The 127,654-nt window shown below is 40.5% G+C and overlaps 1 protein-coding gene across 1 annotated transcript; it reads right to left on the minus strand.

Annotated features, from left to right (window-relative positions):
• Positions 1-39,851: 39,851 nt before the first annotated feature.
• Positions 39,852-111,033, minus strand: SUCLG2 (succinate-CoA ligase GDP-forming subunit beta). The gene is made up of 11 exons (XM_053469925.1): positions 110,911-111,033; positions 97,489-97,630; positions 87,950-88,049; positions 87,366-87,456; positions 85,257-85,409; positions 84,311-84,400; positions 81,419-81,515; positions 68,872-69,033; positions 67,588-67,730; positions 47,281-47,401; positions 39,852-40,465 (listed from the first exon to the last, which is right to left on the minus strand). The coding sequence occupies exons 1-11, from the start codon at positions 111,025-111,027 to the stop codon at positions 40,350-40,352; spliced, it is 1,332 nt and encodes a 443-aa protein (XP_053325900.1). The 5' UTR covers positions 111,028-111,033; the 3' UTR covers positions 39,852-40,349.
• Positions 111,034-127,654: the final 16,621 nt, after the last annotated feature.

Below are 127,654 nucleotides of genomic sequence, written 5' to 3' on the forward strand. Positions count from 1 at the left end.
TCCACCAGTGACATTAACACCGGTTAATACATACTGGCACAGAAGGAGAAGAGGGCCCTGCTCTTGTGAGCTTACAATCTATTAGGAGGTAGAGGGGGGAAAGAGACAGACGGCGGGGGACTAATTTCTATTGTAAAAATTGTAAGCTCAATACTATCTTGAAAATAAATTCTGGTAATTCATAATAGTGTTAAAAGGTAAGAGATACTGGAAAACCCTGCTGCCTGCATAAGGTGTAGAAAGCATGTTTATCTTGCGCCTGTAGCTAGACATCTAATATACACCAATCATGCTCTAAACCCAATCTTTATTATATCTTAATAGCTGCGAGTCTGACAAAGTTCATTATTAATATCGTAGACTCTTCTAAACAAAATCTCAGATAAACAAATGTTGGAATATTTATTAAATGCAAGCAACGCAATTGTAATATTAAATATCATCAACCTAAAGCACTTAAAGGGAATATTTAATGATACAGAAAAAAAAAGTTCCATTGACCCATGAAAGTCCCGATCGGAAGTCGTGTTGGATGATACTTCTTGATCATTTGAGTGTATGATAGACCTGAAAGGGGTAGTGCTGAATAAACTTTAGGGGTCAGTACAATCGTATCTAAACGTAAGCATTTTCTATATATAGTGGACATGTTTTTATAATACAAAAATGTTTCCATTTTTTCCCCAAATTGTTGGATTTTCGGTCTCCTTATCACTTGCGCTTTGCTATGAAAATCTCTTCGGATATTATAGAACGGTTGGGTGTTATATTAAGATACATTATAGCCTTGATTCTTCCACACAGTATATTGTGGTCATTGAGTCCCCTACTTCTACCATCTTGTTAACAATTATGTAAATAATCTTAAATCGCAACCCCATAAAATATGATTTATCGGCATTTTTTTTATAAATAAAATTGTTGTGTCCTTTAAAAAAAAAACTTCGATAGTCACTTGATTTTTAAAAGCCAGTAAATGATGTTGTTATAAAATTCTATTCTGTTTAAATGAATATTAAACAGAAATAAGCCAACCTAATTAATCACCGGGTTGCCTAATTTCTCTCCATATATCAACTTTTTAAGGGTTGTTTTTGATTTAGTGCTTCTGGAACCAGAGGATTTTTATAATATGAATGTCCAACTCAAGTGATATATGTAAGTTTTAATGTGTTAGATGACAGCAAATTGAAATTAATCGTCATGGTGATATTCCTCGCATGAAAATACCAAACACAGCACGTCCTGGCTACCGTATTAAATAATTAGTATTCCGTCAAGCGTTGGTTTACAATCTAAATGACTACTTTATTCCGTTCGGTCTCAGCTTAACGATCACCAAAAGTTACAGAAGTTTCTAGATTCAAATTAAACCCTGTTTTATTACTTGAAATAATTTTTAGATTTAGGTAGAAATGTGTTAAATATTTTTTTTTAATAATATATATAAAATATATAAAATTATTATATTAGTGATTTAATCAGACCAGGGCCGGCCTTATAATGGGGAAGACTGGGGCAATTGCCCCAGGCGGCACTTTAGAAGGGTCGGCACTTTGCCGCCCCAAGCGCTTTTTTTTGTTTTTTTTTTTGTTTTTGAAGCGGAGGAGAGAGAGAGAGGGGGGCGCCGAGTGGTTTTCGCTTACCCGCTCGGCGCCCCTCTCTCTCTCTCTCCTCTGCGGCGAGTCTCCCTGTTCGGTCCCGGTGCCGGCTTGTAATGCAGAGCGCCGGAAGTGACGTCAATTTCCGGCGCTCAGCATTACAAGCCGGCACCGTGGCAGAGCAGGGAGACTCGCCGCAGGACTGTTTAAAGGTAAGTACCGGGGGGGGGGGATCGTAGATTATGGCGTCGGCGAAGTTTAAAATGCCCCCCCCGGCGTCGGCGCGGGGGGGGGCGGCGTTTTAAACTTCGCCCCAGGCGGCGTTAAGTCTTCGGCCGGCCCTGAATCAGACAAGAATCGAATGTGTTCTAGAACTATCAAATCCAATACATAATCCCGTAGAGAGCTGTGGAAATCTCTACAGGCCAAGCAGCCATACCTTCAAATATTTTACTGATAGCCTTAACTTCATTCATGTCTTTGAATGTTTTTTTAAATAATTTTTTATCTATTTTTTTTAATTATTATTTTTTTTTTAACAATAATTAAAAACAATTTAAAAAAAATTCTCTACATTTCTGATGATGTCAAATATCATTGTGTGTGTATATATATATATATATATATATATATATATATATATATATATATAAACACACACATTATATTTTTCTTTTGGAGAACAGAGTTGTAAATAGAAATTGAATTCTGAAATGCTTTTGAACCGCGGATCCCAAGGATGTGAATTCATTTATTGTACTTATAAAGAAGCCTAATAGTTTGAATATCACATTTACCCCGACTAATAGCACAGGCAGACCATACTAAATATCACTTAGACCAAAGGTTAATGTGAGCTCTTATCTATTTATAAAGTCAGACGTGTTCACGTAGCAGCCCCTTCCATTATAACAAATTCAATATGAACCCTGTTGTTATCGCGCTGTAAATTGTGCAACCAACTGCCGCATGGAACAGAAACGTTATACAATGTAACAAGAAAACCACGCGCAAATACAATGTATAACTAACGCCTCTGAATTTATTTAACAAGAACAAGTAACGGGATTTGTTAAATACCTTTTAAAAAAAAAAAAAAAAAAAAAGAAATTGCTACTTTGGTAAACCAAAAATAAAGCCAAGAGACACAATGACCCCGCAAGGTTCTTTTCTATTTATTCTTAAAGATATGGAAGGGAATGGTTGCCACTTTTTATTATATACGAGGTACATGCAGTTTAGGCTAGCAACCTCGAAACTCCCATTTCTAGTTTCCATATACTTTGGCTTAGTCGATATTTATGTTTATTTTGTTCTCTGTATTAACCCCATTTTTGCTCTTTGTACCTTCTGTTAGATACGCCTTACTTTTTTTTCTCTGTATGGCCTTTACCTTTTTAGCTTCAGATAAGCTCAAGGACAGACTACATAAGAAGCCGCATTCAACAAGCACATAATAAAGTATGTATGTCATGGTGAACTGATGAGAACACCGTAACTTCTACAACTCTCCAAAAGAGTCTCCTTACAAAACGTCATTAACAAGGTCAATCTACCAGCATCACCAACTTAATAGAAGGCTGTGGAACATGATGATGTCATAAATCAACATGTAGTAAAAAGCACAAATACTATCGCCTTCCCACCATTAGCCCCATGCTTATAGCACCAATTCCATCTTCAAGCCATTAATCTGAACTTTCCTAATGAGCTGGCCCTGAGAGTCTTTAAAGATTAACCATTTAATAGGCCATCAGAAAGATGATAGTGACTTGCTTATGGCGATGGCCAAATTGTTGTAATAATTGACCATAGGCGATAAGGCTGCCTGTAGCATCACTGTTCAATGGGCCAGTTGAAAGGGAGATCACTAACCTCTCCAATAGGCCTATCAATACTATTGAGGAACGTGCCGTGTCAGCACAGCCGCCATAGTTATTTTCCACCTGGTGCCACACGTTCTTAAAAGATGGAGCACCTGGATACGGCATCATCTCTGGAAGGGGTGGCTGGTGGTGATAGGGCAGCACTGGAAATAAATATGCTAAAGATTAAATCAGAGTGGAATATGAGAGGTTCAGCTTGATTCTGTGACACATAAAGTCTGCCCATTCATCATGAGGCTGGGGTAACCCTAACAGCTCCCAGGAATGCCTACAACTCTCCCTATAGGGTTCTATGAACTATAAGACTTATAGGAGCATTGCTTGATGAAATACAGGTGAAGGAGCAAAACTTAATGTCATTGACACCATAATTATGTTTTGAAATAGTTCAGATAGATTGTAAGCTCCTTTGAGCAGGGCCCTGGTCACCTTTTGTTTCTGTAAGTCCAAATTCTTCTGTGCAAAAACTTTTGTACAACGCAGCGGAATACGTTTGGGCTATATAAATTGATAACGAATAATACCAATTGACGCATGCATGGACTGGGACAAGTTTGCTCTGCATTTTTTGATGGCTCCAGCTGACGCATCATTGCAGCCGCTTCTGTCTCATGCTCTGCGTTGAGCACCAAGCTTTTCCATTAATTAATTTCTCCTAATGCCTGTGAAAACACACAAACAGAATGTAGCAAAACGTGTGTTCATTACTGAGGAATAATGAGCTAACGATTTCCTGCCACAACTGTTCTGCTCTGCAACACACATTATTAACTGCAATACTTCATCCTTCCACTAGAGGTCAATCTTGTAATGCAGGAGTGAAATTGCTGGAAAAGTATTTTTTCCCCCCACTGTTTTTAATTCACACACACCTGATTACATTCCAAGTGATTTTTCAGACACACTTGTAATTCCATTTCTAATTAGTAAAAATTAAATATACATCTCTAGGCCCTCGAGCATCTTATAGGGTAATTCCACCAAGGACCAAAAGAAGGTAATAAAAACTAGATTTTCAATAGCCTTGATCATTTAACCAATCCTGACATCTGTAAGTATTTTTTTTAGATAATTTAGCAAGTTGGTTTGTAAACATGTTGAAATGAGGTTTGGAAGGGCTTAAATCTCCTCTCTTCCGCTTCAATTATTGCATTCTGACAGCTGATTAAGTATTGTTTGCCTACCTTGTGCCACATCTTTAACCCTTTGGTGGTACGTGAATTGTGGAGGAAAAAAAGATACCCAAAGAGGAACTGTGAATGTTTATCACCATTACATTTAGTTTCTGTCCCTGCTTAGGTCCCTCTATTGGACCCTAAACCCCCAGAATACCCCAGAATGTTTGCTGGCCTAAAAGCCCCAATAATGTGTATAGAAACAGCAGGAAATGGCTCAAATAAATTAAATGGGGTTAAATCATGATACGTATTTCATAATTATTCTTTCAATAATAAATCCAAATTTAAATGATGTATTACATTTATCATAAAATACATTAGATTAATCAAATGCAGGCAATCGTCTATCTTGAGTTATTTTCTTCCCCTATATTCTAATTGAGCAGTGTGATTTTTTTTTCAACTTCAGGTCAAAAATGATAATTCCAAAAAATCCATAATTGAAATCTCATTAACAAAAAAGAAAATCCTGATTTAAATAACTTAATATTCATTTAAAATAAATTAGAAGAAAATAACAAATATATATATATATATTTTATTTTGAAAGATTTAAATTGTTTTTTTTTTATTATTTAAAACCTAGAAATCGCAGCTTGATGGAACCGCATTCGTACACTTTTTTTTTTTTTGGACCGTTAGCCATTGTGTTTAATTATGTCATGTCACACATGATGGAAAATTAACTGGAGTGATTTGGTTTGGAACGTTCGGGGACTTTAGAAGATACCAGATGTGACAGCGTTCCGTCCAACGTAAAACCTGTCATTGTCTGTCTTAAATTCTCTATTATCTTCTAATGTGAGGATTGTTGGGTCATTTTCACAGGTTTTGGCGTATAGCGTCTCATTTCGAGTGGAACTAAATATTCCAGGCATTATAATATAATAGGTGGGGGGGGGCTGATATCGGATACACGCGGCGGCCGGTACGCTCTGTCTGTTGTGTGACTAATAACGCTCACTCCAGACAAGGGCTGTTTGGGCCATAATCGGAATGACAGGTGGCTTCCAATTCCTAGTTTAGTAGCCAAGTCAAAATTAGTCACGCGCTATCCCTATCTGAGGCCTAAGAGGTTTGTCCAAAAGAGATACGTTATTTGGTAAATTAGCTGATTATCTCCAAATAGTTTATATTAAGCAGCTGCGAATTTAGGGCAAATTCAGAAAAAAAAAAGAAATTATTTTATATTTTAGGATTGTTGAGACAATTGGATATAAGCGTATTAGCCCAGAATCCATTCTGTTTTATGAAGGTTCTTTGAGGAATTTAGTGCGTGCTCAAAGCGCTACATCTTTAAGGTTGCCATGACAATGTGTGTGCCCTTGCTCCGCCCTTTTACATTTTCACACTTCCAAATATGGTCATGAGAATGTCAGATGAAAGTCGATGTCCAAAGTCCAAAATAAAATCATTTGAAATCTTTAGATTCTTAAGATTTTCTTTTTAAATATTTTTTTCCTAAAAATATTGAGCATTTGTGTTTGTTTTGTTTCCCAAACGTATAGAGCGCTGGTCAGCAGGCTTACTAATTATTTTAGTAATTACATCTGCTAAATGAGTCGCATTACGGCTGATATCGTGTTTTAATGACTGCCGCATTAGCGTCTCGGCTGCCACATCTGTTTGATTATTTTCCAAAGCTTCTATAGAATGACCCACGCAGAGTGTTCATCACGCACTTTCTTATTTCTTATACACCCTGAACTTGAATAAAGATCAATTTCCCGTCCAATGTAAGACTCTTCGGGGTAAAATAACATAGAAACACAGAACCCGCCGACAGATCTGGCCCCATTCGGCCCCCGTCTAGTCTGCCATTTCTCCCGCTGTAAAGACTCAAACCTTAATCAGTCGTTGGTCTCGTCTTAGATTCAGGAGCCGTATGTCTATCCCATGCATGTTTAATACCCTCACTGTATTACCCTCTGCCACTTCAACTGAGAGGCTGGTCAATTCATCTACCACCCTCTCAATAAAGTAAATCTTCCTTATATTCCATTTAAGCCTCTGACCCTCTAGTTTTAGATTCTGGCCTCTTGTTCTAATAGACTTTGTGTTAAACAGTTTTATGGTTTGGTCAGCAAGCAGCCTCCGCACCCGGTCCCCTCGACAAAAGCTATGGCATTATGTCCAAAAGCATTATATATATGGTTTTGCGGGTCGCTGGGTCTGGGAACTCTAGGTCGAGGAAGCGATGTTTCTGAGGAGTGCACCTCATGGCGGCAGCCAACTCAACTTCCTGTTCTCAGGACCTGCATGATTATTCCTTCCTGTTATGTTATCTCTTTGCTGTTTTGTTGCTGATTGGTTCAGGCAGCCATTGTGAGAGGAAGTGAACATCAGGACAGGAAATTGATCAGATAAGGCTGGTTTTGCCACAGGCTGCCACCCAACTCATATTTCATCAATTTCTCTACAAAAAAATAATGGCCCGAGGCAAACACTATAGGTAGTTTTCACATACAAATAGTGATGTCTCGGTATAATGTGTATATATAACCCCTGTATCTATCAACGCCTTAATAATAGTAATAATAATAATCATAATAAATAATAATAAATAATGATAATAGTAATAATAATAATAATCAATAAGAATACAGAACTTGTGAAATATTTTGTATAACGGCTGAGTTTGCTGGCTTTTTTTGACGAGGTATCAGCAGAAGAAGATTAATTAGCGAGCCGAGGGACCTGGGGATTTAAACGGTGATTAATGAGGCTTTAAACCAGCAGTTCATTTGTAAGTCACAGTCTAGTCTGTTCCATCAAAAATCTGAAATTTTCTCACCTCAGATGGGAAATTTGTTAAAAGGAAATTCTTCGTCTTTTTTTTTTTTTTCTTGCTTAAAATGCTTTTTAGCTTTTTAGTCTCTGGGAAAGAGATGTAAATAATAAAACAATTTTTATAGGGAAGTAAATTAACATTCAACAAGAAAATACAAAAAAAAAGAAAAAAAGACCTATATTTTCCACGTATCGGGGTCTCCATGCAGGATTGTAACTTATTGAGCCCCCATCCATTAACCCAACACCCTGCATTGACCTCTCTACCGGGCAGCCATGTTCTCCGGCAGTATTCATAGAAACATAGAACCTGCTGGCAGATCGGCCCCCATTCGGCCCCCTTCTCGTCTGCCCTTTTTCCTGCTGCAAAGACTCAAACCTTAATCAGTCGTTGGTCTCGTCTTAGATTCAGGAGCCGTATGTCTATCCCATGCATGTTTACATCCCCTCACTGTATTACCCTCTACCACTTCTGCTGGGAGGCTGCTCCACTTATCTATCACCCTCTCAGTAAAGTAGATCACAGAGTTCAGTTGTTCTCTATGTGATAAGGACATCTTAGTTTCTTCTAACCTAATATTGTTCTTACATAAATAACAAACATTGTTTCTAAATGGAAACGTCTGCAACATTGTAACCAACAATTTCCCCGCAACAGAACTTTCCTCTTGATGGGAAATAAATGAAATCCTGTCTTTATTACATGTGTTTTTTTTGTTCGCGTCCGCCCGGCTCCCCGGTACATGTCATTGTGTTGAGCCGGTATTTTTTTTGTGAAACATGTTAATTACATTGTTCCAGAATAATTAGCTGATTTCACGTGATGTGCCTGCCATGCGTTTGGCGTGTCGCTGAAGTCTAAATTACACGTTATTAGCGCTTATTCTCCAGGTAGACGGCTAATTGACATTGTTTTCACTGCTTCGATTATTAGTTCATTTAATATTCCAGACGTCCGATGCGCAGATATAATAAATTCCTGCATATTCTTATCAATTATCTTAATAATGCCAAATTTGCATATTCTACAGCGAATCATTAATTAATTAACCACAATAAGCAGATTTTGCGAAAAGCATCAGTTCAACTTCTTAACATTTATAACAAAACCCCGAGAGAGTCGTTAGGATGACAAAAGAGCATCAGTTTACCCCCCCAGTGCTGTATACAGTAATATAACCTCCCCAGCGCTGTATACAGTAATATAACCCCCCAGTGCTGTATACAGTAATATAACCCCCAGCGCTGTATACAGTAATATAACCCCCCCAGCGCTGTATACAGAAATATAACCCCCAGCGCTGTATACAGTAATATAACCTCCCCAGCGCTGTATACAGTAATATAACCCCCAGCGCTGTATACAGTAATATAACCCCCAGCGCTGTATACAGTAATATAACCCCCAGCACTGTATACAGTAATATAACCCCCCAGCGCTGTATACAGTAATATAACCCCCAGCGCTGTATACAGTAATATAACCCCCAGCGCTGTATACAGTAATATAACCCCCAACGCTGTATACAGTAATATAACCCCCAGAGCTGTATACAGTAATATAACCCCTAGCACTGTATACAGTAATAACCCCCCAGCGCTGTATACAGTAATAACCCCCCCAGCACTGCATACAGTAATAACCCCCCAGCGCTGTATACAGTAATATAACCCCCAGCGCTGTATACAGTAATATAACCCCCAGCGCGGTATACAGTAATATAACCCCCCCAGCGCTGTATACAGTAATATAACCCCCAGCGCTGTATACAGTAATATAACCCCCCAGCGCATTATACAGTAATATAACCCCCCAGCACTGTATACAGTAATATAACCCCCGGCGCTGTATACAGTAATATAACCCCCAACGCTGTATACAGTAATATAACCCCCAGTGCTGTATACAGTAATATAACCCCCAGCGCTGTATACAGTAATATAACCCCCAGTGCTGTATACAGTAATAGAACACCCAGCGCTGTATACAGTAATATAACCCCCAGCGCTGTATACAGTAATATAACCCCCAGCGCTGTATACAGTAATATAACCCCCCAGCGCTGTATACAGTAATATAACCCCAGCACTGTATACAGTAATATAACCCCCAGCGCTGTATACAGTAATATAACCCCAGCACTGTATACAGTAATATAACCCCCAGTGCTGTATACAGTAATATAACCCCCAGCACTGTATACAGTAATAACCCCCCAGCGCTGTATACAGTAATATAACCCCCAGCGCTGTATACAGTAATATAACCCCCAGCGCTGTATACAGTAATATAACCCCCCAGCGCTGTATACAGTAATATAACCCCCCAGCGCTGTATACAGTAATATAACCCCCCAGTGCTGTATACAGTAATATAACCCCCAGCGCTGTATACAGTAATATAACCCCCAGCGCTGTATACAGTAATATAACCCCCCAGTGCTGTATACAGTAATATAACCCCCAGCGCTGTAGTCTTTTCCTCCATTCATCAGAGAACAGGGTTTTAAGACTGAGCCATTCTATTGTTTCCCACAGGCAGTATGATAAGGGGTGTTTAGTAGATTGGGGGTCAGATATCAGAGCGAGAACAAATGGTTGATATACAGATACGAGAGGAACGGAGGGCCGTGATCCCGCAGGAACTTACATTCTATGTGGATAAGGGGTGAGAAGCAGGAGGCGATATATATATAAAAAGCGTGAATTAGGTTCAGGAACGATCTAGAACTGAGCTAAACTGCTTGATTTGTAATTAAAGGTTGATTTATCCTCCGAGTTGCGTTTGTGACGTTTCCTAACACAATGCCTCGTTTGCTCGTTTCACTCCGCAGTCCGCTCCCGTCACGTGACTGCTGAGACTCGAATCGCCGGTAATGCTAATTACAGCGGAACAGCTCCTTTTTACAAAGTTGCGAGCTGAATTTATTTGTCAGCGGCTCCGGCTGAAACACTTTGAAACTTTGCTAAATGGATATTTTAACACGAAAATGAAAGAGTTTCAGTTAAAATCTGTTTTCCTAAAACCTAATTAAAATAAATCTCTAGTCAAGAAAAAACCGTAAAGGGGGATTCAGTGATATATCTGGAAGCAAAAGTGGAGAAATGAATAATTCCTTTTAATACGGAATGAAACGAGAAAAAAAAAGTTTAAGCGCTGTGAAAAAAATCAATAAACATTTTTTCATCAACGTTAACGCTTTTACAAATTGCGGTCATTTACGGGATAGACAGAGCCATCGAAATGCGTCGGAGTATTTTTTAAAGATTAAGGGATACAGAATAAAGTTACCGCAAGTGCATGATAGGAGTGATGGTGGCTGGACTGGGGGTGACTAAGAGGCCCTGGCACTTTAAGGCCAGCAGCCACCAATCGCAGAGGCCACTGGGCTCGCAGTATCAGTAAGTATGCGGCCCTACTAGCCACCATCCTATAGGGCATTTGGCCCCGTGGGCCAGATGGCAGTCCAGGCCTCGGCGCAATCCCTAATATTATGCTTGCCCCATTACACAGACAATATTTACATTATGACTGCATAAAGTTATGATTTAATTCTAATTGGCTGCAGAGATCATTATTGAAAACTCACCCAAATAGTTAAAAATGCAGTTTTGCCCAATTACAAGCACTAGGCCATAAGCTAATGCTTATTATCACAGCAGCCGTAAAGCGAGACTGTGTGACTGCTTGCACTGAAGCAGCAAAAGGGGCGGGGCTTAACTTACCAACGCGTAGGGGATATTTACAAAGGATATTGCTTTCAAAGTATCTCATAAAAATACTAAGCAAGTGGCTTATTAACGATTCTAGACATTTACAATCATTCCAAGCAGATTTTTGTTGTTTGTGAAATTTCCTTTAAATCAAAAGTTTTTTTTACTTTTCTTTTTCTTGTTTTTTTCAGTTGCCTGTCTGATTCTATTTCGTTTTTTTTACCCTTTCTTTCTTTCTTTCTTTCTTTTTTTCTGGACACAACTAATTAAAAAGCAGATTACTCGCTGTCACACCGCTCTGGAATTCTCATCTGACATCATCGCCGTGCATTCTAGGATAATGTCAGAGGGGAAAAAAGGGACATTTATCATTTGTTAATCCTCGAGTGACATCACCCCAAATTACTATTAACTGTCATTAATAATTCAGCTCAATTACAATTAACTTTAAAGCAGATTAATCTTGGAATCGCGCGTGCGTAAATAAAAGCACGATGATGGTACGTGCCGTCCTCCACGAAAAGTGATGGACGCACTCATCAGCCGGTTTAATTACATTAAAAGAGGTGAGAAACTACCGTTTTATTACTCGTCAAGGTGTCAGTAAACGGATTTGCGTTCAGAAACCCTTAACGTGACTTTTGCCATTTTCTTTTCTTTATAGAGGTCCTCCTTCGGTCAATTTTTCATTTTTATCGAACAAATAAATTATGGTCCTGCTAAACACCACACTGAGCTGATGCTTTATGGCAATACTAATGAAGTCCATTCCTCCATAGACTTTCATTAGTCAGAGAGTCCAGCAGGGTGATTAAGATCGAGGAATTCTATTGTTCCCCACAGGTAGTATGATACGGAGTCGGGGTGTTTGTCTAGAAGATTGGGGGTCAGATAGAGTGAGAATATTATATTATGGGGCAAAAACTAATATTATTTAAAAAAAAGATAACAGCTCAATAATTTTGAAAATGTTTTTTTTAAATCTGATATTAGAAATGAAAAAAAAATAAATGTGAGAGATCCCATCAGTCTAAATCCGGAGGGTGGTTTTGACATACATGGTGCTTCAAAGCACCGATAGCCAAGAAAGTCCTCAAGGTCACCCTGATTGAAAAAAAATATATGTAAGAAAGAAAAGAATAAAAAAAAAAAACAATAAAACATTTTAACTAGAGAATGAGACACTTGTGATGCGGCATACTTACATGTTTAAAGGTTCCTGGAGATTCCTCGTTTATGAGGTCATAGAACTTTGAGGTGACTTTTTACTGTCTGATTTTATGTGCAAGTCACGCATCCTAAATCCCGCGTGAATCCGGGCCGTCAGGCTTAAAATGAATGGAAAAAACATTGTTTAATAAAATAATGATCTGGTTGTCTTGCCAACAGTTTGGAGAAATAGTCTTTTTTGGAAAGGGCAGCAGTTTGATATCTTATCATCCCCAAATTGTGCAAAATGAAAGTGAAAGAAAATGACATCATTAGGAAGGATTAGTTTTTGCGGTTCCCGCTCAGCTGGAGCGGATTCACGTCTGATTATGTTCTTCTTTCATGTTTTCCGTGTTGCTGTCGGGCGACAAACATTTTGCTTTGAGCTTCGGATGTAAAGGTCATATCGGGAGGATTGCTGCCGGCCATTTTATCCGTGACAGAGACACAGGTAGGAGAAAAATGTTCAAGGTAAACTCAAATACTCAATGTTTTTAGATGTTTAAGAAGCTAATCTAATGGTAACTAAGGCAACAAGCGTCCGACTAGCCTCTATCAAGTTATTCAACTATGACATCATCGTCAACAATGGATGAAACTGTTTCGTGTCATCACTTAGGAAAACCTCCTATTGAGTCATATAGTTATGGAATCACTCAGAAGAAGCCTGTGTCAATCTAGTTATAACATCATTTAGAGCTAGCCCTGGACATTGCTATTATGTTATGACATCATCACATTGTGCGGAATATGATGGCGCTATGTAAATAAAATTAAAAAAAACTAAGATGCGCCAAGTTATCTGGTGATGACATCCTTCAAAACTAAATTGTATCAAGCCATTTAGTGATGACATCATTCAGAACTAAATTGTATAAAGTTCTCTAGTGATGACATCATTCAGAATTCAGCTCATACCACAACTACGCAAATTGTAAAAAGTGTTAATGTTAATAACCCAGTTTCCTATTATTTTGGGATATTAAATATATTAAACCACTACTTTTAGGATTTAGTATTTTAGTAGTCACTGAGAAACATAATTAGTAAGGTTGGGGCACCTAGTATTGTTTTTTGGGGGGGGTTGTTGGATAAAGTCAATAATAATCATATTTGTCACAACCTGGTCACAGCGTGAGATATTAACGCTATCTGCACTTCCTGCTGCCAAAGACCGAAATATCAAAATTCTAAGCTTTCAATACACTCTTTCATTTTTTTCACTTAGACAAAAACTTATTATAATATTGCAGGTTCAAATAGTTAAAAAAAGTAAAGTTTCGCTATTATGTGAATTTTTCTACTTTTGGGAAACTTTTTTTAAAGTTTTCGCTTGGCGGATTTTTTTATAGATTTCACGTCCGTTCTTGAAGATCTGGAAATGGAGAAAGTTATGGAACTGGAAAGGACAGTAAGAAGGGTCAGCGGAGGGCGAAGGCGGCGTAGGAATCATTTCAGAGAAGATCTGCGCTCTTCCCAGCGCCTGACAAATCACTTGCTTCTAATTCCACGCGGAGAGAGATTGCGTGCCACGGAAGATGGTTTAAGGATGCTGACTGAGTTCATCGGGGAATTTTACGATCAAAGCCGAGATTACGAGAAGGTTTGCAGGGTCAAGTTCCAATGTGTTTTCTTTCCTGAACCTTGTTATATTCCTACAGTACATTATCACTCAATAGTGTTAATTAAGTGACAATTAAGCGCGCCTTAGCGAATCTGTATAAGAGGAGTTTGACTTTAATCCACATAAAGAATCAGATTTTTATAGTAAATATTATTTATAGAATAAATAAAAAAATATTTTATTTTTTTATGTATTTCAAATTTTTTTTGTAATATTTTTTTATTTTATTTTAAGGTTATTTTTTTATTTATTTATTTTTTCATGATTTTTTTTTACTATAAAGCTCGACTTTGGAGGCTTATAAAATGACGGACCTTCAATCAGTGGACATCATTTAAATATTTTGTCCTTTTACGTCTCATTAAACCTGCTGCATCCTTCTCGGAACATATATTTTTATACATTTATTGGGTTGGCGACAGATGTGCGCAAAAAAAAAAAAAAAAATATTGGATTTAAAATTGTCGATTTGGGATATTATTAAAGCGGAGTTGCATGGTATAAGCGCAATTCCTTTCGATTTAAGACTAATTAAGAATTGTTACATTTATCCAGCAGGGCAGTTTCGCCCAATCCAAAAAAACACCCTTTCCGAAAATGACTACTTTGTAACAAAGGAAAATGTATGTTCGCTACGACTGTTACATTACCCCAATTAGTTTTCAGTAGAGTTTGATCACAGTTCAGGGAGGATCATGTAATAAGTTTGGCACCAACATTTCACAAAATTTATCTAGTTTTCTGGCAATTGCGGTCATTTACAAAGCTTAATTTACATTCTTACTCTCCATGCCTCCTCCGAGCTGACATAATAGCCCATAACACAGAAATATTGAACAAATCTAAGCAATAGACCGTTTACCCGAAATGGCTTAAAACCCCCCCAAAAAAACGATTCTGCTTATGGTTTTAGAAACAATTATTTTTACATATTTTGATTGGTCTATTAAGTACGCCGCACGTGATAGGGTTTATCCGAAAACAGAGAGTAGGTCCGTTCGGTTTCATGAAAATGCTATTGCTATGAAAGCGTTTATATTGGCATCGATTAGACTAAAAGCGGAATCCAGAACGTTAGGACTGAATTTTTCTTATCAAAGTTCGGCTACAGAAAAAAAAAAGTGTTAACTTCTTAATAAAAAATAGCATAAAAAAGAGCAAAGAAAATGAATTAATGGTTATTTATTAATGAATTAATGAAGAGCTCATCTAGAGTATTGGGTACGGTTCTGGAGGCCCCATCTCCAGAACAATATGGAGGAGGGCGACTGAAGGGGTTAATGGCGTATCGGATAAAAATGATTAGGAAAGACTAAGGGATCGCACTTGGAGGAGAGAAAAGGGAGAGGATGTTATAGATACATTTAAATACATAAAGGAATTAAACAAAGTACAGGAGGGGAGTTTATTTCAAAGGAGGAGAGCCCAATATCTAAAACTAGCGGGTCAGAGGCTTAGATGGAACGCAAGGAAGTTGTACTTTACTGAAAGGGTGGTAGATAAGTGGAACAGCCTCCCACCAGAAGTGGCAGAGGGTAATACAGTGAGGGAATAGGATAGGCATTTGGATCCAGACTTTAAGACGAGACCAACGACTGATTAAGTCTTTAGAGCAGGAAAAACGAGTAGACGAGCCGGGCCGAATGGGCCTGATTTTTGGTTCTTTGGTTGCCGTTACCTTTTTGTATAAAATAACCAAAATTGGTCCTATTAGGATTAAAAAAAAGACCCTAATTGGGTCTCAACAATGTAACGGCGGCAGAGAGTGAGGCCGGCGGCCCGTGTATTATACCGCGCTATTTCAAGCCGCCATTGGAGATCTGTAGCTCTGCTCCCCGGTGGGTTCCTTCCAGCTAAAAGGCTTTCAGTTGACTGATTCAGATCATGTAAGTTTGTTTAAGATGCATAATTCATGAAGGCTTCATAACACCATCCTCGAATAACTCCTCACTCGCCCCCCGCTCGATGGAAATAGAAGTGACAGGCTAGTGTGACATCTGAAATCTGACATTATCACGCCATGCGTCGAGGGAGAGGGCGTCCCGTAACCATCACCTCATTCTCCTAACCGCCTTCATTTTACAGAAAATACTTTCTTCTGGGGAAAAAAAAAGATTTTACAACCAAAAAACAAGTTAGAAAACATGAACGGCCGCGTGTGATTTATCCGCATCGACCCAAAGGAACCAAATCTACCGGACTTCATAAAAATGTCGATTCGATACTCAGAATCTATCATTTATAAACTCATAGACTTTAAAAACGTGCCTTGTTAGGGCTTCTAATGGACCTTTTTCTTCTAATTTGTGATCTGTATGTGAATAGCGTTACTATTAGGCTACGTTACTAATACGCAATCATTTTAACGGGAATATCCCCAAAAATAAATGGAATATTAATACATTTCCAGCTTTATTTATCAACCGAACAAGGGTTATTAGATGTAAATGCAATTTCCCTTTTCATTTTGCGCCAAATGATTGGCTGCTCCAAGTAGCCAATCAGTGGCGAGAATGGTCAGACCATAGATGAAGAGGGAAGTTGCAGCTCTGGTGCTGCTGCTTCTCCTGCGGCTGGTATTACTCGCATACATAATAAAGTATTTATAAAGGGCGTTAATGTGCGTTATTCTGTATTGAGGCTGTCAGTAAACTATCCCTGTTCTAAGAAGATACTTCTAGTTGCTTCTATAGAGCGCTTTTTGATATCATTGGACGCCGATGCCGTATATTTAATGCGCCTTTGTTCCTGACGCTTTCAGGTGATGCGGCATAAAAGGAAGCCGTATATCGGTCATTAAAAGGTGTGTTCTGTTTTAGTTGAAATCATTTTTTTAAACCAAAAAGTGTGTTTTTCTACGGTCCGCGCCGCCGGCTCACAGCGGGGTCTCAGCGAAGCGCCGTTCACTCTCTGCGTTCCGTTCCTCTCCATTTGATACAGCTGATTCCCTTTTACCAGATGTCCTGCAGACACAGGCAATATAAAATTAGCCATTTACCGCAGAATCTCTCAAAAACCGAAGCAGAAGAGCGATCAGCACTTATAGCTCCAATCCGCGATTGTTTTAATGGTATTTTAATAGCGGACGTTTTCAAATGAATTGCCGTTTTGCAAAAATACTGATTTAAGCTCATATTTTCTTCCCTTGATAATCGGACTCATTCACGGATAATCCATGCGCTCTGATTTGGTAAAATAATTCCTTCTGATAATAATAAAAATGTAAAATATATATAAATGTGTATATATATATATATATATATATATATATATATATATGAATTTTTGTTATTTTAAATAGAAAGATATTTTTGTCTCTTTTCTTAAAATAAAAAAATATATATTTTTTTGACTATTTTTTATCGACCGATGTCGATTAAAATGTTTGTTCTAAATGCAAAAAATGTGCGGGTTTTAAGTAGTCGCGGATGACTTATTTTTCAAAAATAAATTGGTGTTAAAAAAAGTGTCCGCGTTTTTTCTGAAAATGAATGGATTGCGTCAAATGTTTCATAGTTTTACATGCATAGTTGCGCTTTTCTGCGTATTCTTTTGTTCGTGACACTAAAAACAAACTATTAATATTAAACAACTAGAAATTCTAGGAGCAATACAAGACAGCGTGTTTTCACTATTATAAAATATATAAAAAAAGCTAAAACATAAATAAAAAATTCTAAATATAAAGCGAAGAAATAATGAGCTCTAGCGGTATCAATACCTAGGCACTCTGTTGGCTTTGGCCAATGTTATACAAAGTGAAAGAGATGAGACTTAAAAGGCCAAGGGTGTAGACCTAATAGAACGTAGGGTATTCCAGTCTGTGGGCAGTAGACATCGTATAGTCTAATTAAAATGTAATGGGTAATGTGCTAATGAAGGCAAAGGTTGGGTGCTCACCAGGTAACAATGTAACAATCACAGAGATTCCAGGGGGGGGGGGTGAAGACCAATATCCATTTGATGTTGGACCAGCTCTCTGCTAGACCTAGAGAGCCATCCTCAGAGAGTTTCGTAAGTAAACATGGTCTAAAGTTGGGTCTAATAACTATTCCTCCATTAGGGTAGAGTCCTTACAGTACTTTTTTTTAAAGTATGGTTAGTTGTAACAAGTTGACTGTAGTGAATTCCTTCTCAATGTGCCAATATTAACCCCTTAATGACAAAGCCCGTACATGTACGGGCTCAAAATACATTGCTTTCAATGGGTTTAGGGACCGCCCATTGTCCTTAAGGGGTTAAGTAACATAGACCAAAGTCCATCAAGTTCAACCTATATACATATTGTGTCCCTGCTGTGTTGATCCAGAGGAAGGCAAAAAAACCCTTGCAGATGACGCCAACTGATGAACATAGGAGGCCATTCACTTGCCATTCATTAATGGGAACGATGGACTCACTCAGAATTTCTTTGGAAGCCTTTTTGGGGCTTCTTTTCCCATTCTAGGATTTATATCATGATTCCGAAACACAGCCAAGTCCGTATGAACATATGTTCAAACCAAGCACTCTCTTTGCTTCTTCTAATATGAAAATATTAATAAGAAAAGTTTTTTTGCCAACCAAAAACAATTAACAACAGGATTTTACGGAACAAATAATGGCTTTGTGCACATTATACAAAGTGTGACTTTATTGGTAAGCAGTTTAAATGACAAAGTGCTTTGTAATTTATGTACCTGGAATTACTGCCAACAATTCCCGGCAGAAGAATAACTTTCTAATTACCCGACGCGTTTTCTTTTTTTGTTTTTTTTTTCACCCATCTCGGCAATACTTGAAATGTTAAAGCTAATGTTCTATTTTTATGCGAGTCATTGAACACTCTGGGAATTTCTGAACAAAAACCTTCCAATGGAAGACAATTTGATTTTATGACATTACGGGTGTGATATGGATCGGGGTATTCGGCTCCGAGGGACCGGCTGTAATTAAAATTCAGTTGTTTATGTGTCAGTGAGGACGTTGCTCGGTATATGTCACATGCCTCGTGTCTCAAAGTTGAACCCGCGGTGGAAATATTACATTACAAATACGGGCACCTTATTTTATGCAAATAACATGCAAATTTTAGTTTCAAACCCCCCATAAATATAATTAATTCATCTTTCAAGGTAATATAGGCAGGCAGGGATGTTTATGATGGGAGACCTTAATTCTAGAACCAATGGAATGTCTTAAAAAGCACAAATTCCGTAAATATTCATATTTTACCCACTTTTAGGACAAAAGCACGTAATACAAATTATTGGATGTATCAAAATGATTCGCCTTGTGAGTATTTCGAAAAAAAATTGTATTGAAGTTTTCTGGAGAAGTTTGCATATCTTTGAGAGTAAATTAAGGGGTTAAACACACACACTTTATGTACCAAATAAATTTGAAGTGTTCCCTACATGGCATATACATTTTGTGACCACTTTAACATATTCTCTAAAATATTCCTAATTTTTTTATCATAAAAAAGCTTTGTATTTAAGTGCATTGTTTTTCATATTAAAAAAAACCATTTTTTGGACAATATCTCTACCTCTTCTTAGTAATATATATGGATCGGTTTTAAAAAGTCACCTGTAACATATTAGAAATAAGTCCATCATTAAACACAAAATAAATAAATGTAATTACTGAATAATAAATAAAAGTTCTAATTACTTAAAGTTATTACAAACATAAAAAATAAATGATTTAAAAAAATATATATATTTCATCCAATCATAGTCCCTGTTAAATTATAATTACATAAAAATTTATAAAATATGAAAAAAAATGTTTTTTTAAAATATATAAAAAATGAAAAATCCATAGTGTAAAAATATTAATAATCACAAATTCTGCATCGAGTTAAGAAAAAAAACAGGTAGACACACCGACGTTTTCTCGATTGTTGGGCTTAATGCAGAAATGAAGAGGCTCATTTGTCTTGACGTGCGGAGTTTTGTTATTAACCATTTGTTACACCGCAGTGACATGAATGACTAACCCCAAATGGAATCGAGGATGACAGAGAATTATACAGAAGAGGATAGACAGTCAGATGGGAAGTTCCATGGCAGGAACCTACTGGGAGATTAGAGGGACGCGTCCCGGTTAGGGCTCGCTCTTCTAGTTTATCAATGTCACCAACGCTACGAAACGCAATTATATTTCTGAAAAGATATATATTTTTATTGTATGCTGCATGTAGAACATTTCTAGGGAATTTCGTAATCTAGATCTCTAAAGTCGCTCCGCTAAAAAGCCGTCTCTCCGGTGAATTGTCACATTTATAACAGACTCGCCGGTTTATATCGAGAAATCCTCTCCTAGCTGTCATCGGATAAACGAAGATCTTTCTATGTGCGAAAATTGTAAACTTAGGGTCATTGGCCCCAAAATTATTTACAAGCATAAAATAAATTCTGTAAGACAAATAAAGGCCATGTGTCCGAAGCGCGTCTAGTTTTGTAACGTGTAGCCAAAGCAGAACGCAAGAATTATGGTAAATAATAAAAATCGTTGTCAACGGTTTTCATTATCGGTTAGTTGAATCGATTTTATTGAATATAAGATGAGGTTTTTATCAGAGCAAATGCTCTGAAAAATAGCCCTCGTCTAATATTCGAGGTTGTCTTATGATCTGCTGCCTGGCACTTCCGCCGGGGCTTCTATGACGTTGTCTTAACCCCTTCATGACAAAGGCTGTACATGTACGGGTTCACAATGCATTGTTTTTAATGGGTTTAAGGACAACCCGTCGTCCTTAAGGTTTTTTTTTATTAAATATGAAAAATGAGTTTAGATGTGAATTAATATTTAATAGTAAAACTTTTTTTAGGTATTTAAACCTAGGCTGTCGCCGACCTGGTTCCACTGAGGCCTAACCTGGCCATCCAAGGATCTAAACACGCATGGGATAGGCATACGGCTCCTGAATCTAAGACGAGACCAACGACTGATTAAGGTTTGAGTCTTTACAGCAGAAAAAAAGGCAGACTAGACGGGGGCCGAATGGGGCCGATCTGCCGGCAGATTCTATCATTCTATGTGCCAACATGGTCTTGTCCAACTGGAAATTAAAAAAAAAAAAGATTAAGCCTGTTTTAGGACAATAGGACCAGTAGGGTCATAAAACTGTAATAGCATAAGAGTCGAAGGTCTATCAGAAGAGCAAAAAAGACGGCGTGCATCTAAATACTCAGGTTACGATTAAATGCAACGTTTGCAAACAATTCCTGTCAATAAAGAATAGACACATTCATTTGCAATTGTGTTACATTTCATATCTGTGTTAAACTCGCTAGGATTGCAACTATAACAAATAATACATCGGGCACAATAGCGCCGACACATGACTGATGATTTCATGCGTCGGTGACAATGAGGATAAATAACACTGTCCATCAAAGCTATTTTTGTTGACAGCCAGAAGTCATGGGTGCAAATGTAAAATGACTGATTCTCCCATCTTTTGTCAGCAATGAAATATAGATCACTTGTTGGAATGAAGATTCACAATATTCTAGCGTCAGGTCGAGACATTTTCAGGAATGTTCTAAAATGTAGCGTATTTAGCGCGGTGCTCCTCGAGCTCCATCCTTCCATCGCGGGAAAGCAGAAATGTTCCGTATATTTCAATTTGAATGGCCTCCAAGATATAAATCCTTGTAACAATTTCCTAAACCAGCTACATTTCCATCAGTCATTTGAGTTTTTATGCTAGGGGCTAGTTATGAATACACCTGTGGGATGGGCATACTGTATGGCTCCTGAATCTAAGACTGGGAAGACTAGATGGGGGCCGAATAGGGGCCGATCTGCTGGCAGATTCAAAAAGTAGTCAGTGTAAAAAAAGATCCCATTGTTTAGTTGAGAATGTTCTGAGAATGTTCTCCACAAATGAACTCGTAAGAGTGATAAAGAGAAAGCCAGGTGCGTGCGCGGATCTATAGCATTTTAAGCCCAAGCCACAGATAATGTTCAATAACATCCATTTAAGAGCTATTAATAGAGAGCGCTGAATCTCAATACTCTATTGATTAATTGACTTCACCAACAAAACTGTAATGAAGTTCATTAAACCAGTGGGAGATTCCCTACGGCGAGACTCCATACATGACTTAACTTCATCTTCTTTCTCAACCATCATGAAGGACAGGAATTTTAGATCCAGACCTACACTGAAGTGTTTCATAAGACAACTGACGGTATCTCATAAAACTGTATCCAAAATGTATTATAAGCCAGAGATATCTCATTAGGTTATCAAGTATTGGTTATTCTGAGGATCACACAAAGGCCTCATAGGAGTTCTGGTGTTCTGGAAAGTTCAGATCGAGACCTCAAATTTCCAAACTTCAATGTAATATCACACTCTACAGCTCTTACGTCACACACATTGTGTCTCTTTTTTTCAGACACAGGAAAACTTGTAGAACACAACATGAAGGTTCTTCTATGTCTACACAAAGCTCCTGAGATGTATCTTCGGTACCCTTAGCGTATCACTGCATCCACCTATTTACCATAACACAGGGTGATATTTTATATTATCACCCTATCCAAGGTCCAAATTCCTATAAAGAAAGTTGAGTGAACTCATGTGATGCCTTGTCCTTTTCTCACAATTGTATCAATTTATTTTTCTTCCTTTCTATGCATTCGTTTTCGGTAGTTTTACCAGTTACACTGTTTCTATCCTCAATAATCTTGGTTTGCCTGGTGTGTTGAGTTTTTAAGCATTGCTGTCACACTGTTTGAGCAGGAGGATACACAAAAAACAGGCTTTGCTTAGATATTTGCCACTTTTGAGTCATAAAGACTCAATATTCCCAGAAGGTCTTTCTTCCGACTTTATTCAGTTCATTCTATATTAAGTTACAAAGTATATATGAACTTCTCCAACCAGCAGGCATGCACCTGGAAATACAACTGTTATCCAGATCTAAAATATATATATATTCACTGGATATTTCCTTCCCGAAATTAACTGTTCCTATCGTTTACAATGAATTCCCAAAGTCTTTCTCAAGATGCTCTCACGATCTTATGAGTGTTATTTACGGGAATCCACAGTCTTTTATCTGTTTTATTCAATATTTTTTTACTATAATTTATATACCATAGCCTTATAAAAAAGCTAATTTTTGGGCTATTAAAGATATATTTTTTCTTTATTAATCTGATGTGGATGAAATAAAAACTTCTCATATAAACGGAATTTTGGCTTATTAAAGTTCCGATGCTGGAAATCCAACGTGGATGAGTTACTGGGGCTCTCCAACATCTTATTTGACTGAAGGTGATCAGAGCCGCAGGACTCAACATATTGGGAAAAAACCCAAAGACCCAGGTTTGCCACCGATTTGTGAAGGAGACAGACGGAGGAGTCAAGGTAACTCGTATGTCAAACAGAGAAGCCACCGTCTCACAGCTGTTACGTTTCAATTATTAGTAGAAACACAGTAGGGTTCAAATATAAACGGGGGAAAAAAAGGTTTAATATATGTTCCATACTGGCACAGCTTCGATCTATACAGCATTTTATCACTTATTTATCGATCTATATATTAAATAAAAAATTCAAATAAACTGAACGGTAGTCATAATTTGGAAATTTTGTCCTCCAAACATACACATCGACTCAATAAACATTTAGGGAGTAATAAATAAATAGAGAAATGAAAACAGCTAAAAACTAAAAAGTCTAAATATTTTGAGCAATGGAAATGTGTATTTTTAATATTCTTTTTTTCAAGGAATATAGAAAACCGTTTGCATGGATCTTGGTTTTAGATTACAAATTACGGTTACAGGAGGGGGATACAGGGACGTCGGCCAAGCTGTCTTCTCTAGAAATGGCATTCTTCCCAGCCCTAATGTCTATTGTGGCAAATAAAATATTCTATTAAATTATTTTCTAATTCTGTCTCTCCCCTGCCAGCCTCCTAGGTGGTGTATTTCCAAAAGTTCTCAAACATTTTCCTCCGCACCATCTGTCTTCGTAGCTGGATACATTGGACATCAGCATTAGATCCAAACATCTGTGACCCAAGGACACCAAGATCTCCAAACCCAAAGCCCACAGGATTGGGGGGGATAAAGCTCATCAAGACATTCAAATGATCTATTTTTAGAGGATTTGTACACCCCTATTAATAGTTTAGTAACAGCGGCTGGCAAATTAACGATATGGATAACTTATATGAAACAGTAAGGCATGACGAACGATAGCTTGGATCCACCCTGACAGTTCAGGTTTGTGTCCTTGCTTGGATTATAATTTGGGTTGAAGTCACTCAACGAGGTGGCCTTTTTCCAGTAACGTTTCCATAATTAATTTGGAGATCCAGCCAATAACGAAATATGTTTTTATTTTAATACTGGAGGTAAATTATATAGGAAAGAAAACCACGGTCCTCCAAGATTATCCTCTCAAGGTTCTTTATGGTTTCTTCTTGTTGACCCAGAAGCACGACAGTTTCATTGTAACAGGCAAAGAATTTTGTTGAGGGACACCACAAATTATTTCATTCAACTACAGAAATAAGACAGAAAAAGAAGGAAAAAGTTGGGGGTCTGAGCCCACATTTCTCAGGCTCCACGGCCTAGAGAACATTAAAATAAACAAAGAGCGATGAAGGCCTTACTCATGTTGAGGAACCATTTGTAACCCAAGAGAGACTTCTAGGTTTAAGCATCTCCTTGGCAGGTAAGAAAAATATCTGCTTGGTTAAGATGATGGCTTTCACCTCTTCCCGAGATACTTTAAAAAATAGACACTCCAAGGCCATTTCCACCATTAGCACAAGACTCTCTTCGCAATACACTGAACGGCTCTTGTCACGTACTTCTCTATTTGGCCATTACGATCTCCTCCTGTTCTCTTACACACGGCGGCGGATGACGGCCATTTTTAAACCTCTCATTCCTCCCTCTCGAGACTCATGAGATGGCTCGCAGGATGGCGTTATTAGCTTCTTACACAACGCGGGGGGGGGGTTCTTGGCCAAACGTTTGAAATTGCAACTCGATAAAAAGGTGATGATTACGGATTCAGGGAATTCATTCGTGAGACTCAGTCTGCCAGCTCTTCCAAGTACCGAGAATTAATAAAATAGCAGGACAGAGTTAAGTAAGACGTTTATTACGGAGCCTACTGAGGATTTGTCCGTGCGGTAGAAGTAATGTAAGGATTCTCGTAGGTCAACCATGTAAGGCCACATTATTAAAATCATGTTAAGCCTAGTAATATATTTATATTTATTAAGGATAATTTTTTTTATGTCTAAAATGACGAATTTCAGTAAATGCAGTTTAGGCGCACACTGAATGTTTTTTTTTTTTTAGCCTTTTCCCAGGAAATGACTCCACTAATAGGTGGCATTTGTACGGCCGTCATTACTTCAAGTGATTATTGACATCCAATGGATTGAAAAATGATGTATAAATGAGAAAGGGCTGGATGTCCTCGCGTGAACCCGATTAACATCCCGGCAAGCTGATATGAAATGAATTGGTTGAACGAGGGGGGGGGGGCAGATGCAGTTGGGCATATATTATCATTTAGATCTTGATTTTATGAGCAGCCATGAAAGGGTTAACAAAAATAACATATTTTATAAATACGGGTTCTTTTGAACCCCAAAAATTGTTTTTAACACGGTAAAAGAAAGATAAAAATGGCTAAACAGATGCGTATTTTCACTAAACGGTCAGCTTTTATCGCTAAAGGTGCAGTTCCACTTATATAACATTAATTACAACGTAGCAAGGGCTGTCATTTTATCCATAGAAACTTTAGTAAGCTTTCTGCAGCATCTTTGGCAACAACCTATCGGGGCCTGCTTTTGTGTCACATGACAATAAAGTATTCCCGGCAAAAAAAAAAAAGGGGAAAAGGATACATTTATTAAAGAACTGTTCTTTTTAGGATGGTTTTGAGCATTGAGAGGTACTAGGAATGGTGATGTGGTTAGTTACAAAGGTGTTAAAGGTGCCGTTCCATCTGTTTATTTCCACGTGTAAGAAATAGGTAAATATTGACGTAAATATTGACTAGAAGCATCTAAAATCAATCCAAACAGATAATCAGAGCCAATTAATTAATATTTTTTTTTTATTACCGCTAGACACCCTTACAAGATAACAAACGGTATAGAAAATACTTTTTTTCCCCCCGATTTTCCCAGCGGATTCCAAATCAGATACTGGAAAACGTTCCTCTGTCTGAAAGTCAAATAAAATTAACTGTAGTATGAAGCAGCGTCTTGAACGGGACCTCGAAATCAATAAACAGGTCACAAAAAGTCACCTTCTTTACAAACAGCCACCTCCAAAACAACAGTCAATTTACTTCGGGTTCCCAGACGCAATAAAGAAGCCGGAGAGGGTCGGAGAAAGCGCAGACCGCGTCTCGTGTCGGTAAATTACGGAACTTTTAAAGGATAATAAAAAGAATGTTAATTGGCCGTCTAGCGGTAAATAAATGTAATGTTTTTTTCCCTTTTTCCCCTTCTTTTTTTAGAACATTCAATGACTTATAGTTTAAGAACAAGCGGACAGCAGCCATGTACCCGGCCCCTGATGGACATAATAAATATCATATCTCAGGATAAATAGTTAATTGGATGAGGGAAGTAAGCAGCGTGCGCGGCTCCGTACCTGCCGCATGTTTAAATTTCCAAAGGTCGCCGATCTCTGGCAGACCGGCCTCCTTCTGCTAAAATTAAGTCTACGCTTGAGGGGAACGCCACGTTAATTGCCCATGATGGTAGTGACCGGGCCAGTTCTGGGGGAAAACGTGCCACAGAACAGCTGTCGAATATCTACACTGGCAGACATTCACAAAACGTCAGGACTGCGGCGCGAACAGAACTGACAGAATTAAAATTCTTACGTAGAAACATAGAATCTGCCAGATTTTCAGACATTTAGGATATTATAAACCCTTGGCTAGGGGATGCCCACGGCCATAAGTGCTATATATTTATTAACCTCCATGGTGGGAAGAGGCACAAACCAGCGGAACGTACAAATGTGCAATAAAACAAAATGGCCGCCTTCAGTATGGCAAGATTTTACAAAATAACTAATATACAAACTTTATCCAAAAAAATATTTCAGAGAGACTTTACAAAGGGCAAAAAATGGCAATACATATAATAAATAAATAAATAAATATGTCCTTCATTTGGTGGGATACGATGTGATCTCAAGTGGCTTGAGGAATGATTTATTCAGGATTTATTCATTTTTCCGCAATGCATGGCATTCGAGTGACAAAAATATGAGATTTTTCACTTATTTTTCAAATGCCCGGGAGCTCAAGCCTGGCCAATAAACACCATTTTTCAGAAGGCTTTAGAATCCGACGCCACGACAGTCGCCATCTCTATGTGTTTTACCTTTAGTTCCTCAACTTTCTTTTTACCAGGGTCAAACAACGCTCATCCCAGTAGGACGATTACGAACGCCGCCATATAACAGATTCCTGAAAGCGTTAAGTGAACGGCAAAGCTTTTCCACTTTTTTCCCCAAATTCTACATTAAATATGACATCATTGCATTGGGTAATACACTGAAGGTCACATGGGTGCAGGTAATGTAAAGGTGGAAGAGGGTGGAAGGGTTGATATTCTTTCTGTGCTCCATTCTTTTGCTTCATGGGCAAGTGAATGAAGGTCTTAAAAACCAGAACCATTACCTTTTTTAACATAAACACCGTTTTCTGGGTTCTGATGAATTAAGGAATTACATTTCCCCTTTAAGAACGAATGTCTCTAAATATCCAACGGTACGAAACATATAGAGTCTACGTGCACACATTCATGCGTCCATATGTTTAATCCTTCTGTTAGAATCAGCCATTTTCTGGTATATTGACATTATTAAATGTGAATTTTCATTTGCAGCGAAAAAAAGGGGAACTTTTTCGCACGTTTGACATTTGCAATACATTGTAACAGCTTTTGGCTGAGATATTTTTACACGGAAACTCTTAAAACTGACTTTTGCCGACATCTGTTTCTGTGAAGTGCAAACAAATAAACATTTTCATACAAATGGCGTCCTAAAAACAACTCGAAAAATCCCACGATCAACCTGGAAAACAGAAAGTTTTAATGAGATTGAATGACAACTACTTTTATCAGAGATAACGCATCTTATTCTATGAATGCCGGATTGTTTTGCTGTATAAACTTTGTATAACTAATTATTGGTGTATACTATTATTAAATATATCAAATAATTGTCAAATTTACGACCGTTCAAACATTTCGGGGTCAAATTTCCTTCTTTTTGAATGAAAAGCAAATTTTCCCCAATAAAATAACATGAGATGGGTCAGAAATGACTATTGTAGCTTTTTTACAATGGAATCTCTTCATAGGTGTACAGAGGCCCTTTATCACTCCCATCACTCCCGTGTTCCAATGGCCCTTTATCACTCCCATTACTCCTGTGTTCCAATGGCCCTTTATCACTCCCATCACTCCTGTGTTCCAATGGCCTTTTATCACTCCCATCACTCCTGTGTTCCAATGGCCCTTTATCACTCCCATCACTCCTGTGTTCCAATGGCCCTTTATCACTCCCATCACATCTAGATCTATACGGTAAGAGATATCTTGGAAATGTTGTAACCGACTGACTTCATCTAATAACTGTATGTACGCATTTAATGTGTTTATGATCCAGATGGACATCAGCTTTAATCTACAATATTGGGTCCAAAGGAACACAATGAAAAAAGTTGTGATTTTTCGTAGCAACTGAAACTCTTATACCTTCTGCTTTTCTTCCGACAATCAAATTCCTGCATTGACCGCGTTTTAAAAAGGAGGCAGCCGTAGATAGAATAATAGCCAACAATGTTATGTGTGCGTTCCCAGGAATTTAACCACGTGTTCACATTGGCAAAAGTCGGAGAATCACCTGGCACACGAGACGGCACTCACCGCCGGCCAGCTCTCCGAGAGCGTCTTCGGCTGGAGCTTTCTCCATGTCAAAGCTTTTTGATTAGGAGCAAAGCCAGAGTAACAGCTGCCCGCCGTGACTTCTACGCCAACCTGTCAGTGTGTGCAGAAAATGTAAGTATTAAGGAGCCATCTCCCAAATTCTGAAAGGAAAGAAGATAGACGCGCCACTGGCATACTCAATGTTTCAAGAATTAAACAAAGAAAGGAAAAATGTGCTTCTTCAGGAAGCGACGTTTTGACAGGTCGATTCAAATTGTTAGTTTCAGACGGAATGGCAGATTTAACAATAGTATAGAAGTTTAAGGCTGCGTTATTTTAATTTGATGCTGAAAGCAGGTGATGGGACTCGCTGCTTCCAGAAACAAACAAAAAGAACCTTCAGCTTGTCACAACCGGAATGACCAGAAATGGTGTTTTGGTCTTAAATTTAAAAAAAAAAAACAAAAAAAAAACTTCTAAGATGATAATATTCTGGTCCCTTAGGTTCTATGCTAACTCAGTAACAGAATTTAAAGAAGAGGTCCTCTGCAACCATGATGTGTCAACCATAGTCTGGACTCAACACATGGTCCCAATAAATGCTTTTGTCGTCTCGAGCCAGATCTGTCGACTATTTTTCTTAAACAACACAAATATTTTGATAGCATCAGAACTGAAGTCATATGAATATTAAATAATTATTCCCAAGACATTTAACAGTTAGATGCTGTTGCATCATCTAGAACGTTGGACGTCTGGAGCTCTAATCTAATTCTGTTGGTCATCAGATACATTTGTGTCTATTTACTGTGGAAGAGCCTCATTTTTGAGATTCCAAATGCCAAAAACTACTCAAAAATATATATTTAGGTACTTGGCCAATGGAGACAACACTTTAGAATCCCAGAGAACCCCAGAGTTTCCTTCTTCAGGCTGACAGATCTTGTTACCATCTAAAGCATTCAAAGAAAAGTATTCATTGTCAGTATTGATGGATTGTCAAACGCTACTTGGCTCGGACAGGTCCCATTCTTTTTCGACAAAGTACTAAAGTACCTTTTTAAATAGTTTATTTTATAGCCTCAAAAAAAAGTACAGTACAGAACCTCTTCCAATTAATATTTTTTAGGGGGGGAGTTGTAATTTTAAGAGCAGATAATGATACATTAACGCGGGGTTAAACTCCAATTGGATTCAGTACAGACTCTGCGCCAAAAGGGGCATGGTAGGACTTTTAATCTTCTATTAAATAAATAATAAAAAAGATTAAACTGTCAATATTCGGATGAGCCGGCATGACGGTCCGCCTGATGGAAAGGCTGCTTGTAAGTGGGTTCTAATGATATGCATGCTAAGAATAGGCCTTTTCTTATAATGCATGTAATTAGGAAGAACAAAATGTTCCGCTCACATTCAGGACATGCACAACTAATAAAGGAGGATCGGACGTGGCTTTTGGCTATTTATTTGCATGAAAAAGCTTCAATATAGCATATATTTTAGAGAAATTAGTTTTTAATCTAGGTAACTAGATGAGATTTTGACCCTGAACTGTTTTCGCATCGACCTGGGAGAAATTATGCAGAAGTGAGAGTTTGACGCCTATCCAGCAGACAGGCATCATTTTTTTCATTAATTTTTCAATGTCTCACACGGTTATGAGGAGTGGAAAAATTGCTTCTATTTAAAAGATCTCCCCGCATGAATTTGCTTTCATAAGTTTCAATCAGAAAGCGATGATGGAATTGCCAGGTCTCTCCGCCATTTAGAAAGTCACGCACGCCGTTGAAAAAACTCCTGACCTGCCGGGAAGTGAAAGACGAACATCAACCTTCCTGAAGATAACACTTCCTTCGGAGGAATGAATCGGGCGCTCATGCACACACAAAAATACATTTTCAAAAGCATATTTCATTCATTCGTATTGCCAAATGGATCGTGGCCAGACGTGGTCCTTCCATATGAGAATGAGAAGACGACACAACCATAGGATCTCATCATTTTAATGTTTTTTTAACCAAAAATAGGAATATGTATGCGTTTGTTTCTTATCTATTATAACTCAATCTAATTATTGTGTCTAATTCTTGCGCCTCAAAAAAATTGGCTTTTTGCGTAGATACCCAAGAGATGCGTTTCTTGTGACTATTTTTTAATGATTTGACCAGAAAAAAATATAACTAGGTTGGTTTTAATATTTCTGAGGTTGTACTTTTTTTTTTAAGAATACGGACTCAACAGATAAACAGCAGAGCCCGTACCCCATGAAAGAGGAGAAAGTCGTCCTAAAAATGGCCACCATTTTTAAAAGGTTGAGTTTGTTCACGTGTTGGGGCTTCAGTTGGGACAGTAGACTTGGTGAAGCCCCAACCAGATTGGGGTGCGTAGATTGGGTGTCATTAAGTCCTAGTCGTTATCACATTGGTAAGTCATGGAGGGGAGATGTCAAGCAGGGTCCAATGTGGAAGCCAATTAGGGATTCAGGGTCACAGAAGAACATATGAGTATAGCCCAGCAGATGGTCTGGTGGCCAACGCCAACTATTCTTTTCAAGGTTATATTAGAGCGTAGAGCGCTCCCGTGACAGTCTCTTCAAATATAGAGCAAAACTGGACATGATCTCTGTTGATCGGACTCTTTATTATGTATCAGTATAGGATAAATTAATTTATGGTAAGACCAGACATAAAATGCCGCCTTTCTTTTATAGCCTCGGAGAAGGAACATCTTTCCCGTTTACAACAGATGATATATTAGATGGAAAGTAAGTTCGCATTGCGGTATTTATTGGGCTGTCTGCTTGATTTGTCTGGAAAGCCCCAAAATGAGGATATTGTGGAGGAAAAAAAAAAATATATAGCAAACGTGTGAAATCATCCAGCGAAGAGAAGCGAATCAGACGGGAAGTAAGGAGAAGGATGTCTTCAGAGAGGTGAAGAAAAGAAATTGGCTACGGGCAAGACATTTTCAAATAACAGATGCAGGTTATACTCCGGAGGCCAGCAAAAAAAAAAAAGGATGGAAAAAAGGACCAGAGAAACGTTTGCTGAACACAAATCTGCGGGTTCATCCAGGGCATCGAGATAATCATCATTCGAACGTTCCATGAAGACGCTCCATCCGTCCAAAACATATTTACATTAACAAATCACGAGGTGTCGGAAGCAGCCATTCCTGTACAAGACAAATATTGTTTGTGCCGAGAAAGTAGGACTTGGGTTATATGTAAGATCCCAAGATGGAGACCTCAATAACACATCCAGAGTACTCACGGCGACGTCTATGTCCTCCTCCTCCGTCTATGTCTACTTAGTCCTCTGCAAACATTTATACAAAGTCAATATATGAGCAGGTTAAACAAACGTCGGTTGGTCTTTAGAATAGAATGACGAATTCACTTTCTATTGAGAAGAAGAAAATTGAGGTGAAACTTAGTATCTAGAGGAGACAAAATGATACTTTGAGGAACAGTGCAGGGGAATTTTCACCACGGCCAAAATGAAGACCACAGGCCGAGGATTAGATATTATAAGGTGCGTTGAGGGCCTAGAAGAGTATGTGTGGCAGACGAGGGGTTTCAGTCCTATAGTAACGATGTCAAGCAGTTAGTTTGTGAATGGAGGCTTTCCGAGGCGTCTCACGGCTCGCGGAACATTCTCAGACAAATGAATTGACTCGGAGACACTTACAATGTTAAGGAGTTGGATACCGCTTGGGGATAATGAGGATAATCCAGCTGTTAATGAGTCTTTATTTAACGAGTTAACGAGACCCATTTGTGGAGGCTAGATGAGGCTTGCCACTAAGTGGGTTACAAGGGTTAAAGATCCACAAAACCAAACCTGACTTTTCTGGAGACAATTAGTAGATTAGAAAGTGATAAAACAATATGATTATTACCCAATTTAAGCTTTGCTTGGCCCGTATTGATTCCTTCTGATAAACTTACTTGTTGGAAGAATTTCTGAAGCTGAAATCGTCAAACATTCGGAACGCAGAGATACGTTGTCACTCTCGCTGATATGCCGGAGATGACATTTTCTTTGCAGGCATAAAATACTCCATCAGATGATTATTAAATATGACATCAAATCTTTGCTTAATGATGGGTTTCATGATATTGTCGTAGTTTGATAATACCCGGCTTGGAATGTAACCATTTAAACATCCCAAAGGTGCCGCTGGTGTATTTCAGTGTGTGGCGGGGGCCGTTGGGAGAAGTTTAAATGGTTTAACCTTTACTGAGTGGAGTGACTGACATATTGGCAACCCGGAATTTACACAATCAGAGGTAAGTTTATTTAACTCCTCATCACCCTTACAGCCATCTTCGTCTATGCTCATACACACACATCCAATGGGTACACCTGTGGCTAAGAAACTATTGCCCCTGTGGTGTTCTGATGGTTAACAGGGGTATATTATAGCCCCCCACAGCCTCTTTTGGCTTCTTTGTCCACAAGTGGACCTTTTGAAGTTGCCCCAATGCCATCGGCATTATAACTGTCCGGGTGTTTGTAACACTGTCACACTTCTGAATAACATTATATTATTCTTTAATGGAAGCATAGAATCTGCCGGCATCGAGTTGCCTCTAGACCCAAACCTTAATCAGTCGTAGGAGCCTACATCCCATGCATGTTTAAACCCCCCACCATATAACCCACCACCATTTTTGTTGGGAAGCTGCTCCACTTATCTACCACCCTCTCAGTAAGATAACACTATCAACGATTTACATGCTCCATAAGTGAGTTGATTTACATAAATGATGGTTACATTACATATGAGAAGAAGGTCACAGGGGGCAGGCTAGAGATGTGTTAGCTATTATTATAGGTCATAAAGCTATTAATGACTATTTCACAGCAATAATGCTCCAATAACCAAGGATCTAAATAATACTAATAATGTGCGGGTTTTAAATGACAAAAAAACTCTAGTTTTGTATCTTGAGCCCCAGAGTGATGAGCTAAACATAGAGTTTCAAAGGCCTTCATCTCCTGTTACAATGTTTCATGATTTGTTTTTTTTTTAACATTCTAGAATTTTTACACAGCAGACGAGAGCTCAATAAATATTTTCCGATGGTTTTGTAATTAACCAGATGGGCGCTTTTTGTCGCGCCGCGGACAGTAAGACAATTGGTTTGGATTTGTTCGTCAGGCTGGACCTATGTAGTCTCATTACCCCACAGACCCCGTCGCTCGAAAGAATCGCCGGTGACAAGCCACTTCCCAGAATCAAAAACACCATGGGGTTTGAGGCTCGATGAAAGGCACTTGACGCCGATAGCATTTGACGTATGTAGATTTGATATGTTTTCAGCTTCTAAGTGATGCCAAAACGCAGCTTATGAGAATAATTTAAAGAAAGGGGTACAGAGATCCTTCAAGATGATTACCGTCAGTTGCCCAAGGTCACCTTTATTCCTTCCTAGACAGCGACTGTTCAGATCACAGAACACAGATAATTCCCATCTCATAAGGGCAGGCAAACTGTATGTGATGTTTCTGGAGTATGTTAATTAGGAGAGCACTATGCATTCCGCGCAGGTAGACGGTGCGGGAAGCATTTCTGGCTGCGTCGTTTCCATCAGAGTCTTATTTAATTGGCAAAATAATGATTGGCGCTGGCTTTATTAGAAATGTGAATTTTTGTTGAATTGAAATCATAATTTTTCTAGTATGAGCTATAAATACAGTTTTTGAAAATTCCCAGTTATTGTGATATCAGAATAAATGTTTGCTTTCGGTATTTCCAGATGAGTATCCGTATAATCCGTGATCTAGAACCCTTCCTTTTCTGCTAAATGAAAAATGACCATATAAGGAAGTTAGGCGGGTTCTAAACGACCTTCACGCAGCCTGATTAGCCATGGAGTAGGACACCACCTAGTGGTCACCATAGTGATTTTTTTTATCCATTAGCGGGATGTAGCATGCTCTGAGACAGGTCTGAACCCTACACTTTAGCGTCGGGGGGGTAGGAATCGACTCCCCCCCCCAGCTGTTGGTGGGGTGCAGTAACCATAATCCATTCAAAAGCTACAATATATCAACATCTTAATTGCACAAAGCAGTCTACGTCTGCCTTATGCTCCATCATCACACAACGGTTTAATCGTAGTGAGAATTAATTGCTAGAAGGTAATTTTCCAACAATTTGCTTTTAAAATCTGCTTTACAGTTCTTTTTATTATTTGGACTGGATTCTATTTTCTTTCATTCCCCTCCATTATTCTCTTTTTAATAACTTTCAATAAAATATGACTGTGTAATTAGACCATTTAATTTCTTATTAAACAGACAGTCCCAGGCACTTTGCATGTTATGTTGTACTCATTAAATGCGCTGAGATTATGTCGCCTACAATTTGGATTCGAGATACTGGTGGCGGTGGAGATAATGACTTATCTGTTAACATTCTACATTCTATCTCTTCCCCTAGAAGAAAAAAAACCATAACAACGGGAAACTCTTCATTTTTAAGCGATGAGACGCGAGACGGATTAAGAATCTATTGGGCTATAGGAAGGGTGACTAATCTGGATCCCTGAGCGCTATATACTTAATTCACAAAATGCGCTTAGTTAGCAGGGTGGGAATACAAGACTCTTCTGTGTTTTCTCGTCATGTCAGGGGCTCTGGTCAAGTAGCTGTATCTTGGAGTCAGTGTTTGAATCATTGATTTCCGCCATTTTTCTGATGTCTTCATAGATGTAGGAACGCTCTACTCCTGCTTAACATAATTAAATCTACAAGACTTACATCATGGTCATTCCATCTCTTAGAGTGTTGGACTTTATGGAAGGCAAGCTACGTCCCTTTGGAGGAGAATTCCCTTAAGTGCAAGAGTTTGCTGCCACCACTACGGTTCACCAACCACCAGGTCTACCTTCTTCTGATGAATCTCAGATATCGCCCTGGCAGGCATGTCTTGTTGGGAAGAAGAAAATAGTGATACATATTGTCATTCTTAGCTGAGCATCAAACCACTTTAGAGGTTCTAATCATCTTCTCAAATGGATACATATATAAAAAATAATAAACAGATTAAAAAAAACGCGATAGTTGGCCTTCCTAGAATCCCAATGAGAACCCTATAGGTTCTCTTTGTAGCTTCGTCCATCCTAGTACTTAATCGGTTAATGGTAGTTAATTAAAAATGCATATACCGACCCAGCAGATGTGATCATTCCCACTCTTCCTACAGAATACTCCTCTGTGTCCACAATAACCATCTTCCATCTGCTTTGTCAATTTTCAAAGTTGTCTTACACACATTCAGGAAAAACAAGGTTTGTTCTTATAAACAAATGTTCCTTTTTTTTTTTTTTGTACAACCTTTTAATTCCATTGAAAAATGCCACGTCTCGAAATAAAACTGCTAACGAAAGACACAATAAAAAGGACGCTTAGTTTCGATGTTTCTTTCGCGCTATCATGCTAATCTGCCGTTTCATGCTTTGTAAAGAGAAAGATCGTTAATTACAAGATCCTGTTAAAACACACAATAAAAATAATAACAAAGGCCAACGTTGGACAGGTAGCCTGCGTGCGTTTTTTCAAACGTGAAATAAGACTATATTGATCCAAATAAAGTGTTTCTGCTTTTTTAAAATAGCCAAATCAAGAGAGAGAATGTTACCAAGCTGAGATAAGTACCTACATTATGAGAAGGTTGTCCAAAACCTTAGAGTTTGGAGTAAAATTTCTCAAACTTAACAAAAAGAGCCACCAAAAATAACACAGGCATTATGACTATATATGTCATCTTACCCTTACCACAACCACAGACATACAGGCAAAACTCTTATAGAATAACATGATTTACTGATAAAGATGAGAGGAGCATGCCTACAGCCTGTGCTGGATAGCTAATTCCCTTGAGCTGTAAAAAATTATAATAAAATATTAATATATATTATAATTTTTATTCGGCAAATGCATAACCTTGCATTTATTTATGTTGAAACAATGCCTGACTCTTGCGCAATATGAAACATCATGTTACATAATCTCGTAACAATATTTACTTAAAGAAAACCCTTTAAATAACGATGCTATGCGAACCAACCCTTTTTCTATATTGTTTCCGCTCGATAGTCCTACATAATCTTCACACCAAACTTTTGTGACATATAAAGCTGCTAAAGCCCTGAGCAGTGTTGTTTCGTTAACTTTGGGTCCTTTTGACCATGGACCGAACCCCCTAGTACATTAAAAAATAAAATCAGTAAAAAAAACATAAGGCGGAAAATGAAACCTCCGTGTTTTCCATGTGTATAAAGTTTACCGCAACTTCAACTTAATCAGTAGAGTCAAATCTTATAAATCATTTCACTAACTCAGCTGCGATAACCTTCTGGAAACCAGCCTGTCATCATTGCGAGAAGGCACTTTCAATATTAATTTTAATAAGTATATAAAGCCATTTTTTTTTGAGGAATTTCCCAAATTTCTATTACTACCTCTGTGTCGATATTCTCTCTTGCTGTGGAATTCCCTGCCTTAAATACTAACATTTAATAACAGCGAGACCTAAAAAAATAATAAAATAAAAATCTGTTGAAATGTGTAATGTGAAAAACTGAGGCAGGTTACCATAGCAACTGGCTTCCTAATACAGGGAGCCTTTGTCTTGAATGTCCCTCTGAGTGACATCGGGCATTTCTATTCCTCCCAAAAGATTCAGAAGAAAATGTAAATACCGACGATTTATCTTTCACCGATGAGACTTGTAATGATGTTTTTTGCATTGCTCGGGATAAGTCAGGGTTTCTTTGGACCTGTGAATGTTTCTATCCCTTGGGTGATGGAGAATAAAGGTTTTCAGCAACCTACCCTGCTCTTTGCAGCCTAATTGTCAACTCTGTCTCGTATATGTGCTATAGGAAGCCCCATTAAGGTCTAAAATGTTAATAATTCCAGAGGAACACTCACTAAAGAGTATTCACGGGACACAATTCCTTAAAAGAATGCTGCGATAGTGTAGAATTCTACGTCGTTGTATATGGTCTTGGTCCCACAACACCTGGACCCCTTTTGTTGACCCACATAGCTGTGAATGAAGCATTCTGGCCCCTGGCTTCAGTAGCTACAGAGATAACAGGACTGTTATTGGAACCCAGAGACAACAGCTCCCCCCTCTGTTACACCTCTGAATTACAATGTATTCTCTCTGCAAGGGTGATTTTTCTGTAAGCTTCTAAGGGACGAGAGTGTAAATGAATGGGCGTCGGGTCCAAGTTGTGCCAGAGGTCTGTACATCCACAGAACATCCCAAACTGACTGAAGACACAGCCTGGTAGAGACAGAACGTGTAAAGAATCAAACACTTCCACGGTGACTGCATTTATACACGATTGTGGTATTCATTCATACGCGTTATCATTATGGTTCTGGGAACACTTTTTTCATTCTTTCCCTTTTAATTGCCTTTTACATAACCAGGTGACACAGAGTTAAAGCATCTAGATTTAAGGGGTCCCAGATCACTACATCTGAATCACTAACGCTGCACATCGGTCCCTTCCTTCCAATCTCGCCTGCGGTTCTGCTTCATCTCTTGCTCTCACGACGCAGAAACCTGTTCATTTTTATCTTCCTAAGTCTCCTTCCTCTGGTTTTACTTTCAAGCAATTAATCATTTTGTCACCTACCTGCTAACCTCCTACATTTCGCCCGTAACAATCGTTTTGTCAGCTTACGCAATGAGACTTCGCGACCTCCTTTCCGGTACAAACCCCCCCATATCTTCAATATTCTGACCGACCTACTTCAGATCGTATTCTCTCAGGAGGAGTAAGTATTAGGAGAGCCGGCATGTGTGTAGCGAATAGTTTGACCTTTGCTGGAAAGAATGGCAAACAATGGCATTGTGCGTGACAGATGTCTATGCCGTTCCCACCGTGAACGCACCTTTAAAAAACATCCTACATGAGGACGGACCCCCTTTGCAAGCAAACAGGTGGAGCTTTTCAAACCATTTTATTTGAAACGATGATGTTCTAAAGCAACACAAAAGCCAAGACAATCCTATTTGTTACATTCAAGTTTTCGTCAGAATGGCAAGCGAGGTGTCAGTTACGGAACGGAAGCGGCCAGTAGAAACATCACAATCGCTCTTTTAGAACGCTCCAACACAACCTTATTTTAGTATATTTTATGCGAAAATGACATTATTAAACCGTTTACAAACATTCACATTATTGTGTATAGAACATTGTATACCTTTAGCTTTATCTCCTACCTGTCTGTTGTTTAGTGGAAAATTATATGTGTATAAAAATGTGCAAAGAACAAAAAAATGGAAACATCTTAGACTTTTATCTGAATTTGTAGGGTTGTTATTTTGTGTGTAATTTGTCTCCATTGGTCCATGTTCTTTGATACACAATAGCAGCTGGCTTATGAACTTTGAGACAAATTGTTCTCCATTTATGAATGCTTTATATGTTGGAGAACTAACAGATTATGCAGCGCTCCTTCCGGAAGCTGGGGGAAGCGGTTACACGTAACACTTCTGATCACTTCCAAAGGACAGATAAAGACAATGAATGACACAGACAAGCATTTCATTATTTTAGGTCATTTCCCTTCAATACCCGAATCCATATAAAAGGTTATTCATACAGATACCGAGGCTTCCTTTAGCTTTAGCGGATACGTATTTAATGTTTCACACCGGAGTCCGCGTTATGCTGCTTCCCTACAATAGATGAGTCTCTCAACTGTAAAAGAATTGTACTTATCCCAGGAGACACAGAAACCTAGTCTGGGGGTCTTCGAGATGTATGGGGGGTCTGAGGCAGCTAGTTGTTGTTATAATGGTTACAGTTGCTGTAAACCTCAATACAGTTTCCAACCGGACACACTTCGTGGACACATTTAATAAGCGTACAGTACTTTGCGGTATAAAAATATTTTATTTGCTCCATAAAAAAGGTCTATCTTGGCCAACTTATGTGGGCGCCAGCCCAGTACCTGCCTCTTTAGGAGGGGAGGAACAAGTGCTACGCGTGGCTAAAACCCCTCCGTTCCCTTTTGGCGTTGGGTCCTTATAAATGTCTCCGGAGGTCAATCTAGCTCATGTACAGCCTTGGCGAAGATCTTGTATGGCTTGTGGCCCTTCGTGGCCAACTCACCCACCTCTAGTCTACCAGTATTATTGGCTCTTAAAAAAGTTAACACTGAGGTTTACAAATATACCTTTTTTTTTATATAAAATAACTGACCGATCGCATTTTACTCACTTGAAAGAAAAGACTTACAAGACGTACAGAATAGAAGTGTCTTCGTGTGTCCCTGATATTGCCATAAAATTACGTTATTCAGATTTTTATATAATACATTCATTTTTAGAGGTTTTTTTTATTGAAATGACAGCAATAAACCTAAAGGACTTTATTTTCTCGCGACGCTGGCCACGGCCTTCTTTGCCGCGTCGTCGAGGTCGCTGGCGGACAGTATGGGCAGCCCACTCTCCTGTAGGATCCGCTTAGCTTCGTGGACGTTGGTTCCTTGAAGAAACGAAAACAAAATAAATTAATTCAATATTCCGCTAGTTAATGAGTTAATTTCAAAGTAGGTTTGCCTTCTTCCCAAATCTGGAGTTCGGAATACATTACAGAACTTTTAGCGATTATATGTTTAGGGATTGTTCCTGATATCTAAACTTGTTTTACTTGTTCCAACAGCGTTATTCCTCATAGGGGCAGGTAGGGGTTCAGAAAAATCCCCCCTTGTGTTGGAAATGGGGGGTTTAGCGTGTGCAATAGACAGCGTATGGGGGCAGAAAGGGCAGTAAATATGTGGAATTCACTACCAAAAGCAGACATGGCTGATCAACAACCAAAAACACATCATGTGACAAACTAGAAACTGTGCCTTAATTCGCAATTTTCTGTGTATTTTGGATTTGCTGAACGTAATGTTTCTTTTTTTTCTAAACAAATGAACTATGAAACCACATAAAATCATTCGGATTATCCCGAAAAGAAACATCAAACTCGGCTACCGCGTCTCCAAACCAGCGTTTGAGTTTTATGAACGGATAGCCGTGTCTCAAAATAGCCGGTTTAGCGGTGTTTGCCGACGCGTTTAGCATCTAATGAACACACTGACGGCGTCGTATCTGCCCCCCTGTGATGCCGTGTGCTAAATTTGTTTAAAAAGCACGATAATGAGCCGCATATTTCATAATTACGGCGTAAAGTGTACATTCGCATCCTCGGGGCTATTAAACAGCGCGATCGGGGCATTTTGTGCTAATTACTTCAACGCGCATTTCGCTCGGAGAGACGAGGAAAGAGCCTGGAAGGGTTACTTGTAACGGTGTCCCCGCCGAGGAGGAAATAGTGCGTATTAAACAAAGGCATTCTATACACTTTCCTTGCTTTACACCAGATAAGTAACACGCGGGTCATTGGATTCACCCCCCAAACATGAGACATGAGTCCTCGGTTTATGTTACATATATACTCAAATTGTATGTCTCAGGGGGGGTAGTAGGGGGGTATATGGCATTGTATGTCCGGAGGTTGGGGTGCATAGGTGACAAAATGTATTGCATCAAAGCTGTTGATTGGACCCTTGTCTAGGTTGCTATGGCGATAACACCTGAAGAACCAGAACATATATATATAACGGCCCCAAAGAGCTACTTTTCACATAGCCGGCTCCTCCATTTATTGAATGGAGCCGCAGGAAGGAGCACGGCCTCTCCCCGCGCGTACGCCCCCCCCCCCCAATGACACCACCAGGATCCTATCTGCATAATCGGCATTAACGCCAGATATGGGGGGCTGCAGTGGTGGGAGAACGTATCTAGCGTCCTGAACAGCCCTTCCCTTAGAGAGAGAAACAATCCAATGCTCGTTCGTATGTATTCATTGCTTCGCTACACACAACCAACCATTCCAAGTGAGGCAGTAATCACGTCTCACACCCCGTTACTATCCAAAGTCATTTTCTTTTTTTGGGGGGGTGGCAGGAAAGCATATGTGTTCTCCGTCGCCCATCTGCAATCAGCATGCGAGGCGTTTGCAATTAACGTCACATATTTTACAACTGATTCTATCCTCAATGCTTTAGACAACGACTAGGATGAGGGGAGGACTCGCAAATGTAATTCAGGGAATGGAGGAATCCGGACACTTTAGGGGAGAAGTATATCTCTCTGATTATCTGATTTCATACAAAAAGGGGTTTTAGAACTTAAATAGATAGAAGTTAGATAGATAATGAATTGCTATATAAAGCAGAAAAACATTAAAATAAAGTAAAACGGTGCATTGGATTTTGTTCACATTACAAATTGGAAAAAAAAATCCTTCTCTACGTAAATCGGCCAAAAGGGTTTTCTGAAACGCATGTTTGTTTCTCGCCACAGCGTGGCGCCAGAGAGCTGTGAACCGGTCCGAGCTCGAGTTCCTTTATTCACGGCTTTCATGAACTGTAATACAATGTAACGGTGAAAATACCAGCATAAACGTAACCCTTTACAACCAGTGCCGGTAAATATATATATATTTAAATGTATCCGGCATGTGGCTGCCAGTCCGACACTCGACGGCTCAGAGTCTCATCTACTTTGCACTGAAAGTCATTATCATGATCACCTTTTATTTACACAGAGCCAACAAGTTACGCTGACAACGGCTCTGTCCTCATAGTAAAGAGAGAGCCCATCCATAATAATCTGCAATACTTTCTTAATTCTTCCCCTTGGGCCTGCTTTCCCTGTTGCAGGAGTATATGATATCACTCAGAGGCAGAGTATTTTGTTACATAGTACAAGGTTGAAAAAAAGACCTAAGTACATCAAGTTCAACCCTAACTTGTTGAGTGGGGAGACTTCTGATCTGGACCTTGATGGTCTCCTGTTACAAACCCCCCCCCTCCAGTCTAGTCCTTGTCTTCTACCAGAACCCATTCACCTCTTTTGGTTCTTCGATCCACTAAAACCAACAATACGTCTGAAAATGCATCCAAAGTGCACACAGGTCATCCTTCCTCAAAGCCTGCCTGCCTTAAGACAAAGTGACCAACCTTTGACATCTGAGCCTCTACTTACCCTCACAGAAGAACCGCTGCCCCCACTCAGCATCAATATTTAACACGTGTAATACAGCGAAAGGCTCGCCGGGATCATTATCTGGCCTGACACAGCCTACTTATTCTTTGCTCTCTTTCTTCGCCCGCTCTTTGTACCCCAGAGCGAGAGATGAAACCAGGTGTCTCTCTCCATCTTTATAAATCCTTAAATTAAAGCATAAGATTCCGGCAGCGAAGCAGAGAATTCCGCGAGGTAGACGCAAGGGTTGCAATTAGACGCCCCGTGAACAGGGCCGGCGATCCAACATTCTGTAGCATTTCATTTGTCACATCATATCTTGCTAGTTAGTGATCTAGTTGGATAATTGAATGACCAGATGGTGGACCTGCTTTAACTCTGAGTTTTAACATGAATCTTAAGTACCTGGCAGAGATGAGATGTAAAGCTGACGCAGCGACACGCGAGAGATTATTTATTCGAGAAGCCGTATTATACTTTGGGATTCTGTTCTTTGCACGGAACATCTTGTGTTCCGTTACGTCCAATCTCGTTACGGTAAGGAACATCATTAAGCAAAATGTTACCGTATGCGGTACTTTGAACATTCCAAGCAACAGAAGACATCTTTGCAGACGATGGTGAGATCGTCTTGGGCTTCAACTACATTCATTACAATTTAAAGACGTTGGGAAGGCTTGGTCGACTCAATAACAATCATAAGGAGGGCGGCAGATCATAGAAAAGCTTCGTGGATACTCGGTCTCATAAGAAGAGACCTTTCTTTTTTTGGGGAAAAAAGTACTAAATTTCTAATTCAATCCCAAAACAGGTATATCTGGCACTCGGGTTGTCTTTTGTAGATGTGAAGGCCAAACAAAGACAATCTGGTGGCCTCTGCTGTAAGTACATATACCTCCATAAAAGTCATAACCTTTACCAAAGTTCTCAACGGATCAATAATTTGTGAGGGGAACCCAAATTTACATAATTACAGAGGCGGAAATGCTTAAAACCGACCATCGGCATCCATTGGACGTTCTACCGACGATGGTCCTTAGGATGGAGCAGGGGTCACAGGGTCCCTCTAAATGCTTGGTCGTGGCTGTACGGTATGACAGCGTTCTAGAGGCCGATGGGTTAACCCTTTGTTTTCCTTTATCAATGTCTTAAAAAAAAAATGCGACATTATCTTCCATTTGGAAGACGTCAGCAAATGGAATAATCAACGTCGCTCATGGTTTTGCAGGTGGCTGAGACAGATACAGCCATCAGCTTGAAATGAGAGAGAAAAAAAAAAAAAGAAAACCAAAAAACAATAAACATGTCAGGTATCTCGCTGGCATGCTAAGAGCGAGTATATCTTACCGAGGAAAATTACCGGCAGCAAATAGACTGGGAAAATAGAATTTAAATGGGAAAATGGTTGTTTGTTTGTCAAATAAAATAAGATTAGCGGATAGTATAAAAGCACCGACACAAAAGAATCTTTTTTCCCCCCATCGTTCCCTGCGTACGTTTAATTCTTATATCAACGGCGAGGACGCGAAATGGGTTCTTTTTTTTCAATGGGAACGATAACCTCTAATTGATCGGCTGAGGAGAGGTTTATAGCAACAATGTATCTCGTCACGGTACAGAAATAAAAAAAATAATAATAAAAAAAAACCCGGCATGCGCTTAAAGCTACTGTGAAGAATGACTAAAAAAGAGGTCTGTGAATATAGAAATGTATATATTAGCTTGAGGGAATACAGTCCAGGCGGAAGCCTATATCTCCATTACTTTACACCATTTATAAAGCGTTTCCTGCTGTTTCTATACACATTATCGGGGCTTTTAGGGCTGTAGAACCCTGCGATCCCCTCATACCCAGCAAACATTCTGACCTCCTAGAAAAGAGGGGCATCAAGGGAGGAAAAAGGGGGTGATAGATGGATTTGGGGTACTTTGCTGCTACTTGGTTGCTTGTGCTTCCCCTCTAAGTAACTTGCATCCGGATTCATTTGGGAAGCACGCTCCTTTCGATCAGCGAGAATATTACTTTAAAAGAAAGAGGGGAAAGGAGATAAAACCGTCAAAAATACATAAACAGACACTCCGGGGGGTTTAGGCTGCATTATCCGAGCGAACGCAGAGGAAACGGTATAATGCAGATAAAAGGATCTTCTGACAGACAGACTCCTAAAGCACTGAATGTGTTATCTCCATTACAAACACTGGGAACCATCTTAAAACTTGCGCTATACCGTATGGATCAAGTGAAAAATGAGCTAAAAATCAACATTCTCTTTATATCTTGGAGAGAGATGATAATCTTATGGTTTATTAACCATTTTGCTGCCAGAGGAGTGGATATTCTCAGTTCCTCTCTTCCACCTCTTACTTTCCCCATTTTCCTCCTTTCACTCTATCCATCAAGATTGTCCACTCTGTCCCTGGATGCCCCCGCGGGGCAATTACCGCAATAAGCAGAATTTTATCCCCTCTGGAGTGATAGAGGATCATGAATCCGTTGGCAGCTACAGGGTTAAATCTTTTTTTTCTTTTTCCAGCAAACAGAAGCGTGTTTCTCATCTTTTTTTCTTCTCCTCTGCAAATGGTAGAAAATTCACTTAAAAAGAAAATCCCGTTCAACAGCCCCCCATCCGTCTGCAGGGGCCGCCGGCAATTTCCGCGAATTATTTTATATACTTTGTTTTTTATGTGTAAAAACGGCTCCGGAGCAGATTATTACTTTTATACGGGAGCGGGAAAGCATTCTGCATTCTCTCATTACAATGAAAATAGCAGATCCTAGATCCACATTTACCAGGCGGTAATTCCTCTCGCCGAGAGACTTAAAATAAATAGGGACGTGTTTGAAAAGTAGTCTTTATGGCGAACACCCAGTAAAGCCGCCTGGAGCGCCCCAATAAAAACCTTAACGCAACTTGCTCGCTATGTATGGACACACCCTATGGCCTTAAGCCCCTCCCACTTTTACGCATACCTGCCAACTGTCCTTAAGTGGTGTGGAAGATACTCAAAATTATGGACACCTGGATGATTTTCCAAATCTATTCTCTGATTTTTTTTTAAGACCACAAAGAGGGGCAAATTAATCCGTATAGACCTCAAGCGCCCCCTACTTGGACACAGTGGTTGCACATAGTTGCCAAATGTCATGAAAATTCTGGCCATTTAGATGCCAGCACATTTTTTTCTGATTTCTTCAGAACACTATATACATTTTGTTTTCTAAAAAAAGGGCAAATTATCCTCTGCTTTTGCATATTCCCCGGCCATCCCCAGAACAAGGGGAACACGTCCATCTGAACCCTCTAACTTTAGTTACTTGATTTCTCATTTGAGCTGGAATACATCACAGCAGGTCTCAGCAGGCTCCTGGTTGTCAGTCCAACTGCTGAATCTTATAGAAGAGATTCTATATAAAAATTCTGGCTTTTATATAACCCCCCCCCATTTTTTTGTAATGCCTCAGACTAGCTCCAAATATGCAGTCCCCCCCAAAAAATGTGAACATTAAAAATAACACTAAAAATAACTTATTTTATTCTCTGTAAGACAAAGTAAGGAAGCAGGGTCTCAGCTGGTGGGCCGCCTCTTGATGATTCAAGTAAATATAAGTAATTAAACCGGTACCATGTTCAAAGAAGCCGGTAATCCGCCCTTCATTCCCTGATCAAACAGCCCGTAATTATTATACAGTCGGCAACAAAAGATTTGCTCGTAAAATCCGACCGAATCGAGGCAGATTTAACTGATTAAAAACTTTCTACATTGAGACATTTTTAATTCACCGGATGAGGATCAGGAGCCTTCTGACTGCGGTCTCTGCACACACTCCGGTTCAAAAACGGAGGGGGGGGCACTTTTCCTTTTGCCGTTTAACCCTTTCATATCATAGTGCCCAGAAACTCGTTACTCGTTGTTTCTATCGCTGGAATAATAAGTTAATAATGAAACAGCCAGCGTATGCCTCGTGTTCTAGACGAATGTCTTCTGGAACTAAGTTATTCTTTCAAGATACAAGTATTTCAAGCAGAGAGTATGAAAAGTTATAGAAAGTTATAGAAAGTTATGGAAAGTTATGGAAAGTTATAGGAAGTTGAGTAAAGGCAGCCTACTCTTCAGCTTTCCAACAGAAGGAACCTGGGACCGGCGGCACAAACTTTCTGGGTAAGGTTTTTATTCATTGGGTATATACGCTGGGATTTTGAGGGCCGAGCATCTTGTTATGGGGATAAAATGCTTTGGCAATGAAATGGCATCATTTACCTTCGAGTCTGACCACCAAGGGAACTTTCAGCTCCAGTTCCCGGCAGGCCTTCGTTATTCCATTAGCGATGATCGCGCAGTTGACAATTCCTCCGAAAATGTTGATGAGGATCGCTTCTACCTAAAAAACAGAGAGAGAAGTACGCTTGTTAATATATACGAAAACGATTTACTGCTTACGTGTCGGCTTTCGGAATGTGAAAAAAATGGAAAGATCAAAAAAAAAAAACAGTGTTCGGAAGTTTGCGGCATTCAGCAGGTTGTCCGAAATCGGAAAAATTAAGGATTATTATGTGCATGCCGCTAAATATTGTTAATCTATCCATGTTAAATCTACAAGACGTTGATATTTGAGACACTGGTCTGTTCTCTTGCAGCCACTAAAACACGTATGGATCATGTATAGAAATCTTTACTTCCAATCACCGGTCAATAGAAGGTTAACTTGTTTTGATTGACTAACAAGTGATAGAACGTTCTGGGCTTTTAGAAGGTCCCCGAGGACCACTTCCAGAACCACCAAACGGGATGAGTATTTTCAGGCAGAAACTCGACACCGCATGATGTCATCGGACACAAAAAAAACATCAAAATCCCGTTCTAGAATGTCCGTGAACGTCCAACTTACTACAAATCCGAAGTACCGGAACCGATGGATGTATTCTTACATTCTTACGTTTGAAAATCAAGTTTATATTTAAATACAAAGAATAACGTTTCAACGTTGTGCGTCCCGGAGGGGTCAGCCGCCGAGAAGAATGCGCGTGCCCAAGCGTCAATATAATTACACACAGCCGACAGAAGCAGGCGCGATTGGGCTTTAAAATGTTGTGATTCAAACCCCAAAAAATTGCATTCAGCAATTTGCGCATGAAACCCAGCAACCAGACCGGTCCGAGCCTTTGCCGGATAAACACGTTGGAAGAAAGCCCACGCCGCGCGTGTACGTTATATCACTACGTTCTAATCAGACAGTAAACTAAAAGCGTTTAATCGACAGGAAGGCGAATCGCGACGAGATTTTAGTCTCTGGTTTTATGGCAATCTTATAATTAAACCCGCCGATGTTTTTAGAAAGTCTTGGCGATTCAGTTATACGCTGTTGGGTTATTTCTGTATTTACGTCGGACGGTCCAGTCCGGATAAATCATTAAAAAAAAAAAATTGATATAAAAAAATGCAAAAACAAGCACATTTACAAGAATTACAAAATAAAAAACATGAATAAAATGTTAATGTTTACTGGGGCCCGGCACAAAAGCTGATTTTATTTAAAATCATTCCAAAAAATACAAAAGCTCCGGGGCTCATACGCAGCCAGCTATAATAGAGACATAAAAAAGCTCAGCGCCTTTACGCCAAGCTACGGACTGTTTTATGAAAGCAGGTTTTTCTCGGGCACGGTTAGTCAGGGTCAATTAAAGAGGCAGCCCCGCTTAAAATCCCGTAAACAACTTCACGGAATCGCCTCCTTTAAACTAATGAACTATGAGCTTTTACAAGCCTGGCAACAAATCATTAAAAAAAATACAGAAAATTACTTTTTTCCCACCCTTTTTTTCAAAATTTGTCAAAATTCATTCGCTCCTATGGGTTCCGACACATACTTGACTCAAGCTCTTAGCCAACAGGTAAGTGTTACCAATCCTTGGGGGTTTTTCCTCCTTCCTTCCTAAAATGGTCATATGATGTCATACAGTGTTTCACGCTCGCACAATTCAATGATTTCCATATGGGGTAGATGTGTTTGGATAGTTTAAGTATTTGCCCCTGCCCTTATCGCAACTTAAGGAATGTGTTAACATTTTACTAGGTTACCAAAGTGCCCATAAACTGCAGACCTATTCATAATTTAAAAGGATTTCCATTCATTTTAATACGAAAAAACTCCAGGGCAAACCTACAATAATTGCTTGCGCAGTCGTGCAATCAGCATTGTCGTAACTTAAAAAAAACAACTATCCAGTCGGTGGATCACCTGCACTCGCTCAAACATACAACGGAAACAAAAATAAAAAAATAAATTGGGCTGTTCTTCCAGATTTTGAGACACGAAATAGCAAATATGTTAATTATTGACAAAAACCTGGTTTTAACTCATTTTGTTCCAATAAACTCCCTTTATCTACAGACCTGGAGGCCGCCATTGTCGCCGGTCATGTGATATTTTCCCGGCTCAAACACCACACTGAGCTGATGCTTTACGGCGATGCTAATGAAGTCTGTTGGTGGGTGCTCCTATTTGAGGAGAAGACCTGTTGAAAACAGCACCCTGCTACCATGATATCATCGACGAGCCGAAATCTCATTTTGGAACGCAAGCAAATTCAGTGCCGTTTGGTCATAAAATGCACTAAAGGATTTTCTGTTCTATAATAACCGGTAACATTTCAGAAGAGCCGCTCTCTCTGAACTCTTGTTTCACTGACCCCGGGTTCCAAACTGTATAGCAGCGCTCTGTCATCATTAGTCCGAGAATTAATAAGAGGGGCATTAGTAAAGCCTTTACTCTCAAAGCACATTTATAAATCTATAAAGAGGACGTCTAGCTGTCTGCGCTTCCAACACTCGGGTCCGCCGGGTCCGTTCTGTATCCTGCTCACCAACGCGAAGGTTAAAATATAATGGCTGGGATGCTTGTGTTATTGGGAAACAGATGAATCTATAAAGCTTTATCGTTTCATGCGCTTTATTGCAGAATAAACTTGGCTCATGCAGCCAACACAGGAATACAGTTACTCTGTTACAGTCAGGCAGATTTAAGACATGAAACAACGTTGCAGAAATAACTATAATTTAAGAAAAAAACATTTTAGACTCAATTTGCATAAAATTTAGATTTGTTCCTTGGGGCAATCGAGTTATCAATGATCCACCCAGAGATCGGGGTAAAAATCCCAGGATTTAGACTTCCAAGGTTAATTCATTCACATGCTGCTTATGCCTTCAGCTACTTCTGGAACTCTAAGCCAGGAAGACAAAAGCAATCTTGCGTAGCGACAGTAGAACGCGGCTGGATTAATATAATATATATAATATAAATATATACATATATATATTTGTCTGAAAATAATAGGTTCTGTCTTCAGCAAACTGAGAGCCACAGAGTATGAGTTCAAATTGTGATGAGGTCCTACCCTGCTGAGTTTCTACACAGTTAATCTGGAAAGTCCTCCTTAAAAGTAAAGCTGGGCTTCAATCACCTTAGTGAGTCTGCCTAAGGGTTTAGCGAATAGCGTCCCAGAACCCCCAAAATGTCCAGAACATCCTCGAAAGGTTTTTTTTTTTCTAGATACAGCATTAAAGTGATGTTTTAATCATCAATCTTTGCCGAGTATTAATATGCACGTATTCGCAACGCCGTCGGCTTGAAGGTTGTCTACAAAGATGGTGCTGTTATGCAGTTATTTTCCACTAGAGGGCAGTAGGGGCTAACATGGGAGGATTCTCCGCCCGGGAAGCAGCGATACAAAAACATTTCACACAGTATGATATTTTAAAGGGTTTGCAAGAATGTATCCAGTAACGCACATTTTGGATCCCTGGATTTATTCCGTACGGTTTTTGTGCAGGAAAGAGTAATAGTAACAGGACAGTGCCTGAATCCAGCTCAGTTATGTGTGTACCCGGCGTTCGGGGAGAGAAAACATTTTTTATTATTATTATTTTTACAATCAACCAAACATTTTTGATGGCAGTGAGGAATAAGGACGAGCTGCAGAATATAAACATGAAAGGGTTAAGTAATGGGAATGGCGGTATTTAATCTGCCAAATGTATCCGTTTCCGTAATTGTGTTTCACCTCTGAAAATACCTCCAAGGACTCCCTCCCCAGCAGAAGATTTTTTTTGCAGATGTTTCCTGTTAATGAGGCTTGGCATTACACCTTTCCTTTAGTGGGATGTGTGAGAGGGCTGGGATTTAACAGGTGTTGACATAAAACGTCTTTATGGCAGCTAAGGAGTCGGAATTTAAATCATCTTAAAGTGGCAACGTCACTGCCTGGAATCGGATTTTTGGGATAAAGAAATTTAATAAAACCGGTGATGGCTTGGGATACAGAATTGGTGCAACTGGAGACAGGCAACATTATCTAATCTGTGTCCTCCTATAGAATTCTATACTTTCATTCTGCCTGAACCAATCAACAACAATCAGCAACTTAACAATAGGAGAGAGATAACTTAATAGAGATGAATGCTGATCCTGATAGCAGAAGTTACGACGACTGCTCCCATGGTCTACACATTAGGCAGATCTAACATACACTGTACTGCTCAGATTATAGGCCGCACCGTTTCCCCCCCTTATTTAAAGAGAAAGGTTTTTTGCACCTCTCTTTCTCCGCTAATCCTTCTGCAATAGTCTGGCTTCTTGGAGAGCCTCTGCAAAGGGGAGGAGTCTGGGTGGAGCCATGGCGCCCACCATGTGGACAGCCTTTTCCCCTGTCCCTCCAATTGGGGGAGAGGGTGTGTGCGGAAGCCGCGCCCTTTTGCGGAAGTCCTCTGAGAGGCCTGGTTCACGGAGCTGAGTGTTAAAAGAGTGGTAGAGCATGAGAGTAAGAGTGAGAGCACAAGAGTGCGTGTGAGAGAGATTATCTGTTCCTTAGCAGGTCTAAAAATTAGGTAAACACAACCTTAAATGGACAACAAATGACACGACACATTACACCGCGTCATGATTTATGCAACAAAAATAAAGCCAAAATGGAGAAGTCATGTGTGAAAAGTACACCTTATGATTCAATAGCTTGTAGAACCACCTTTAGCAGCAACTGTTTTCTGTATCGTCGTGGAGGAATTTAGGGCCACTCAGATGCGATGCAAGGTGAAGTTTACCACGTCTCAAAAGCTATCAAAGAATGTGAATCAAGCCTGCTTTTCCTTTTTTATGTCATCAGTAGGTTTTGTACAAAACAAGGGAAAAAAATGAATAATTACTGTAACTCCCCTGAAATGGCAAATGTTCCTGGCACCTAAAGGGTTAAGAAAAGAGAATGTCATATGGTCCGTTTCTACAGCGTTTTCAATAGCCCATTCAGTGATAACAAGAGCGCTGCAAATTAATCAATGCTTTCTGCCATATGTTGCAATGGCGGAGACCTTTAGTAATATCAGGGCCAGGAGAAAGTGGAAATCGGTGCCGATGCTCTCAGCATTTTGTACTGGGAACATGCGCGCGTTCAGTATGTGAGAGAGGGCTTCCAAGAACCAGCAGATGCCCTGGCTGCGACGTGGGTTCTCTCTGTACCCGCTCCAGCTGTACCAAAGAACTTCGGAGAAGCGTCTCAATCCGTTCCTGTTAGTTATCAGTATCATCTGCCAGCCCCAAATGCCATTAACCCTATCATGTCCAGGAACCTAACCTCATTCACATATATAGAGTCAGGCAGGGAAAATTCTCTGAAATTTCAACAAGAGACTTTTAAAAGTATTTTTTTTTTTTGGATAATACGAAGACGTTTGGGAAATGCCAAAATCAGCCGATAATGGAAAACGTAAGAATATAGAATATGGAAAGAACAGCTCAATACTGGGATAAAATATAAAATGCAAACAGCAAAATAAAAAAAAATATAGTATTAATGCTGGATTCTTTAATTATTATTTCATATTTATTAATACAAGATGCTTTTTTAATGCTCATTTTTAACAATAAATAATAAAAACCGCAGAAAAGGATCATCTCAAGTTTATTTTTGTTTAGGTTGTGTTTAGAACTTCACTTTCTACCATTACCGAAATTAAAAAGAGCTCAAAGACGCAGTAAAGTAGATGCCCATTGGCCACCAGGGGTGGCAACATGTTTGCATGTAGTTATGAATGGGCTAGTCCTCTTCTAAGCACGTGTGCCTGTAATCACTACGTGTTCAAAACGTTCATGCTACAGAGTTACAATCATTTCTCGACAGTTCCTGAAGTCCGAGGTGGCCCTCTTTGCCAACAGATAGAAAGACTCTTCAGCCGTGGTGATAGCGGGACGGATAGCGATGCAGAGATGGAATAATGAGCCTCTGGAGCTCATGGTTTTGTCACTTGAGAAGCTACCCTGACAAGTATTCCCTGGGAAGCCGACGATCCGCAACCAGAGAACGCTACAGAATTAGGTCAGGCCGGCCTTCCGTGGAACGAGCGAGCTAAAAAATCCTTAATGGCAACCGAAGAAAGAGCGCATCAATTAGGGTGAAATAACAGGAGATCCCAAACATACAGCTAAATGTGGAAGTAGGCGTATAGATATCTAGCTACAAGTGAGAGACGCTTTGGAATCAACAGAACCAAACATATGAAAGAGAAAATGAAATTCCAGAACGAGGTAAGAAGAGCCATTCCACCCCGGGGATTAGGAGGCAAGGAGATGGAGGCGAGTTTGCAAACTCTACCTGGTGAAGCCTGGGGCCGATGCACTTTTTTGGGGAATTTTGTCACGAGGTTTTGTTATAAATTGATTTTTATAGAGAATAACACAGAGGAAGCCAGATATGGTGTGAAGCTTGGCTGTATTCCCAAAAGTGGGCCTGCGTTTTAGTGAAAGCTGGAGATGAGGGGGGCAGAGAGACACAGAAGGAAACTAACCTGAAGACCAAAAGTTTTCATTTTCATTTTTCACAAACTTTTTTTCTATTATTTTTGAGACTAATAAAAGTTTTAAAATGTTCTTGGGGCCCAATAATTCTTCAGAAAGTATCCTTCCATTATTTTATATATAAAGAGACACAGCAGAAAAGTCCTGGTATTAGAAAACAAAGCTATAGAGAGAGCTAGATTCCAAATTAGGGTCTCTGTATTACAATCACCCAAATGGGAGAAAGCTGATAACTGCCCCCCCCTCGTGTCCGCTTTAGATCAGAGACACCTAAGAAAGACCCCGACCCCTCAACCCAAACACACACCGACGCACCACAGTCCCTTCAATATCCCAGCTGTCATTCTCTGCCCCTGTATGGTTCCTGGGGTGGTGTGATGAGGAAGAGTACTCACCCCGCAAAATGTTTTGCATCCCTCTAGATTGTAAGCTAGCGAGCCGAGCCCCATCGTCCGCCTCAGTCTGTCAGACCCCTTTGTAAGAACGGAAGGGGGGCTGAGCAACGTACCTTCATTCCTAGAACTCCCCCCAGCGGCAGGGTCTTAGCTGCCCCGTCTTACAGGCGTCTCTGATGCAACACTCGGAATTTCGTTTACCCACCTACACTGCGCATGAGGCGTAGATCCATTTAATTGGGGCACTATATCTGAAACCGCATGTCTTATTAAGGGTTTTAGAGCCTCTCAACTACTCAAGACCTATTAGAATTACGATCTTTTTTGCTTGCCGGAAGATGTGCCGGTGCCAGCGAGCCGACGGGAAGGGGCAAGCCGCAAGCGTGCGTTACCGATTAACCTTTCGGTGGATGAATGCATGCTCACAGACCATGCCTTCGGCGCTTACCGGGTTAAAAGCTCATTACCATCCGTTGTACAATGATACAGGACATCTGCCTGTCGTGATAAAAAGAAGACGGACGCCGCCGGTAGGTTTTGCTGACAGTTAAAAAGAAATAGAAGCCGCGCTAAGTGAGAGAGCACATTCTGCAAAAGAAATAAATCATAACGCTGACGTTCTGTGCCATACAAACAGAGAACAATATTTCCCAGCGGACGCGAGGATTCTCTTTAATGGCAAACAAATAGAAGAAGAAGTGTGCTTTCCACTCCGGTGATGATTGGATTCTTTGCATGACGGGACATTAACTTTTAATGCATGAAGTAGGAGTGATGGACTTGCAGTGAACGGCACCTGCGTCGGGTTTCATGACCAAGAACATGGTTCCCGGAAATAAAAACCGGCAAAACCCAACATCCTTTCCTTCTATATGTACCAACCCGCTGACTGTCCCAATAGATACTTTTACTGAATAGATATATTTTAAATCTTTCCACTGGGGATCAAAAATGGCCGAGCAACAATGTTGCAAAAAGAACAATCGTAAATGTTTCTTTTATTCTATGGCTCACAGGAATGGTCGGTTTTAATGTTTTCCTAGTAAAAAGCATGGTTAAAATGGCAGCTATTGCTTGGCTGAAACATAATCGACACAAAAAAAGTCTATCCCCAAGAACAGAATTCAATATGGCAGATCAGCTATGGGCCTTGGTGGCTGGGGCTCTACAAAGACTGCGTCCTACTGATGTATGCTAGCAAGTTGTTTCGAAGAATAATGGATTTTATTTACATGATTTAATTTTTTACCCATTTCCTGCTGTTTCTATACACATTATCGGGGCTTTTAGGGCTGTAGAACCCTGCGAGACCCTCATACCCAGCAAACATTCCGACCTCCTAGAAAGGAGGGGTTCAGAAGAGAAAAGAGGGCACCAGGGGAAGAAAGAGGGGCACCAGGGGAAGAAAGAGGGGCACCAGGGGAAGAAAGAGGGGCACCAGGGGAAGAAAGAGGGGCACCAGGGGAAGAAAGAGAGGCACCAGGGGATGAAAGAGGGGCACCAGGGGATGAAAGAGGGGCACCAGGGGATGAAAGAGGGGCACCAGGGGATGAAAGAGGGGCACCAGGGGATGAAAGAGGGGCACCAGGGGAAGAAAGAGGGGCACCAGGGGATGAAAGAAGGGCACCAGGGGAAGAAAGAGGGATTTGGGGTAGGATGATGGAATGTATGTGTAAAACCTAGACACTTAGATGACACTGCGTCATTGGGGAGTGTAGGACATTTCATTGCTCACCGACTCGGACCTTAACAACTAAGAACATTCAGCTTTACTAAATAATATCGTTCACAAGGCTGGAAATCACATAAATCACATGGATCTGCAGGACTATACTACCTCTGAACAGAGCGCTCTCTATTTTTTGAGACACCATTATATCAAATGACCCAGCGGACAAATGTTACACCTTAAAAATATAATATATAAAAAAGGGAATAGCTTCCCTTAAGTGGGCTACATTAAAACCTCACGAGTAATCGGAAATGTCAAGAATCGCCTTTAGGGGAGGGAAAGAAAAAAAAAATTACTTTCTCGCACACCGAGAGATGGCGAAGTGAATTTTAATTTTGCAAAAATGAGTCGACTTTGGCCTTTGCAAATTATAGCGCGTGCGGAGATTCGGGCTTCCCGCTGCGTTCCTCGCTCTCATCTCGGAGATATGAAAGGTTGGAAGGGTAAGGCCAGAATTTAACCGGTTAAACTTCACAAATGGCTTTTAATGAACATTCGTAACATCGCATCTGTCTTTCTTAAAAAAAGGTAACATTCTATCACAGACAGGAGGATTTATATTCTTTTTTGAACAAGAACGAAGCTTTTCTTTTTCCGATATTAACGCGCAGCTTGTTTGTTCCTGTCCCGACAAGAAAAATATCTGTCTAATTAATCAAGCGTCTCATACCCCCTCCCTTGAAAGACAAAGCGTGATTTGGTAGCCCTATTCATTACAGAACAGCCAGACAAGATTGCCAATAATTTGCTGAAACAATCGGCTATCTGATTTTTATTTTTTTCGGTATGAAACAAAAAGCACCTCCGCAGCACAAAAAAACGGGGAAAAAAAGACAAAATACTAAATCAGAGCATCCCGATCTTTTAAAAGGGTTTGTTGCACGTTATCTCCCAGTGTCAGATGGTCTTTTATGAGTGAGCCAAGCTGGCTCGCCGTTATACAGCCAACTAAGTTTAATAATTCAAATTAGGGGTAACGCACGGCGCCGCGTGACGGGACGTCCAGCCGTCATACGCCGAGATTACTAGCAAGCGTGCGGTGATAATCGAGGATAATTCAAAAGACACTTTTAAACCGCATGTAACGTTAGTATACTGGTATTTTTCATTGTGTGTTTTTTTTTAATAAGATGCTTAAAATTGAAGACGCGACAAACATTTTTTTTTGTATCTAATTGCCAAATTCGGGCATTTCTGGATTGTCAGATTTGTTCTCCTCCACTGGTCCAGTTCTGTCACTTTAGAATGGCCGTGTCTCAATATATATTTTTTATAAATCAGTCTCCGGAGAGGCTAATCCAGCCTCACGGATTATAAACTTAGGTATAGGTCGACGCACAAAAAAAGATGGCCTCCTATATTAAAAGCCCTCTCTCCTTAGCATAGATCAAACCACCCGGGTATATAAAAACATACATTACTATTCTGCTCCAATTAAGACCCGTTTAATGCATAAATGTGCAGACACACAACTCCTGATAACACGCAAAATGACGCAAAAAATAAAAATGAAATTTTAACAAATTTAAGCTTTTCCTGGGATATATTTAGAAGGAAAAAAAATCCTATAAATATTTTGCCTATTTTACAGTATTATCTTCTCCTTTTCTTTATACGATTCATGTAACCACCGGAGGTCAAAGACATACTGTTTTTAGGACAAAAGAAGTGAATCTCTCCAAAAATGCGATAAAAGAAGAATAATATTTCTCATTTGTTTTGGTTAAACAGACTCAAGTGGAAATATTCAGTAAAGGGAGAATAATACGGAGTTTAATGCAGATTTTTGGCTAAAGTTAATGTATTTTAATGTAGTCATAGCAAAGGTCAATTAATCAGCCAAGGAACACTTGAGCTCGGAGACCAATGAGCCATCGAAAGGGCATCTGGACTCATGCGCTTAGAAACATACCGTAACATTTTTACATTTTCATCTGATCCGTCAAATGAAAGTTTTTCCTTACAAAAAAAACATTCAGTAGGGGGAAAAAAAGACACGGGGGGGAAACTTATCCTGAATGGGGTTCATGGGGGGGGTTCCCTAACGCTGGTCTCGTCTTCAGGAGCCATATGCCCATGCCATGCATGTTTAAATCCCCTCACTGTATTAGCCCCTACCACTTCTGCTGGGAGGCTGTTTCACTTATCTACCACCCTCTCTGTGAAACAAAACCTTCTTTACAAGTGGTAACTAAATGAAAAAAATAAAAATACACGTTTACACGGCTTGAAATATTTGTATTAACCAAAATGCTTCCACCAAAAACTTTTTTTTTTTTAAAAATGTATCTATTTATGAAAGATATTGGTAAATTAAAAAAAATCTTGGGTTGTGACAGATTTTTCCCCAAATAAAATTTCAGAAATAAAGATGAATAAAACATACAGATTAATGTCTAGCATGCATCATGGAGACATTAAAAAAAATACATCTGTATTTGTTACGGGCAAAGGGCAAAATCTGGCATTAAAAGACAAAAAGATCATAAATTATTAAAAATTTTGCAAAGATTTTAATGTAACCTTTAAAGTATTTTGCTGGAGTTTTTAACATTCAATTATAATATTATTATTACAACTATTTCTTAACCGGTCTAAACAATAACGCAAAAGTAATATTTTCTTCTATACTTATAAAGAATACGTTATCAATTTATGGATTATTCCTGAAAATCATTTTTTTTTTTTTTAAAGCATCAAAATGTAGACCTAAAACCGGGAAGTGATTTATAATCCAGCCAATAATCCGAACCACGCATCCCACGGAGGGTTACACAGAAAGTAGCCATAACCGAGCCATATAATGCATATGGATTCATTGATTGGCACTCGGAAAAATGGCGGGCCAAGACGCCGGCTGCGAGCTGCTTTAGAAACATAGAATTCACGCGGACTGACAAATTTCCCAGAACAAATTTATATTCCTTTTGTCTTACAGTCCGTGCGGATGATGTATGTCTCCGTGCGGATGATGTATGTCGCCGTACGGAAGAGTCATGAGCAAGGCATCCATTTTTTTCCTCTTTTAATATAGAGCGTTCAATGACAGGATGAACGTGTTCATCATTTTTCAGATATTGCTTTTGCTTATGATTTTAGGCCAGAGCTCGATGTCCGCACGGCGAGCGTGACTCCCATTTTTATTTTTTTTTTTGGAGAAAAGATGTGAGTTATGGAGCAGAGTTTTGTAAACAAGGTCTTAGGTGGAAAAGTTCTGAAAAAAGTAAAAACAGAACGAAGACGATATCTCTTTCGGGATACATCTCTCGTGACCTCAACGTGGCGTCGTCGGCTAAAAATGGGAACTACATTGTAACGAATGCCAAAGGATGGAGGAATAATTCTGTAGATTTGATGGACGTAAGGACTTTTATAAGCGGATGAAGTTGGCTAACGGTCTACTTCTTCTGGAAATGGAAAAATTCTGATGCGCCAAATGTCGGGGAACAATATTTAATATGGCGCCAACTCACGCATCGGCGAAGTTTTGGCTTCTAAATAACAAAATATAAAAAAAAATAAAAAGAGACATTGACTTCATGCGAGACCCTTGAGGGTTCTTTGAAAACCCAAGCCATGGCAACAACGGAGACGTCTGTCTCCCCCCTACATACGATGGCCAATGTACTCTCTAAAAAATAAAATATAAAAACAAATCTAATGGGTTATTAAGTATTATGGAAATCGACAAATACTTCAGATTATTGTAGTTTTTTCTCCTTGAAGGTCCAAATTATTGTTTCAAAGAAAGCAATTACGTCACGTTAGGTTTTTGTGGATTGATTTTCTGCTATCGGCAATATTTTCGCATCTTCCACTTACTTTAAAGTAGAAGAAACTGGGCCCCAGTGGTGAGGGGAGGGTTAACCATAACGACATCAGAGCTGGATTTAGAACGAGCTATCGAATTCGCTTTCTGGATAAATTGCTCTTCAAAAAGCCTGACATGATGGACACGAGATTGACCCCCCCCGACTCGCCACAAAGTATCAATTTTTTACTAAATGATCTTAATTTACTTGTAGAACAGGCAACAAAACACTTTGGTGAAATTGAGTAACATCTACACATTTTTTTTTATGTATCCGTCCTTTTTTTCTATAATTGAATATAAAAAAAGCCGAATCCTGATCCGGCGAGCGTAGTCTAAAACTTCCTAAGCCAAATTTCCTCCGTCGCTTGGGAGAAAGTTGGAAATTCAGAGACTGAACTGCTGCCAAAATTCCTCCGGCGTGAAAAACTCCAGCCAAGATATGAAAAATTTAAAAAAGAGCCAATAACTAAAGAAAATGGGTATGTGAAATAAAAAGGAACCATTAACCCTTGAAGAAGTATATTAGGAATTCGGAGAAAATGTTCATTCCATTCATTTGAAGGAAAGTATTTTTTAACATGACCGTGCAGAACAGCGGATACTTTATCTTCTAGATGTCATGGAATTAAAAACAACCGTAAAACAAACATCAGAGATGGCCGAGCGCGGTTCTAGATTTATAGAAGCTGGAGAACCATTGGCCATCTTTGCTCTAGATCATCTTTGAGAGGAAGAAACAATTTTTTTCCTTTGTTCCTCTTCATTTTATGCAACTTAGTATCACAAAGCGCGGCATTAAGACCATTTCTTGATCTATACGCGTCTCTAAAAATATCGTAATAAATCGGGACGGGGCAGAAAAATAATGGTTTGTATAAATTGAAGGATCCTTCTTTGGAGGCTTCGGTTACATCGGTTTGCATTCAGGGCGCAAGTTACTCTCGATGTTGACACCGGGCGCTCCGTCTCTGCGAACATTTAACCTCCGGATCGCGGCACCGGGCACCGGGAGAGGAATATCTTAGGGGAACACTGAAGTGGTTACCTCCAGTGACAGCTTTCTAATTATTGTGTCAAGCATCAATCCGGAAGGCGGCCGGTGCCGGAGAGCGCTGACTGACAAGGCAATCAGCTGCTTACTTAAAACCCAAGTATCAACTTCTACGAACGAGTCCCGCCGAGCGGCTAAAGAAAAAATAACCATTTCTACAAATAAATCGCTATCCACCGGGGGAGAAACACAGATATCTGAAGAATAAAAATACTAATTTATTGTAGCAAAAACAACAAATATTTTGTATCCAAGAATAACTTGATACACAAAGCCTGTTTAATTTTTATGTTTAAATGCCCTTTGCTTAGCACTAAAAGTTCAATATATCGGTGGTGATAAATAAGGGGGTCCTCGCCTCGTTTAACCACGACAGCTGCCGTCCAATGAGATCTCGTTCCATTAAGTTAAATTCTGGCACAATAAGGGAATTCTAATTGTTATCAGAAAACCGGTGTGGACTGCGAGACTAAACAAAAATGTCCAAAAATACGAGTTACCTCCGTGAAACGCAAAAAAACTAAATAAATAGAACAGACATTTTTTCTGACCGTCCCTTGTATTTGTTACGGTTTATTATTAAATAGTGATGTTCTTCCAGCCTTCCCATTCGCTGCAGAGTGTCTCGGTGTGAAACACTCTGCAGACCGGCTTGATCCTGTTCCTTATCAATGGATCATATGCTAGTCAGGAGTCTAGACTGCCGTACCACTGAGATAGATATGAATGTATGAATGTGTGTGTATGAATGTGTGTGTGTGTGTGTATGAATGTGTGTGTATATTTATATACACGCACGCGCGAGCGAGCACTAGTTCTCAGATTTCTATGGATGATAAATTTACATTTTATGGTTACTTTGGTGTCTGCAACAAAAGGTAATAGTTTTGAAATCATAAAAGTGCATTTCTGTATTTGGAAGAAAGAACAGGATCGCTCCCTTTTTTTTTTTTTGTTTTTTTTTTTACACAGAGAAACTGTTAAATATCCAGGGACCGAGTCATTATTATCTACATGTGGATTTAGGCAAACAGCTTAATTTGTGACACAGAGAGCTTTGCAAGAAGAATTAACCTGCAACTGGAGATACGCCGAAAACTCCTCCGGAGAATGTATTCATTATCTCCTTCACAATATGGAGGTTTTAACTCATTAACGCTAAGCTCTGAGCAGACTGGGTTATTTACAAAACATTTGTTTATTGTGCACCTCGAAGGCAAACCGCTACATCGTCTACGCCGCTGAATTTCAATGCTCGTTCTGAATTTGGTTCTCATAGAAGGGATTTTCTGCGCCTTTATTTTACTATCCAACACAGAAATTAATTTATTCGCCGTTCTAAGAGCATATGGACGAACATTCCGAAAGCATTCAACCATTCATTTCGAAATTGCAAATCACGGATCGGTGTCACAAAAAAAAAAAGGATTTCTTTGAGAAGACGATATTTACATTGTTGGGGCTGAGAAGACAAAATAATCTAAACTTTGGTAAAAATGACCATTTATCTAGAAACCCTAGACCAAAATCTTAATTTGACGCGAAGGGCCGTCAGTTGAATGTTTATTATCGACGGAATTTGTATTATAATCCGAATGAACGGTTTAACGCGGAGATCTGAAAACCTTTCAGCTTATTATTTTGGAAAGGCTTTTGTTTCCTCCGCTTTTGAGTTGCCGGAATATTTACACAGTTGACGGAGGCCGCTTACACTTTTCATTACACAGAAACAATGCTGCGTAGTTCAAAAAAAAAGAACCAAAATCCCAACATCATCCTTTTTTCCTTCAAGTTAAAATATTCCATAATGTAACAGTAGAAAATTGGAGTTCTTTAAAGAATGATTTGCACAGTAAGCCATCATTCTGCTTCAGCACGAGAACACTTACAAATATATGCGGCAACCAAACCCCTGACTTCTACAGAAGGGTAATTGCAAAGACGGATACCGACTATTAAACAACTTGGTACAGAACAGACTCGTGCATCCAGATTCGTACAAAATTTAATTGTAACTAAATTTGCTTAGTTTGTTAAATCGTGTGAATGTCTGAAAACGAGGAGCGACCCCAAGGAAACAAATGAAAACGAAGTAGGGAGCTCTGAATTCTTCTTTGGACTTTGTTGGTTGTTTCACTCACACTCACTTACGCTCTCTCACCTCTTACCCTATCCTCCAATCAGGAGAGAGGGTTTGTCCGGGGTGCCGCTCTTTTGCGGAAATGCTCTGGGAGGCCTGGTTCACGGGGAAGTGAAGAAAGAAGACACGGAGAAAAGCGGACGAAGAAAGAAGACACGGAGACAAGAGAGCAAAGGAAGAAGACAGAAGAACAAGAAGAGGCAAGAGAAGAAGCAGGGCTGTGAGAAAGTAGACAGGGAGATGGAAGTGGTGGAGACACAGAGAGTAAATGAGTGTGTGGCAGAGAGTGAGTGACAGTGTGAGATGGTGAATGAGGTTGTGTAACAGCAGATTTGGTTTCCTCATGGAAATTTCCTCCGAACCAGAAGGGAAGGAAACTAAATTTGTTGTCTGAAAATGAACGGACCAAAAACAAAAATTTGAGGGATGAGTGTCTCCTTACTACAAAACTGCTGTGAAAAGACTCTACAGACTGCAAGTGAGTGTCCTGCCCGGTGCGAAAATATCCAATAAAAGAATTCTATGAAATTAAAGGATTTGCAAAGTCTGTGTCCTGAATGAATGCGTTTTATCTGTATTTATTCATCTTGCTTCAGACGGATGAGTGTGAACTTTTGAGTAATTTCTGAGTAAAGGGAGATGCTTCCCAATCCATGGAGCACGCACTCAATCCGTGGTTTGCGAAAATTGGCCTTATAGTCTTACTAAGCGGCAACGATTCATAACTTTACTACAAATTGCATTTTTTTTTTCTTATGTACCAAGTATTGGCCATTTATTGCCTTCTTCCACTCAACTCATATATTTCACTTACATTTCGAGTTGACCGTGGGTTCTATTCACTAAAGGAAGCGTTTGCAGGACAACTGCGGTCTTAACTCGCTCACTTCATTATTAATTCCGAAGGAAACTACTGTAATTGTCACAGAGGTTTACCATCTTTTGGGGTGACATTGAGCATGACCTTTTAACCAAGCGTCTCCACAAAATTACTAAAAACTGAGTTTTAAAGAAAAGATGTTGTTTACAGTGTCCCGTACAATAAGAGAAGTATTACGGATGGGCAAAAAGAAAACAAAGCTGGGAAAAGTATGTAGGAGGTGAGGAGGTAGGGATACATCTCCAAGAACCTCAATGAGAGACGATGACATGGTTTTGTCTATGATTGATACATTGTATCAAAGTGTAAGAAACTCTTTTTTTCTCTCCTTTCCCAGGGATCGTTTCTCTTTAAAAATTTAAAATCTTGGCAGGAAAAAGAGGGAAGAGAAAAAAGAAAAGGCTAACGACACGTGTCAGCCTCTTGACCCAATCTGGGGCTTTAATTCCACATTATGACTTCGATAAATGCCATTATTTTCTCAATGTAAAATAAAAGAGAGATTACAGAACGGTATATTCAAAGTCTTACCGGCTACCCACGCACCATCTGAAGGCTGTACTTTGTAACAAGGAAGGAGAGAGCATTAAATCGCAGCCAAATGCTCGCAGATGAAGAAATAAAAGGGGGGGATATTCTTTAAAGAGATTAAATGCACTCGGAACAATACGTCGAACAAATCCTCCGGTGGGTGCCGAGTCCCCGGTAATTGCGCAGAGGAGAAGAATGTATCAGACAAAAACGACTTGATCTGCCGGCGCGGTTTTTAGAGCCGCGGTAGGTGCGCGGAATCCATAGAAAATCGCTTGGAGATTACAGAACAAGCTATTGATTATATAGTGTAATGCGTAATGGCAAATTATCGGGGGAGGGGCGCAGGGGGGGCTTTAAATTAGGATCTGTATAATCGCTGCCTGTTTACACCATTACCAAGTAAGCAATCTGTTCGGATAAATACTTCCAAAGGAGTAAAAAAAAAACAACAAAAAAACCTTGTATTTATATCTATAGAGTCGTTTGGCGGCTCTGCCACGTGTTAAATGAAGTGCTGTAAAGGGAGCGGAGGTTTCTGCGTGTGAGCTTACAATCTAAAGTAGAAAAAAGGGAAAGGAAAATTGGATAATGAGGAAAAAAAGGAAAAGGAGAAATACTAAGGTGGAACAGAAAACTGCCTGAAAATCAGTGCTGTCCAGTGAAAACCAGGACACTTAGGAGGTATGTGCAATAGCAAAGTCACATAGGGCACGGCATGTTTACTTTGGCGATGTCATCATTGATGATGTCATCTGCAAACTCAGAAGTATGTTTTAACTCATCTGGAAACTCAGCTTTCTGATTAATTTATTTTAATAAACCCAATTAAAGTTTTGTATCAGTTGAATTATTTACAGGCCTCAACAAGAACATTTTTAAATGTCTAAACCAAAAAAACCTGATTTTCGCTAAGCGAGCCCGAGCCTTCGAAACGCCGATCCGTGGCTGCCGAGCGCGGGCTGTCTGCGGAAACCACAAGCCGCCTTCTGCGAGTCGGAAAACCCGACGAGTGCGTTTAACCTTCCGCATAACAAGTTCAACTTCGAAACGCGTTAATTACGGCGTGTTTACAGGAGGACGCCGAGGTCTCCGGTTATTAAGACGGAGTCGCAGATGTTTGCTTAGAAACAAATTCCCTCTCTGTTTTAATTGAAGGGAAGACTCTGCGAAAGGTGCAGCGCGCATGATAACGATTAACGAGAAAACAAGGAAATAAAATAATTAGCTTTAGGAGTGCATGGGGGGGGCTCGGGGAGAGACGACGCAAATGTGCAAAAGCCGATGGCTGCGCTCCTTTAGAGAATCTGCCGGCAGATCGGCCCCATCCGGCCCCCATCTAGTCGCCCATTTCTCCTACTGTAAAGACTCAAACCTTACAGTCGTCGGCCTCGTCTTAGATTCAGGAGCCGTATGTCTATCCCATGCATGTTTAAATTCCATGACTGTAGAAGCTGTCACCTCTGCTGGGAGGCTGTTCCACTTGTCTACTTATCAATCACTGCATTACATTGACCGGACTCTGCCTTAGCTAGGAAAGGGCTTCAGGAAACGTAAGGTTTGTTAACTAGCGGTAGCATGTTTTGGGGGAAGTAATTACTAAACTGGGAATTTGCAGGTGAGAGGGATATGTCTTCACCGTAAACCCCCCCGACCCTGTATAATGTATAGAGTGCTTTCAATATAAGCCTATTATCATTTGTTTTATATAGCACCATCATATTCCACAGCGCCGTACAAAGGGAAAGAGAACATAGCAAGTGCTGTGTAACATAATTTAGACTTATAGAAAGTCCCTGCTGAAAGGAGCTTAGAATCGGGATGATTATACATTATACAGGCGAAACGTTAGAACAAAAGGCCATAATCTAAAACTAGAACAGGGGCTTAGATGGAGTATCAGGAATTTTTATTACTGACAGGGTGGTAGATAAGTGGAACGGCCTTCCAGCAGAAGTGGTAGAGAGTAATACAGTGAGGGTATTAAACATGCATGGGATAGACATCCGGCTCCTGAATCTAAGACGAGACCAACGTCTGATGAAGGTTTGAGTAGTTACAGCCGGAGAAGCGGGCCGACTAGACGGGGGGCCGGATGGGGGCCGATCCGCCGGTAGATTCTATGTTTCTGTGATTATATAAAGGACACCAGGGGTTCTGCATCAGCATCTCAATCCATCACCACGAACATGAATGAGAGTATTAGACAAACGCCACTAATTGGCCAATTATATAACCTTCAGGAGGACAGCGGCCACCGGCAGCGGACGGGTCCTTTCACCCCAACCTCTAGAACCCTGAATGAAGTCGCGTTGAACCAGACGAGAGGACGGACGGATTTTCTGAAGCTGCTAACCGGCTCGTTGCTCTCATTTGTAACTCCGCGGCGTGGCGACCAAAACACACGAGAGGTGCCGTTAGAGACCCCGAGCGGCGGATCGCGGGGAAGACGTTACAGATAGAAGAGACCGCGGTGGAGTTCTAGCGTTCTGCATACACGGCTCTCTAATTAGACTCGCGTTTTATATTCTCACTAACCCGGTGAGATGATTTATCCGCGCAACATTCACAATCAATTATATCACACACCGGGACCAATTACCGCTGCGATTAGAGCTCCGAGGTGCTATTTCACCCGGGGATCGGCTTCCACGCTCGTTTGGTTTCACATTTTCAGGTGTCATAGATATGGAAAATACTTTATTTACATAACCTAATTACATAAGTAATATGCAGCAAGGAGTGCTTACAAAATCCAGAGTCCATATTAACTTCAAGGGATTCACCTCCTAAGCGAGTTACCATCTAAAGGTGGCAGATAAGTGGAACAGCCTCCCAGCAGAAGTGGTAGAGGGTAATACAGTGAGGGGATTTACATGCATGGGATAGCCATATGGCTCCTGAATCTAAGACGAGACCAACAACTGATTAAGGTTTGTTGGGGCCGGATGGGGCCGATCTGCTGGTAGGTTCTATGTTCTAGATGAGGTTCATCTCAGAGTACATCATTCAATTTAAAAAAGGGGCAGCCCTGGCAAGGGATTTCTCGGAGATGTTCCGAATTAGCCCTGATTGGTCAGGTTATGTTGGGTAACCCCGGCGCTCAGTCCACCAATACACAGAGTAAAGCAAGTCACGTGATACGTTCCGCATGCAGCCATTTCTCTCGTTGCCTTACCCTGGGGTCGGCTGTGAGCAGCTTAAACGCTTGATAGACTTGGGACTCCTTCACACCGCCTCCGAGATCCAAGAAGTTGGCCGGTTTCCCACCGTGCAGGTCTATGATGTCGCAAGTCGCCATGGCAAGACCGGCTCCGTTTACTAAGGAAACAAAAGAAGAGATTCACTAATGTACCAGATTAACTGCGGGGTTCACGCAAATCATATTTATGTCACGCACAGCAAACAGAGAGAACAAAATCTGCATTTTAGACAATGTGTCTAACTAAACAGCAGCCACAGGAAGTACTCTGAGGAGCAAGTGCGCAGCAAAATACCTTCCCCCATTCTTTTCTTATTTCAAATGCTTTACTCATCGTAGGCTGCAAACGTTTACGAATATATTTCAGATGTTCCTAAACTCTATAAAAACCCCCGTGTTCAATGGTTTCCCTTAGCAGTTTCCCGACCGTATAATCGTAACTCCGCACACCCGTTATGCTTTATTGCCCAGAGAGTCCAGTTTATAGGGGGAATTTAATCTCGGTGGGACTCGGCTCCTGTGGAAATTCACACGCAGCTGTTACCCTGGGTACGGTTCAGAAAAACGTCCTTATCGATGGTTCCAATCTCATTGACTTTTTAACACCAGCCTGGTGGATGAAGAGGACGGTTTATGGTCCACGTTAAGGACGGCTATCTGTAAAAACCTCTAGTACCCAGAACTACAGGAGGAGCCGTATCCAACGTTAACATTGACGGTACTTCCATTAGCTCTTTGCACACCGCAGGGCCAGCGAGGAGAATGAATAAAAAGTTTTTTTTGGGACAAAGGTGGGATGACCGGCACAGCCTGAGCCAAAGACGAGGTTGAGGTCTTAGCTGATGCTCTGCGGTTTAATGCTATACAATGTTGGGTGTACGTTCTAAAAATGTAAAGAACTACTTAAGAAGTCAAGGAGCCACAACTCTCCCAGATTTTAGTAAAAAAAAAAGACCCTTTTGAGAAGGAAGGGAACCAAAAAGTATCAATTTCAAACTTTGGATGTGAATGTAAATTGGAGAACACAACACGACATTCCGAAATACTAAATACATAACACAACACCAATACGCACGCTATTGTTACGCGCGAGAGCTGAGCCCGGCTCTTCGGAAGCGGTGAACAATGGCTACAAGATTCTCATTGTCCTGAAGCAAGTGTAACAGAATCCGGCTTCACCTCCTAAACAAAAGCCGCGGCAAACGCATTTCCCTTCATCGCGCGCAACAATAGCTCCTCGGCAAAAACCCCCGTCCTCACCGAAGCAAGCGATGTTCCCGTCCATGCCGATGTATTTCAAATCGTATCGGGCGGCTTCGCTTTCAATCGGATCGGTCTCCGACGTGTCGTCCAAGGCAAATATCTCTTTTTGTCTGAATTCCGCATTGTCGTCAAAGTTAATTTTGGCATCAAAGCACACGACTGAGGAGATAAAAGGGGGAAATAACACTGGATTCCGAAAGGTATTTAAATCGACTCCAACGGCAATTCAATTCTCAGCCTTTTTCTTTTTGGCTTAGTAAAGACTATCAAGCCTGTGAGATACAGAACAGATCTTTTACGCAACAATGGCATAAAAAAAATAACTTATCTATCAAAAGCAGGCTGGAGGATGCGCGGCCGGCTTGGGAGAAAAAGGAAGGAAAAAAAGTTAACTTCAAAAATACTAACAAAACCGATAAAAGCCATTGTATTGTTTCAGCTTTCTTACAGACATTTATACACAGCATCTGAAAGAAAGAAACAACGGTTCCTGCTGCTCAAATCTTACTTAGATTCAGGAGCCGTATGTCTACCCCACGCACGTTAAACCCCCACGCTGTATTGGCCTCTACCACCTCTGCTGCAAGGCTGCTCCACTTATCCACGGGAGAAGGACTTTCTTGTGCAAACGTCTGATCTTGTATGTCCAGACAACTTCATCTTTGAATTTCCCTGCTTTGAAACAATCCCTCCTTATTGTGCTCTGGTTAACGTAGTTAAATGTATCTAGCATATCCCATCTATCGTCTTCCCTGACCCATTGTACAGCGCTACGGAATTCGATGGCGCTATATAAAACAATAAATAATAAAAAAAAATAATGTTTATCCTGCCCTCTCCGTAGTATTTATATGCTTCTGGAGAATGGGTTTCCTATACTGTAGTAATAATAACAATAATAATAAACTAAATGATAATATAATAATAGTAAACGAACAATAAAAACAATATAATAATGATAATATAATACATTAATAAAAATAATAATACAAATAATAAATAAATATAAAACAATGTTTTCATTGGAAAGAAGCATTTATAAAAAATAAGAAAAAAAATAAGAAAAAGTAAAAAGCTTGAAAATCCGAATTAAATATCCGTGTTATTGTCGCGGTGGATGGTGTAAAACATTGCGATTTATTAAGGAGGACTAACGTTCGGATCTCGGGGACGCCGGTAAGCCGCTTTACATTATTTCGCGTGTGAAGGAACTCTATATGAGAATAAATAAATTGCACCGGCTTTAAAGACGCGAGACATCAGCAGCTGTCAGACGTTCTCAGCGGGAGATCCGCGAAGGGCTGGAGACGCGACGCTTGTCCTCCAGCCCTGGACAACGCGTTTCAATGAAATATTTCTGCTGCTGTATTAATACTTTAGAAGCATCGGCTGTCAGTCACGGCCGGGGAGAGCTGGTGTTACGAGGGCTATCACATCCCGCTATTACCTTGTAATGTAACGTGTCCCTGAAGTCTAGCCCAAGGAAGAAAAAAAATATCGTCATCATCTCTAAAAATGCACAGAAATGAGTATTTCCGCGGGGAAAAAGCCACGTTCCTGAGTTTCCCGGTGACCCTGGCTGACTATCTGGCACGTTGGGTTAATGCCCGGCGGCACGGGCGTAAGAGTGTCGCTGGAAACGAGCTTCAAAGACAACGAAGAGTCCACCTTTACTTTATTACAGCTGGAAGAAGAGCGACGGGGGTTCATAAGGAACTTATTGCGCGTTCCATGAAAACAGAAGCCAGGTGTAATTACTGTCATGGTTCTAGATATAAGGGAGCATGAAAGGCTTCCTACGTGCGGATACCCCACATGTACACGAACCTCATTGGAAAATGATACATCCCAACATATATATTTCACATCACCTTGGCTCGAGATGTAAGAGATCAGTAAAAAGTTTAATTACTGGAAATTATGTCAAACATCATACTGTTTTTGGAAGGAAACGGAATGTTTCCAGTTATGATCTAAAGCCTAGGAAGAGCCGCAGGGCGCTGGGATGTATAGCGAGGGGCATTAATAGCTGGAAGGGGGGGTCCTACAACTTTATAGTTCTCTGGTCAACCCTCATCTAGAGTATTGAGGACAGTTCTGTAGACCCCCATCCCCAGAAGGATCTCGGCCCATTGGAGGGAGAGAGAGAGAGACTAAAATTGTGAATGTAGGATAAAAAACATCAGGAAAGAGAGAATTCTTACCTGGGAATTCCTTTTCCTTGTCCATTTCCAGGTGGCACATGAGAAGTAGGCTCCGCCTACCAGGTAGGGCAGGAAACACTATAAAAAAAGGATACCTCCCCCTTCCTCCCCAGTGTGGTTAAAAAGAAAGACTCAGACAAATAATAGCAAAAACCAAATAGATTTAATGGGCGGGGAAAAAAGTGTGCCACCTGGAAATGGACAAGGAAAAGGAATTCCCAGGTAAGAATTCTCTCTTTCCCTTGCCATTCCAGGTGGCACATGAGAAGAATTAGCAAGATAGGGAGGGAAGGATTCCAGTCTGAAGGACACGACGACCAAATTGAGACTCGTCTGAGAGATGAAGGTTCAGCCTGTAGTGCCTTACGAACGTATGGATCGACCTCCAGGTCGCTGCCTTGCAAATGAGAGACGGAGACACCCCGGAGAGTTCGGCCCAGGAAGTTGAGACGGATCTGGTCGAGTGAGCCTTCAGGCCGGAGGGAGGTACTCTTCCCGCGGAGACGTAACATAAAGCGATAGCGTCCTTAAGCCAGCGGCTCACGGAAGCCCTGGATACTGATCTGCCCTTGCGAGGCCCCGCAAAGGACAGAAAGAGAGAATCGGATTTCTTCCAGGCCGACGTACGTGAGAGATATGACAGGATACATCTCCGCAGGTCTAGCGAATGGAGTTCCAGTTCTTTGGGATTCTTGGGATCCGGACAGAGTGTAGGTAGGACGATCTCCTGATCCGCATGAAAAGGGGAGACCACTTTAGGGAGAAACTCTGGAGGCAAACGAAGGATAATGCAGTCCGGCAGAATCCTGAGAAAAGGTTCAACTCTGGAGAGAGCCTGGATTTCGCTCACCCTCCTAGCGGAAGTGAGGGCTACGAGGAGGACAACCTTGTAGGTGAGCAGCTTAAGAGAGGTATCTACTAGAGGCTCAAATGGAGACAAGGTGAGTTGATGCAATACGAGATTAAGGTCCCAAGGAGGGACCGACGGCCGGATCCTAGGGCGAAGTCTACACATCCCCTTAGAAAATCTGGAGATCCACGGATGAGAGGCCAGATTGAAATCCAAGAAGTTACTCAGTGCTGAGATCTGGACCTTGATAGTAGCAGGTTGAAATCCTTTATCAAAACCATCTTGAAAAAAGTGCAGCACCTCGCGGATAGATGGAGTGGATACTTCATGCACATTGCACCAGGCGATGAATGTCTCCCAAACCTTTTGGTACTTGGTGGCCGTAGAAATTTTGCGGCTGGAGAGAATGGTGTTCACCACAGATGCAGCTAATCCTTTGGAGGACAAGATCTCCCTTTCAGAAGCCATGCAGAGAGGTTGAATCGGAATGGATCTGGGTGGAGAACAGGACCTTGAATGAGAAGATCCTTCACCTGAGGAAGAAGCAAGGGTTCGTCTATGGACAAGGTGGTAAGGTCCGAGAACCAGATCCTGCGAGGCCAGAAAGGAACAACCAGGATGACTTTTTGAGGGTTTCCCCGAATTTTCCGGAGTACTCTGGAGATAAGGGGAAGCGGAGGAAAAACGTATGCGAGGTCGAAATCCCAGGTCTGCGAGAGTGCTTCCAGTGCTCGGGGATGACCGACTGGTGAAAGAGAAAAAAACTCCTTTACCTGAGCGTTCAGGTGCGTGGCCATCAGGTCTATCTGAGGAGTGCCCCATTTCCTTGTTATGAGGGCGAAGACTTTTTTGTTTAAGGACCATTCTCCTGGAGGTACTGATTTCCTGCTGAGGTAATCCGCCTCCTGATTCAGAGACCCCTTGATATGAACCGCAGAGAGAGTGCAGAGATTGAACTCTGCCCATCTGCAGATCTGAGCAGTCAGGGTCTGCAGGCGTCTGCTTCTGGTGCCACCTTGTTTGGAAAGGTAGGCCACCACGGTGATGTTGTCTGAAAGGATCCTGATGGACTTGTGCCGCAGGATTGAAGACCAGAACCTGAGAGCCCTCCAGACCGCCAGTAGTTCTAGAAAATTGATGTGTAGGCTTGATTCTTGGGGAGACCAGGATCCCTGGGCAAAATGGCTTCCCATGACGGCACCCCAGCCTGTCAAACTGGCGTCGGTGGAGATTACCACCCAATCTCTCGTCTGCCAAGGGAGACCCTGCGAAAGATTCTTGGTTGACAGCCACCAACGGAGTGACTCCCGAACGAGGGGAGAAAGCCGGACCTTCTTGTGTAGGGATGTCTGGGAGCGATCCCAGTGATCCAGTAAAAATTGTTGAAGGGGTCTTGCGTGAGCAAGTGCCCAGGGAACCGCCGGGATGGAGGAAGTCATGAGACCGAGCAAGGACATGGCGGATCTGAGGGACACTGACTTGTACTGCAGGACTGTATGTGAGAATTCCCGTAACCTTAGGATCTTGTCCTGCGGGAGAAACGTCTTCTGTACTTCTGAATCGAGGATCATTCCCAGAAAAGACCGACGTCTGTTTGGCAGAAACTTTGACTTTAGCGGGTTCACTAACCATCCCAGTTTGTGGAGCGTCCTGAGGGAAAATTCTAGATGAGATTGGAGCAATGATGCCGAAGCTGCTATCAGGAGCCAATCGTCCAGGTATGGGACCACCTTTATGCCTCTTTGCCTCAGGAAGGCCACGACGACTGACATGAGTTTTGTGAAGATTCGTGGTGCTGAAGCAATCCCAAAGGGAAGCGCCCGAAACTGAAGATGCCGAATCCCTTGAGGTAGTGGAACGGCCAGACGGAGGAATCTTTGGTGGTCTTCTCTGATGAGGACATGTAGAGAGGCGTCTCGCAGGTCTATAGTGACCATGAAGTCCCCCGATGAAACAACCTCCGTGGCGGACTTCAGGGATTCCATCCGGAACCTGTTGTATCTGATGCAGGCATTTACCCACTGTAGATTGATTATTAGTCTGAATTTCCCGGATGGTTTTGGTACGACAAAGACGTGGGAATAAGTTCCCTCTCCTATTTCTTGAAGAGGCACCGGGACCAGAGCCCTTTCGTGAATAAGGTTGTTGAGTGTGGAGAAGAATCCCGCTCTTTTCCAAGGATCTGTGGGAGGCATGGACAGCAGGAATCGCTGGGCAGGTAGGTGAGTAAACTCCGGAGCATAGCCTTGATTGATGATGCGAAGAACCCAGGGGTCTGAGGTGATCTCTTCCCAGGCATGCAGGAAACCGGATAGCCTGCCCCCTACCTGAAACCTGCTGGCGTCAAAACTTCCCTGATTTGCCGTCCCTGCCTCTGCCTCTTCCTCTCTGGAATCTGCCTCTCGCGTAGGGTTTACCCCGAAAGGACTGGTACTCTTGATAGGATGTTGAGGGCCTGTAGGACTCCCTGTCTCTTGGAGCTCTGAAATTGGACCTGAAACGCGGTGGTCCCTTCCTCTGAGGTAACCAGTGCTTATCACCCGTGGTGGATTCCAGAATCGTGTCAAGGTCGCTGCCGAAGAGGTGGTTCCCCTGGAACGGAATGCTGCACAGCTTGTGTTTGGAGGCGTTATCTGCAGACCACGACTTGAGCCAGAGCGCTCGTCTAGAAACCGCAGAAAGTGCCGTAGCTTTAGCAGATGTACGGACAGATTCAATGGAAGCATCGGAGATGAAGTCAATAGCTAGGCAGGTGTCGGACAAGTTTCTTGCGACCTGCTCAGACCCTGGGATAGCTGCAAGATCTTCCACCGCTTGTTGGAGCCAGATCTTAATGGCTCTAGAAGTTGACGCTATTGCAATGGCTGGACGAAAGTTCGCCGCTGCTGCCTCAAAAGCCCTCTTGGCGGCATTCTCAGCCCGCCGGTCCATGGGGTCTTTGAAGTGGGACGCGTCCTCCATCGGAATGGCTGTTTTCTTCGTAGCCTTGGCTACTGCGGTGTCTACTTTCGGGACTTCCCAGGCCTCAGAATTCTTGCCATCAAAGGGAAACAGCTTTTTGGTTCTGGAAGACGTGAAGAATCTCCGGTCCGGATATTTCCACTGCTCTGTGATTATGGCCGAAAGCGAGTCGTGAACTGGAAAGGTCTGCGGCTTCCTAGAGTGACCCTGAAAAGGATCCGGATTTGAAACTGGTATATCATCCTGTAGATTTAGAGTAGATCTGACTGCAGAGATTAGCTTCCCTGTTTCTTCGACTGGGAAGAAAAAGGTTTCTTCTTTAACTTCCCCCTCCTCATCCGAAGACTGGGGGTCATTAGACTTGTAGTCGTATTCAGAAAAGGGTGCCGAATAATCTTCCAGGGTATCTGGTAGAACATTTGGAGGACCCTGCTGGAAAAGATGATGCTGAGACACCGGCCCCTGAGCGGAGCTTGCCATGGCACGAAAACAGTCAAAGGTGGACTGCAGCTCCCCCTTCAACCAGGAGGTAAATTCTGAATTGGAAACATCTTTAGGCCGAGAGCAGGAGCTGCACATTTTGGCCGTAGGATCGTGTAGGGTCTTTTTACAAGATGAGCAGGCTTTATGTTTCGTTTTCCCCACAGACTTCCTATGTGGGGAGGCCTCAGAAGGAATGTCTGGATTTTTGTCTGACATAACTGAGGAGAAAACACAAAAATTATAACATCAGAAAGCAATGGAATAGGCCATAGAAATCTCTCTCTAAACTAGGAGAGAAAACACCTACTTGAAAAGGCAATATACAGTCCTCAGGCACAGGCAGGCAAAAAAAGAGGAGTAAAAAATCCAATAATACAGTACAGGTCGAAGAGCATGGAAAGATCTTACCCATTCTGGCGTTTTTATAGAGGCATTTAGGCGCCAAGGCCCGGAAACCGTCACATCCGGAAATTCCTCGTCAATTGACCTCTCGTGACCCCGGACGAAAGCCGGAGTAATTGCAGAGAGGAGATAATAAAACCGGGTGCCGAGAGATCGGCACTGCCGGCTTAAAGAAAACTGCTCGCGCCGGAGCGCTACCTGCCGCCGCACGCTGAGGATTCCCCCTCCCCGGGACGGAGGGAACCGGAGCCCGGGGATGTACGTCCCAGTGAGCCCCCTGGGCTGTGGGCAACGTATAACGAGGACTGAGCCTCGTGTTACCGCGATTACCGCGGAGTTTACAGCCTCCGAGGCTGCCGCATCACCCTGGATCCACCGGGACCACTACCGGGTGTCGGAGAGAGGATGCCCCCCCGGGGCTCCAAGAAAACAAAAAAAGAGGTAAGCTTCAGCCTAACCGCTACCTGAGTAGGGCAGGAAACAACACTGGGGAGGAAGGGGGAGGTATCCTTTTTTTATAGTGTTTCCTGCCCTACCTGGTAGGCGGAGCCTACTTCTCATGTGCCACCTGGAATGGCAAGGGAAAGAATAATAACTCCAGGTTTAGGGGAGAACAAGAGGCCTAAATCTAAAACTAGAAGACCAGAGGCTTAGATGTAATGTAAGAAAGGTTTACTTTACTTTGCTGAGGGTGGTAGATGAACAGAACAGTCAGCCAGCAGAGGTGGTAGAGGGTAATACAGTGAGGGAATGTAAACATGCATGGGATAGACATACGGCTCCTGAATCTAAGACGAGACCAACGACTGATTAAGGTTTGAGTCGTTACAGCAGGAGAAACGGGCGACTAGACGGGCAGATCGTCAGATGACTTGATTGAGAATACATCAGTGGGATAACACCGCGTAACGCGGGGATCCATCTCTGTAGAAACTCACCGGCCTGTATAGAATCCTGTAATAAGACACGTTATCTCCCACACTCAGGCGGTCTCCTTGAAACAAAGTCGTTTATCGTCATGTTATTCCCGGCAGAGACCGGTCTGTATGTCATAACCTCGTCGACAGAGAGACCTGATGATGTACGTCCCCCCCCACCTCCGTTAATCAACCGGGGCTCCCTTTCAGACACGGCGGCCGCCCCTGACGGATCGTCGGCTGCCTCTAAGACTCTGCGCTTTCTAGATATTTGTATTATAGGATTAGGCAAATGGATTCTGCGCGCTGCTTACAATATGGAAGTTTAATAGAGCAATATTTCCCGATAACGAAATAATGCAATGCTAAAATGCTTTCGCGACGACTCCAGATTAACCCATTATTTAATCCCAACGAGTAAACAACTTAATCACGACCCCGACAACTTATTTAACTTTAATTGCCTTTTTTTATATTATTATTCCAGTAAGCAATGCGTTTGCTGAAATATGGCGTCTCCAACAGATGGGGCACAAATCCTACGCTTTAAAAGCGAAGTCTGTGAAGACCTTTTTTTTTTTTTTTTTTTTTTTTTAGTAAGTCTTGCGCTTGAACGGAACATGAAACAATTCCGTTTTGTGTATACGTACCAAGTCCACGCCCCCCATTGTTTCAAATGACCAAAAAAGGACATTTTTTTCTGGGGGTGTGGTTAGAGGCGTGGCAGAAGGGAGGGGGCAGAGGATGTTTCATATGACCAACTTATTAATCATCGGACTGGTTAAGGTATTTAGGAGAAAAACCCATTTCTAGCTGTTTCTATACACATTGTTGGGGGTTTTAGGACCCTGCAACACCCTCATACCCAGCAAAATTTTGACCTCCTAGAAAAGAGGGGCATCGCGAGAAGAAAGAGGGGGGGCATCATGAGAAGAAAGAGGAGGGGCATTGCGAGAAGAAAGAGGGGGCATCGCGAGAAGAAAGAGGGGGCATCGCGAGAAGAAAGAGAGGGGGCATCGCGAGAAGAAAGAGGGGGCATCGCGAGAAGAAAGAGGGGGGCATCGCGAGAAGAAAGAGGGGGGGCATCGCGAGAAGAAAGAGGGGGGGCATCAGGGATTCCGGAGAGGGACAGAGTTATGCAGGTCTCTCTTCTATATACGGTGAAGGTTATTCTTTTCCTTGTTATATATGGTTACATTTTATCTAATTCAATCCAATCGAGATCCCATTACAAAGTGCCGCATATTAAGTTTCTCCACGTGACGGGGAAACACGTGTTCTCGCTCTACCGGCCCCTACTGAGTCAATAGATCCTTATATCTGACATCTAATTGTACACATTAACATTCAATACTTCGGAGGTTAAGAGCTAATCCACTTTCTATACAAAGTAGGACGTGCATTTATTATAATCCTGCATGCAGCACGACGGGTGCATTAAGAAGGTTATTTCTCTTCTCCGCATTAACCCGTTGGTTCCCCAAATGGCACTTTTCCACCACGATTATTATTATTTATATATTGTTATATGTATAGAATAAGAAAGTTTTTTTTTTATAACCTTCCTTCTAATTGGTCCATAAAACAATAATTAGAATGTGTCTTAAAGGTGTGCCCAAAATGTCAATTGTATAATAAGGTTCATAATAGGCTGAATTCTGATATTTTTTTAAATCCACCGCGCGGTTTGGTAAAGGGTTAATGCGACATTCCTTGGTTTTATGTTCTACTGATCAGCATCAAGCTAATTTTTAATAAAAGGTCAACTTTAGTTAAGAGGCTTGGCGAACTGATGGGAAACGGCAGGAATTTCTTAAATAGTTCTTAGAATAAGAGGTCAATCTAAAACCAGCGGGTCGGAGGCTTCGATGGAACGAAAGGAAGTGGAACAGCCTCCCTGCAGAAGTGGTAGAGGGTAATACAGTGAGGGAATTTAAACATGCATGATTAAGGTTTGAGTTTTTACAGACTAGATGGGGGCCGAATGGGGCCGATCTGCTGTCTGTGTTTCTTTTCTTATAAACTCGGAATCCTCATACAAATGCCAGAAATAGCTTTTAAAAAGTACACCCCCTCCATAGCGTCGTCACAGTCTGTAATTTCCTTGAGTTTTTCTCTTTTTTTATTAACACTCCCTGAATTAAATTATAGAACTTCCCTCCTGCCGGTGAAATGATATAATTCCGAAGAGAAACGTCCAAAGTTCCATTTTCACAGCGTGTCCACTCACCGAGCGGATCTGGGATAGAAACGTGCAGCGCGCGGAGGGTAACGCTTCCGATTAAGTTATACTATAGCCAAAATTCACTTACATTTCTAAAATTGAAGACGCAGAGAAAGGCAGGAGTCGTCCTTTTATCCCGCCGGGTTTACAGTCGCCGCGAGTAAGCAGCAATCCTTGCATCAAAGAAGGATGAAAGCCTATTGGTTTTCACTTAGAAGCTTAAATGTGATAAACAGGCAGTAAGGACTCCATTTACTAAGAACACGCGCACTTTTTTCTGTGAAATATTACAATTTACAAAGCATTTTAAGTAAGGGGAGAGATAACTTAACAGGGAAGAATAATAAGGCTGACCCTTCGTTATTCTGGCCTCTCGGAGTACTTCTGAAAAAATGGCGGAGCCACTGAGACCCTCTTCCCCATTCCTCCAATCAGGGGAGAGGGCGTGTCTGGAGGCGCCGCTGTTTTGTGGAAGTGAGCTAGGAGGCCTTGTTCACGGGAAAGTGAAGAAAGAAGACACGGGAAGAAGCGGACGAAGAAAGAAGACACTGGAAGAAGCGGGTAAAGAAAGAAGACACGGGAAGAAGCGGGCAAAGAAAGAAGACACAGGAAGAAGCGCACGAAGAAAGAAGACACAGGAAGAAGTGGCCAAAGAAAGAAGACACGGTAAGAAGGGGACAAAGAAAGAAAGGCACAGAGACAAGTGGGCAAAGGAAGAAGACGGAAGAACAAAAAGTAGAAAAAAGTAGACAGGGACCCGGAGTGTCATAAAGCGTGAGCGACAACAAATTTTGTTTCCGAATGGAAAGAATCCTCCACATTTCCTTCAAACTGAAAGGGCAGGAAGCAAAATTTGTTGCCCTAAAACGAAACATAATAGGAAGAAAAGCGTCCATTGCTGTATAGGAAATGCCATATAAGGCAATTTCAGAACTTGGGTCAAATCCTTGGTGGCTGACTTGCCGCGTAATTAAAACATTCAGCACGTTCTGCCTATGATAGTTGGCACTCGGCACTTTAATATGCTTTTAATTATCATTAGACAAGCTAGTTATCTCAACTTTCAATGTATCATTCAGTTCCGCTCCACTGTTAATTAATTAACCCCCTGTAATTCAATCAGCAGATGACAATTACATGTGGTGGTGTAGAAATTAACCCCTTCACGGGACTACTTATACTTCAAAACAGAACGCATTAAAAAGAAGGAAAGGAAGCGTCTCTGCGCATGTATGAATTCCAAGGAAATAAAATGTTCGACAGGTGCATATTACCATCTGTGCAAACCACCATACCCCTCCATGGTCCATTTACGCAAGAAAAAATGGCAGCCTTTTGTTTAACCCCTTCACGACAATGCCCTGCCATTAATGGGTTTAAGGACAACCCATTGTCCTTAAGGGGTTAATACGCAATGATGTGTCCCAGATATGCTTGCCGTTAGACGGAAGATGCCCTCACGGTCCGCAACGTACCTTTTACTAAGGAGAGGGTAATCTTTTAGGAATTTTAATCTCCGGAGCATGACTATTTTCTCCTTAGCAGGCTGCCAATTCACCTGGCGTTGATTAAGTGGCGGCGGCGACGCTCTCAGACAGAATGATTACTACGCTTTGCACAAAAATTGATTTCAAAACTTTGCGGGGAAAAAATAAAGGGACTGTCAAGTATTTCAGATTAATACAGGGAGCTTTAAATATGGATCTTTGTCCTATTAGAACTGCACACGGTGTATCAGCATTCCTTGGCTCCCCGCAAACGGGTAATGGGGGTACACTCAGCGGAGGGGGGGGGGGTTTACATTATTATTATTATTATTTTTAACGGGTTTGATGTTTTCCGCTGTGGATTTAAAGGAACAGAGGAGATCTGGCGGGCGCTGGATATCATCAATTCTAAAGATCAGGATTTGCGAAACCATCACACGGGGGAATGTGGGCTGCCGAACTAGGAAGTGATGTCACTAAAGTTGGATTAAAGCCCGTGACATCATAGTGCCAATAAGTGTTTGCAGACCATATCTTCAACCTTATAGTCACAGTTTATTTTATGCCTTATTGAAAAAGTAGATAAAACCGCTTCCATGATGCCTGTAAGGGACAAACTTACTTTACTTCTGTATGGTCAGGGTACGCCCGTCTATACAGCGGAGTTACTTATATCAGAAATATAATTCAAGCAGCTCTTGCTCTACTGAGAAAAGTATTTTTTTTACATCAGCACCGCCTTTAATAATAATGTTTTGGGGCTTTGCTATCCATTTAATAGCAGAAGTGGTAGAGAGTATTACAGTGAGGGGATTTAAACATGCATGGGATAGTCATACGGCTCCTGAATCTAAGACGAGACCAACGACTGATTAAGGTTTTAGTCTTTAAAGCTGGGGGGAAAAAAAGGCCGACTAATGGGCCGGATCTGCTGACAGATTCTATGTTTCTACTAATATTCTAAAAACATTATTATTGTACAATAACTGTGGTTTTTTTTTTTGTTTCTTTGTTACCTTGTCCTTCCGGAGTTTCGCCAAATGGGTTCACTTCAACCTGAGTGGCATCAACTTTCAAAAAAAGATCATAGAGCTTCTTAATCTGATCGGCAGCCTGCGTTTTATTAAACAACAAAAAAAAAATAATAATCATGCAAAGATAGTGATACGAAAAGCGCGAGCGCCCCATGAAATATTAAAAGGCACCGTATGCTGGGAAGCATCACAAACTTGGATTACAAAAAAGAGAAAATAGCTGTATTTCAAAAAGAATAATCTCTCGCACGGTCGCCAGGCTAGTATCTATTAAATAATCTTCAAGATGATATCGATAAAACCGGCCCTGCAGCAAAAAGGTCCTCGTAGCGGATCAAAGCATTATAACGAAATCGTTCTATGTGCTTCATGTTTTAATTAATCGTAGAAGAGACGGTTTCAACAATCAATAGGCACAATAACAAACAAACATTTTCATAAATAAAACTATTTTAAGGCAATAAGTATTTTTTTTATTAACAAATTACCAAAAAAAAAACACCAGAGAATCGTCTGATATTTTACAAGTATCAGGCACTTTAATGCATAAGATAGCAGAGAGGTCCCTTTAAATTTAAGTGGCGCTCCGAGCAGCCAATCAGTGAAGTGAATCACCAGAAAGAGGCAGGAACTGCAGCTGCTCCCTAAGCTAAGAGATCGAGTTCACTTTTCTTAAAGCATTTTAAGAATGTATATTAGCGTATTCTCAAAATACTATTATATTTATTACTTATATATTTATATTCCGCAGCGCTATGCAGTTAAATGTGGGTCGATTAACCCCTTAAGGACAATGGGTTGTCCTTAAACCCAATAAAAACAATGCATTGTGAGCCTGTACATGTGCAAGCTTTGTCATGAAGGGGTTAACAAACCCATAACAAAGACACATTGACATATATAGATAAAATAAGAGTTGGAGACCCTGTCCGTGAGCTCGTCATTTAGGCTTATGGCACATACAAAGTTTCAGGCGAGAATGGTGGGCTTCTGAGGGTCTCGCACATTTATATATATATTTTTTTTTGGTGGCACCGCCTAGGACATTAAACTGCCCCTTTAAGAAACACCAAAACCACCAAGCCCAAGAATACTTAATTCTATAATGCCTTATTCCAGGCATTGGGGGGGGATCGTTGTGATCTGCCCCATAGACTCCCGTTGTGGTGTCGGACAAGTACCCCGAGGGTAAAAACTGGAAGAAGCATCGTTACAAAACAGAAAGGCTCTGATTCTCGTTATTTCAGAAGTTCTCGAACATTTCGGGAAGGAGCACTAATGGTTTTGCAGCTGAGGGACTGATCGGAAATGGGAAGGAGCATTAACTAAGGTGGGAAGGGAATACTATAGAGTAGCGGTCCCCGATCAAAATGGGAGGGGCACAGATGGGAATGGGAAGGGCTACACATAAACCCCTCCCCCTCGTGTCCTTATATAGTGGTGCGTGCCTATTCTATAATACAGAGAATTTATGGAGATGGAGAAATAATGGGAAAGGATTCTTTTAATGAACTAAGTGTGCGTTCTATTAGACCTTCACCATCCCATGAACCGGAGTCCAAACCGCTAGTTAATCCTTACTGCACTTCTGCGTCCCCTGTAGGTATTTCGAGGCAGAACGGACCGGAAAATATATACACGGAGAAGATCGTAGACCTAAGGAAACATGTTGTTCGGGTCCGTAAAGCCATGAAGAATAGCAGCAGATGCATCTTCCCGGTGGAAGCGATCATTTGCCTGTCCGTCCGTCTCGAACGTTTAAGGACGGCTCACTCTGCGTAATAACACTTAAGTTATTGACTTGGCGGGATTTAACTGCCCTCTCGACATGAGATTACAAGTGATTATACGAAACGGGACAAAGAAAAAACACCCAGGCTTAACTCGTTAATCCACAAAGGGCAGGTGACTCTTAACAGGATCAATTAACCCTTTAATTGGCAAAACCATTATCCTGCGGAGAAGAGTTCTGGATAGGCTGATTTCTCACTAAAGCCACTCTTTTAATAAACCCACAAACAGCATTAAAATGACTGGGGTTCTTAAACCGGACAGGGGTTTCAGTCCAATTATGACTTAGGAGAACCCAAGGGCCACGTTCATAAAGAGCTATTAGCAGGCGGAAACGTTGCCGCCGTAACCCATTGCCGGTTGGCTCACGTTAAGAACTTTGCCCCAGAGTTCCTCTTTGTACATATGGCCCAAAAGCTCCAAAATGAGCATTTAAAAATGGTATTTCTTTACCCGCCAATTGATATTCTGTTTCAAACGAGTGTTTGTGTTAAATTATGTTGTCAAAGTGAAATCTGCGCACTCTGGGTCCGTATGGAGATTAAAATCCATTTGGTGGAAGCACTTTCGTTTACATTTGCTGTGATGGTTTTTTATGACTCGTTTACTTTTAAGACGTAGCTTTCCGTCGGTTCCGAACGCTATTTCCAAATGCACTTAAAGCTGGAAGAAAAATCATTTGACAAATGGCCTTAGTGTCTGTTTTTTTTTTCTGTGCTATAAAAATGGCGGCGTGTTTTTCTCATTCGCACATTTTTACTTATTAGCACAGCGAGGGCCCTACTCTTGATCTGAAGCGTGTTTTATAAATTGATGGATGCTGATGGGTGAACCCCACAGAGCAAAAAAAAAGAAAAAAAAATGCAGAACTGAGTCATGTAATTAACACTTTGTTACCCTCATTACGATTCCCGGCCAACTTGCGTACAATAAAAAAAAACAAAAAAAAAACCCACAACTTTAAATACAAAACGTTAAGGTCAACAATGTATCATTGATTGGAATCTTGGATTTATTGGAATCTTGCAAGCAACTCTGAGCCGGGAACCTTATGGGATCCAAAAGTTTAACTCTTTCCCGCACCTGTTGTTGGAGAGGTCCCTTGAATCCCAGATTGTCTGCCATTCGCAAAGCTTGGCTATCTTTCACACCTTCAAAAATGTCGATTTCCTCCTTTAAAAAACACAGAATAATAGTTTTAAAATAAATAACTGTAAAAAAAACCCACATTTCTGGATAAACCGATCTGCACAAAATGAGGCTTTTTTTTTCGTACACAAATGGTAAATGTAGGACAGGCCCTCGGGTTTTTACAGGTGCCTGTAGGGTACATTATAATTATGACACCAAGCTTTGATAGAAGTCCATTTCCAAAAACACTTCTTGACTGCGGCAAGTAACAAAATAACCTAACGCCACGTTTCACTTCTAATTAACAGGCAGATAGCATTCTAAGGAATAGGCTGCTAATTCCACATGACAAGTTCCGGAACGTTAACAATGCGGAGCCTCGTGTGTCTAGTCGTATTACCGAAGAATATGCTTTAAGGGGGTCGCTCCCTTTCAAGGAGTTATACAGAGTCCGGGCGGGTGCGAAAAAAAAAATACCCAAGAACAGAGATTTAAGGAACCCCGAGGCGGTAACCTGTGACCCCTCCACCAACTTTTGTTATTTGTGATCAGTGACATTTCCTTCATGTCTAATCTCTAATGGCGCCTGATCCCAAGTAGGAGGCTTTCCGATGGTATTTAATTTGCACCTTAAGGAAACTGCGTCCCTGTTTAGGGGTTAATTGTTCACCTATATATATTGCAGTAGCCAACAGCGTAGAAAATGTATGAGAAAAGGTGCCCAAAAATTCAAACCTCTCCACCATACTTAATGCCGGGACTGAGATAGCATCTACGAACATGACCATCAGGTGAGCTGTGACTGCGGCCAAATAACCCTCTGCATGACCAAAGCTGGATAACGTTACATTAGACTGTTCAACGTCGGAATGAAACACCACGACAATCAATAACCCACCTTAAAAATAAGTTCTGGTGTCTTCTCAGCTACTTCTTCGATGTCCACACCTCCCTGGGGGCTTCCAACCAACACGGGTCCGTTACAAGCCCGGTCCATTAAAATTGCAAAATACGTTTCCCGTGAGATATCCAGAGCTTCTGCAACCATGACCTGCAAACCAGAAGAAGATATGAAGCTCATGCAAGCCAATATGGTGGGACTGGCGGAGTATATAAGACATTGTAGATAACGAATGGAAGTAGAACGTTCGCATGTTGTTAAGATGTCTTTAGGTGAGAACCTGAAACCCCTCTGAGATGTTCAGCAGAACATTATTACATATCTCCAAACCATTATATCATAAGCGAGATGAAGAACCAGCCATGTTCTTCTCATTTCGTGTCAACCGCTGTCTGGCAGGAACCGTGATATTTTTAATAATTACATATTAGAGATGCTCTGATGCGTTCTAAGTAGATTCACATGACAGCGGTTCATATGGAGCCGTGCAGCCATTATTAAGGAGTCCATTAATGATAATCAAACGCTCATTTTACATGGTTATGGGTCCAGTTAGGTTCAATTACAATTTCTTTTTTTCCCCTGTCAATTCCAGTAGCGTCTTGGGATTTCAGACCAAAGCACCTTCCCTTTTTCCGACAGTCGCCGGGGTAAAGCCGCTTCTATTTTTAACCCCTTTTTTTTTGTTCAGACTTTGATACGTGCAATATTTTACCTCCTTCCTTGGAAAAAAAAAAAAAAAAAAAGCGAGATCCCATTACCGAAAAGCCCGCACAGAGGACCTGTGTATTTTTAAACTCCTCTTAAGTAGCTTTTGCTGCGTTTTAACCTCGGAGAGCCAGAGGAATCCTTGAAGGGTTATAATGTCTTGCCGTGAAGCGCTTTTCCCTTTCTTTTTTGGGGCTGTAACAAACCCCCCCCATCCGCGGCTCCCGTACCGATTCACGCGGGTCCCGTTAAATACACCGGATAATGAGGCCGGTTTTCCCGTCACCAGTCATCACTATTGTTTCCCCCATTTAAAGGAAAGCGTTTCTCTCTGTAGCTGGGAGCGTGGACGCCTGCCAGAAAGCCCTGGGATCATTAATTGCCCGTTTCCTTGCAGCTAGCTGATATATATATTTTTCCTTAAGCGCTGTAAAGGGGACGTGGATACGTGAAGCAAAGTTGTGCGACCGCATTTTATGTCTCGAAAAGAACTTAATTATTACCCATCCGGTGAGAGAGAGCACTGGAAGGTGTTTTAATTAGAAAATGTCTTAATCCATTGGAGAAGGATTTATACAGGGCTGGCTTTACTTTCCAGACACGAGGGGCCATTGGCATCCCCACAGAATCTGCCGTCAGATTGGAACCCAGGAGCGATGGGAGTGATAAAGGGCCATTGGAACACAGGAGTGATGGGAGTGATAAAGGGCCATTGGAACACAGGAGTGATGGGAGTGATAAAGGGCCAATGGAACACAGGAGTGATGGGAGTGATAAAGGGCCAATGGAACACAGGAGTGATGAGAGTGATAAAGTGCCAGTGGAACACAGGAGTGATGAGAGTGATAAAGGGCCATTGGAACACAAGAGTGATGGGAGTGATACAGAGTGATGTACGCCTATGAAGAGATTCCATTAAAAATCCACTGTTTCCAGCTATAATAGTCATTTACAACATTAACCCCGCCTGTGCAAAGAAATTTCTAGGTGACCCCACACTTTTGAACTGTAGTGTATATGCTGACAAAAACCCGAAAATGAAACACTTTCCCAATCCAAGCAAACAAGACACAATAAGGAATATAAAGCAACAGAACAATTATTTGGAGGCCCAACTAGCTATACATATTTAGAGCAAAAAAAAAAGGTATTATGGAATAGTTGCCATGGAAACCAGCGAAATGATCTTTGCCCCACTATTTATAAACGTGTAGTAAGTGGAGTTAAAAATTTTAAATTCAATTGATGAGGAAAGATTTTACTTACCGAGTTATTTCAAGAATTAGGTATCTCCTGTTTTTTGGTCGTTTATTTTTAATTCACATTTTAATATTATTTTGTTTTTTCGGAAGACGAATTTACATACATCCCGGAAAAATCCGGCAGGAAAATTCTCACCTTGCTGACTCGGACGCCGTCCTTGGAGGTTTGCTTAGTCGTAAGGTTGTAGCCGATCATTTGCTTTGTAAGGGCTTCTACTTTATTCGGGCTGCAAAATATTTCAAAAGAACGTTGTGATTAGCGCAGAAATTAGCCCAAGGAGTTTACACCATAAAAAAATGTTTTTGTGCAAAAATTGTGGTCTTTTCGCCATAGCAACCAATGTAAAGCTTCAGTGATCAAGCGGTGGTTGCTATGGAGATAAGACGATCATTAGGATCCAGGGTTCTAATAAAATGAGGTTCTGAAACAGGCTTGCAAAAAAAAGTATGCCATAAATTATGCGTATAAAAATCAATAGATTGGCACCAAAAATGTATTATGTTATATACATTTGTTTCCTATATGTTTTGGCTGTGTAGGTGTAATGAGTTTTATAAAGTAGTACTACTGCCATCTGCGCTGGAAGACAGATGGGTGGGTTCCTCTATTGTGGAGAATTATCTAATGTCAAAATAAACTGAGTGTGTATGTATATATGTATATATATGTATATATATGTATATATATACATATATATAGTAAATTTCTGTAAACCGTACTCCGTGGTAAGATGGACGCCGCCTTTCAAACCGCTATCAAAGACGCCTTTTCCTCTTCCTCCGGCCAAGATCTGTGCCTTTAATACAATTTCACGCGCTTCTGCGATAAAAACAGAAAACAAAAACATGTCAATTTATAAAAGTCGATTCCCATCCTCACGAGATTCAATTAACTGTGCAAAATATTTACATATTTACACTACAAATGATATCATTGTTCTTTTCATGGATACGATTTTGCTTTAGCCTGATAAATTCTTGCCTGTGCTCATGTGGGACAAGGACATTGATAGGTCAAAAGGCTTTGTTGCCATTGCAGCAGTTACATGCTTAAAATGGTTAAAGCCATCAATAAAACATTTTCTTAATTACTTTTTAGCAAAAATGCAGAAGCGATTAACAAAAAAGTACATTTTGAAAAAAGGCAGACTTTTAGAGCGCTAAGGAATTACGTACAGAATGGTCCAATTAGCAGGGACATTACATGGGTTGCTATGGCGATCGATCAGACTCAAATGTGGTACACTAACGCTACGAATTTTAAACAGGTCGTAAACCCAAAGCCTTTATTAAAAAGACCTTTCCTTAAGTACAAGCAAAACTGATACAATAACAGATTCAGACGTCTAAAAAAAAAACAAAAAAAAAAAAACACTACATGTAAAAAAAAAAAAAAAAAATCAAATAAAATCCAAATAATTATTACAAAGGTTCCGATCAATATTCCAATTCAACAACACGAAGCGAGCTCGATTATTCTAGCCTTGAGGGAATCAAGTAGAAAGTTAATTCACTTTGGAGTTATTTGCCCAATTCTACAAAATCTAGAAAAGTATGGGGTTTTTTTCATAACAACCGTCCAAAAATCACTTCCTCCAGGACAAGCTGAATCAGCTCTTTGTTGTCACGTCCTTATTTACTTAAAGATCGGGTCTTTGCCAAAAAAAAAGTGATTTTTATTCTATATTTGTCTGTCTCCAGCTCGGATTTTTTTTTTTTTTATTCTTTATTTATTTATCTCTGGTTCAGAGCCCCTAACGGAATTATGAGCAAATATTCCTTAGTAGAAAATCTAATTTTAGTTGCTGTGATATGGCTCTAGTCTCTTAGGTACCTGCTACAAAAAAATTGCAAAGGGCATAATGGATTTTTTATGGAAATATCCCAGTCCGAGTACAAATTGAGTTACAATAGACAAATGTTAGCTATCCAAGTGCTTTAAAGCTCCGCATAAAATGATGTTACGATCGCGCGGCCCGCGTCGCATTAAAGGGAGAGAAGGTTCTTCTTAGGAAGAAATTAGACAATGGCTCATTAGAGTTATCGGAGTCTTAAAGACGTGGACGAGATCATTTATTCACTGGAAGAAAAATGATGAACGGGGAGAAAAAAAAGTTAATCATAGTCGGCTATAAATTTAAATGTTCATTTGGTAAAAGGACCAACCTCCTCAGTGAGCAAAGCTAGGGCTGGCCCTGCACAATGGATACTTAAATCCGCAAGGCGACTCAAGAAGTCTCCCAATGTTAGTTATGCATTTAAGAGGGGGGGTTATCTTTTTCTTTTCTTTTGGTGATGGTTCAGCTTTGCAGACTGTAGGGTATCTGGAGTTGAATGCTTAGCTGGTGGCATCCTCAACCAAGAGGCTTCCATGTCCCAAGAGGCTTCCAAATGGACGATGAAGATGACGATGAGTGCCAGAGGATCATGGGTAGGTGAATATTCCAACTAAAGTGCTAGGTTAGTCAAATCCAAGGTTTAAAAAACATTAAGTACACTTTACTAACATACTTTATATTTTATTTTCAAAGCTTTGGGCACAGGGGTGGCGTTCTATTTTAAGACCAGCTCGCTCTTTCTTGGAGGAGAAGATGACTGAGGTGGCCCCTTCGCAATTCATAGTGAAGTCAGGGAGTTTAAATCACGAGAAGCATTGGGTGAAATTGGCTAAAAAGTCAATGAAATCCTCTAAAACTATGTTAAAATGCATAATGCGGTTGTATAATTTTTAAGGCCGTTGTGAAGACTACGACAGGTCCGAAGAGTGTTGGGAGTTTCCCCCATTAAAAACGCGAGAGGGTCTTACATCAAATTAGAGGAGCTGGTTAATAGATCGCTCATTTGGGATCAGCCTTTGCAACATCTTGAGGAAGACTCATTAATACAGATTGACGGGTTGAGCCGTCTTGGAGATTGTGAAGAGGAACGGTCGTAACGTAAGCAAGCCCCGGGGGACTGCGTCTATTCTGAGCTCGTTTCCCATAACGTTGAGATTTTGGAAGGACAGGCTCCCCAGAGACACGCGCCTCTGGCACATCTGATGAATGCTCCGCGGCTCTCGGACTTGAGTGCTTTCATTCCATATTTCCTCGGTTCTCTTCCAAAGGGCACAACTCCCTACTGGTTCTTAACACTTATCCCAATGCTCCTGGCCTGTACAAAACATGCGTCTCTAGCACGATATACTGACAGTGATTATGTTTAATAGTTAATGCTGGTTCCTGGCGCTTCCATTTAGATGAATGCTTCTTGCGTGTATCATATTATGGACACTACTTATTTCACATGGCTGGTGTCAATCACGAAGCGGGCGGCTCGACCGCCATTGCTACTGGCTTCAGTTGGACATGGTCTCGGTCATAATGATGGGAACCTCAACCCACCCAGCTATGGCCGCCTGGGTGGGATTCTTGAATTCCAGATGACTTTCTAAAAACTATTTTCTGCTCTTATCTTATCTGTGAGGGCGGAAAAGAGCCGAGGGGGCTATAATAAGAAAGACTGGCAAACTATTCTCAGACTATGTTTACAACAAGCATTCCGGTACCCTGCTAGAAAACCAGCAGTTATACTTCTGTAATCAGTAATATTATTTTAAATACAGATTTGTAACATTTTATATTATATTTTTAACATTGTATATTACATTCTTCATCATAGTTCTTAAACTAGTAAAATAATAATACATTATTATTATTATTATTATTATTATATGAGGCTGGTTTGATCTTGTTTATTATAGACATGTATTTTAATATACATTATGTAAACGGTAGAAATTAGAGGAATGAGTTAATACTATCGCCGCAATTATTATAACTATGTATAGATTGCACATTCTGCTCATAAGCGGGGGTGGAAAATAAAAATGTTCTGCTTGTTTAAGTCCCTGTGAATGCCTTCAGTTCAGAAGATAATGTTGAAGAAAAATTGAAATGAAGACTGATTATAGAGGATCCGCAATCCCTGGGGCCTGATTGAAGCCACTGCGAGTCATCATTAAAAAGGCAGGAAACGCTCCCGTGAAAATCTGCCGCGCTCTCGCACCGAAACAGAATCGCGGCAAATCAGCCGGAGTTAACCCTCTCACTGCCAGGGCGTCGCAAGTCACAACGCGTGCGTCTGGCAGTCAAGGAGTTAAAAAAAAAAAAAACACTAACCATTATAAAGCAGATTCTTGGAGACATTTCCAGAAATGCTGACATTCTTGGGAAATCCTAGGGACGCCCAAAGCTGTCCGTGGCCGATAGCCATCCTGGAAGTGGCGAAGCAGACTGGGACCGTCGCGCATGCAGTTTCACAGCTGAGCGCTTGCAGAGCATCCAAAGTGATGCCGGAGTACGACTCTGCTAGCCAAGAATGACTGCTTGGAACCGCAAACCCAGACACCACAGATTAGGGTTTAAGATACGGTTACCGCAGACGTTTCCCGGGAATTCCAACAACAGATTGAGTGGCTTTCCTCCTTTTTTTTGATCCAGAAAATCGAAACTGTCAAATTCCCGATCGGATTTTAGGTGAAATCCGATTCATTAACCCAGCAATCAATAGGTGCAAGGAGTCAAGTGACCAAGAAGCTCGATTTAAAGTCCTTCTATGGGCTGGCTGCCTGAGCGTGGCAGCTTAATCACCAGCGATACTCACAACCTGTAAAGACTCCAACCCTAATCAGTAGTTGGTCCTGTCAGATTCTGGAGCCGTATGCCTATCCCATGTTTAAATCCCCTCTTTGTATTAGCCTCTACCACCTCTGCTGTGAGGCTGTTCCACCTATCTATCTTCACTCAGTGAAGTAAATCTTCCTTAAATTACATTTTAGCATCTGATCCTCTGGGTTTTAGGTTATGACCTCTTTCTTTTGCGCTATACACAATGTCCATCATTATTAAAGCCCTAAAATGAGTGTATTTTAATATACATTGCCCACCCCTTCCTGCCGGGGCAATATAACATATTACCCCAGGGCCTCAAGATACCAGAGAGCAGCCGCATTAATCTAGAACACCAGCCTAGAACCGGTCATAGCACAGGACCGTCACTTGGCTGTACGTGAAAATATTAGCAATATAAAATGATAAAAATCATTAAAAGCCCGTTTTTTAGAATGCGGATAAAAGCGTACGGAGAACGTCGCTTGTCTGATTGTTCGAGGTAATTTTTCTTTCTTGGCACAGAACGCGACATCCCCTCTCGATACCACGAGGTTTGTGTGCAGGATCTGTGTCTAAAGAAAGTGTTCCCCTTGGGAAATTTAAAGGGATTTATTGACTCAACTCCTTAAACATCTCCTTAGAGTTTCTAACGAGGTTTGGGTAGCATTTGGCTAATTCTTCCTCGATTGATCTTGAAAGGTCCCTTAATTGAAATGGTAAATCTGGCAGTATTTGAAGGATTGGAATGAGCCTTAATGGGGGGGATTTGGACTGACAAATGGAATAAAGTGGATTTTCTTTTGATCCCGGCCTGAAAACAATAACAATAATGAACTATTACAGCTGCAGCGGGAACCCGATTAAAGGGAACATGTCACCCATACAGCGTTTAAAATATATACACTGCCGTTCAAAAGTTTTGGGGTCACTCCAGCTGTAACATAATTGCAGAAGGGTTTCTAACAAAAAATTCGCTTTTTAAACCTAAGCTTGAATCAGCAAACACAACGTGCCATTGGAACACGGGAGTGATGGGAGGAACACGGGAGTGATGGGAGTGATGAAGGTACATTGGAACACAGGAGTGATGGGAGTGAAAAAGGGCCATTGGAACACAGGAGTGATGGGAGGAACACAGGAGGAACACTTTTAGCAATAACATAGTTATATGACATATGTGTTCCTCCCATCACTCCTGTGTTCCAAAGGCAAGTTGTGTTCGCTAATCCAAGTTTCAGTGTAAAAGGCTAATTGATCGTTAGAAAACATATTTGCAATTATGTTATAGCTAGTTTGTGCGCTTAACCCCACAATTTTGAACAGTAGTATATATATATTATATATTTATATATATATGCCATTAGGTGGTTTGTCATATTCAGATTTGGGGAACTGGCTTCATTGTTTGAAGTGTCATTTTGGAATAAACAAAAATTTGAACACACACCTTGTGCTATGGCTGCCTGAAACTTCTCCAGCACTGATCCCGGAGTCAAAAATATTCCGTATCAGCACAAAAAAAAACAAAAAAAAAGCAAATTATTCGCTGGAAAAGAAAATCTAATAAAATGCTACACGGTACCTGCGCACCTCCATGCAGAATTCACATGGTCACGGTATTCTAGTTTCTGCTATTATTGTAATATATTCTTGGTATATAAAAAAATAAATTCTATTTAGCAGCAAAAATTGTGACTGCGTGAACAGTGCCCAAAGTTAGTTGGACATCCGGTAACAGCGCACAGAGCATCTTTAAAATTCCTTTTGTCTCTGCAAAAAGAGTATGTGGGTTATATGCAAATCGCATGCAAAATTGTTCCGATTCGAAATTGGCTGAAAACCTCCATTACAGGTTTCTACCTCATGTACGGGAAATCGCTCGGTGCTCACCATGCTGAGAACATCACGGCGCTGCTTACTCTGTCGACTTAACGCACGGTGCTGATCTTCGACCCGGAAACCACAGGAGAGCTGCGTGTGTTACCAATGCGTATACAACGCTGCGTGTCAGCCCTCCAAAAGTATGAGAACAGAGCTGACATTACTGGGATAGTTAGATAAATCTCAGATCATGCCATGAGTTCAGCGTTTCAAACTTTGTGCTTGTCCATAGATATTTTTTTTCCTCACTAGAGAAGGTCGAAAGCCACCGACGCTCAATAACTCTTTTTCATGACCTCTCAGGTACTGATAACCTTGGATTGTAAGATTAGAACTGGATTACAGGTATGCTAATGCTTATTTTTCATATGCTTTATATACGAATTAACGATCCCCTGACCCTCCTGATAGTGTTTCTACTAGATGACACGGGGCAGGATGGTGAAGCACCAAACCCTATCGGAAATGTATCGCTGCAGATAGGACATATGGGGTTCTGCTGGGCTCATCCCAGAAGCCAGCAGCTGGAGGGAACCCAATGCCTGGGCTTATGCTGCTGGGCAGACATCTACAACCCCTGAATGACCTTGGCAACGAAATAACCCATGACATCGGAGTCTGCAGGTCATAGCGCCCGACCGCTACTGCCCAGTGGAGCACCATTTGGATCACAGAGGGTCATAGCCATTTATTACACCCTTCAGGAGTGTTCCTTGTTTAATTAGAAGGTCCTTATGTTTTCTTCTCTCAATACCAAGCTTAAATTTACTATCAAGACTTATGAATGCTTAAATCAAATCCAGCCATAGACTCACGGAGTTATCAGCTGACTTCATATAAAAAGCATTATATATATATATATATATAATTTGTGCATTAACTTAACCCCTTCAATATTAATGCCATTCCAGTCCAAAAGAGAGGATATAAAACCCTGTATGGAGCGTCAGGCAGACCTCTGTATCGAGTCATCAGGTTTCATTCTGGAAATCAATAAAGCATCGAGGGGAATCCTTCTGTGATGTCATCACCATCCAGGGGTTCCCCCTCAAGACATAGATCCCAACAAACCTTTTGTATGGAATTACCTAGGCATTCCATTATCTGGCCAACTGGTGAGATAAATATAGTGTGGTTTTTTTTTTAAATCTATTTGTTATAGAAATAATGGTTACCCTCTTAGAACGCAAATATTTTATACTCTGATTTCCCATTTCCAACAGGTGTGCGTTACGTTACTAAGGCGTGCGGCGTACAAAAGTATAAATCAGAACAACATTAGTGTCTCCCATCCAAAATGAGATTTTGATTTGTGGCACTCATTACTGTAAATCTAACCCATACGAGGTCATTTTGGAATCCAACAACAGTTATAACACGGCGGTTGCGTGAAAGAGGGAGCGAACGCTGTATGCGATTACCGCAATATTCCTCGGAGTTTGTCACATTTCACGGAGACGCGTCTCCTGACTGCTGAAATACTAATGGTCCGGTCTAATCGCATCAGACGGGAAAAAACACACGGGGGCGAAGAGAAGCAAAGACGCAGAAACCCGCCATATGCTTGCTTCATGTACAAAAGCAGGAAAATGTCTTCTATTTAACTTAATTTGAACTTAAACACACTGCGGAAAATGGGGTAAAACCTTCTAGTTTTTGAAACTGTATCCATCTCTTCACCCTGATCTATTAAAATCTAACCTGGAAATATTGCAATTATGTCAGGAGCCGTGGCAGATATCTATTCATTGACTTCTTTCTCAGCAAGAATATATAAGTAATTAGGACTTGAATAAATAGGATTATAAATATTATTATTACTATACATATATTAGAAATTGTATTATAACTATAATTACTATACATATATTAGAACGTATTATAAATATTATTATTAGTAGTACACATATATTATAAATAGTATTATAAATATTATTATTATTAGTAGTATACATATATTAGAAATAGTATTATAAATATTATTAGTAGTATACATATATTATAAATAGTATTATAAATATTATTATTAGTAGTAGTATACATATATTAGAAAGTATTATAAATATTATTGAATAAAATATTATTATTATTATTATTATTATTATTAACACAAAAAAAAAAACAATGAAAAAATAGCTTAAAATAAAAACATCTACTACTCCTACCTAATATGTCTAAGGAAATACCTTGGGGTCACTTAGCTATTCTGACCGGTAGTGGAACTCTGTTTGAACTTGAGGCTAATTATAAATCAAGTTTAATATGAGCTTAAGTGTGTTTTTGTTGTGCGTCCAGATAGGTTGGTTTAATTTTCTCATCCGATTCCTACAAAAGCGTCGGGGAAGGTAAGAAAAGGAAACGCTGGTTCGTTCAACAAGCAACAGTTGGTGATCTACTCTTCAAATAAAAAGAGAAATAAAAAAAACTTGGAATGAAAGAGATGGCGTGGAAAATGCTCTCGATTTTACCTATTCTTCTGTATCGTATAATTATACCCCACTATACAAGAACTGAATTCAAGGAATACGGTTCCATAAAAGCGCTCGGAAGGCATCCAGTTTTAAGGACAACATTTCCATGTTCTTTGATGCTAATTGCAAGTTACTAAACCAAAAAAAAATATATGGCTGAATGACCATTTAAGCCAGTAATATTTATTAGCTGGAAGTAGGAGAATTATTACCTAAATCTCTTTATTTTCATTTTTTTTTCAGTTAAGGCGATTTAACAAATGAATTAGCAAGTGAAAGAATGTCTCATGCCGGTAAAATAGCACCGTTTAGAACAAATTATCACCGTACAACGACGTGGGTCGGCACAAAACAAAATAATTAGAGGAAATCAAGACACATTAACGTTGTTGCACGCGGAGTAGAAATGGTCGGGGTTTGTCGCACTCGACAAAAAACGTACTTGGCTTTTAACATTTCCCTGTGAATGAATAAAGAATGAGCTTTGCGGCATTTAGGACTCGTAAACAGAACGTTTCTTGTAACACAATAAAAAAAATAAAAATTGATATAGATGCCTTTATTTATTTACACTCAATCCAAATTTTGTAAGAGTATATATAACACCCCCCTGTGAATTTATTTACTTGCTCTCCTTAGCTCCCTATACAAATTTCTTTTAAACATTTTTTTTGGATTAAAACTGGACAATATTTATACGAGATTCAACACAATTTTTAAACATAGGAACTGTCTCAATTTTGCACATTTTTGAGTCTCCAGTTATAAGTCTGGGTCTTTTGTTGTATTATCTGTATTCTGGCATTCACCCCCAAGTCCTATAATTCATATTTCCCCTTCGTGCAATAAGTATCACCCCCCCCATTCTAAACAAGGAAACAAATCCAGCCAAAGCCCTACATTTTTTGTTAGGATCACGGTAAATCTGCGGCTGGAAGTCTGATGTACTTAGCAGTTAATGGCCTGTCACCGGTTTAAGTCATTACTGTGCATGTCTTCATGCATCAATGTCTCTGGCATGTATCTCTTTGTATGTCTCATGTGTCGTTTCATGTATCATCTCTTTCACTTCCACAACACAGACAGCTTCTAACTAATGTTCTTAAACAACAGAAAACATTGTAGGATCCCCGTGAGCGTAAAAGTTATTGTCAGAAATCCAATGGGTCACTTGGCACATCTGAGGCGATATCCGCAATCTGTGATGTCATCAAAACAATGTTTTGATATTTACCAACTTCTTTTGCGTACATACTTAGCTTTTTTGCTGCCTCGAGAGCATCACTGGCATTGTCAGCCACGAAGAACCTCTGGACAGTGACCCCATGGTCAGCCATCAGCTTTTTGCTCTGGTATTCCTGCAGGTTCAACCATCTTCTTGAAGACACTTGGACACCCTTAAAAAAAAACACAAAAAAACCAAAGAGGGATGTTTAGGAAACTAAACTTGTCAATGGGCTGTTCTATCCCACATTGATATTTGGTCATCAGGGTCCACTAGAATGGAAATAAATGTAAAAACAGAATAATTTGATAAAGTAACACCCACGGGAATAATATTTATCAATACACAAAAACATTTATTAATCCACGTTTAGAACAGACATTTAGAAGAAGAGTGAAGATGATGTTTAAAGCTCTTTTTAAATAGAACCTAAACTGAAAAGACAAAATTATTAAAATGTTCCTAAGCATTTCTAAAGCTGATATTTTTGCTTCCGTTGACCTGCCAAGAAAACTTCCTACTTGTTAAAAAAAAATAATTATATATATATATATATATATATATAATTGTGTCAACTGCCAAAAAGTGCCCACAAGTGGATAAAATAGAGAATGAGAAAAAAACAATTTTATTTTAAACTGTAAAGATCACTTTTACGATATGGCAAACCCATTTTACAGCCGATCCATAAAACGCTTCTCCCATCGTCAAAACAATAAAAAAAAAAAGTAACTGCGGAAAAAAAAGAATGCCTTAAAGTTTTATGATTGCAAATGCTCAACATTTCAACTCTATTTGTAAGGAAAGGTTGAACATAAAACTTCGCTTTAAGCCATTCCTCGGTGGTTACAAGTTGAGTCTAAAAAAAAAAAAAAAAAAAAAAGAATATCTCGTCTTTGTCACAAAGGCCTGGAGCGGAAGCGCAACATCTGTGAAAAAGCTGCGGCTCACGGTCCGTTTCATCCAGGAATTTATTGTGTTAACTCTTAGCTTTCAGGGAAACAAACATAGAGCCTACCGGCACATCGGCCCCCATTCGGCCCCCGTCTAGTCACCCGTTTCTCCTGCCGTAACGACTCAAACCTTAATCAGTCGTTGGTCTCGTCTTAGATTCAGGAGCCGTATGTCTATCCCATGCATGTTTAATACCCTCGCTGTATTACCCTCTACCACTTCCACTGGATGGGTGCTCCATTTATCTACCACCCACTATGTAAAGTTTCCTTCCATTCCATCAAAGCCTCTGACCCTCTAGTTTCAGATTTTGGCCCCTCTTTCTAACATTTCTCCTCGTTTGAAATAATCTTCCCTCTTGTACTTTGTTAAACCCCTTTAGGTATTTAAATGTCCCTCTCCCATCCCCTCTCTCCCCAAAGCCGGACATATTGAGATCCTCTTGCCATTTCTAATCATTTTTATCCTGAAAACCGTTCCCCATTTTGGTCGCCCTCCTCTGAACCCTCTCCAGTATGTCAATATCCTTCTGGAGATGGGGTCTCGGAAACTGCCCCCAATACTCTAGATGAGGTCGGACCGGAGATCTATAAAGGTGGCAGAATCACCACCCTCTTCCTGCTACTAATGCCCCTCGCTATAAAACCCAGCGCCCTGCGACGCTTTATCGCTTCCCGTTACGCCTTCACAAATAGGCACAGGGTGTCCGTCACCAAAGCGGCGAATTAAGGAAAAATTACGTTGCCTGTTATAAGAATCCTAACACAAAATAGAAACTCTTTGCCACACTTATATTTCGGCTGTAATAATGTATTGCTGTTAATTAAGATGACAAAGTTCCTTTATCCAGGAGATCGCTTTCTTACAAAAAATGGAATATAGATTTTTTTCTATCTTGAAAGAACGCTCTGTGACTCTGTAGTCGCATCTTTTATTTCCCTTTGTGGTTCTGGGCAAACAAAGATTATTTATTAAATATTGACTGCATCCAGTGGAGGGAATCGCTGGCGCTCTGTGTAAAGGAATTAGTACCGAGGACTTTTATAAACACCCGAATAACCACCGCGAATGTTATTTGGGGCTTCCGTACCGCAGGCCCTTCCAACTGACCATATAATAATTTATTCCGTCTATCGTGATGCCCGATATAGCTCAAGAATGGTTTAGCGCAAATTTGTCCCTGTGTAACGGCACCTTCAAAAGTTACTCTACAGAACGTGATATAAGACACTATGGGAACAAAATAACACATTCGAACGCTTTGCCCAAACAAGCACAGGGATAACAAATGAGTTTAAGGATTATACCATAAAGATGTAGGTAAAGCGTTAATGTGCTGGAAAGAGAACAGATTGAAGGAGGGATAGAAGAGAGGAATGAGAGAAGGGAAGGAGGCGATGGGGGTTGGAAGTGAGAAGAGAGAGAAAGAGGGGAGAGAAGAGAGGAGTAAGAAAGGAGGAAAATGAGAAGGAGATGGGGTGGAGATGAAGAAAGGAGAGAGAGGGGGTGGAAGAGAGAAGAAAGAAAAGGTTGCAAGGGAAAAGAGAAAAAGAAAAGGGTTTGGAAGGGAGGAAACAGAAAAGAGATAGAGATGGATGGCAGAGAAGGAATGGAGTGAGGAGGAAAAAAAGAGTAGATGAAACGGGTGGAAAGGAGCCATAGAGAGACAGAGGAGAAGGAGAGAGAGATACTAAAGGAGAAGGAGAGAATGAAGAACAAGATTGATGTAAAAGAGAAGACCTAAAGGGAGAACAAAACAAGTAAAAATGCAGACAGTAATGTTAATAAATGACTAATAAGTAAATGCATGTTACAAAACGCCTCCTTAGCATGGAGCAGGAGCCCCTCCGAGCACAGCTAGTTCTGTTAAACACATCCTTCAACCTCCAGACATCTCCCCAAACCTAGCTGGTAACAAGTGGAGAGATCTGGCTCTTCTCCTCGATAATAAACAGAAAATAATTACAGTGTGGCTAATGAGGTGGTTGAGGGGGCTTTGTGCTTATTTACCAGTTTAAAGGGACATTGGCGGGCAGGGCTGACGGGGAGGAAAGGCGAAGCTGCTGTATGTGTGTCTGTAACCAGCTTCATGTCCTCGATAACACAATAAAGTACGTGCAGATTGCTTATGGGGGAGGTAGGAACAGGAGTGGGAAGGCCTCACTACACACGTCTGCTGCACCATATGTATATTCAGTTCACAAGTCCTGAGGCTCTGCGCGCCAACAGACTATAAGCTCTTCAATAAAAGCACGGGAATTTACCCCGTTATTAAGACAGGGGGCAATGTCACAGAGAGGGGGTTGCAGATGTGCCAATGGCCATGTAGTCTGAGCTAGATGTAGCCAAGAGCATAGTTTTAGGGTGCAGCTTTTCGTTTTGTGGTTTAATTCAATATCCTTGGTACAACGGAGGTGCTGGACTTGGAATACTTCGGAATCTTTGGTACAGGATCATTATCCTCTAAGATTCTTAGAGCCGAGTCAGAGGGACAATAATGGAACTCATGTTCATCATACGATGAACACAGGAGTCGTTCGGACTATAACCGCCGGTCTCTTAACCGCCATCTGGACAACAATGCAGAGCGCCTTGATTCAAGGCCAGGAATTTCCTTGTAACGGTTTGTCTGCCATGCGCAGAATTCAGCGCCGTAATGAAGGTCATATTTTTCGGCAACCATCAGGCACTCTTCCCAACTTCTGCCAGGGGAAGGCGTAGGGCAGCGATAAGCGAGCTCTGTTACTCCAGCGGAGACGGACTCGGGCTGCGATAGTCTGCCAGCCAAACCCCAAGGAAGCTCTTCTATTCTTAAGACATGACAGTTAAGATGGCAAAAGGTCAGGCATTGCTGGCATGGGGCCAACATCTCTATCTCCATATTATATATGCCAGAAGGACATCAGCTGTGGTCATCGGTACCCGGGCACTCCAAGGGAGTCTTCATAAACACACCAGGGATGTTTAAACAGGGGGGCCATTTATATTTATGGATGTCAGTAAATGGCATAAACATAGTATGTGGGCCTTGGTGTCCTATGTTTTTATTTTTTTTTATTATTATTATTATTTTAATGACAAACAACAGGATGGGGAGGACGATAACGATTAAGTACGAGCATACAAATAAAAATTAAAAGTGGAAGTACAGAAGAACAAAAAAAAAAAAACATAATTCAAGGGAAACAAAATAAGCATTTTTAAAAGCCCGTACACTGTAAACGGAATATAAATACGGAGGAACTAAAGAGGAACCAATTTTGTACCCACTTGGGAGGGAAATTATATCATTAGTGTTTATATTTGCTTTCCCTATGTAAAACCGCGGTGTATCCCATTAAGAATGAATTACGCCGGCATATTTCACAGCTGTTTCTATCAATTTATGTTTGCTGAAGGTGGGTTATGGGAAAACAAGTACAAAAAAAAAAAACCTACGCCGAGAAGCCTTCATTTCCAACGTCTTCGGAGAACGCCTGCAAACCCCGTTACAGAAACGACGATGCTATTATACCTTTATTTACTTAATTTTAACTAAAACTACGTTTTCTACAGCACCTTGATAACAGGAGATGAAATATAGTTATTGCGGCCCTACGTTCTAAAATGGAAATACAGTGGGGGGGGATATAGCAGGACGACTACACGGGGGCCAATCTGCCGGGAAGGTTCTATGCTTTTTATTCCGAGAATACAAATTTTAAACTCAATGAACAGAACCTAAAGCAGCGCAAGTTTTAATAGCTTCCTTTCAATGTTGTGTGAAAAGCGCAGAATGTCGTTAAAGAACATAAAGTGCAGAAGTGTATCCGAAACTTCCATCACGCCGGCAACACGCGGTTCAGAACGTGTTACACATTGTTCGACGCAGAATCGCATATTGATTAGCAGATGGAAACCAAAATCTTCTCGCACTTCCCCGGCCATGCATAACATCCAGCGTGTAATAATTCTGCTTTATACAGCCGTACCCTCCGGCAAGACGGAACCGGTAATACCTGGTAACCTTTTAAAATCAATTTTAGATTTTCTGCGGTAATTATTTTATTTTTACACCCTGGCATTTTCGAGATCTTTGCTAGTGTTCCCTTCTGCAAAACGTGTGAAAGTAATCGGGAGGGGGGGGGGAATCATTGTTTCTAGGTTGGAAATGACATAATTTGATCTCTGACCCACTTGCTTTTACATACAGCCAAGGACAGAAATATTTCTGGAATTCTTGATTTCCCTGAGAGTTTCCGAGATACTATTGCAATAAACACAAAAATCCAGAGAAGGTTGGGTTCTGGGTGGGTATAAGTTGGTGGCCTAGGATGGAGTATTTTTGAAGTTGAAAAAAAGTTTTCCAAGTATTACGATGAATGTAAATTCCTATTTCCAGCTCTGAATAGCCTATAGTCCGTTTTAGTTTTTGGTCCATTCACTTCCCGACAACGAATTTTGTTTTCCTGCCCTTTTGGTTTGGATGAAATTCGGAGGGGCTTGTCCCGTTCGCAAAAAAACACGCGCTCTCTCAGACTCTCTTTCTAACAGGTTTGTCGATTAGTCAGTTTCATGTGGTACTTCGGCAACAAGGTAGAGCCACGGCGCACAATTCAGGGAGACTCTCTTCTGTACTCCTCCAGTTGGGGGAGAGATTGTACGCGGAGTCTCCTCCTACTATATACTAGGTCAGCGGAGAGCTGAGACAAGTGGACCACCCCACAAGAAAAAGAAGATAAAGTGGAGAACAAGAAGCTAAGACACAGAGAAGGAATGGAAACATTTGCGGAGAGAGTGTTAGAGTGCGAGAGCGTGCAAGAGCATGCGAGAGTGTGCGAGATTGTAAAAAACAAATGTCGGGGGGGGGCTCTCCAAGCTTCCGGACATTCGTACAAATTGACAAATTGGCAAAATTTCCAACAAATCTGAATGCATCAAGTCTAATAAGAAATATATTTTTAATTTCAGAGGTAGCGCGAATCAAGTTCAGCCTACGTCTTTTTATCTACAAATCATTTCCGGCCATTATGCTTACCGCCGTCGCGCCAATGCGCCCCCACCCCCACCTCGACAATATTTCATTTGGGCGAAACAAAAGGTGAAGTTAAAATAGGAGCCGAAAATACAAAAAAAAATAAAAAATCTCTTTATCCTCGAGCACAAAGGTGAACTGCCGGTAAATCACAGATTGTCATTAAAGAACAAACTCCATCTCCTGACCTTAAAGACGGGCCCTGCGTGAGCGCACCACCTACAATAAATGCCCGCAGAGAAGAATACCACAGGCCCCTAATTTGCATTAGTTCCCGGCAGGAGATTCAGCGATGCATTTACTGCTGTAGCATGCTCCTAGATCCTCGAACCGCAGGTAACTGTTTCAAATGAACATGTTCATAAGAGCTAGCGTACATTTTGCGTGGGGACAATAGGGAGGGGGTATAAGGGCCTGATTTTTCATCTTGTTTGACACCTGCTATTCTCAATAACACTGATCACATTCAACTTGGAAAAATAGTAGGTGTACAGCGCCGGCGGAAGACCTTTCATTTTTCAAAGACAAAGTCGGATTTTCAATTAAGTAGGGACGGAGCATTACGCTTTCAATTGTGTTTCTTTCTAGAAGAAATCTCAGGTGAGAACCAACCTCAGTAGACGTAGAAGATGAAATTATCTTTGGTGATATCCAACGCAAATTTAGAATTTTACCAATTATTCTGTAAACTTTTTTTTTGCATTGCTAGACATTTTAGAAACCTGTTGCGTTAATCACTCCTTTATCACTCCCATCACTCCTGTGTTCCAATGGCACGTTGTGTTCTCTGATGCAAGTTTAAGTTTAAAAGGCTAATTGATCGTTAGCAACCCTTTTGCAATTATGTTACAGCCAGAAATGTCCTTGTTTTCTATGAAACCAGCTCGGTGACCCCAAACCTTTTAACGTTAGGGTATAATTTAAAATCTGCGGCGGGACAATGATCACTGCTTTCAGAAAACGATAAACAAAAACTTATAAATACCACAATTTCTTGAAATAAGACATCAGACATTCTCCAAAAAGTAGGGATGATTTAACAAATATTACACAGAACAATCTGTATGGATGTGTTGCTTTCCAACATTCAAGTGAAATAAGTAACTGAGCAATGATATCAATTCCCAATTATTGGAATTATCTTCACTATTTTAGGACTATATATATATATTTTTTTTAATTTTTCATCTGAAAAAGTTTAGTTGGGATGCAAGATAATCCTAACCGAGAAGTCAGAGTTAAAGGCACTCGATGAAGCGGTGCCTTAAAGGTCTAATAATTGGTATAAAGCTCATTTAATACATCATTCTGAAACCTCGCACGCACTTGGCGTGTTACGCCGGTAAGAGCCCTAAAGCAGACCATCCAAGACGTTACTTAGCATTTTGCTGCTAGACTCGGTGCTGAAATTTTAATCTTAAAATCTTCCATTATATGAAATACTTCTAATTGAACTTTGGAGCCGGATTCCTTTATTGAAACACACAGCGAGCGGTTATTAAAAATTAATAATGCCTACCTTTCAACATTTAATGCAACAAATAATTTTAATTACCCAAAAATATTACATAAAATGCTTCCTTAGTGGCGCTTTTGCGCTACGGCGTGATTAATCCAAATGAAAGTAATTTCAAATTTATATATTTACAGACCTAAGAAAAAACATGCAGGTTTCTTTGCAGATGTAGCTGAAACGCAATCTCCATGATTAGGGGCCCCTGGGGAACTCAGCAATATGGGGGGGCCACCTCTTAGACAATATAGAATAACAAAACACTAATAAAGTTTGGAATTTATTTAAAAATCATTAAATCCCAATAAGTCTACTTTATTGTCCTATTAAAAAAAATGAAAAAACAACATTAAAAATTGCAATATTATTCCTTAAATGTATCTATTAAAGGTCCACAGAACAAGCAACCAGAAAAGTGCTCACAGAGGAAACTATTATTGCATTCGATTAAAGTTATTAAAAACATCAACTATTTTTTAGCATATAATAAATGCTCGAATCGAACTACTAATCCCAGAAAGTCATCTTTGGAATCATCTTCTAACCAAAGACCCCAAAACATTGGAATACGATACGACCAAGGTCAACATCCACCATGGAAGAGGAAGCATGAGAAGGTATCAGAAAGAGCTTGGATATAACGTACGGCCACCCGTTTCCTATTATTTAAAGGATTAGGCATTCTTTCGATATGAACGGCTCAATTCATCCCTATTAAGCGACTAAACAACGAGCAGACACAACACCTAATGTTAAAAGGCTTAGAATCGTGTCGTATCGCATGAAGACTTTCATCGGCCCACGCTGCCACCAATGGACTACCGTTGTCCGCCATACTTGCCATTAGAAGTAAAACTCCTTGGGCAGAGATCCACACATAACAAATCGGGGGGAAACAGTACGTAAAATGTCAAAGAAACAAAGAATATAGCAAGTGTATTATAGGAATTCCCAAAAAGTGAAATGATAGTTTTTAAATGGGTTAATGAATATTCACCAGCTCGGTGTCGGAAACATCTGCAGTCTCTCGTATCGCTTTCCTCTACTTGGCTTCTTTATGATGCTTTTGTGAACAGTTTTCTCTGCATTAGCAATTAGCCTAGAGATCGCTCGCTGAAGGTTAGTTCCAATGTAATGCTTCCATTAAATGATCCTTTGTTGCCTGATGTTCTCTGGCAGTTAACGGTTTATCTCCCCTAAGATAAATATGAAATCCAGTAGAAATACTTTTTTCTTTCTTGGCTGATAAATTGGTGTTTTAACGGGGATTAAACAAAGTAACAACCCGAAGAGTGGACGACTTGATAAATAATTCATGCTTTTTTTTGAAAATTACCCCGCAATAAATATTTTGTAGGATTGCGGATAGTATAATTATTAAAAGTATATATCATAAACGTTTTCATTATTAAAAAAAAAGTCACTTTTCTTTCCTATGTAGATACTGGAATTTCCAGATGCACGTTCTCTCTCTCGCTGCCGTCATGAAGCCTCTAGAATAGCTAAACATGAAAGATATTGAGTAAAATGAGACTTGACATGGCTTTAATCTATGAAAAATGAGTCATTTAGAGCGAACCTCGTCTTTTCGCTATTAGCGTTAATAAGACGGCAGTGCATTGTTTTGAAGAGTGTTCATCTTTTGATGACCCGGGTTTGCCAAGACAAAACATTCTGTATCATTAGTTAGTCGCTCGTTCTAAAAGGTCGTGGCAAATTGTGAACGAGAGGGTGCTTCATCACGCTCAGACACGCGTCCTTAAAAGATAATACATCCGGATCCGTCTCCCGACCAACAATGCATTAAGCTTTGGTTTTCAGGATAAAACAAATAAATCGGAGATCACTGGATTGTCAGATCCATACAACAGGTGGTGGGAGGAATCTTCCATGCAACTACTACCCCTGGGTGTTGTATTTCTGCTTTAAACAAAAAACAGGGAATTTAGACAGAACTACTTAGAAATTACTGAATAGAGGTATATGTCAATATACATTTTTTGCCGGTATATTTTGTTACGCGGGGGGGTTATATGAGGTGATTGGTAAAGACGGGATGGTGCCGGCCAAGCGACATCTTGCAGTTACTGGATATTCAGAGTTCTAACCCCAATCGCTATTTCCATTTTTTGTAGGGCATCTCGCTTCTTGCGAAATTAAACACCAGCCTTGGGATGGCTTGCAAATGGTTAATATCGGTTTTCAGCTGCATTGTTACTCCTGTGTTAGTAAGGACCGACCTGGTTGTGGGTTTCTGGTAGAACTGGGCAAGCCGGTATTACTTTATTTGACCCTTAGCCTGCCCTTTAACACACATAAGAAAGCCGGTGGGTGTCTATCAATCATTTCCATTTTTGGCCCCCCGATCTCTTCTGTGAGTCATTTGTGCGATCAATAAAAATGACGTTCAATAAAGTGCATTCCCGTGGTGGCGTACGCAGTGTGATTTTTAAATACACTTTCTTAGGAAAATGTCTCTCTTAATAAGATACAAGGCATTAATAATCTATTATTTTACCAAAATAGTCTATTTCATCAAAAAATGGCTTCCAGCACTCCGAGCGATGCCCAGCTCTTGTCTTCCACCGGTTGCGGCTGCTGCAGTTCCACTTACATTCTGTGAAACGACGCGCTTAAATTTACAGCTTTCTACGGAAATACATGCTCCTAGAAACCAGTTCTTAAACAAATAAACCAGACATAAACCGCGCAGGCACACAGAAGGTGGTTTAGAATAACAAAAGGTAGATTAAAATCTATAAAAAAAAGCCACTTGTAAAAAAATGTTATGTTTTTATGCCCTATAGGTTTTGATTGATCTGAAGGTTTCTGGGTTATTCTGGTTTTTTTATGGGTGATATTTTGGTCAAAGTATCACAGTAAAGATACTTTTAGCAAATCTGTTTAATTTTGCAACATTTACTAACTAAGCAAACGTCGTGCAAAGACTAAGCAAGCGTCGTGTAAAGATACTTTTAGCAAATCTGTTTAATTTTGCAACATTTACTAACTAAGCAAACGTCGTGCAAAGACTAAGCAAGCGTCGTGTAAAGATACTTTTAGCAAATCTGTTTAATTTTGCAACATTTACTAACTAAGCAAGCGTCGTGCAATGCTCAGACAAAGAGACGTAATGTTTGAACAAAAGTGATACTTTCATTGGATGTCCTTAAATAAATTAAAAAAAAAAAAAAAAAATCACAGAAACAATAAAACCTTTATTATACCCAAAATGCCTTCAATGGAATCTTCAAATGGTTGAGGCAAACGCATCCTTTCGACGTATGAACGAATTTCATGCTTAAAACTTCAAAGACTGTAAAAGGCATTGTTTTCTGTAACCTAAAAACGTCTGTTGGCAAAAATACAGTCTGCTGTCTGCTCGCCGTCCATTCTATACGGGAAGAAACGCCACGCGGCGGCATTAAAAAATGGAAAATACTCCGACACGCAATTTAAAAAGTGCCTCTTATTTTAAATATCTCCAGGGAACGGAATTTTAATACCCGTGCTGTCGATTTATGAAATCTTTAAACTTCACAATTCTTTTTTTTTTTTCCGGCGATATTAAAATCAGATTTTTATGCAAAAGCTAATAGCAGGGAAATGTTCTGCATATTTCATTTGAACCAGAAGAAAGAAAGGGACGACAGAGAGTATTTAGCCTTTAGAAAAGAAACAGAAACTTGGAATAATGCATACAGTCAACATTCTAGACTTAAAGAGACAATATAGGTAATAAAAGGTCAATGGTGCGGAGTAGAGAAGAAGGAGAAGATATTCCTTTTTCTTTATGTTATATGCCATCCCCTTAAAGAGACGAAACACTCCATCTGCCGTCCACTCCGGATTTTACCAGGAAAGGGCCGTGGCCGGCTTCTCCAGTCCTGAGTCCAAAGGGTGTTTTGTGTCAGTCTGTTAATTATTACCCCGGTTCAGTATCATTTAAACACCGTCTACGGCAGGAACGAAGACTCTCTAACTTGAAAACTCTCCGGGGTTTAACGCTGAATATACTAAAAGATGGGGAACTGCTCAGCTCGGGGAACGTTGCCAATACGTTAAGTTATGGAGGGGGTTCTCTTTTGGCCAAGATCCTAGTGAAGCCAACAGAGAATAATCTTAGGAGAACCAGAAGCTTTTTGGCAAACAAGGAATTACTGGACCGCCCGGACCCCCAATGTCTGCTTGACTTGTTTTGGGCCAACAGAGCTTTTAATGAACAAACCTCGGCAAGGCTATTCGTCAACAAAAGAACCTAAACTGGAAAATATAAAACTTTTACCCAGAAACTGTATTTTGAATGCGTATTTTGAGTGTTAAGGCAGCCCCCTCCTATTTGAGGTAGGGGAATAAGGAAGTATAGAGAGACACAATAACGACAGTCCTTCGTGTTAAAAAGTGTGATGCAGCCCAAGGCCCAAGTTCAAAGAATGATCAAAAACAAGAGCACCGTGACAGGTATAAGAGCTACGTGACTGCGTGTACCTCTGCAGCTGGAGTAATAACGCTTGACACGTAAAAGGGCCTTAGAGGTCCTCCAGCGGCTCCCTGGACGCCATAGATGATTCATTCTATTTCCAATTCCATTTTGAATAAAATCTATTTTATTGAGAAACAATATCGGGAGTTCAAACCTTTCATCTTTCCTTGTTCCGTTTCCCCTACTTGTTTAGCAGACGGTGCCCGCCACGCACTCAGAGACCTTATGTGGTCAATGTGACCGAGTCCCAACCTGGGCTTCAAGTATCTCAAATTAAACACCATTGACTTCCGATCTTTGCTATAACCAAATCCGCAGCATCTAGCTTTGGAAGTAGCAGAGAACGCCTAATCGTGTTGAAGGCTCTGATTAATTTAGAGCCGTGCATTATGTTACACACTGAATGCTTTTTCTTTATAACCAGTTACTTCGTGCAGAGGCAAAGGTTGCTCCGTACATAACCAGGAACCTGTTTTGCTCGCTCACAGCCTGTTGCTTCAGACACCTGGGGGCTAAAGTGCAACCTTCAAAAAGTGCTTAATAAAATAAAAACAATCCTCCATTCTCTATCAGGGCTCTTTTTTTTTTTCTTGAATGAGACACATTGCAACTTGTTATCAAGAAGACAAAATCCTCGTTTGGAATCATTAATGGGTCAGAAACCAACGTTAACAAAATACAACCAAAAAATAAACATCTGCTTACAAATAAAGCCATAGAAATATGATTAAAAAGACGCTGCCAAGCGTTCTTTTATGAGATCAAAGGTCACAGGGATCACACGCTGCAAACGTAAACAACTGAAGGTCATCCATATAATCTGCGCACCTCCCCGACAAACTCACCTTTTATATTAACCATTTATTGCTACATTATAACACTCAAAATATCACATATCGAGTAATATGGAAAAGGTATAACATACAAGTCGCACACACAATAAAATAACGTGTGTTGTGATGTCACTGTCAGGGTGCTGCAGGGGTTAAGCATGCGCGGGTGCAGAATGACTTCACTAGCCACCTAAGCAGTGTTCCTAGCGACGACCGTAACCGCGTAGGGAGACATGAATTTATTCTCCATGCCTTAAAGGCAAGAACCCATTGTACAGCGCTACAGAATTTGATGGTGCTATATAAAACAATAAATAATATTAATAATAAAACAACACTGTTTGTCTAAGATTCGTTATTTATTTATTTCTATATCACCACCATACTGTGTAGCGATGTACAATAGACAATAAAGGCAAATAATGTTACTTTGTATCAAAGCGTGACTTTCATGCATTCATGTAAATATACAGCCAGCTCGGCGGATGGGGCATTTACTGCTCGACTAAGTGAAGTGCTGGAGTCAGACTGTCATGTAGGACACAGAGAGAGGTCAGCCGCTGGGGGTATCCTAAACTTGGGGTATTTCAGGGCAGACGGGGGGTAAAGTTCTGCCCCTACCCAGCACTGCGTGGCAGCCTCTGCCCCTCCTCACCTGAGTCTTGCTGAGAAGACTGGTCCTTGCGGTAAAAGTCCTCAGCACTTTCCCTGCCTGCGCTGCCATGGGAGCCGCCATCTTTGACCGGAAGTGAGTGAGGGAGAAACTCCACATGCACAGAATGAGTAGGGCTACGTCAATGCCCCAAGCCACGCCATCCGACACACCCCCTTTAACGCTGATTGGTCATTTACTCAGCATTCACAGAACTGGGTCTGCGTTCTCGCCCCGTCCCTCCTGCTCTGACTGCTGCAGCTCTCATCCCCGATGACAGTTTTGGGGGCAAATTCTTTGTTTTTCTCAATTTTTTTATATATTTTGGACATTTTTGTTGTTTCAGACTAACACAGAGACAGGGATATATTTTGCTAACTAAAGATATACATACAATTATTTTTTCCCTGTTTTTTAATGTATTTTATATTATATATGTTTCCCTTTTTTAATGAATATTGCTGTGGGGGTTTTTTGTAGCCCTATCATTATAAAATATACAATAAAACCTGTACGGCACCCAGTGTGTTAATTTACCCGCCCAGGTCATTTTTTTTAATTTGTTTTATATAAATATTTACACTTTAATCCTTTATTACAGTAAATAATCCAGTAAAGATTCCCAATATTTAAGTAAAATTTAAATGTACGAAGTTCAGTGTTTCACAACAATATTAAAGGGGCAGTTTTCTCCGGGTACCTGAATAACGAAATCAGTTTCTGAGACGTCTCGTCCGGTCGTTGCGTTTAAACGCTGCTGAGCAGACGCGTCGGGTGTTCTGATACCTGCCGTCTGGCTGCTGGCCCGCTCAGCGCATGAGATACGTGATGAAAGAGGACACGTTAGTCTCTTTACACCCTCCTTCCCTAATGTACAGAAGGACTGTATAATGGGCTATAGACGACCTGCCAGCAGCCAAAGATACCCCAGAGATTGCCGGCCGTCCCCCCACCACCCCCAGTTAGATGCTGGGCAGTAGAGTTTTGAGGTTGGGGGCATCTGACGAGGACCTACCTGAGCATGCACAGAAAGCGCTCCCGTTAGTTTTAATGGGGTCACTTTCCTGCCACTGGTTGGCTCCTTCAAACAGCAAAAATCAAAGGACCACGGAGGTGAAGGGCAGCTGCAGGGCTGCAGCTTCTACCTTAGGCATGTCCTTCTGGGGTAATCGGGGACAGTAAATTGCCCCTTTAAAGCCCCATGGACAGTCTTTTTTTTATTCTACGAATCCCCATCATTCATTTCCGACGTTGGCCATGCCTCTTCCTTTAGAACACGTTTTGTAAACACTCAATTGCCAGGAATATTCCTAAAAAACATTTTGACTTTTACTTATATTCCGGCGTTCTCTGTATTAATAACGCCGGTTAGTGTTGTGAAGTAATTTTAACGGAATGTGGTTTTTTATGTGTCTATTCATCCAGCTGATTACTTTTTAATGCTGGCTGTACGCCTATGGAACACTCGTAAACACGTTCATATTTCCAATTACCTGCTATTTTATTTACAACCCTCAATCATTCTTGGCTGGAAGTACTCAGAAATATGAATCGCTTTTCCTCTTTTTTGTTATTTTTGTGTGTAGGGGGGAAGGGTTTTTGTTTCCAAACTGCGCATTTTGAAGAATTGTTATTCCCTTTTGATACATTTCTATGACCTCGATGCCCTCGATGACCAATGGTAATATTGTTACGCAGTAATTTAGGTTGAAAAGAGACACAAGTCCATCAAGTTCACCTCGCCTTTCCAGTTATCCAGTTGCGCCTCCAAAATATTATCTGATTTCTCACTGGATCGAGGAGTTTTAACTAATCCTGTCTTTTTTAACCCATTTTCCATCAGAAAACGAAGAGGGTGCCCCCCAACATAACCGAAAGAAAAAGCAGCGATTTTTAATTGGAAATCCGTTGGATGGTTTGTGGACTGAAGGTTGTGTGAAAGACGTGTTGTGGTTAAAAAGAAATGTGACATAGAGTGGTGGAGAAGAAATGTGGTCTTACATGGAGTTCTGGTCTAGGAGTTCCCCGCGGGTGGGCTTCATGGCAGCGTTGTGTTTGGGGGGGATCTCCCTATCAACTCCAGCAACCACTTCCGTGACTCCCCTTCACGCATTCTTCTAGCGTAGAGTCTCTCCGAAACCCGGAATCCTGTCCTCTCCCTACCACCTCCCCTATTGGTCCAGCCTCTGTCTGTTACGTGATTGGTCAGATTCCCTCACTTCCCAGGGTTTCCAGAATTGCAGATTTGTTTCTCCTTCCTACGTTTGTAAGAATGGTGGTTATACCCGTGGGGTGTGCGGAGGCGCCATCTTGTTATGGAAATGGTCTGTGTTTCGGGATCGTTAGTCTCCGTGCTTTCCATAGAAGAGAAGAATGGGGGGATTTTGTCTGAACCGAAACAGCAGTGAAATGAACTTCGTTGTCCAATAACATTCTTTTTTTAGTAAATAGGAATAGAACTTTAGTCATATAATGGGGATAAATAATGCTAACCCCACCAGTTGCAGTTGAGCAAACGTTTACCAGTTCAGTAATGTTATCGTATGGGTTAGAGGTCCCTCGACGCATCGTTCTCTTTACATTGTTGACCAGATCCTATCAGCTTCCACAGCGAGAGGATCTTTGGAGGTAGATCTTGGATAAAGTGGTGCACCTGACCCGAAATTGCCTCGTTCTCAGCCTACACGGCCTATATTAACCCAGGGCCTTCAGTGTCCAACTGTCCTTGGTTGGTGTAACTCTCCAGTATTGTTCCTGAGGGATTTTGGTGACATTCGGCTTGTCCTGGCCCCGCTTGCTGTTATTTGTGTCCTTCTGGTTCTGACCCGGCTGTCTTTGACCTCGTCCACCCTTCTGTGCTGGCCTCCTGTTCCTCGTGGTCTCAGGTTTCCATCCCTGACGTTCTACCCTATTCTGCTTCCAGGGATCCTTACTTACTGAACCATTTTATATATATGTATGTAGATATAAAAACATTACAGGTTTTTTTACATATTTATTAGAATTTACCAAATATAGTAAAAACCAAGCAGACTGTATAGCCCAAGAAGTAAAATGATCATTTGGAGGATGTGACGGAAATAGGAATGAGAATATTTTTTCTCTTTGGGTTTGAATGATTCTCTTTCCTGCTAAGAAGCCGTAATACTATCTAGATTGAGGCATTGGGAGTGCAGCCACGTCCGGTTAGATGAAGCCTTCTCTGTAAAGTAGGGTTTTGGAGCCTACAATTTCCTGCTATTGGGAGCCTATTTGCATCATACGGAGGGAAGGAAAGTGCTTTGTAACATGCAGGGGATAGTTGGAAAATACAATTTCATCAAGATGTGCTTCAGCATTTCCACAGGGAATTACTGATATGATATGGCCATGGCTGCAAATCTATCTATCTATCTATCTATCTATCTATCTATCTATCTATCTATCTATCTATCTATCTATCATCTATCTATCTATCTATCTATCTATTATCTATCTATCTATCTATCTATCTATCTATCTATCTATCTATCTATCTATCTATCTATCTATCTATCTATCAATCTATCATTCTATCTATCACTCTATCTATCTATCTATCTATCCGTCTATCTGTCTATCTATCTATCTATCTATCTATCTATCTATCTATCTATCTATCTATCTATCGATCTATCTATCCGTCTATCTATCTATCTATCTATCCGTCTATCTATCTATCTATCTATCAATCTTTCTATCATCTATCTATCTATCACTCTATCTATCTATCTATCCATCTATCTATCCGTCTATCTATCATCTATCTATCCGTCTATATGTCTATCTATCTATCTATCTATCTATCTATCTATCTATCTATCTATCTATCTATCCGTCTATCTATCATCTATCTATCCGTCTATATGTCTATCTATCTATGTATCTATCTATCTATCTATCTATCTATCTATCTATCTATCTATCTATCTATCTATCTATCTATCCGTCTATCCGTCTATCTATCAATCTTTCTATCTATCATCTATCTATTTATCGATCTATCTATCTATCTATCTATCTATCTATCTATCTATCTATCTATCTATCAATCTATCTATCCGTCTATCTGTCTATCTATCTATCTATCTATCTATCTATCTATCTATCTATCTATCTATCTATCTATCTATCTATCTATCTATCTATCTATCTATTAATCTATCTCTCTATCATGGTGGATTCAGCAGAATTCCCCCATATGCATTTGCCCCCCCATCCCGCTAGTTGCCCTTATCACTCAGCTCCACCAGTGACTCAGTAAGTGTTTTGGGTCTAACGAGATTGAACATCCAAGGGAAGCGCTCCTGTTGATTTCAATTACCTGCTTCAAGCTATTTGTCAGACCAGCTTCAGAGCTGCAGCTTCTCCCTAAGCGAAGGCATATTAAATACTTAAAAAAGGTTTAATATGCATTTTTTTGTTCCAAGGGCTGCCTGGGACATTGGAGTGCCGGTTATATTGCAGGGAATGGTTATACGATGAAGTATTTGTACACTGCCGTTTCTGCCAGTTCTATTTTCTCCCTGCAGGCTCTAGAAAGGGAAACAATTTTTAGTTTTTTTTTGCTACTAAAATTTCTAATTACAAAAGTAATAACTGCCAAGCGTCCTAAATGTTTAATGTTTTCAATATCGGAATTCTGGTAGGAAGTAACGCGTTTTAGGACAACACGCAGTTATGAAATGATTTAAAATTCTCCTGGCATGTGCTTCTCGGGGAAAAGGTTAGCGAGATTTTATTGTAGCGACTAGCAGAAAATAATTTCTCTCAGTTAATACTTTATTTCCAAGCTGTCAACATGGGTGAGGTGGAGGTGCTTCCGTGGTAATCGGTAAAACATATTCGTCGCAGGCTTCTAACCGTTTCATTGTAGCTCTTCAAGTTATATTATTTCTGTTACCTGCTGGGCAAGAACAAATCACCGATGGTCCTCATCACGCCTGGGCCGGCTATCTGGGCCATCGACCCCCTGTACTTGCCCGATTTGGACAGGCATATCCAGCTTCTGGCCATACACTGCATGATACATAGTGTCCTGCCATGCATATGAAGCCATCAGCTGCACCTAGGGCCACCTCACGATCCATTGTCCGTTTTGCCCTGGTCCTCTTATGTACTGACACCTATCTGGGTTTTATCTGGATCTTCCGGTTTAGGGCAAGATACTGTTTGTCCTGTGTTGGCCAGAAGGTGGGCAGGTTGACTTAGAAGCCCACAGCACGATTAAAAACTGGAACCCAAATAAATAACCCGGGTACGAACGCTGACGTGGTCTTCAGCTTGAGAAAAAAACATGGTGGGACATTTATTTCTAGCAAAAATGTCCCACCATTTTCTTTTGGTTAAATACCACAATTTTCAATGAATTATTAAAAGCGCAGTTTAAAGACCCACAGGGGGGAACGCACACACAAACAGTTTTAAAAGTGCCGTGCGAAGAACTTTATGCAAAGAGCAGAATCCAAAGCGTGAAAATCACTCATGTGTGTCATGGCTATTGACATTAGGTCCTCTGCGGAATCAATGTGTTTCAGGACGCTAAACGTAATTTCCTTTGACAAATCTATCTAAGAAGGTATATCCAGGGAATCAAACCCATTAGAGTTATTCAATTTGGCATCCCCTGTAAGAAGACCAAAGTCCTTATGAGCGCATAACCCCTAATGATGGTAGAGGAGGCTCTGTTGGAACTTAAAATTCCATTCATCATTTGGAGCATCAATGTGTAAAGTGAGTTAACATTTATTTTGTATGGGATTCTTTATATAGATATATAATACAGCAGAATATAATACAAATTGAAGACAGAAGGGTTTATTTACTGCATGTAAGTTAAAGATAATTTAACAATGACTAAGCAGCACCGACTCACTTCGCATTAGAGGAAAATTAACATTCTGGAAACATAGTACATAAAATGGTTGCGGTCCAATCTCTTTGTTGGGTAAACCTGCAGCAAGCTCCTATAACGAAGTACTTATATATTATCATTTTTTCCTTACAGATATATCATTAAGTTCACGTGGAAAGACAAGTTTTTAATGTTTCCCTGAAATTACATTGTCAGTATTTGGGGTCTATTCAATAAGAAGTCATGTGGTCGGTTAAGGGTTAACCCACCAGTGTTGATTTTCACTGCATGCTGTAGCATGCTAACACCTCCCAGATTCACTAATCTACCCGTTGTTAGTGAGTGTCTGCGAACCTTCAAGTTTTGCAGTTTGCAGGCGAGGGCATGTAGGTTTAATGTAAAATACATGTAAAAAGGAATGTAAAATATTAAACTGTATTAAAACAAATAAACAAGTAAACATTTTATTTTTAGCCTTTAACATTCCAACTCTTCTTAGTAAAAGTTAAAGAGCTTATTTTACACAAATAAAGGCGAGGGAATGATGTGCATACTTACTGTGTTTTAAATGTTATCCTTAAAATGAATTATTTAAATATTGATGAGAATTTGCCAATTTAACGTTTTGCTAGCACAAGGGAGGAAAAAAATAAACTAGTGAACCAATATTCTTCATCTTCCATTATTCAAGCTTGTCTCTGGCTTCGTAAAGATGTTTTTATAACCTCTTGATTGCTCTCTGCATGGCTTCCCTACAGGAGTGTGTATCAGCCAACGAAATTACAAGCCAAATTGTTGTCAAGAAAAATAAATATTACATGTATTTCAAGGATTATAATTCATTCTTGTGTTGCTCTGAAAAGTCTTGAATGGTTGAGACATCACCATACAAGCATTTCTTTGGCAGGCAGGGCATTTGGGAATGGGGGAGATGAATTACCCTTTAGTAAGGCCATTGCTGGTCTACAATCCCTTGCGCTCAAACCTTAATCAGTCGTTGGTCTCGTCTTAGATTTATGAGCCATATGCCTATCCCACGCCTGTTTAAATCCCCTCGCTGTATTAACCTCTACCACTTCTGCCAGGAGGCTGTTTCACCCATCTACCACTCTTTTAGTAGAGTAAAACATCCTTTGGTTAGAGGTTATCTATTGGTGTAATTAAGACACTTAAATAATAATAATCTATTTTATTTACACCGTTTAAGTTATAAAGCCATTTTCTGCTGTTTCTATACACATTATTAGGGCTTTTAGGGCCGTAGGACCCTGGGATCCCCTCATACCCAGCAAACATTCTGACCTCCTAGAAAACAGGGGCATCAGGGGAGACGAGAGGCACACTTGGGTGGTATGTTTCTTATTGTGGTTTAACAAATGCAATGCTTTGCATAATAACTCAGGGAGCCAGATTGCACCTTCACCCGAGGACATATGCGGAAAAATGTATATTGTAGATAAGTGCGTTTTTTTTAAAGCCCCCCCCCCCATATATAAGAGCCATCTGTTCATATTCATTGTAACTCTTTGTCCCTGCTCGGAATTCTGAATTTACCCCATTACAATGTTTCCTTCCTCCCCCTCATAAACATCACCTATGAAAAACATAATGTCTTCTGTAATAGACAGACAATAACATCAAACCCATGGTCCTTGACATTCCATCTAGTAAAACACTGCATTCTTTTTTAAAGGACAAACTTCATATCCAATGTATGGAAGTCTATTGTATTCTGTCACTGAGAAACACGATTATTATTGACTGATTCCTTCAACGTCGGAAAAGCACGTGACCCCAAGTGGCCATGTCTTAATAACAGGGGGGAAATAGATTTGGTTTACAGGAATTTTACATTGGATTTATTATATTTATTTTATATATATATATAATATAAATAATATATATATAAAAAAAATTCTGTCGAGAGAACATCGCAAAGGAAGAGAGATGGATGGAGAGATTTGTTAAGCTACAGGAATTGTGTGCCACTGACACGTAACCACCTGGGACCATCTACGATGAGCCGATTTCACATTCTGAAATGTAGTTTAGCAGATGATAAATGCTGAATTTTAAACTTTCTGTGTGGAAAGTGGCTGGATGCACAGGGCAAAAATAAAACAATATAAATGTTGTAAATTCTGGTACTGACAGGTGAGTCAGATGGTCCTGGAGGAGCACAATATGGCTAGGATCATGATAGACCCCGGACTTGGCTTGTATGTATAGAAGACCCAACCACCAAGAAAGCTCGGCACTTCTGGCATCTTCCTGATCATGACCAGGTGGGGGCATTGAGGTTAATCCAGGCTGGATTCCCAGTTGGCTCACCTGTTTATTCAACGGCCGCTAAGATAATCAGGTATCTGGATCTCGATGCAGCCTGAAGAGATGGCCGGCCAAGGAGGGCGGGGAACCTTCAACCTGAATAGCAAACATAGCCAAACAACTCAGTATTATACCTCAAGTTCTTGTTACTGTAGACACCCCAACACTGTATGTAGAATTTTATGTTAATAAAGGGTACGTCGATGTGGAAATATGGATGTATCTACTCTAGGAAACCATAATAAGAAGGGGTGCCTACTAAAGGGTATCTGTTGGAGCACCTGGTTGACAAATAAGGTCCAGAAGAATAATTATGTACTCTGGCCTAGGGCAACTAGGGGGGACAGCAGCCTCTCTGTTGTAAACATGGGGGCAGATGACCTGGTGACCAGCACTTAATGGGCTGGGAGACAAGGGAGATCCCCAACAGGTGCCTTTACGCAATGGCTGACTTTCTCTAGCTGGCTTGGCCTCCATAACACGATGTGCCCAATGCCATGCATCTTTTAGAAAGGGAGCGCCAGATACAACGTCATATCCCAGCTGTGAGGAGGTCTTTAGCCTCTCTGGCTAGAATTCCTGGGTTGCAGCCACTGAGTTCCTGGGTTGTGTAGCTTCAACTTACAAGAGAATTTCTTTACTGAGAAACATAGGTTCCGGAATCCATCAGTGCCCAGGAGGACTGAATTTTTTCTGTTTTTTTTTACGACAAAACAAATTGATTCCATAGTGACTTTGTCTCCCAAGCAACCACGGTGCTCCTTGTCTAATAAAGAAAAGGAAAAGGAAAATTTACGAGAGATGCGTTCCCAGGTGCTTTTGTACTCGGAGGCTGATAAATTATACCGAAATCTTTAAACGTTAAAGCACCCTGATTATCTGCGGATCCCGTCTCGCTACGTTCTGTTTTTCATTTTTCTGCTGTTTGTCCTGTTTGGGTAAAGACATTGTTTTCAATTTATGTGCTAATAGCCTGTCAGGTGCATTTCTTATCCATACTATAAATGCCTAATTTATGTGTTTCCAGTAAGACGTCTGTTATATGAAAAGCGTCTGTATACCGTCACAATGTGATTATCTGAACGGCTTTGTTATTTTTCTTATCTGTGTTTTTCAAAAAGCCATTTTCCTTGAAAGCTAAACATAATACTCTTAATCGGTTAAAAAAAAAAGATTTGGAACATAACAGAAATTATCCACACTAAAAATCTTCAAAAAATGTTTTTTTTTATTATTATTATTTTTTTTCTATTGCCTTTAGTACATGCTGTTTTTTATTGGTATCATTTTTTATGATTTTGAAATAAATTCAATAAAAAAATATCTTATTAAAGAAAAAGTCCCATGCTTTGGGAGGATCCTGAAATTACACAATGCATTCTATTATTTCCAATGTGCAGTAAGATAATGCTTTGGTACGTTTATTGGGCACATCATGGCAGGATCATTGACCACTGATCAGCAATAGATAATTTAAATTATAAATATATAATTATCAATAGATAATTTAAATTATATATATATTATAATATATTATATAATATATATATATATATATATATATATATATATTATTATTATATATATATATATACATTGCAAGTTAATGTTATCTACTATTTAAGCCAGGTATCAATTTCTTATTTTTTTTAATAACTTTTTTTAAAATTTAGCCCCTGACATTTACCTTCTGGTAAGGGGAAAAAAATCTTGATGTTTCCTCACCCCCCAAAAAAACAATACATTTTTTGTCCAGCTCTATCTATGAGCTTTAATTAAAAAAAAAATACAATTAAATAAACCGAAAAGTTTCTTTAGTTGTTGTCGTGGAATGAAGTTTGTCCAGGTTTTTAATTACCTTGTAGCTAATTTTCTTTTTCTCTTATTTTTTAGCCTTTGTAAAAACTAATTTTAAAATTCTTACGAGAAATAGCTTTGCGCTCTGACAAACCGTAAAATTCTAATGATGTTAATGATTTGAAAAGCCCCGTTATCGATGTATGTGCAGTAATGTGTAGCCAGATGTATTGTTTCAACAAAAATGGGTCAGATTATGAACGATGTTATATTGATTTTAATTCAGACATTTAAATTTGCCATGTGCATTGGTTTCTCGATTGAAGAATTGATTTCATTACGGCAAAAAATCCCTGTAAAAATAGATTGGTTTCATTGAATTTACAACGATACAATTAAGAGACATAGTTCTTAGAAGGAAGAGGGACATTTTTTTTCCTGTTACACACAGTTTTCCCTCTATCATGATATGAATTTACGGGACACGGGCCCAGGGACTGTTACATGCCTGGTGAGCCGCCGGCCGACAGGACCATACATTCATCCAGAAGCAGGCATCAGGCGGCCGTTGGCCTTAAAGTGACAGCGACAGTCTGCCCCTGCTGGGGCATTATTTATATTGTATAAAAGAATGGTTAAAGCAGCCAGTCAAAGCATTCAATGGGAGTATGCATGGTATCTGATTATTTACATAAAATATTGTTAATTGTAAAATAAATATTTTTCTTGGAAATATTGGGGCATCTGGGCCATATCTCAGCAACTATCTCGCGTTTCTTCGTTGTTATTCTTTTTTGCCTGTTTTTAAATGACAGTAATTCCCAAGGGAACTAATCTCATCGCGAAACGATATGTACCAGGAACCCGCAAGAGTGACCACAATTCATAACCATGCTCTGGGTTTATCCCGGAGACCCTGAGTGAAACGCTGCTTCCCCGGGTCTCCAGGTCTTGGGCTGAAATATCCGCGTTAAGACACGTCCCACTCCCCGCCCATGGCCACTCCCTCACCACAATAGAAATATAAAGCGTTTGGGGCTAGCCCTGCCCTCAATGTCACTGACGTTGTGGCCCGAGCCTGCTGATGACATGAACCTCATCCACCAATGACAGCAGCATCACCCACCGACGTTATCGGGCTACCTATAAACGGAGGGCCACGGGGACCCAGAGTCTGGTGAAGAATACACCAATGCAGTGAGAGAGTGGAAGATAAGTGTAACAGCCTCCCAGCAGAAGTGGTAGAGGGTAATACAGTGAGGGTATTAAACATGCATTGGATAGACATACGGCTCCTGAGTCTAAGACGAGACCAACGACTGATTAAGGTTTGAGTCGTTATAGCAGGAGAAACGGGCGACTAGACGGGGGCCAAATGGGGCCGATCTGCTGCAAATTCTGTGTTTCTCTGTCGTGTTGGTATTTTCGCCTCCCCAGTGTGCTCGTCACGTTTCGCTGCTGCTGTTTTTAATGTTCTGCCGTCACTTTTTGAAATAATAAGAATGCGCGGGCAAAACAGCCCGGGTTAAGCTGTCAGATTTATGCACGAGACGCCAAGCATCCGTATTAAGAGTTCCATTCAACGCTGACCTTCGACTGCACCTGAATTTTCACCGACGCACCAACGCAATATCCCGAGCCATTAGAAGGCTGTTAACATACCGAGAGCGCCTACTTTTCATTAAAAAGATGTGACAGCTCCCCCATAAACAAGCCCGGGTATTAAATCCTGTAGAAAAATAACTCCGTGGCTAACAGCGATGGGATCGAGACAACGGTTCATCTGGGAGACGTTTTACTCTGTGCAGGAAATGAACATGTTACATTGTATAATAAAAATGACTGTTCCTTTTACTCTTTCTAGCCTCATTGACCTGTCTACGGAGAGCGTCTCGTTCTAAGTTAGAATCCCCGTACGCATCTTCCTGCAAAACTGTAATGATTGTAACTACGCCTCGGATCCCAGAAGCCTTTCTACATTATAAATGTTCAGCCTCTGCCTATAAAGAGGTGTAGTTATATATGTCCTGGGTTGCCCAGCGTAATTGGTAGCTTCTGTTTCATAGGTTTTTACTACCCTACTTAGATCTATTTAGTGCAGCCTTACCCAACGCGCTATTTGTCACGGTCTGTTCCGTACAGGTACAAAAAAAAAAACATGTCTCCGGAGCAAAGACATTACAATAGTTTCCATAGCAACTGCATCACAATTCTTCTTTATAAATCCCTACTGTATAGAAGGTTCTGTTCATATTCGCATACATGCATTGATGTATTCTGGCCTAGGCCAACTAGGCGTTGGGTGGTAGGTCCAGGGACCGGCAGTCGCCCTGTAAGGTGATCTGCCCATCCTCTTTCCCTTTGCCCAGTGGGCCGGTTACAAGAGAGCTCTGATCTTCCCAACTGGTCTGTTTATACTATATGATGTCATATGACATCATCTTGGTGCTCCACAGTAAGGAGAGGGCCATCTTGGAGAGCTTCCCTAGGTTGGGTCTAGTGTAGCCTTGACTACATTCCTTATGTCTTCTGATCTCATGCCGTTCGAATTAGTAGATAATTTGTTGGTTTGCCGGAGGATAACCGGACAGGACTATGCGGCTCGTTGTGGGTGGAAGGAGAAAAAGGGACGGAATAGGCAGGAAGGGGGATTGGAACCCAATGGACAATAGGCGAAGCAGAGCCTCTCCAAACATGGAGGTCAAAAAGAATGATCCTAGATCTCTTACCAAACCATGCCAGGAACATTTGGATTTAATCAAGCTTCTGCTTTTATATATAAAACTATATTAATCTTCTTATTATATATAATTATTATATTAGTTAACAAATCTTATATACCGGCAATTATGTTATTCTAGTTATTTTCAAAAAATATTGTTAATATAAAATTATAATATTCTTCATATTATTTCATTATTATATCAGTTACAGAAACCTTATATAATTATCTTATTCTGGTTATTTTCATAAAATCTTGTTAATTGTAAAACCAAATTATAAATAAATAAATATTGGGGCATCTGGGTCATATCTCAGCAACTATCTCATTTTTTTTCCCCTTCTTTTTTTTGTGTGTTTTTTTGCCTGTTTTGAAATGACAGTAATTCCCAAGAGAACTAAACTCATTTCGAAACAATGTACTAGGAACCTGCAGGAGTGAACCACAATTCATATCCCCTGAATAACACTCTCTGGTCCCCGCGTGGAAGGTAGATAACCTCCCAATGAACTTTGCCTATGGATGTTTATCTACAGTGGGGAAGTAATATGGATTTATTTTTGTATTAGAAAAGACATTTAGCAGATAAAGTTGAAAGCAAACATTATATTACTGACTTCTCGCAAATTACACATTGGTTCGGAAATGGATTTCCACTCCAGGTACTATGATAAAGCTCGTCTGGGTACAATGATTTGTCTGCGCAATCTTTGATATTGACTTTTAATTATTTATTGCTTGGAAAAAAAATTGCCTATTTTTGTACTATTCAGGGTAATTAATGCAAGACGTGCCATTTGGTGTTGGGTGAGACTGTTGTTGAATTAACCTCTTTGGGCATCGAACCTGCCACGTAGTCATCAACGAGAATGGATTAAACAGAACAAAAAACAGTGATGGGACATTGGCCTAAAAGATGGCTTCTTGGGAAATAAATAGAAAATGTCTAATAGCATTTTTAAACTTCATGTTGATCACTCTTTTATTGATTAGTCCATTAATATTACTGGGAACAATCAGGATTCACCTACTATAGTAGATGATCGTTCTTCCTACTGGAAAACCCTTTGATCTTCAAGTAGGCATAGGGTATTAAATAAAACCCCCTCTCTGTCTAGGTGTTCCTTGTCCCTGCCTATCTTCACCTAGACCCATCTGCATCCAAAGCTGAAGCCTACAGAGAACATACCTGCAGGATGAGGGCACTGTTTACATCCAGCCGGTGGAGAGACCTGCCAAATGGTCCACCAAACATGAAAGACCACATCCCCAACTAACATTCAGCAAAAGAGACTGTAAAAAAGAACCATAAAGGATCAAGCCAGGGTTTAAGTGCTACCAGAACATCTTCTTAGTTTGCCTCTAGTGGCTTTAAATGGTACTGCAATTAAAAAAAAAAGCGGCACAATTTATTTAAATATGAAATCCCATGGGGGACTGCTCCCATGAACAGTAGGGACTGCTCCTTTAGGTCAGAAAACGTAAGATTTTGTATCACAAGGGAGAAACAGAGTAGCATTCACTGTATATCACCTGTAATTGTATTCATGCGCAATTCCCGTAACAAAAACTTTGGACCAGCAAGTTTTAAAAATAATTGCATCATTAATGAGATTACATTTCAACGTAGGACTGATTAGTAACAAAATAATGAGATTCTGTTTTAAAAGGAAGAGTCGTTAGAATTGTCTGTTCGCTTGCAAACCTCTTTGTTAAGCATTGGGGTTCCTTGGGAACGGAATGAATATAATGTATCAAACTTGGTGAATCGGGTGAAAGTTCTCTAGTTACATTTGCAACAGAGCGGTCTATTACATGAAAATGCTTCCTACCCCCCATAACAGCTCTTTGTGAGAACTTTTTAATTAAAATTAGTTTTTCAAGATTCTAGATTTTTTTAAAGGTGCGGTTCCACTTTGACAATTTTTTTTTTTACTCTCTAGTTTGTGTAACAAATAAACCTTAGAAGGTCTGCCTGTTTAGTATTCTTTGGAAGGTTTAATGACATAAAAACACAAAAAAAAAAAAACATTGAAGAAGTTTTTTTGCTATTGCAGCATTAACCAATCAGCTCATGTTAATGCATCACATGATAATTAAGCATTCCCTGAAAAATTATGAACAAGGCAAAGTCTGCTAGAGATAAGGGTCATTCGGCAGTACTAGGAATGGTGTTTCTAATGCTGAATTTATTTATAAAAGTTGTAAGTTTACTGTATATATATTTTTCAAAAATCCCAGTACTCAAGCATGCCAATTCCAGATCTTCCAGGTTGAAGCACAGCTGGCTCTCTCCTTAAACAGGATTCGGTTCGACGTGATAATATCTGTCATATAAATCTTCTATTACTTGTTATGTTGCTTCAGGCAGGATATGAGAAAACCCCCAAAACTGCATAATAAACAGCATAAACAAATTCAGCCTAAATACCGCCGTAGTGGAAGACTCTCTTATCGTGAAGTGCGCCTCTCAAACACGCGGCGACTATTTGCAACATTGTAATGGAAGTCGGAGAAACCGGTGTCCAGGAATCTGACATTTCAAAAGCCTGAAAGAAAAACGCATCTTTTTTTTTTTTTTTTTTTTTTCCAACAGGCCATTTTTTTGTAATTCCGCAAGCTATTTTCCTTTAGCGTGAAGCAATTTCTCTATATGTAGGCAGTTCAATTAGGGTATTGTAAAACTTGTCAAAATGACTCAAACATAAGTGCCCCTGAGCTACGAGTATAATTTAAAAAAGAAAAGCGTCCTGTTTCTCTCTTTTTCGGCTTGTTGTATTTGGTGCTTTTATGATTTGGAGGGTCTTATCCTCGCCCTTCATCAGAATTACACGCCCTAACAGCAGTGCTTGGTGTCTTACTTACTAGGGTCACCCTCTGGTCTGGAAGGATAAGCCTGTTGGGTGGTCCAGTGGCCGATTAGGTCAGATACTGACCAATAGACTTCCCTTAACCAAAAGATTTGTACGAATTGGAGTATTAACAAAATTTGCCATTTTCATTGATTCGTACGAACGTCCGAAAGCGAGGAGGGACCCCAAAACAGCACGGCACATACATCATAGGAGGCTACTGGCCTTAAAGCGCCAGAGCCACTTAGCCGTCCCCAGTCAGACCTTGGAAGCGCTGGTTATATGTCTGCCTCTAACACAGTATAACACAATCTTTCCATCAGAGTTTTTTTTTTCTTTTGGGGGTTTAAAGAAAGAAGATCATTTTTGTGGCAGAATTGCTTTTCACCTCACGGAATTAGCATAGTTACCTGCTTATTAGAGGACGCTTTTCTATCTGTCATAATAATTGGTAATGGAAACACATTTTAAAATCCCTGTGCTAATTGCTTGGAGTTTTTAAGCAGGATTAAGTATTTTCAATTTTTTTGCTATGTGGGATTATTCAGTTTTATCGGAGAAGGATCCAGAAAAAGAATGCTAAAAGCTTGGACCATGACATCGGTTCCTTCTTGCCGAGGGGCAGTTACCCCTAAATCCCCCCGGGCTGTCCTGATATATAAAAAAAAACACTTTTCTACATATTGAAGAGCAAATTTAGATTCAGCCATGGATCAAACCATTATTCCATTTAGTATTTGCGAATATAATAAGTGTTCCTTGTTAAATTTTGTTCCCTCTGTAAATCATACCGAGTTTACTCAGCAAACGCGTCGTTGATACCGGTTCACGGTTATCTCTGATGGAAGAAACCCTGAAATGTCAAGTTTGTAAAAATAAAAGTCTCACCAAAGTGCTATCGGACTCCTTAATTGGTCCCAGAAGGAGCGAGATACTTTGTAGGTTGTGAAGCTTTTTAATGGGCTAATATATCAACCTTTTGCAGTTTTTTTTTTCTCTTAAACTTAGATCTGTTAAGCAACCATGATCTGAAACCCGTTACTTAGTATCCGGTCCTGTAATAAACTTTTATTATTCACAAAATCAATTGTGTGACTCCTGGCGTTAGTCCGATGTAAGAAAAAGAACAACAGGATGAATTAAAGGACGCAACGACCGGTAGGACGTCTTACACGG

This window comes from Spea bombifrons, chromosome 6 (assembly GCF_027358695.1).
Source record: "Spea bombifrons isolate aSpeBom1 chromosome 6, aSpeBom1.2.pri, whole genome shotgun sequence".
In the NCBI taxonomy this organism is placed as follows: domain Eukaryota; kingdom Metazoa; phylum Chordata; class Amphibia; order Anura; family Pelobatidae; genus Spea; species Spea bombifrons.

Coding starts and splice junctions, on each gene's coding strand:
- SUCLG2 (XM_053469925.1), bottom strand. CDS start 111,027: ATGTGGAGTTTCTCCCTCACTCACTTCCGGTCAAAGATGGCGGCTCCC. Junction 67,731..68,871: donor CGGGAACATCGCTTGCTTCG/GTGAGGACGGGG, acceptor TTGTTTCCTTAG/TAAACGGAGCCGGTCTTGCC. Junction 40,466..47,280: donor CTTGGTGGTCAGACTCGAAG/GTAAATGATGCC, acceptor CGTTTCTTCAAG/GAACCAACGTCCACGAAGCT.